Raw genomic sequence first — 144,179 nt, 5'->3', positions numbered from 1 at the left:
TCTCATACTGCTATAAAGAACTCTCCGAGACTGGGTAATTTATAAAAGAAAGAGGTTTAACTGACTCACAGTTCAGCATGGCTGCGGAAGCCTCAGGAAACTTACAATCACAGTGGAAGGTGAAGGGGAAGCAAGGCGTCTTCCTCATAAGGTGGCAGGAAGGAGACGTGCTGAGTGAAGGGGGAAAAGGTCCTTATGTGATAACACCCTCACTATCACGAGAACAACACGGGAGAACTGCCCCCATGATTCGATTGCCCCCACCTGGTCGCTCCCTTGACAGGTGGGGATTATGGAGATGATGGGGGTTGCAATTCAAGATGAGATTTTGGTGGAGACACAAAGCCTAACCATATCATAGCTGAACTTCCAGACCCTTGATTATGTGAATCAGTATTACAAACAGCTAAATACAATGTGTAAGGGACTGGATAACAATTTACTATTTATATTGGGTAACTATTTTTATGTACTGGGTATACTAAGAGCATGTAGTGTTTTTTTAAGACTGGAGCAGTTGCCGTGAAAAGACATTTCAATTTATTATTATGATTTATGCTATAACATAACACATTTAAATATATCAGAATGTATATTAATGTGTAGATAATTGGGAACAGTGGTATGCTGGTAAATGTTTAACAACCTGCTTGGGGGAGAGGAGGACAATAAAAGCCCTGATTTGTAGCGATGGAAAATTCCAGTGGTGTAATTACTCCCACCACGCTTGATCTATGTTACCAACTTCTCTCTGACAAATGCAAAGTTGGGAGGAGATGAGCACAGTCAGATGGCATGAGCCCGCACTTGACTGCAGCAGACCAGAGGTGTCACAGAAGGCCTCCCCAAGAGAGTAGAGCTGTCTGGCACTGTGTAAGTCACCCACTGTCCAAGATGATACTGGGATATTCCCAATACTCAAACGAATGCAAAATGACTCAAAAAATACAATGAAGAAAGTATAAAAGGGCAGAATCTTAACAGAAAAGTTTACTACTTCCCACGTGAACCTAAAAGTACGGGTTTGTAACTTTTCTTGGATTTCGTAGGCTAAGGCTTTACGTTTTTGGAAAGCAGATCTATTCCCAATGAGATGTTCCAAATGCCGTGAAAACTCTAAATTGGTGGTGGTGGTGATGGTGGTGGTGGTGTATTGTTAGCACACTAAAATGGTAATGTTCTTGAGGGAAAGAGGTCAACACACACAGTTAAAAGAGCTCAGCTGACAGCAAAAAATACAGGAATGTATGGATTTAGTCACATAAGGAGAAGCTTACACAGAGGTACAGTTTCTCAGTTCCCAGAAATATCATGGAAAGAGCTAGGGAAACACAGCTGTTCATGCTTTCCATCTGTGAAGAGAAAGAATACAACCAGATGCGGGAAGTTTCCCATGCATTTATCTAGAGGTTTTAGGTCTCTCTCTCTCTCACACACACACACACACACACATATCACCCCTTCTTCCCATCACTGAATTGTTGGAAAAATTCAGACTTTTGGAAAGAGTCTTCAAGGCCAACTAGTGCATAAATCAAGTGTAAAGCAACCCACAAAATGTTTCTAATGTTTCCTGACAGGCAACGGTCAATATTCTGGGCTCTTTCCTAAACCCTTCCAAGTTTAAGGCCTGCTTGAGTTTTACTCCTTAAGACAGATTAAGAAACACTTTGTGATAAGATTAAAATTTTCAATAACATGGAAAATACCATGATTAAACCAGTTTTTGTCTTGTGTCTCATTACCTTTAGCTCAGCACACCAACAACCTACAGTCATTAAATGATGGTGTTTAATATGCAAACTTTTTCTTTAACCTCAGCTCAGATCTAGAAAGAGGATCCTAACTTTCTTTTTTTTAAGTAAAACAGGATGAAAGCCTGTACCATGTAGTTTTACAAGATCCTTTTCCAACCCAATGCCCCAGCACTGAAGACATCCTTGGGAAGAGGAGTGAATGTTGGATTGAGAACTTAAGGGACCATATTCTTACCAAGAACATTACTATGTCAGCTTCTTTGTTAAAGAATTAATATCAGATAAGTTGCTAAAATTTTCATTTGGGAGTGTTCTGTAGCTGGCTAGTGGTAAATATTGTTACATATATGGCTTTTTGAAAAACTTCCATTATTGCCACAGTGCCATAAAAATAAATTTTGCTGTTCTCACTGTTTAATAATAGATTTTTAATTACTGCTTATTTTTTCCTTGGGATTTGGGGTTTGTTTCATTTTCTGCCTACTTTATGAAGAAATAATATACTTGTGAATTATTTTTTCAAGGATGTATAAACACATTCAAGAATTTATTTCTTATGTTGGTTCCAGGATCTCCCCAGCTATCAAGGCTATAAGGCATGTTTAATGCAAATAGTAATTCAAAAGAGAGCTGCCTTAGTAATTTTTCTCATTTTTATGCCCTCAACTAAAAATGCTTTTTAAAATGTATTGTTTCAAAAGTCTGAACTCTAATTCAAAATACTGTCTTAGGGACATCTGTTTAAGAATGGCAGATTGCACAGATATATTTTCCCATGCTGCCTTCAGAAATCTAACCACAATGACAGCAAAGAGATTTAAAAAAAAGGTAAAAGTCAGAATCTCACATAGATAAAGAGAGCAGTAAAGAGACAAGTGCAGACAGGTCAACACAATTTTAGAAGCTGGAGAACAGACAGATGAGTAATAATGGATTTAGCTGGCCAAAGAAAGATGAAAGCTACCTGACTGCCCAGAAAGCAAACCTGCTGGCCCTGCTGAACTACTAAAAAAGTTAAGGAATTGAACGTGATGGGCAGATTGAGCTCCAAACATGAAGGATGCTTGAGATTCCCTATAAGAAGCAATTTAATAATCAATCTTTCCCCAAACCAATGCCCCAGTATTGAGCACATCTTTGAGAAGATGAGTGAATGTTGGATTGGGAATAGTGAGAACCATATTCTTACCATGCTCTCTCCCAGACCCAGACAAGACGGAGGGAGGGGGAGAAGGGAGAAAAATTTTACTTCCTTTTATACCACTCTATGGTGTAATAATGAAGCACGGAGGTCAGTACTTGGATTTAGGCGTCTCTCTTGGGAGGCTGTGGCACATAACTCAAATGAGCATATAATTAAAAAATCATTTTCTATTTAGCTTTGAACTGCATTAAGAGGATTTCAGCTTTTTAATTTTTTACACATTTTCTTAATTATGTTTGGCCTTGCATAATATTAAAATTAGTTTTAATTCCCTGTTCACTTTCTGATGGAGAGAATGGGGAGATGCAGTCTAAAAGTGGAATGGGTGCTTAAAAACATATCCACAAGGATGGACGTTGGCAAACACATACTTGCCTACAATGTCAATTAATTTAAATTTATACAGGGCCACTAAAATGAACTAATAAAATCTCAGCGATCTTAAGAACCAATAACAGTCAGTTATGATTCTTGGAATCAAGATGCTCATTAAGGGTAATGTTTATTCTAAGTGCATTTACTGAACAAAAGGCACATAACTTGAATCCAGAGCAAAATAGTCACAGAAAAACGTAAATGCAAGGAATGACTCATCTAAGCCAGTTTTGTTTCCTAGAATGGTGGCAAAACACGAACGTAGTCAGCAATGTACGCAAAATGCGTTATCCCTCTGTCCTGTTATTTGACAGATTAAAATATGCATATCCCTACACATTAATTTTGCAGCATTGGCTTGAAGTGAAAATTTCTTATTAAAAACAACAAACAAACAAATGCAGGTCACAGACTTTTAATGAATTTGCAGTAATGACCACTTGCCCCAAGTGAATCTTCAGCATGTTTTTGTGAATCGCCAGAGTGATTGATCGTCTGAATTTTCCATGAGCTCTTCTTATATTCTCTTTGCTGATTTATAAAACGTATCCTTTCACAAAATGTTTTATCCCAAACCAGCTTACGCCCAGAGAAAAACCACCTCTCTCTTTCTCCCTGCCTCACTTTATTTTATTGTTTTTTGGATTTTTTTTTTTTTTTAATTTGTGGGAGTGGTGAGTTACTTCCGTTGGTGAGATGTCAACTACCATGAAAATAATTACAACTACCATGGAAATAGATTGAGTCTCCCATCACACAGGGTTGCACTGTAGATCTTTCTGTCAAATATCTTCCTTTCAAACCTAATTCTTTATGTTTAATATAAATTAATGGAGGAATAGAGTGTTTACAGAGCAAGATGTTACCAAGTTTATTCAAATAAAGTAAATATGCTTTTCTTGACATTTTAACGATCAACATATTAATGATTTAGAGATCATCTTTCTTGTTATACTCATAGGCGTTTTGACTTTCAGTTAGGGTCGCTATTTGCTTATTTGATGACGGTTTTATGTCAGAAACTCTAATGAAGGGATTACTGATAAACTAGGCCTGGTCATTTCCTAAATCTCAAACTTGAATCTTACCACTGACCACATAGGAGAAAAACAGACCCAAAAGATGACAGGGCCAGAGTTCCAGAGCGATGGCCAGTCCAGTCTCAGTGGAGAACAAACACAACTGATTTTACCAAAAGATTTCAAGGAGAAAAGAAAATCAGTTGAGCTGGATGAAGAAGCTCCTCCTGTGGGCATGAATCGATCGTAGTGCATCTCTTTTCACCACTGGGGATAAGGGACGGAAGACAGAGCCATGACCATCTGTGCACCCATCTGTGCACAAGGTCACCTGCCCCCTTGCAGAAGTGCCCCCAGGTAAGGTCTCATATTAATAGTCCATCTTCCTTGAGTGAGGAAGAAGCTTCCTCTCCATCCCCACCACCCTCAACTCAAAAAAACCTCTTAACCTCACTCAGGGCTGGCACCCAGCAGAGAACCACTTATGCTTTTGAGATGAAGAGAAATGTGGTTTGCACTAAAAATCTTCTTCCTTTTGCCATTGAGGATACTGACGGTCAAAGAGACTAAGCAACATCCCCAAAGGTACAGCTCTTTTCTACCAGTATAATCTCATATTAACACACAGGTAGTCATTTCTACAGTACTTTATACCACAACCTAAATATTCCTAAACTGTTCTCTCTTTATGTGGGTTCAAATAAACTCTTGGACTTTGATTATAATAAATGAATCAATGTTTTTAATATTTCATATTTTAATGTCATGAATTATGCCTTTATAATAGAGAATCAATCATGGTTAACATGTTCATACCTAGACTGAAGCTAAGTATTTTTTATGAATCAATAATTTTCTTTAATTATACCACACCCAGAAAGAAAATGAATGAATGGGCTAATTATTCTTTTGGGTGCCATTAGCTGGCATTAGGTTTTTGAATTGTCACTATACATTGTTGATATACTTTAGGTTTTGCTAATTTGTTCGGCCTTATAAAATAGTCTTATGATGTTGTTATGGACCAAATGGTGTCCCCTCCAAAATTTTTGTGTCGAAGGCCTAACCCCCAATGTGATTGTATTTGGAGATACGGCCTTTAAAGAGTAGCTAAAATTAAATCAGGTCATAGCATGGGATCTTAATTCAGTATGACTTGTGTCCTTATAAGAAGAGAAAGAGACGCTGGAGATGTGCACACGGTGGAAAGGCCATGAGAGGACACAGTGAGAAGGCAGCCATCTGCAAGCCAAGGAGAGAGGCCTCAGGAGAGCCCAACCCTGCCAGCATCTAAATCATGGACTTCCAGCATCCAGAACTGTGAAAGTAAATACATTTGTGTTATTTAAGCTACTCAGTCTACAGCATTTGTTACAGCAGCCCTAGCAGGCTAATACAGATGGCTATTTTCATATATTTGCAACTATCTTCCAAACAAAAATTCTTTGCTCTGAAATTTTACCTTGTGGCAGACAGATGATTCCATATACACTTTATTATAGTGGGCTAAGAAAATCCAATAAAGGAATATGGAGCTGCAGCAATTTATGCACTGAAAATGCTTCTTTCGATAGGTGACAATGCTTATTATTATTTTGTCTAAATTCTGCAGGATAATAATATTGATTGCATAAAGTTTTAACTCTGGATTTTAGAAACCAAACGGACAATTGAAAATATTTTTATTCTAGTATCTCAATATAATATGGAAAATGGCATATTAATTACTATTAATAGTTTTAAATATTTCTATATATGTCTAGCTTTCACAGAGTCAGGGAATCATGATTTAAAGGGATGTAAGAGGCCATTGAATGGTAGAAATAATAACAAAGGTGTGTATAGCTTTTGCATATATCATTTAATTATTCTTACTATGATACAAGCACAGAAGATATAAGTGTTCTCCTTGCATATCAAAGAAATAAAAACTCAGAATGGTAAAGCAATATAAGAATCCAACATCAGTAAACATTAATCAGGATTATAATCGTAACTTTCTGATGTCTACTCTACTGTTTCCCATTATTGTAACCTGACTCACTATTTTTTTCCACTTTCATTCTAACCAAAACTTACCTAAAAATTGCTTTCCCAAATGTGGTCAAAAATCAACATCCAACTTACCACTTAAAATTCCTGGGTTTATGTTTTAATTGATCACTCTTTCCCTGCCATTCCTCTGGCAATTTCATAATCCCTCAGAGGTTACAAAGAGTGCGATAATTATTTTTTCACTGCATATTTTCAGGGCTAGAGGCAAGAGGTATTTTTTTTATTGTGAAACAGGAGGGGAAATGAAGGACTATTGAAGATACTGTCGTGTTCTCTAATCTAAAAGGTAACGTACTTAATGAATGCCATGACTCTGAGTCCATTTACTCATCTTCCAATTATATCTCTAAGTTTCCCAGAAGCCTTTTTCACACGTACTGGCCTTCTCATGGAGTTGGTCACTGCTGCTCTGGCATAAGATTTACACTCTGCCAGGCCCAGCCTACCTGGACTGGTGCCCATCACTGCTATCATCATCTGAGGCACATCTGCCTATATTTTCAGTCACAGAGCCAAGAAAAGACTGAATATTTTAAGGCCTTACTGGAGATTCAATGAAATTACAACACAGAGATTAACTATCAACTTCTGCTGTATATAGATGATCTCAGAGTCCCCAGGTTCAGGCCCATTCTCAGGGTCATACAATCTTGCTAGCCATATGGGATACATGGACTTACAGCCTCTTCATCACAAAGTCCATGTCTCATATCATAGATGTAAAGACTAATCTATCTTCAATAAGAAACATGACAATGCCAGCTCATACCTCTACAGAGTGCCCTAACTATATCATACCCTTGAGTTTAACCTTCACTGTCCCAAGACCCTAAATGGGAAAAAAAAGTCTTCCTTTCACTATACCGTGAGCTTTGACTTCTTGTTACAGGATCTTCATTTTTTCTAGTTGATTAGCTGAAGAAATATCTTCTCCCTTAAAGACAGACCTCGCCTTCACAGAGATGTGGCTTCTCTTCTGGCCCCACCAGGACAATCATATCTGAACACAATAGTTCTCAACAAAGTCATTTCCCAGCAGCTAGGTCATTTCATCTTAGACAATGCCACTGGTAAGAAATCAAGAATTCCCCAAAATGTTCATACACATATAAAAATGTCTGTCCTTTTATAGGTTCTTTTCTGTATCAATTTAAAACTGTGCCTATATCTCTTTATTAAAGCCCTCTTCTTTTGAGATCCCCATTCCAGAAAATAGCTGCTCAAGCAAGAATACATACAATCTCAAAGAATAAAGTACAGTATACAAGCAGACTACATTATAGGTATATTCATAAAACAGAAACACATCTCTCAAAGAAGCAACAAAATCTGTGGAGATATAACTTTGCCAAAAACTTATGCACAACAGTTAAAATTACCAAAGATACTACATAACTTCTCAGTTTATAACATCTGCAATCATGTTTACATACTGAGGAAAAGAGCCAAAGAAGAAAAAAAGTCTAAAATATGTAATAAGAGATACATATAGGGAAAAATATCTTTAAGAGGATAATAATTAAGAGATAAAAGGAGGTAGAAGTCAAAACACAAGTGTATAGACCAACCTTGGATCAGAAAAAAAGCTGATCTTGGCTTGGGAGTAGAAACCCGAGACAATATTCTACACTAAAATTGAAATCTCTAGTAAGATGTGGGAAATAGGCAGGATAATATGTTATTTTTATTTTTATTTTTATTTTTTGAGACAGAGTTTTGCTCTTGTTGCCCAGGTTGGAGTGCAATGGCGTGATCTTGGCTCACTACAACCTCCGCCTCCTGGCTTCAAGCTATTCTTCTTTCTCAGACTCCCGAGTAGCTGGGATTACAGGCACATGCCGCCATGCCCGGATAATTTTTTTTTATTTTTAGTAGAGATGGCACCATGTTGGCCAGACTGGTCTCGAACTCCTGACCCCTGGCGATCCACCCTCCCCAGCCTCCCAAAGTGCTGGGATTATAGGCATGAGCCACCGCGCCCGACCTAATACATTAAATTTACTTCAGTTTCACAGTTAACTCCTAAGTGGATAGTAAATAAGTCTCTTTACATCTCTATGTTTGAATTTACTTTGCAAGAGGGAAGTATCACATTCCTGCTTACTTCTCACTTCAGGATATAGAAATATAAAATGTGTGATCACAGAGAAATAGAAAATGGCAAACTCACATTAAATTATATAATATCTTGTTCATAATCAAGATGAGATATATAGTAGAAGATTTATATGTTTACTTGATAATTAGGGAGCAGAAACATTAATTTCAGTAGACAGGAGGTGAGTTCTTCCTTATCAGCTTGAATGTCTTGTATTGAAGGTAAGTTGGTCATTAGTCCTATGATATGAAACATCGATTGTATCAAATGTTATGAATGAGAGGCTATTCATCCACTAAAGCAGAATACCGCCACATCTGTAACATTCATTTGTAAAGGCTGCCATATCTCAGAATTGGCACGATGGGTTGCAGTGGAAAGAGAGTAAGTTTTGAAGTCCTCTGATCTTGCTTAAAATTCGGGCTCCACTGTTTATTAGCTATGAGTAGACAAGTCTATAATCCCGTTTAGTAAGATAGTAATACAAGCAGCGCCTCACAAGTCTGCTGTCCTTGCTATCTCTTCTCTTAGTAAGGCAGCACTGGTATGAGTCAGTGTAAAAGACATAAGCACAAGGACAGTACCAGGTGTGTTAAACCATTTGTGCATTGCTAGAAAGGAATACCTGAGACTGGATAAGTTATAAAGAAAATAGGTTTAGGCCGGGCGCGGTGGCTCAAGCCTGTAATCCCAGCACTTTGGGAGGCCGAGACGGGTGGATCACGAGGTCAGGAGATCGAGACCATGCTGGCGAACACCGTGAAAGCCCGTCTCTACTAAAAAATACAAAAAACTAGCCGGGCGAGGTGGCGGGCGCCTGTAGTCCCAGCTACTCGGGAGGCTGAGGCAGGAGAATGGCGTGAACCCGGGAGGCGGAGCTTGCAGTGAGCTGAGATCCGGCCACTGCACTCCAGCCCGGGCTACAGAGCGAGACTCCGCCTCAAAAAAAAAAAAAAAAGAAAAAAAAAAAAAAAAAGAAAATAGGTTTAGTTGACTTAATGGTTTTGCAGGCTGTACAAGCATGGCACCAACATCTGCTCAGCTTCTGGTGTGGCCTCAGGGAGCTTTTACTTGTGGCTGAAGGTAAAGGGGAAGCCAGGGTCCTGGTAAGGGTGGGAGCAATACAGAGACTAGAGGTTGCGGGGAGATGCCACACACTTTTAAGCAACCAGATCTTATGAGAATTCACTGACTATGGCAAGGACAGCACCAAGGCAATAGTGCTGAACCATTTATTATTTATGGTCATGAAATTCTTCTTGAAACTCTCAGTATCTTCCTGCCATATTTGAAATGAATTGTGAGTTTCTCATCACGGTTTACCAGGACTAACCAGGCTTTAGTGCAACACCACCGTCTCATACCACAGCTCCCCTTGCTTACATTAGTGCAGTCATGCTTCCAGTCACTGATTCCAGAGGGTCTCTTGTTCAAATTATCCAGAGTCTAAACATGAGATACTCGTGGTGGTCAGGGAGAATTAGGAGTGGAGAAGGAGGGAGAGGAAAAGGGAAGCGTCGCAACTGGCATTTCATGGCAGAGGAGCTCTGGAATCTGCCCACTTTTATATACCCATTTTAAATCAGTCCTCTTTTCAGCCCCAGTTCTTACTGCTGCCTTCCATGTTACCTGGTACCTACAAGCTCTGAGCATTGCAATTGAAATACTTTTCACAAGTACTCAGGTTCAATTGTCCATTCTTTTTTCTAGGTCAGGTACTATCCCTTAACTGACTTTCTAGCTTCCAAAATTCACAGCAACCTCTTGTCAATAGTTTCCTTTTTCTCTCCTATTTCTTTGACCTTATGAACTGATACATTTTTAATTATTCATTCTTGTTCAGTGAAGTTCGGGAGAGTAGATATATGTATATGGTCGATCAGCCCAGTTAATGGGAAGTATCCTGTCTTAGATCAGTCATGCTGTGATAACAAAGTACCTAAGACTATGTAATTTACAAAGAGAAGACATGTATTTTTTGCAATTTTCAAGGCTGAGAAATCTAACATCAATTTGCCAGGAGGTTCTGTGTCTGGCCAGGACACTCTATCTCTTCTTCCAAGATGGCACTTTATTGCTGCATCCCCTGGATAGGAAAAACATTGTGTCCTCACATAGTGGAAGGAAAGAAAGAGCAAACAAGCCTAGCTAGCTCCCTCTAACTCTTCTTTTTTTAGACAGGGTCTCACTCTGTCACCCAGGCTGGTGTGCAGTGGCAGGATCATGGCTCACTGTAACCTCAAACTCCTGGTCCCAAGTGATCCTCACGTCTCAGTCTCCCAAGTAGTTAGGATTATAGGCGCATGCCACCACTAATTTTTTAGCTCGGCTATTTTTTTTTAATTATTTTTTTTGCAGAGATGATGTCTCACTATGTTGCCCAGGTTGGCCTCGAATTCCTGGCCTCAAGCCATCATTCTGTCTTAGCCTCCCAGAGTGCTGGGTTTACAGAAGTAAACCACCATGCTTGGCCTGCCCTAGCTCTTTTAAAAGGCGCTAATTCCATCCCTGAGAGCGGAGCCCTCATGTCTTAATCAACTTCTGAAGGCCCAACCTCTTAATACTGTTGCCTTTGGGATGCAGTTTTAACACAAATTTTAGAGGGGACCCAAACATTCAACCCATAGCACATCCCTAGGATTTCTCCCAACTCTTCTATTATAAGTTGCAGAAAACCCTGGGACTTGAGGGCAAATCTTATATGAAATCCTACATCTGATACTATATCATCTGCTTAAGAACAATGATAGGTTAGTCAGTTTAGACAGCATGACATTTTAAAGCAAGCTTTCTCAACCTCGGCACTATTGATGTTTGGGACTGCATCAAACTGAAGAGTTTGGGACTGCAAAACTCCTCATTGTGCGGAGCTTTGCTGTGCATTGTAGAATATTCAGCGGCATCCTTGGTCCCTACCTCCTCTTCCCTGCCCAAGCTGTAACAAACAAGACATCCACAGACATTGTTAATCATGTCCTGGGGAGAAATTGCCCCTGGTTGAGAACCAGTGATTTAGAACTTGAGAGTATCGTTACCAGAGTAAGGAGGGGGGGCAGGTGGCAAATGCAGGAAAGGTCTCTATTTTATTTGATCAACAAAAACATAACTTGTAAAACCTTGCAGCAAGATATAGCCTAATACTTTTGACCCTGAATTACTACATAATCCCAGGAAAAAGAAATCATACTCCCAGGACAATTGGAAAATGGAGTGAGCCAAGGTGGTGCTAAGGAAATCAGTAGTAGAATTCTGTGATCTGCACACAATCTTCATTTCCATTTCCATAACTGTTTACAGCACTCAGCGGCTCTGCGGCTCTTGGTATTTTTCTTCAATCTGCCAATTTTCTGTTACATATGTCATCTGCAAATTTATACGTATCATATATTCTTTTAACAGATATTTCCCACCGAGAGTACATCAGGCACCACTGGAGACACTGCACATAGCGTGATGTATGTGAGATATACTCTTCTAATTTCATGCTGTTTATATTTATGTGGGAGCAATTGATAGTAAATCGTAAACCAATCAATACAAAAGTTAACTCAGATAGTGATAAGTGCTATATAGACAATAAGAATATATGAGGGATGGGGCCAGGTGCAGTGGCTTATGCCTGTAATCCCAGCACTTTGGGAGGCCAAGGTAGGTGGGAGTTCAAGACCAGCCTGGTCAACATGGTGAAACCCGCCTCTACTAAAAGTGCAAAAATTAGCTCAGCATGGTTGTGGGTGCCTGTAGTCCCAGCTACTCAGGAGGCTAAGGCAGGAGAATTCCTTGAACCCAGGAGGCAGGGGTTGCAGTGAGCCGAGATCACACCACTGCACTCCACCCAAAGTAATAAAGGATGGAGGGGAAGAGGCAGAGAAGGCAAGATTAGACTAGCAAGTTAGGGAAGACTCACTAAAAAGGAGACATCTGACTCAAAACCCAAAACACAGGTAGAAGATGTAATTAAAGGTTTCACATATGAAAATTTAGAAATACAACCCCAGGAAAAGGGAACATTCAGTGCTCTGTGTGTGTGTATACATATATGTGTGTGCATGTGTATGGATACATATATACATTTAAACTGACATTTTTCTCTACTTCCTTGTTTCTGTTTATCCATCGTCACCCCTCCTTCATTAATTTAGGCCCACAATGGCTCAGTACAGTTGCATGCTCTCCCCTCTCTCATACGCTGCATTTTCAGCTCCCACTGTCACCTGCCTCATTATTTTGTTGTTTCCTAATTTTAATTCTCAATTCTTCTCATCCAATGGGCCAAGCTCATCTTTTTGTTCCAAGTAATGCTGTAAACTGCTTGCTAGTCTAAGGATTGACTACTCCGGGATCAGATGCCCTTTCCTAATCTAATCAACAAGGCTACAAGAGAAAAAGGTCATTTGGTACCAAAACATATGTCTGCAGTTTCCCTGGGGTAGGACTGCAGTCAAGTCAGTTTTTCTTTAAAGATCGCAGGTAAGCAAGCTTCCTGATCGACATATCTTGTGAAATCACCAGCTGAATTATCCTTTGCTATGTACTCAAGGTCATTCTGCCCTTCAGCTCTGCTATCATTCATGTTTCATTTTTAATTTATCTTCCAGAGAAATCCCTGGAAGAGATCAGAAAAATAGTCTCGGCAGTAGCAGAGGTTAAAAGCACATAGATGAGTATATGTCTTCTCCACAACAGTATAAGATTGAAACTAATTTTCCCCAGACACTGAAACGAACATATGTTTTATATTACTTAGTTCACTTTCCCTGGTGTAAATCATAAATTCATTTATTAAAGCAAAAATCATTGTACGCTCATAGAAGCCAAACCATGTTTAAAACGCTCGATAAAACAGCCATGAACAGAATGAATCCAGTCCCTGCTTTTGAAGGCTTACAAAATAGTAGGCACATACAGTGGATACAGGAAATCTGTCTCTGAGTATCCATCTCTTTTTGAGTGTTTTTCCCGTGTTTTGCAAATTTTCCATGTAAAGAGGACTGCCACCCCCGTGAAGATTCCAGAAGCTCCACATCTCAGAGTTCCAACTAAAGCTCAGGCATGATTTTGGCTCTTCCTATCTGAGGCATTGTTACAATATTAAGTGCAAATGAAAGGGCCACAAAGATGAAAGCACAAAGAGTCTACTTTTTGTAAGCATGGAGTGGCATGGCGAAAAGTCATCCAGGCCCAAGAGAGAGCAGCGATAGGCATTCCTGTAATGATCCTTGGTACCTAAGATGTGGAGTCCTCACTTGGGCAGCCTCATTGCATACTCTGAGTATTACCTAGATTTGTAGTGTCCAATATGGTCACTACTAGCCACATGCATCTTAAAATATGGCTTAAATCATGGCTACTTAAAATATGATTAGTGTAACTAATAAACTAAATTTTTCATTTTATTTCATTTTAATTAATTTAAATTTTAATTTAAAAATACTTCAGTTATTGGAAAACTGAAGTACAACTGAAGTACAATTTTGATACGTCAATCTACTTTTTCAACTGTACATTTTTTGAAATGTAAATATAGGTCAGGTATCTTTGATAAACATTTAGTGCCCAAGTTGAGGTGGGTTGTAAGTGGAAAAATCACACAGGAGGGCCGGGCTCAGTGGCTCATGCCTGTAATCCCAGCACTTTGGGAGGCTCGTGGATCACGAGATCAGGAGATCGAGACCATCCTGGCTAACACAGTGAAACCCCATCTCTACTAAAAACACAAAAAATTAGCCAGGTGTGGTGGCAGGCGCCTGTAGTCCCAGCTACTCGGGAGGCTGAGGCAGGAGAATGACGTGAACCCGGGAGGTGGAGCTTGCGGTGATCCCAGATTGCACCACTGCACTCCAGCCTGGGCAGGAAAGCGAGACACTGCCTCAAAAACAAAACAAAAACAAACAAAAAACCACAGGATTTTGAAGACTTCGTGTTAAAAAGCATGTAATATATTTCATCAATAATTATATTAATCACATGTTGAAACTTGTTCCTCATTGGATCAGTAAAAAAAGAAAGAAAAAAATTAATTACATGTTGAAATATTTCATATTAATCAAGGTAAATACAAGACATTGTTAAATGAACTTCACTTCTTTTATTTTACCCTTTTAACGTGGCTATGAAAAACTTTAAATTACCTATGTGGCACACATATTTTTATTAGACAGCAATTTCCTAGACTAGTGGTTCTCAAATTCTCATCAGAATTACCTAGAAGTCACGTTAAACCAATATAATGTTTTGATTGAGAATGAGAGAGCGTGAGCCAGGAAGGGATCTCTGAGAAAAAGTGATAATTAAGGTGAGATCTAAAGGTGAAGATTTGTGGGGAGCATTGCTACAGAGAAATGAAATAGCATGTGGCAAGGAAATGATCAGTACCTCTGAAAGGCTCTTGTGGTCAGACTTAGAGGTAAAAGAACTTAGAAAGGCAGATGGGAACCAAATCATGGGTGAGGGTGACTCTTTAGGCCTTGGTAAAAAGTTTGAATTTTATTCAAAGTCTAATGGGAACACCTGAAAAAGTTTCAGTCAGTGGAGGATTGGAATACATTTTCATTTTTAAAAGATTACACAACTAATGTCTTTGGATATGAGCAAGAATGAAAATTGAGAGATAAGTGAGAAGGCTATTCCAACAATGAAGGGAGAGCTAAGTAAAATATGCTAAAACGACCTGGTGCAATACTAAGCAGCTACGGAAAATAGCAACTATGGAGACTTCACAGATATAGGAAATGCTTAGGATACAATATTAACTTTAAAAAGAAGATACAATTATACAAATATTATGTAAGCTTCAATTATGTGAAGTTATGTATGCATACAAAGTCTAAATGAGAAAGTAACCCACCTCCCTCAAAGAAGAAAAGAAAAATAGTGCTAAGATGGATGATACTTTTCCTTTTGAAAAATTCAAATTAATATAGTATTATTTTACAAGCACATAGAGTGGGAGACTTGCTTTAATTAAACAAAGAATTTGTCCCTTTTTTCCCTCTTTGTATGGTGAAATATTTGTATAATCCAAGAAGACAAACTTGTCATAATATGAATGACATTTATATTTGTGTTTATCACTAAGGAATACATTTCCTTTTTTTAAACAAACAGGCATTCCATTAGTTGTTCTGTTCATTCATTCTCTGTACTGCAAGCATAAATAAGATATCATCCACTTGAAGAATTTTCAGCTATATTAAAATCAATGTATCAGACCTTCAACTGGAGAACAATGACAGTCATCAGATTTCAAGTCTCCACATAGAACCTCTCACCAACAAAAGAAACATCTTTACCTAGTTATAATTCATCTATTTAAACGGTATTTATTGCAACGTGCTAATGTATCTCCTGCTACCCTAATGAACTATGAATCTAACAACACAGAGATCTAAATGTATAATATGAAACTGCATAAGTATTATTATTGAGGGTAAGTTCCTCTACAATCTGAGAATAGAAAAAGACTTTCTGCCCAAGACTTCAAAACCCAGACACCACAAAAAGAAAATTATTACATTTGACCTCTTTAAAATTAAATCCTTTGTATGGCAGGAACACCATAAGAAAAAGGAATTGCAACATATACCTCTTTAAAAAATCTAACATCCCTAATATACAAAGAAATTTTTTAAATTGAGGGGAAAACACCAAAATCCTAAAGAAAAATGGGCAAAGATTTGAATAAGTAACTCACAAAAAGATTATAACGAACAGTCCCATGATGTTCAATTTCACTCATGATAAGAGAAATGCAAGAAAAATCAACTCTTCCATCAAACTGGCAATAAAGAAAACAAACAAAAGCTCAGCAATATATTATGTAGGCAAAGTTGTAAGGAATACATTATTGCTGGAAATGAAAACTGTCACAGTCCCTCTAGAGCAGGATTTGGCAACATTTGGCAAAATGCATTACCACTTCTGCAAATTTACCCTGAGATATAGCTCCAGCAATAAGAAAATACATATTTTCAAGGTTATTCATTGCAGCATTATTTGCTATGGCAAATACTGATAAGTAAATATTCAAACACATGAGAAAATAATGGTACACATTTCACGTAATGCTATGAAGATGAAAGAGGACAATCTCTAGGAACTGATATGGAATGATCTCCTGGATATATCATTCAGTACAAACAAAACACAAAAATAGTGCAAAAGAACATATACAGTATGCTATCTTCCGTGTAAGAAGGAAAGGGAAATAATGAAATCTATACTAATAACTCTAATTTCAATCCATCACCACGAGTTTCTTCCTTGCTGTTACCCATTCCACAATCCTATAATACATCTAAAATAATTTCAGAATTGCTTTTCATATATCACCACAACACAGCTACTAAAAAATCTACTTATCTTTATTTAAAAAGAAATATATGAGAGAAAAACTAGAAAATCATGACCACCGGTTATGTTAGAGAAATGGGGAGACTGGAATGGAGGCATACAGAAAGGATTAACACTTTCCTGAATATAGCCTTTGGTATGTTTTTTTTTATTTTTTTTCACTTTTAGAAGCTCTCTAATGTTCTACATGTTCAAAAAACAAATCACGGGCGCCTGTAGTCCCAGCTACTCGGGAGGCTGAGGCAGGAGAATGGCGTGAACCCGGGAGGCGGAGCTTGCAGTGAGCTGAGATCCGGCCACTGCACTCCAGCCTGGGTGGCAGAGCGAGACTCCGTCTCAAAAAAAAAAAAAAAAAAAAAAAAACAAATCAACAATGATGGGAAGAGAAAACAAAGCAAACAATAGCAGCACCAATAGCAGCAACCTAAGTAAAACCCAAAGCAAATGGAAATAAATGAGCCCAAATGCATTTCAAGTGAATTAAAGTTGGCAGGGGTAGGGGAGCATTAACTCAAGTAAGTGATGAACACAGTAATTGACTATATGTCCTCAGTCTTGGGTGAAGTTGGGGAGAGAATGAATTGAAAGCACCTAAATTCTTTTTAGTGGTTTTTTGTTGTTGTTGTTTTGTATTGTTATTTTATGTTGTGGTATGGACAGAGCAATTCAATTCTGAAACTGTTTTAGGTGTATTAATAGGAGTGAGTGAAGAAATAGCAAGTGTAAAAATCATTAGAAATATGGAGTGAGAGAAGTCAAGGAACAGCCCTATGATTTTATATATATATATATATATATATATATGCCCATGTGTGTGTGTGTGTGTGTGTGTAAAAACATGCATATATTTCCTAGCTCTTATACTGAAAGGGACAAGATACAAAGGCACTCCATCAGTAACATGCACTTTGATTTCTTTTTTTCCCCCATTCTTTTTTTTATTACTATTATACTTTAAGTTCTAGGGCACTTTGATTTCTAAGACCATTATCCACTAAAAGGAGCCAGAACTCCTCAGAGAAATGACTGATTTCAGGGCTGAAGCAGAGAAGATTCAAAATGAACCTGGAATATCTTTTATGTAAAAAGTTAAGAAATTCCCAAAACACTTGTGAGGTTGTGTCACAAGGACACACTAGCTGGCTTGAAGATGCTCCACTGGCCCAAAATGGGACATTTTAAGATTAATGAATTAGACACTCTTGAAAAAGTAGGAATTCTTAAGTCCATACTCATAATCAATCAATCAATGAGGGAGAGGCATTCTTATTTTGAATGATGAGCAACAATTGGTGAATAGAGACAGGGAAAGCTGCAGTTTAAAACATGATAATTTTGCAACCATAACAATAAAGATTGCTTCAAGCAGAAATTACTAATGTGTGTTAAACCTAAAGGAGGAAAATTTGCTGAAGATCCGGATATTTGCATGGCTTAATGTCTCCCTGCAGATTGCATATTGGTAGAAAAGGAAAAATTTGCAAATATAGGTTGGAAGTTTCCAACAGATTAACACACACACTGAAGTATTTAGGGGGAAAGAGCTATGATATGTGCAACTTATTCTTGAATGATTCAGAAAAACAATAATATGTGCACAGATAAAGAAAAAGAACAAATGGCAAAAGAGACAAAACGCTAATAGGTGAAACTGAGTAAAAAACATGTAAGTGCTTTATACAACTCTTTTACATTTTGTATTTGAGATTTCCAAATAAAAAGTAATAAACAAAATTAAAAAACAGGCTTATACAAATGCCATTGTTTCATTGTCCTTGGAGTGAATGCAAATGTCACAATTAATAGGATACATAGAAGAATATTCTAACAGTGAAGCTTCCATCTTGTCCTTTTTCTTTGAATTAGGGACAGATTTTGGAGTGTTTTTCCAGAAGCAAACAAACAAAAAATGATGAAGCAGCTGATTAAAATAATTAAATAAAATAGGACACATCATGTACTTAGTAGTAATTATAGTATATTTCCTGAAAAAAATATGAACTTCTTAAGCTAAAATCTTTAAGAGCATTTATGCCACCAAGATTGATAATGAAAACAAAATTATTTCCCTATAGATAGACTTTTTCAACAAAATTAGTATACCAAAGCACATGGTTTGAATATGAACTCCCTCCCAAATTTCCTTTGAAAAGCTAATATGGCCATATTTAAAGGAAAAAATAGCCACAAACTCAAAGCCAACTTTTAATTTTAAGATCGTCATGATAAATCCTTGTTAGGCTGAGGTCATTGAGAGGATAATTTTAAGAACGATTTTGAGGCCTTAAGAGCAAAACCTTGGAGAAAAGGCAAAGGTGAGAAACAGTGGTATACTAAAATGGACATGAGATCTAAATAAATAAATAAGTAAGTAAAACCTGGATTTAAAAGTTGCTTTTTCCTCTTAGCTGTAGCTAGAGACAAGGGATAATATTCCTAAATTCAGAATTTTCTAAATCAGTGGTTCTCATTATGGTACTTGCCAGCAGCATCTGCATCAACTGATAACTTGTTAGAAATGCAAATTATTTGGTGCCAACTGAATCAGGGACAGTGTCTGGTGATCTCTATTTTAACACACCCTGCAGGTGATTCTGATGCACACTAAACTTTCAGAATGATACTTCCAACCATAGTGTAACAACAATGGTAATATAGCACATTTCAGTATTGTTAGAATGATTAAGTGTATTACACATGTGAAGATGATTTTTCTAAACTGTATTTTAAAAATTATTGTTAATGGTAGATTACTGTTGTGTGACATCGAGTTGTGGGAGAAAAATGTTAGATCAATAGTTACTTTGTGATTTTATCAAAACCATCTTCAAAGAAACTTTAAAGAAGATTATTTCAAATGAAAAAAGAGACACTACACAACAAAATCTCCTGGATGCAGCAAAAGCAGCATTAAGAGGAACATATATAGCACTAAATACCTACCTCAAAAAGTTAGAGCGATCTCAAATTAACGATCTAACATCACACCTAGAGGAAGTAGAAAAGCAAGAACCAACCAATCCAAGGTTAGCAGAAGAAAAAGAAATAACTAAAATCAGATCAGGACTAAATGAAACTGAAACACAAAAATCCATACAAAGAATCAATGAAACCAAAAGTTGGTTTTTTGAAAGGATAAATAAGATCAATAGACCACTAGCTAAGTTAAAGAAAAAGAGAAGGTCCAAATAAGCACAATCAGAAATGACAAAGGTAACATTACAACTGATCTCACAGAAATACAAAAGATTCTCAGAGACTATTATGAACAAAAATGGATAAACTTCTGGAAACACACAACCACCCAAGATTCAATTAGGAAGAAATCAAAACCCTGAACAAACCTATATCAAGTTCTGAAATTGAATCAGTAATAAAAAGTTTGCCAAACAAACAAACAAAAAAACCCTGGTGTATTAGTCTGTTCTCACGCCACTAATAAAGACATACCCAAGATTGGGTAACTTATAAAAGAAACAGGTTTAATGGACTCACAGTTCCACATGGCTGGGGGCAGGGGGATCTCACAATCATAGTGGAAGGCAAAGGAGAAGCAAAAGCATATCTTATGTGGTGGCTGGCAAGAGAGCTTGTGCAAGGGAACTCCCATTTCTAAAACCATCAGATCTCATGAGACTTACTCACTACCATGAGAATGGTATGAGGAAAACTGCCCCCATGATTCAATTATCTCCACTAGGCCCCACCCGCCCTTGACACATGGGGATTATTACAATTCAAAGTGAGATTTGAGTGGGGAAGCAACCAAACCATGTCACCTGGATCAGAGGAATTCACAGCCAAATTCTACCAGATGTGAAAAGAAGAATTGGTATCAATTGTACTGAAACAATTGCAAAAAATCCAGTAGGAGGGACTCCTCCCTAACTCATTCTATGAAGCCAACATCACCCTGATACTAAAACCAGGCAAAGACACAGTGCAAAAAGAAAACTATAGGTCACTATCTCTGATGAACACAGACACAAGAATCCACACCAAAATACTAGCAAACCACGTGGAGCAGCACATCAAAAAGTTAATTCACCACAATCAAGTAGGCTTCATTCCTGGGAAGCAAGGATGGGTCTATGTATGCAAATCAATAAATATGATTCACTGCATAAACAGAATTAAAAACAAAACCATATGATCAGTTCAACAGGGGTGAAAAAAGTCTTCAATGAAATCCAACATCCCTTTGTGACAAAAACCCTCAACAAACTAGGCATCAAGGGAATATATCTCAAAATAGGAGCCATCTATGACCAATCCATGGCCAATATCCCTGAATTGGCAAAAGTTGGAAGCATACCCCTTGAGAACTGGAACAAGGCAAGGATGCCCATTCTCACCTCTCTTATCCAACACAGTGTTGGAAGTCCTTGCCAGAGCAATCAAGCAAGAAAAAGAAATAAAAGGCATCCAAAGAGAAAAAGAAGAAAGTCAAATTATCTCTCTTCACTGATGATGTGATTCTATACTATAAAAAGCCTAAAGACTCTACCAAAAGGTTCCTAGAACTAACTGATAAATGACTTCAGTAAAGTTTCAGGATACAAAATCAATGTACAAAAATCAGTAGCATTTCTATACACCAATTAAGTTCGAGCTGAGAGCCAAATCAAGAACATAATCCAATTTACAATAGTGACAAAAGGAATAGAATGTCTAGGAATACATCTAACTAAGGAGGTTAAGAATCTCTACAAGGAGAACTACAAAACATGGCTGAAAGAAATCATAGATGACACAAGCAAATAGGAACACATTCTATGTTCATGGATTGGAAGACTCAATACCATTAAAATGACCATTCTGCCCAATGCAATTTGCAGATTTAATCCTATTTCTATCAAACTACCAATGTCATTTTTCGTCGAATTAGAAAGAAACTATTCTCAAATTCATATGGAACCAACAAAGAATCCAAACAGCCAAAGTCATTCTAAGCAAAAAGAACAAAGCCAGAGGCCTCACATTACCGAACTTCAAACTATACTGTAAGGCTACCAGTAGCCAAAACAGCATGGTACTGGTACAAAGACAGACACATAGACCAATGAAACCGAATAGAGTACCCAGAAATAAAGCTGCATAGCTACAGTCATCTGATCGTTGACAAAGTCAACACAAACAGGCAATGGAGAAATGACTCCCTATTCAATATATGGGGCTGGGATAACTGGCTAGCCATATGCAGAAGACATGAACAGACACTTCTCAAAAGATGACATACAAGCAGTAAACAAGCATATAAAAAATGCTCAACATCACTAATCATCACAGAAATGCAAGTTAACACCATAATGAGATATCATCTCACACCAGTCAGAAGGGCTATTACTGAAAAATCAAAAAACAACAGACGCTGATGAGACTGCAGAGAAAAAGGAACACTTATACACTGTTGATGGGAATGAAATTAGTTCAGTCCCTGTGGAAAGCGATTTGGAGATTTCTCAAAGGACTTAAAAAATAAACCAAGTGTGATGGCTCACGCCTGTAATCCCAGCACTTTGGGAGGCCAAGGCAAGCAGATCAACTGAGGTCAGCCTGGCCAACATGGTGAAACCTTGTCTCTACTAAAAATACAAAAATTAGCCTGGCGTGGTGATGGGCACCTGTAGTCCCAGCTACTCTGGAGGCTGAGGCAGGAAAATCGCAGAGGTTGCAGTGAGTTGAGATTGTGCCACTGTACTGCAGCCTGGGCAACAAGAGCAAGACTCTGTTTCAAAAGAAAAAAAAAAAAAAAAGACTTAAAACATAACTACCATTGACCCAGCAATCCCATTACTGGGAATATAGCCATGTCAAAATATAACAAGCCTTTCTACCAAAAGACACATGCATTCATATGTTCATTGCAGCATTATTCACCATAGCAAAGACATGAAATAAACATAGGTGCCCTTCAGTGGAGGATTGGAAAAAGAAAATGTGGAACTTATACACCACAGAATATTACACAGCTGTAAAAAATTTAAAAACAACAAAATCATGTCCTTTGCAGCAACATGGATGTCTCTGGAGGCCATAATTAAAAATGAATTAATGCAGGAATAAAAAACCAAATACCATATAGTCTCACTTAAAAGTGGGAGCTAAATATTGGGTACTCATGAACATAAAGATGGCAACAATGGACACTGGGGACTTTAGAAGGGGGAGGCAAGGGATGAAAAATATGAATACTATGTTCATTACTACCTGGGTGATGGGATCACTCAAATCCCAAACCTCAGCACCATATAATATACCCATTTAACAAACCTGCAGATGTACCCACTGAATCTAAAATAAAAGTTGAAATCATTTTTTAAAAAGAAAGTTGTTTCTGCCGGGTGTGGTGGCTCATGCCTGTAATCCCAGCACTTTGGGAGGCCGAGGCGGGCGGATCACCTGAGGTTGGGAGTTCAAGACCAGCCTGACCAACATGGAGAAACTCTGTCTCTACTAAAAAAAATACAAAATTAGCCGGGCACGGTTGTGCATGCCTGTAATCCCAGCTACTTTGGAGGCTGAGGCAGGAGAATCGCTTGCGCTAAGGAAGCGGAGGTTGCTGTGAGCTGAGATCGCGCCATTGCACTCCAGCCTGGGCAACAAGAGTGAAACTCCGTCTCAAAAAAAAAAAAAGAAAGTTGTTTCCTCAAACCATCCTACACTTGATGGTAGGTCTTGCACAGAGGAGGTGCCTCAGTAAAGCATTATTGATGCTAATAAAATCATTGCTGTTGAGAAAGGTCATAGGAACGTGTTATCTTCTGTTTTTTACATAGTCAAAGTGAGAATGTTAAATTTCACCAAAACCAAGCAAGCTATTTTGAAAGGCAGTTTATATTTGATGGTTAGGGGTAGAAGATCTGCTCTGGAGACACACTCTCATGGCACTTAGGTGTGTGACCTTGGGCAGAGTTACTTAACCACTCTCAGTCTCAATACCTTTATTCATTCAAATAGGGGTGATAATAATAGTATCTACCTCACTGAGAGAGTATTCATGAATAAATTTAAAGAACTTAGAAATGGACTTGGTGCATAATAAGCATTTGATATTCCTTCTACACCTTAAATGTGACACTTAAATAATCTCCCCTTCACAGTTTTTCTTCCTGTTTTCTTCTGAGTTTTTTGCATATTTCCATATAAGTACTTTTTTTTCCTTGGCATTCACATGTCATTAAATGAAGATGAAGAACAGACATGCAAGTAGAGCCCTTGCGTGTACATAAAATGTTTTTGTTGTATTTATTAATAGGTAATTAATGATAAGATATTATACTAATCTGTTTGACTATATGGTGAAATACATTATTGGAAGAGAGAAATGTGGGTCAGGGAACTCAAAAGGGGATTATCATCAAACCTGAACACACACTACCACATCATGGCAAAATCTGGTATGTGGCCTCTTGCCATGGGATCTAGCCTGCCTCTAACTGACTTGGTAATTTGGCCTTAGTCTTCTTACATAAGAAACTGGGAAACTGACCTAGACAATCTGTGGAGTCCTGTCCTATTCTAACTTTTTGGTCCTAAATGAAACTGTAAGTTAAAACTACTTACTTGTCGTATTTCACCTATAGCTTTTTAATCATCTTCAAGCATTTAAAATGTCAGCATATACATCATTCACAGGTACTTTTTTTAAAAAAGAGATACCCAGGAAGAAAGTGGGGAAAAAGAAAGTTCAATAGAAGATGAAAACATTATCTGCATTTTTCCACTGTTGAGATCATTTTGTACTCCGTTTCTTATTTAACTATATATCTTAAAGATCTTTTCAATAATTTTAAACATTAGATATCAGTTCATAATGTACATATACCCTAATTTACTTAACTGTTTTACCTCTGTTGTACATGTAAACTATTTTTTTAATTGTAATAAACATTGTTCTAGATGTCATAGTGGACAGAAATATTAATAAAATCTGATTTAGAAGAGGGTTCTTGGATTGCATTCTTTATCTTTCAGTGGGTTAAAAATAGTTTCACTCTCTTAAATTCCAAGGTTGCAAATGGGAAGTCTGATGCCTGTCAGATTCTCTTTTTCAAGCAAACATAAAAATTATATATGAAAATGTATATGATTTTAAATTTATACGTGCTGAAATTGGTCTCTAAGATATGTACATATTTGTGCTTCGTCTCCAAAAAATTTCTCGGAACTAACTCACCATTTTAAATCTGAAAATTCAAATTTTATTACAGCTCAGAATTTTTAAAACATTATTTCTTTGATGTTTGCTTTTTCACTTTTTGTTTCTTTGAAAACTATTAGCCTACACATTATTCTCATTCTTTGGTTTTTTATATTTTTATTCGTGGTTTCTATTTCTTTGTGTTTTTTTCTCTGTTATATGAAAAATGCTCTTTATTTGATCTAACAATTTTTTTTTCTTTTTTTGAGACAGAGTCTCACTCTGGAGTGCAGTGGCATGATCTCAGCTCACCGTAACCTCTGCCTCCCGATTCTCCTGCCTCAGCTTCCGGAATAGCTGAGAGCTGAGACTACTAGCGCGCACCACCACGCCCAGTTAATTTTTTGTATTTTTAGTACAGACGAGGTTTCACCATGTTGGCTAGGCTGTTCTTGAACTCCTAGCCTCAAGTGATACCCACCTCAGCCTCCCAAAGTGCAGGGATTACAGGCATTATCCATCATGCCTGGCCTGATCTAACAATCTAAGTGTTTTTTTGTTTTTTTTGTTTTTTTGTTTTAATGTGACTATTTTATAATTTTTTTCTGTATATTTTAAAACCTCAAATCACATTTATTTTAATTTCCAGAAACTCTTTTAATTCCTCTGATGTTGTATTCTTAAGGTTTCTCATTCCATACATATTTGTATATACATATTTTTTTCCTTCAAAGCCTTTCTTTTAACTCCCACAATTTCTTTAATGGCTTGCCATCTTTCTTTGCCTTTCCATGTCAATTGAGTTCGGTTTTCTGAGCATCTGCATACTTCAAGGTAGCAACTCTAGAAGGTAGACCTGCAGGCAAGCTTGCTCGACCAATCTGTTGAACTGTATGAGAAGTCTTTCTATTCTCAAAAGTAAGCTGAGACTATCCTGACCAACACTGCAACTTCCTATGGGGCTCAATGGCAACAGCCAGCCTCTTCCGGATCTGTGTCAATGAGTGGGCGGCAGAAGTCCCTCTTCTATCACAGCTACCAGTCTCCCTCAAGGATCTGTATTCAGTCTCATCTGCAAAGACAATCATTTTTCTATTCCAAGCAGGCTGGATATCATTCTTCAGCTCTGCAAACACTGACTTCCATCTGTATCTTCTTCCTTCAAGACTCAAAGGGCTTGTATGCCTGGGATTTTCTCTAGGTTCCAACCATTGTCCCAGTTATTTAGAAATTGTGCTTCCCAGTGGAATGTTTTGATCAGGATATAAGAACGACAGGACCTAGTGAAGAAGTCCTTGAACACCCTGGATTAAATGTTTGAATTTTAACCTAAGGGCGACAGGATGCTACTGAGTTTTAACCAGGTGAGTAAACATGATTAAATCTGTAGTTTAAGAAGAAATATTCCAGCTTCAGCCTGGCAAACATCTCTGAAGGCAGGGAGACTGAATATAATAAAGACTATAAAAGTCTAGATTAGGGCAGAAATAGAGGATAATTTAAAATGCATTTGAGTGGCGTTTAAGTGGACAGATTAGGTGAACTCGGTGACAGATTGGCCAGTGAGGATGAGAAAACAGGTGGAACTGATCAGGCTTCTTTTGAACGTGGTAGATGATTGGGCCTTCACCAAGGTGTAAAACACAGTAAAGAGCTTAGCTTATGTTTGTTTTGGGGGTGATGTTTCCTCCCACTCTCTTATGCCCTTGCAGCAGTGCATTTATAGGAAATAATTCCCGGAACAGAACTGACTAAATTAAGTACATGTGTATTTGAATTTTCGTATATGTAAACACATTGTTTCCCTTAAGAGTTCATTTGGTTTTGTGTTTGGTTGGTTTGAGACATGAAAAGTGAGGTCTCACTGTCAATTTGATTTCTATATTTATATTTATTTGTTTTGTATGAAGTATCTATTAATACCCTTCCTCAGTTATCTCTTGGTTGTTTTTCCTATTGATTTCTTTACGCTCAGTATAATAATGAGATTAGGACTTTGCATCTTTGCATTGCAAATGTTTTTGCCAGTTAAATGTTTGCCAACTGGAAGTTTTAATTCTTATTTAGTCAAGTTGGTCAATATTTTGCGGTTTCTGAGTTTTTTATAATGTTTAGACAAGGCTTCCCTATTCCACAAATATTTGAATATTATGCTCTTATTCTTTAATCTAACATTTGCATAGTTCTATCTTAAATATGTAATTCATATAGAACTGATTTTGATGTAAAAAGATAAGGCTCCACAGATGGCTATTCATGGTCTCAACACTTTTCACTGAGTAACTCATCATTTCCCCTACTACTTTATATTGATACTTCTTTAAACCATAAATTAAATTGCTGTACACACTCATGTCTACTTTTGGGTTCCCTTTTCTCTTTCATTGAGCCTATCTATTCCAATGTTAATCTAAACTGTTTTAATTATGGTGATATTATATGTAATATCCCATTCATTATTCCCATGCATTACTCTTGTTTTAAATAGATACTCTTACATATTTATTTTCCACATAAACTTTAGAATCAGATTGGTTTGAAAAAAAATCATGTTATTTTTTAAATTGAGATCAATTTTATTTCTAAATGTATAGAATAATTTGGGGAATCTTGTCTTTATGCTACTAAAATTTCTTAGTGAAAAAAAGTATCTCTTTACTTATTCACATCTTTGTTTTTTTCTTCATGCATGACATTGAGAACTTTCTAACTGATTTTTGTTTGCAGGAAAGAAAACTATTGGTTTTCTAAACAAGAACTTCATTGTTGATTAACTTTGATTTTCCATGTATACACATATTTCATTTGCTAATGACAATTTAGCTTTCATTTTTTATAAATCTTTTTCTTTCTCTTGTTTAATTGCATAGGTCAGTAACTCCAAAACATTGTCAAAATCATAACGACAATGTGCACTGTTTGGGTTTTTTTTCCTGAATTTACAGGAAAAAACAATAAACATTTTATCAGCTTTCAGCAGAGATGCCATACACTTTCTGTACTTCCCAATCCTGAGTTTTCGTCGCTGTCACTCTTTGTCCAATACCTTCAGTCCTGAAAATTCCTTCCCTTTGTTTAAAGATAAAAAACAAAGTTGTTCATCCATTGCTTTGAAAGGAAAAACTGTAGTGGAGGGCAGGGCTAAAAAGGAGCAGGTTGAACTCCACAGCAATCGCCAAAGCAAGGGGTTAGAAAAAGTTTCTTGGTCCTCTAGTCACTCTTTAGAAGGAAGAACCCGAGCTTGGGGAGGAGTCGGGGCCACCCCCGCCCCCTGCCCGGAGTCGTTGCCACCCGCGGAGATGAAATGTGAGCCTGGGTGGCCAAGGACGCCGGAGTGGCAGCCTTCCCCGCGCCTGAGCGCAGTGGGGCGAGACAAAGAGACCTGGGCCCCCAGCGCAGCCCGTCTCGGGCCACGCGCGCCCCAGCTCCGCGGAGTCCCGCACTCGCTGGCCCGGGACGCGCCCGGCCCAGGCTCCCTTGGAAGGCTCCCTAGGAAATGGCCGGGTCTCCGCTCCACCCGGCTCTCAGGAGCGCTGCTCTCTCCATCTGATCGTCCTCCATCCTACCCATTCCCTCCGGTTCCGGGCTCTCCCTTCGCTCCAAGCCTATCTCTGGCGCGCAACCTCAGGTCACCGGCTTGGATGGACGCTCCAAGGCTGCCCGTGCGTCCAGGGGTCTTGCTTCCGAAGTTGGTCCTGCTCTTTGTCTACGCAGGTCAGTGACAGAGGGCGGCGGAGAGGGTCAGAGGCTCGGGGCAGGGCTTGGGTCACGATCCGGGCCAAGTTGGGTTGAGCTGGACGGACTGGGACCTTTGCAGAAGGACCTTTGCAGACGCCTCTGCCTTTTCTGCGAAGCGATGGCAGAAACCCGCGCGCTTCCACCCTCACGCGGTTTTTGTTTTGTTCCTTTTACTTTTTGTATTTCTTTTCTTTCCCTTTCCACCTTGGAAATAGCAGTCTCCTGTTTAGGGGATTTGACTCTGGATAGAGTAAACTACATCCAAATAAACTTATCTGGATAGGGTAGGCAGTGGACTCTCCACCTTCTGCTTTCTTAATATTCCTGGTTTTCCCTCTTACGAATAAAAAAAAACTTAGAGCTTTGTTTTTGTTCTTTGGGAGATTTACAAGTGCAGTAGACTGAGCTATAGGATTGAAGTCAAACACAGGTTTTTGAGAAGCTTGAATTCACCCAGGGTCTAATCTGTGTTAGTTGATTTGGTATACACTTGTTTATAAGAGAAGGACATCTCATTTCCCTTCTAATTATTTGTAGTAAGAACTGCTAATAATTAAGCAAAGTGAGTTTTCTTGTTCTGTGATTAATATGGAGCCCCAAATGGCCTTTCATTGGTTATTCAGGTATAAAGTGTCTTACACATGTGGTCTTTGCATTCGTTCATATTCACAAAACAATGCAAGCTAAAAGCAAAGTTCTTTGTACAATGTTTTTATGTCTCTAACGTCCTGTGACAAAAATCGCAGGCTCATCCATGAGCCTCCAATACTAAATGTATACATAGCACTGAAGTTTACCTTTGATACTCAAAAATATATTGCAACTGAAACGATTTTCTTCAACGTTGGACCTGAGCATTAAAAGAATTGAATTTCTCATTCAACCTTGCTAGAAAAGAGTCACCATAACTTCTGTGGACATTTTCAGTTTGTTTATTGAAATGCAAATTAGTGGCTGTCTAGGAGTTACCCTTTTAAAGATGTTTATGGCAGGAAAAAACGCTGACTTTCTAATATGGAAATTCATAAAAGTAGGATAAGTTCTTTCTATTAAATGAAGAGAATTTCTATTTAATCTGTTTACAACATTTATTTCTTTTATTAAACTTATATAAGGTTTTCAGAATTGGAGGGATTAACAGAGTCAATTGCATTAATACTCGTTTTCTATTGAAAAAATCTCTTTATTAGTTCTTTCAAAGCAATTATGCTTTTCACCGCCTCTGCTCAACAGTGTTTAATACTTTCACACTCACACTTACTCAACCACTCCTTTGAACCACAATTTTGTTTGTTTGTTTATTATATTCCTTCTGGTAAACTGAAAGCTTCTGCTTTACACATCTCCCCCCTCCACCTGTTTCCCCAGTGCAGATGCCCAGCTCCTCAGGGCTCAGGAAATCAGCAAAGCTGGCCAGCAACAAGGGTGGTTAGTTTAGAAAGTTTTCAGTCCATTCATTTCTCTTCTTTGGAATCCTTCTCTTGTAAGGCACAAAGTCATTGTAAGCCAGTGCTAAGTTGACTTATTATCTTTGCTAAGAAGTGTTTAGCTAATAAGTTCGTTGGTGTCAATTCCTGGATTCTTATTCAGAGGCCTTTTTTTGCTTTTTATATTCATTCAACTATTACTTACTGAGATATGTTGAGCCATAAGAGGTCATGTTCTTATCAGTCTTCTCTGGGAAATATGGTATGATCATAAATTACTTTAAGGTATAAAAGGTTGTGTCATAGGAGAGGTAAAATCATGTGCTATAGATGTTCAAAGAAGAAACCTTATTGCTGGCTTAAAAGAGTAAACTTCATGAGGACAATGTCTATTTTGTTCAGCAAAAAGATCAATCAATATTTGCTCAGGAAAACTGAATTGAGGAAGACTTGAAGGAACTAGACCTTTGAAAAATGGAGACGCCCTGAACCAAACGAGATGGAGTAGGATATAGCAGGATATCGTGGGATCAAAGGCAAAAATCAAGATCTGTACATGCAACAAAGGATATTTCAGTTTGGTTGCAACTAAGAGGTATGGCTGGAAGTAAGGGCGGAGGTTAGATGCTGGAACACCCCAGAAATCGAACGAGTTCATACTATTAAATGAATTGCCAGCTTCATGGGACAAAAATCTATGTAGATGCATTACTCATAATCTAAATTATTTTCCCCAAAGCAAATGCATTAGATTCACATTTTATTTGGCTAAACAAATAAGAACAAAGTTTCTATACCTGAAGCATCATGTTGTACTATAGAGTTACTTTTGGAAGGAGACCCAGTGAAGTGTCAATATTATTGTCTGACTCCCACTGCAGGCTACAAAGACAGGATTTGGTCAAGGTTTTACCTTCCGGGCCTCAGCCAGTAACTTCTGTCCCCTCCCTTTCCTTCCTCTCTTATCTTAGCTATAGTTTGCAAGGGCCATTTCTAAGCAAGCGCTTCAAGCCAGATACTGCTTTTCCTGTTCTGCACTTTCCTTAAGGTGGGAGGCAGGGTGAGTTGGGAGGCACGGGTGAGCTGGGGAACCTTCTTCCAGACCACACCTTTCAGCAAAAAGTCATTGAAGAAAGTTTAAATTGGCTGATTTTCAGGGATACTAACTTGGACATTAGATGTAATATTATTTATCTTCTGAAGACAAATTGGAATGGTCTGTTCTTTCTCCAGTGAGAAAAAGCTCCTGTATGGCACCAACACTGATCTTTGCCAAATTATTCTCAAATATCCCAGAGAAAGCAACTAACACAAAAAAGGCTTTGAGGTGTGGCTGAAATTTCATTTTGGAGAGGCTGTGATTGTAAATGTATTTGCCATCCTGTTAAATCTCCCCTTTTGGGTAGTTTAATTCTGGGAAGTAGACAAGAGCACTGGAAAATGCCATAAAAACAATGACCAATGTGTAACATGATCCAGATGTTTGCTCAGGTATAATCCAGCTGCTTGGCTACAAGATTTTGGGCTTGGTTTCCTGTAACATTGGCTCAAAATATTTTGATAACACCATGTCTTTATAAGAGTAGTCACCGGAATACAATGGTAGCAATTGAATCTTTGATATTGATGGAGAGTTTAATAAGATGTCACTGTCCTGGACACGGTTCAAAGGGCACCCATGAAGTTACTTACACATTGGTTGTCCTACTCTGACAGAATAGTGGGGACATTAGCTCTTTCACAATCAGAGTGGCTTTAATTTATTTTTTAAATAATTTCAACATCTTTAATTTTAGACTCAGGGAGTACATGTGCAGATTTGTTACATGAGTATATTTTGTGATGCTGAGGTTTGAGGTACAATTGATCCCGTCACCCAGGTATTGAATATAGCACCCAATAGTTCGTTTTTCAACCCCTCCCCACTCCCTTTCCTTCCCGCTCTAGAAGTCCCCAGTGTCTACTGTTGCTATCTTTATGCCCATGAGTACCCAGGGTTTAGCTCTCACTTGTGAGAACATGCGGTATTTGGTTTTCTGTTCCTGAATTAATTTGCATAGGATGATGGCCTCTAGCTTCATCCATGTTGCTGCAAAGGACATGATTTTAATCTTTTTTTTCCTGGCTGCATAGTATTCCATGGTGTATATGTACCACATTTTCTTTACTGAGTCCACTATTAGTGAACACTTAGGATGAGTGTCCTTACTATTTCAAATAGTGCTGTGATGAATGTACAAATGCATTTCTCTTTTTGATAGAATGATTTATTTCCCTTTGGATATATACCCCAGCAATGAGATTACTGAGTCAAATGGTAGTTTCGATTTAAGTTCTTTGAGAAATCTCCAAACTGCTTTTCATAGTGGTTGAACTAATTAACATTTCCAGTAACAGTGTATAAGTGTTCCCTTTTCTCCACGGGCTCATCAGCATCTGTTGTTTTTTTGACTTTTCAGTAATAGCGCTCTATTTTGATTTGCATTTCTCTGATGATTGGTGACTTGTTGAACATTTTTTTGTTGTGTGTGTTGGCTGCTTGTATGTCTTCTTTTGAGAAGTGTCTGGTTCATGTCCTTTGCCCATTTTTTAATGGGATTATTTAGTTTTTGCTTGTTCAATTATTTAAGTTCCTTATAGATTCTGGATATTAGGCTTTTGTCAGATGCATAGCTTACACATATTTTCTCCCATTCTGTAGATTGTTTGCTTACTCTGTTGATAGTTTATTTTGCTGTGCAGAAGCTCTTTAGTTTAATTAAATCCCGCTTGTCAATTGCTTTTGTTGCAATTGCTATTGAGGACTTAGTTATAAATTCCTTCCCAAGGCTGATGTCAGGAATGGTGTTTCCTAGCTTTTCTTCCAGGAGTCTTATAGTTTGAGGTCTTTCATTTAAATCTTTAATCAATTTCAGTTAATTTTTGTATGTGGTAAAAGATAGGGGTCCATTTTCATTCTTCTGTGTATGGCTAATTGGTTATCCAGCACCATTTATTGAATAGGGAGTCCTTTCCCCATTGCTTATTTTTGCTGACTTTGTCAAAGATCAGATGGCTGTAGGTGTACGTTGAATGGCTTTTAAGAACATGAAGCAAAACATCCCCACTAAGCCCTTCAGATAACTGACCAGTAATAAATTAGACAGCACTAAAAATGAGAGCTATGGAAATTCACCAAGAAAACTGTAAAATAAATAGCCTTTAAAAGTGTGTTGTACTCTGCAAAAAGCATTTATTGTCAATATATTGGCTTCTCCCTTGTATCTAAATCATTAGATCGTGTTTCTGTTTTCAAATTTTAGAAGTGGACTTAAGTACTTACTGAATCTCACAAAGGTAATTATTTTTCGTTTTCATTCCTTCTTACCACAATCCAGAGGTAAGCCTCAAGGGTCATGTTTGACTACCTATAATGTAAAAATAAAACTGAGGGGAAGGAAACATGAATTTTTCCATTTGTTCCACAAAAGCCACGCATAATTGTTAACGGTGACTGAACTTTGCTATCTTCTAATCACATCTCTTTGTAAAGGATCATCTTAGCAGATGATACTTTAGCAGAAGTGATTTAAAAGCAACGTAAAATTTCCTTTCTGGATAAATCAGTTACATGGACATGTAGACATAAATATAATATTTTGTACTTTTAATGTTATGGCTTTGATAGGGAAGCAAAAGTTTTATATAATTTATATAATAATTAATATTACCTTCAGGAATTGAGTTGGAAATGGATTATTTTGTGACTCTTAAATGTATAACCTAAATTATCAGACTGTACTTAATGTTTTCCTAATCATGTACCTGAAACTTACATATCCATCATAACTTATATGACTAACTCGGTGACAACCTTAGCTTGTTAAACATAAATCATTTAGCTGGAATAAAGAATACTTAAAAGCTAGAGTAATTTTTATCCAAAATTTTTAGTATAATTTTTCTTGCTGCAAAATATATGGAAAAAATAGTAATTTCTGATCCTTTATTCAGAAAATAACTTTTCCTCCTTCACATAGTACTGTTTTATATCTTACTGATTCCTCAATCTGACATTAAGTAAACTCTTAATTGTTTACAAAATATTGTCTATGGGGATTTCTTCCTATAACCAATCATCTTTTAATCCAAATGAATTTACAGGATGCAGACTCATTGTGTTACCACATGTATGCAAACTGTAATTATACAGGTAAAAAATAGCACAAAAAGGAAAGCATACAATGTAGTATCATGGAAAATATACATCATTTTGAAATTATTCCTTTTTGGTGTTATTCATACCACTAAACCTTCTATTGATTGAGTTCAGTTGAGAATACAAGACCCTAAAGTTAGAAAACTTTTTTTTTTTTTTTTTTTTGAGGCAGAGCCTCACTGTGTCGCCCAGGCTGGAGTGCAGTGGCATGATCTCGGCTCATTGTAACCTCCATTTCCTAGGTTCAAGCAATTCTCCTGCCTCAGCCTCCTGAGTAGCTGGTATTACAGGTGTGTACCACCACACCCAGCTACTTTTTGTATTTTTAGTAGACACTGGATTTTACCATGTTGGCCAGGCTGGTCTCGAACTCCTGACCTTAAGTTATCCACCCGCCTCAGCCTCCCAAAGTGCTAGGATTACATGCATGAGCCATTTTGCTTGGCCAAGAAGACTTTATCATTTAAAATTTATTATAAAAACTCTATGGACAAATCCAATGACTGAGTAGTTTAATTGTTCTTTAATTCCTTCCTTCATTATCTCATTCAACTAACCCTGACTAGCAATTATGGTGCTTGGTATAGAAGATTCAAGAATTGTCTTTGTCTTTACAGGTTATAGTCTAATGGGGAAGGGAGGCTAATTTAGATCCTTACGAATGTTTTTGAATTCTGAGGACGAAAATGAAGATTTAAAACCACTAAAGAGTGGTCATTGGCTGATTAAGATGTGAAATAGCATAATTTTTCCTGAAACTGTGATTTTACAACTATAACTGCTCACAAATGGTTTTTGTTTTGTAGATGATTGCCTTGCTCAGTGTGGCAAAGATTGCAAATCTTACTGCTGTGATGGAACCACACCCTACTGTTGCTCCTACTACGCTTATATTGGGAATATCCTCTCGTGAGTATCAGTCAAATTTGGCAATACTGATGCTCTTCCTCTTGTCCAGTTGTCCAGTTATGTCTTTTAAAAGTACTAAGTGATAGTTGTGGGCAAGAGATTTCAAGACTGGTTACTGACCTGAAATCTTTACTGGAGATATTAACACATCACTATCTAATGGACTATGTTGTTTGACAAACTATGCAAAATAATATACAAAATAAATTGCCTTCACTATAAAGGAACTAAAAAGAGTTATTCTTTTATTGTTTTATTTTGTGTACTCTAATAATGTTTTACATAGGCATCATTTTATTGATAATTTTGTAACATCGTCAGTGATATGGTTTTGTCTGTTTTATGCAAGTTAAAATTTGTTATTTAATTATAGCCAGTTTATTTTGTCATCATGTATGAATTTAATATACCCAGTAGATGTCAGGAAAAAGAGAGGTTATGAATAAAAAACAGATGAGACATGAAATGCCAGTTCTCACATAATACATATACAGCAACTTCAGGAAACAGGTTTAGAGCCTAGGACAAGCTAGGCACGGGTAATGCAAAGTGATAAACAACAAGGCACAAAAACACAAATGAAATATATACATGTAGACTCTGTGAAGCATTTCCTTGTAACAAATTAGAAATTTATTTTAGAGCCGCTTCTGGACAAAGGGAAATACAGAATCTGGACCTGCCTCCAGGGCTGTATGGCAGGAAAAGTCTGTACTTGTCAGTTCCTCAAGAGAGGAATCCACAACTGAGAAATAAAAGGTTGAGAATTAGGAACATAAGAATTTCTTGAGTCAAAATCCCCATGGCTTTCAGTTAGCAGCAGTGGTTGTGCCTCTGTCTTCCGTTCTTGTTTTTCAAGTCAGGATCATGGTGATTTGGGAAATGTTCTGTTTAACTCATGCCCTACAAAGGCTCAAGTGGAAACGGGAACCATTAGGCGCTAAGTCATCTGTGCCAGGCTATTTTAGGGACGTGTCCATTGAGACGACTTGTTACACATCCTCCATTTCCCGAGAATAGAAAACCTGGCACCGCATAAACTTTCTAGAATCAGTGTTGAGGCTGATATTAGAGATAATGACTCTGAGAATACAAAAAAAAAAAAAAATCATACTTCGGGATACTCTTGAACACTATAATAAATGTGAAAGAAATGTCAAGCTATAATAAAAAACCATGTGTGGAATTTAAGCCTTCTTTGAAATGCAAATAAGCTCCAAATAAAATGTTTGAATTTTTCTTCATGGGTGGTTTGGTAGAAAAGAGATTAAGCCCACTTTTTACATTAGAAAACTGTCAGTATGATTTTTTACAGTAACTTATCAGCTCAAATATAAATATATAATGATGTTCCCGGTGGCATATTACTTCACAGTATTTAAAGTAACTTAAAATATATTATTAATATATTTAATTTTTTTTTTTCTCAAACGGTCTCCACATGCTAGATGCTGCTGTCCCAGGTAGAGGTGTGAGTATAGATTTGGAAAATGTGAAGTCAAAGTGATTCTGTGATTCTTTGGTCATCTGGCTCCTGGCCTATTTCTTGATTCACTAACTATATCATGGGGTGTGTTGTGCACTCTTTCTCATTCCATAGCTACCTCCACCCAGGTAAATACATATAACTCATAACTACTTATGAATCAGAATATTTTTAAATATTTGAATGTATAGATGTACTTGATATGATTTACATTTGCAATGAAGTTCACGTTTTTATGGTACACGTTCTAAATCTTTAATTTCACCGCTGGTTACAGTGAAGAATTAGTTGAGTTGATACATGTATCTAGGTTATTAGGACCAGGTACTTGTTATGTTTGGGGGGAAAAAATCGTGTTTCAGAAGGGAAAATAAACACAGATGGCATTATATTTCAGGCAGTTATAACTGAACTTTCTGTTAAAAATAGAAACCAGTGAGTAAATATCGTGCAAAACAATTCTTAGCAAAAAGAAAGGTGGCAGTGGTGGGGGGAGACTTTAAAGCATTTTCCTACTTGATAAAAGGGAATACATTTTCAGGATTTCCAGCTATTGTTTAACATTTGAAAAGAGTTCTTAACTCCACCCAAAGTGCTTTTTTTTTTTTTAATTGGTGGTTGGGGATGCAGGAGATAGGAAAAAAATTAATTCCAAGAATGCTTACAAGGGTTCCTTCATATACTTGTCAAATATTTCTGTTTTGAAACTCACAAATGATGTTTCCTCTTTTTGAAGCATCCAGGCACATTCTTAGTGAAATCATTTTAATAGTCATAACAGAAAGTTAAACCCTCGTGGTTATTAGAAAAGTAATAAGCAAGAAAGCAGTAGCACAATGAAATGTTAGGTAACTTCAATGAAGATTTTTATAATTTGGTTTATATTTTTGTTTGTTTTTAAAACAAAAATGCTTGCTCAGTTTAAAATGAGCTAAAAAGAGAGCAAAACATAATGTGGGCATTTTAGAGTGTTTGTAAATTGGTTGGGTTAGGGCCTCTTGACTTCCCTTGCTGAGGTCTTCCCCTAGTCACGCACTGAAATAATCAATGTTGCTTTTCAGCCCTTAATTCTGCTAACTTCAATTGCCCTTGCTCTTTTGCAAACTAACCATTAAGATTTGTTTATAAAACAGTCACAGGAGCTAATTTAGTTGAAAAGTCTTATTTTACTCAATTTGCTCTCCTTTTTATTTTATTTATTTATTTATTTGAGACAGAGTCTCATTCTGTTGCCCAGACTGGAGTACTGTGGCACAATCTCAGCTCACTGCAGCCTCTGCCTCCTGAGTTCAAGCAATTCTCAGGTCTCAGCCTCCCAAGTAGCTGGGATTACAGGCAGGCGCCACCATGCCTGGCTACTTTTTGTATTTACCATGTTGTCCAGGCTGGTGTTGGACTCCTGGCCTCAAGAGATCTGCCCAACTCGGCTTCTCAAAGTGCTGACAGGTAAGAGCCACTGTGCCCCGCCCTCTCATTTTTTTTTTTTTTTTAAGATTCTTTCTATTCTAAATATGAGTTAATTTTGGCAGATAAATTCAGGTGCCCTTTTTCTTTCTTATTTCTGTTAGGAATTTTACGATTTACTTCTGTCTTATGAAAAACTTTAAAAATTGAACTTAAAAGATAGCCTATCTACTTCTGGTCATTATAGTCACAGATACTGAACTTAAAAGATAGCCTATCTACTTCTGGTCATTATAGTCACAGATACTGACTTCAGTGTAGGAGAGTCCGTATTATTCAGAATTTAAGAATAATTTTTACAGTATTCAGCATGTTTAGTTGAATCGATTATTTATAAATGCACATTGAGTGCCTGTTACCATGGCAGTGCGGGCCTAGGTCCTGGGATCCAAAGATGAAAAAATGATGGACTCTGACTTCCAAGACCTCAAAATCTGGTAAGAAAAGAGAGCACAGACAAATAATTCTAATTCAAAGAGCTAGTCTATGAAGTATTATTGGAGGACCGGAAAGCTAAGTCTATGTGTGTGTGTTTGTGTGTGTGTGTTTAGGAGATGATTAGGGAACACATCATCAACATAGAATCTGATCAGAGTTTTGAAGGAGAAGTAGATATTTACATAAATAGTGAAGAAAGGGACATGCTTTTTGGAAAGACTCTTGCATACAAAGTCAAAGATACAAGAAAGAAAATGATCCAATTGAGAAAGTCCCTACTGTTCAGTGTGGCTAGAGGGGGAAGGGTAAACTTTGAATATAATGTAGGAATAAGTGGGTCAGGCAAAAGATCCTTTAATAAAGTGCTTGGTCATGCCTAGCAAAACTAAAATGAAATAATATAGTACTTTTCTGGAAATCAGGTATCTGGTTTTATGTAGAACAGACACGTTCTTAGACATCATTAAGACGATAGACAAAGATGAGAAGGCTCCAAATGAAGCTTCTTTTTATTTATTCCATACATGAAATATTTGGAATGCACACTTTGAGATGTTACACCATTTGAAATCATTTATGACAAACTATGTGACCTTATAATTATTTCTCCATTTAAGAGATTTTTGACCATGAGGGCAACTACCTGAAGAGAGAAGTGTCGGAATCTTTAAAAATGAGAATTGGGCCAATTTGAGAAATAAACAATTTCCCACCAGATTGATTCTCAAACATTTCATTCAGCAACTCTGCTTCATGGAAGACAGATTATTCTGTGATGAATATGGAAAAGGTTGTTTAACTTTTTGCTGCTAATGAAATTTAATTGCCATTCCCCAGAAAGTAGATCCAGCGTAAAAATGTGGTTTATAGAGTCCTCTTTAGAGTTGGTAGAATTCAAGGGAATAGAGGGTGTAATTGAGTGGCTAATTACTGTTATCCAGTGGAACAAGATAAACACAGAACTGAAGTAAAGTTGAGGAAAATGAAGGTATTCTGTTTTGTAAGAGAATAATTGTACAATATCGAATATGAACAAAATATTGACTAGTTTGGACATAGTGAGCTAGATGACAATATATCGCATTTAATTTCCTAACTCAAAAATAGATTTTGCTTTTCCACTTTGCCATTGTAAAATACTGATCCGTCTGTGGATTCTTCAGAGCCCATCTGGCCAACATAAAATCCCCACAGGAAAAAAAAAAAAACCAAGAGGGAGAACTAATAATGGAGATCCTAGTGAGATTAAATTTCTTTTCTTCTCAATGAAATGTGAAAGATGTATTACCCGCAGTTCGGCAAAGAGAGCTAATAAATATTACAACTGTGATTTGAGAGCCATGCTATGCATGAAAGCAAAACTGACTTAAAAGATAAAGGTTTCATATTTTCAAACGGCATTTGAGGTCCTATGATCATTAAGTATCTTAGTGTTCTGGAATAAACAGGTAAGGCTATTCAAACACTGACAAACATAATGCATTTAAAAAGGCCTTTGGCATTGGTAAAAAAAAAAAAAATCATTTAAATTAATTAAGTTAGAATAATCTTAGTAACTAGATATGAAAAGACCTCTAGAAAGTACATACTGAACAAATCAAAGTTTCTGGGAGCCTTATTTTTGTTTTAACAATGACACAAAGATAAGTAACTAATATGATGTTAAAATAAATATGAACTTGATTTAGAATGTAGAAACAACTTAGGTTTGCTGTAAGAAGGAAGTCAATGACATTCAAATGTATATTTGCATTCTATGAGTTATTATATTAAAAGAAAATATACATGTGTAGATAACTAAAACTTCTCTCAGTCCAATTTCTATGCTGTTATTAAGCCTAATTGTCAGAAACAGAATTGGTTTTGAGGAAGGAAAAATAAAGTTTCTAGAACATGTTTTCCACAATTTATCTTACAGCTATGTACAGTTTTTCATGATCTACATCAGGTGCTGGAGGATATAGCCATGAATCAAACATGAGGTTCCTGCCCTTGAGTTGCTTAGAAGCTACTGAGAAGCATAGACACATCAGCAGATGAACTTGCTGTGGGAAGCACAAAATACAGTGGGATCAGAGACAAGGAGCTTTGATTCCAACTTTAGAGTGCTGGAAAGGTCTCTTAAAGAAGAGTAATTCTAAGATCAGTTTTAAAAGGAAAAGCAATTAAAATCATCACTCAGAGTTAAAATGCTTAGCAAGCTAGGGATATAGAAGAAAAATGTTTAACCTAGTAAATATGTATTTTAAAAACCACCACCCTAAATCAGGCACCATAATCAATGGTATGTTGTTTTAATCCTTGCCTTTAAAGGCAAAAATATGACAAACTAGTGCCTTCTACCACTTCTAGTCAGCATTGTACTGGAAGTCCTGGCCAGCGCAATCAGTGAGACACATTTTTAAAAAGGTAATTAAAATTGGAAAGGAAGAAAGTAAATTGCTCTCATTTACAAATGAGATGATTGTCAGTATTCCTCAGACTATAAAACATGGAATTCACCAAAATTGCAGGATATAAGTTCAGTGTACAAAAGTGGTTTATTCCTAGATACCATCAACAATCAATAAGAAAATGTAATAGATATGTGCATAAATAAATCTGAAATACAATATTTAAAACAATAATGTATCCAGTAAGAAATCCAGTAATAATATATGCATTTAGTGAGTATTATAACCATGTAAAAATTACAAGGGATAAAGGGAGACCTAATGAAATTAAGAGACATATCAAATTGTGGATGCAAGTATTGTAAAGATGTCAATATTTGAATATGGCAGTTCTTCCTGAACTATCTGTAAATTCAGTGCAATTCCAATTAAAATCCACAAGAACATTTTTTGTTGAATTTGAAAGAATGGGCCTAAAATTTATGTGGCACAGTAAAGGTCGTGGAGAGAGAAGAGAGCTATGAAAAAGACCAAGGTCAGAAGATAATGCCTTACAGACATCAAGATTTATTACAAAGTTATGAAAAACAAATTGTGTGATATTGGTTCACAGATAAACCAAAAGAATGTGGAGCTTAGAAATTGACTGATGTGTATATGGAAACTTGATAGATAACAGAAATGACATTACCAACTAGTGGAGGTGGATAGATTATGTAACAAATGTTGCTAAAACAACTAGCTATCCATATGCATAAATGTTAAATGAGATCAATTCATCACTCCACAATCAAAAATCCACTCTTATCAGACTAAATACATAAAAACAAAAAGCAAACAATTACTTTTTTTTTAATGGGAGGAGAATGGCATTTATGGTATCAGGATAGAAAAGATGTCTAAAATAAAAGATTAAAAAACACAAAAGATCACTAAAAAACACTCAACTGTACACTTTAAAATGGTGAGTTTTATGGGGCGTGAATTATATCTTGATTTAAAAAAATTTTAATACAGAGAGCAACAGAATTCCTAGATAAAAATGTAAGGCAAACCCTCACTTGGAGAAGATGTTTGCAATTCGTATGATTCACAAAAGGTTAGTATCCAGAATACCTCAATAAGATAACAGGCAACGTGTGTGTGCACAAAAAAAGTCATAGAGCAGAAAACTGGATGGCCCAGAAACAAGTGAAAGATACTCCACCTGGCTAACTAAAGCAGGAAAAACCAACTTAAGACATTGAAATACCATTTCACACTCATCAGGCTCGCAATACTCTGTAAGTCTGATAGTGCCAAGCAGTGCTGGCAAAGATAAAAGGGCTCTCACGTTGTTGATGGGAGAACATGAACTGCTCCATGTAGAGAGCAATCAGACCCCATGTAGTAAAGCTGAAGATAGATATACTTTAGGATTTAGCAGTAACACCTCTTCAAGATATATTCCCTAGGAAATTTCCAAATCTGCGCAAGGAGGCATTTATACTGTTGGTTGATGTATTATTTTAAAAATAACATTAGAAGCAACCCGCACCTGCATCAGAAGACAGTGGATAGAGTATATTCATGCAAACGATACAGCAATTAAAATAACTCAATTCATATTAACATACCATTAGAGTAAATCTCAAAATTAATAATGCTAGGTGAAGAGCTAACTGAAGAGCAACGTGTGCAACATGATGCTATTTGCATAAAGTTAAACACATAAAATCATTCTGTGTATTATTTATGAAAACAAGCACATGTCGTGAATGTGTAAATGTGTGAGGGAGAGAGGAGTATCCATGAATTTCCCCAGGACTGAGAAGTTTCCAGGGATTCAAGACTTTCAGTACAGCAATCTGGATGGTCTGTGGCAAACCGAGACACATTGGTCACCCTAGGGAGGAGTGTTGGGAAGTGGCTTTCAACTCTGATATCATTGCTTAATCATGGTGGAGTGCATCTGCAATCACAGCTACACAGGAGGCTAAGGTGGGAGGATTGCCTGTGCCCAGGAATTTGAGACCAGCCTGGACAACATAGCAAGACCCTGTCCCTAAAAATTGTTTTAAATTAAATATCTCAAGAAAGTATAATTATTAACATGGGTAGTGGCATATGGGTGTTTTATATTATCTATGATTCTTATATGTTTGAAAATTCTTTTTTTTTTTTTTTTTTTTGAGACGGAGTCTCGCTCTGTCGCCCGGGCTGGAGTGCAGTGGTGCGATCTCAGCTCACTGCAAGCTCCGCCTCCCGAGTTCCCGCCATTCTCCTGCCTCAGCCTCCTGTGTAGCTGGGACTACAGGCGCCCGTCACCTCGCCCGGCTAGTTTTTTGTATTTTTTTTAGTAGAGACGGGATTTCACCGTGTTAGTCAGGATGGTCTCCATCTCCTGACCTCGTGATCCCCCCGTCTCGGCCTCCCGAAATGCTGGGATTACAGGCTTGAGCCTCCGCGCCCAGCCCTGAAAATTCTTATAATTAAAAAAAAGATAATGTAAAAGTTTGATCATAGTTGTAATGGAGTTGCCTAGACACCTTTTTAACATGCCGATTCGGATTTGGTAGGTCTGGATGCGGCCTGAAATTCTGCACTTGTAACCAACTCCCAGGCATTACTGCCACTACCTATCTTCCCAGTACACCTGGAAAGCAAAGGTTGGTGCTATTTGACAGTGTTTTGTGCTACGGGATAAAAGGACAGAAGAGATTAGGACTTGACGACTGATGGGATGTGAGCATAAGGATTGGGGCTAAATAAGAGGAATATGTCTGAATTAATTCTGAAGTTTCTGCTTTGGATAAAAGGCTGGATGGTGTGCTGGGAACTAATGGGGAATATTCAGGAAGGTTCAGAAAGGGGAATGGATTCTACTTTTAGTACATTAAACAAGGAAAAGCCTACAGGGTATGAACCAAACTCAGTGAGCTTCAGATGGTGGAATGTTCCATTCTGAAGTTCAGTAGAGGGCATGAAGCATCACATATAGGTCTGGGAGTAAAAGGCCTGGAGATACTGGGGTTGAAAGGTGTGTGGGAATGAATGAGATATTCTGAAGAGAGGTATAAGAAATAGAACAGCAAGCCAACAACGGCGCCTCAGGGAAATTCGGGAATACACTGAGATTTCTCCCCTCTTTACATTCGGATGCTATTTTAGCCCTTTTTACCTCTGTCAAAACTGACCTGTCCTTCTCTAATCAACCTGAATACACTCCTTGTGGTGGTGGGAACAATGAATGCCTTTATTTTCTTCTATTTGCTTGTTATGTTTTATGTTATATAAAATGTAGGATTTGTGATATTTCAGTTCATTCTGAATCGAATATGTTACCATAACAAAGCAGTCTATGTGAGCGTCCATTTTTATTGACTTGGATTGTGTCCAAATCAGATTACCTCATATCTGTTCATATAATCTAGGTTTAGGAGCTGCCTTAATTAGACAGAAATCACAGTTGGATATTGTAAAAGAAAGTGTGTTTGGTGGCAGCAGGAATTGTTGGAAGAAAAAGAGCTACCATTTATTTAATGCGCTCTCTGTCACCGATGCTTAAAACATATAAGTTAATTAACCTTCAGAATAGTCCTTGTGACCTACGTATTATTCCTGTCTGTTCAGATGAGGAGGATGAGGCTCAGAGTAAAGTCATTTCATATAGCTACTGTGTAAAGGGCTGGCATTTAAAATGAGACATACTTGACCTGTTTCTGCTACTCCTCACTGGTTCCTGAAGATCTGAAGAAGGTTTCAAGATGCAATGAGTGAAAATGATTCATTGCTATCCTTATGAAGACCTAAACACTATATTTTGGAGGGAACCTCTTCTTACCCACTATATCTGGATTTGAGTCCCTGTTGTACGCTGCTGTAGCATTATCCCTTCTCTATCTGATATGGTTTGGATTTGGTCGAATTGTAATCCCCAGTGTTGTAGGACGGGCCTGGTGGGAGGTGAATGGGTCATAGGCGTGGATTTCTCCCTTGCTGTTCTTGTGGCAGTGAGTGAGTCCTCACGAGATCTGGTTGTTTAAAAGTGTGTAGCCCTTCCGCCTTCACTCTCTTTCCTGCTCCAGCCATGTGAGGACGTGCCTGATTCCCCTTCACCTTCTGCCATGATTGAAAGTTTTCTCAGGTCTCCCCATTCATGCTACCTGTACAGCCTGTGGAACCATGAGTCAATTAAGCCTCTTTTCTTTGTAAATGACCCAGTCTCAGGTATTTCTTCCTAGCAGTGTGAAGACAGACTAACACACTCTCTTGTTACTATTTATCAGTTTATTTATGTTCTTTAATTATCTGTCTGCCCTTCCACACCCCAGACCTAAGAGGACATGAAGCCAGTTTGCCAACTCACTATCGAAGCCACAGGGCCTAATAGATTGAAGGATCCAGAATAGATTATTTAAACGCAGATCAATTCTTCGTTTAAACATGAAAAACTTGACATTTCGTGGGTTCTAAATTAATATGCATCATCTGGAAAAATATTTGCTTAGCAAAATCAAACCATCATTTGAATGTGTTATTGGTTTCAAAGAATATCTTTTCATGGAATACAGATTAGGTGTCATTACAGAGTAAAAGGAATAATAGAATCAATTGTCACTTTCTAATCACACTGTATATGATAAATTATAATCAGATGATGGAGACTAGAACTGAAAAGCCAATTTGATTATAATAATTTAACCTCCTGTCATGTTTCTGGGTTGAATGTGCTCTATCAATTAAGTAGTATGATCTGCCAGCCTATGACTATTAAGACAACAGGCTCCTGTGCAACTCACCTTCATAATTTTTGGAGATAAAATGTTTTATGGATAAAATTGAGGAGGGAAGAACTACATACACCCAGTGATTTTTACTCCATTATATTGGAAGAACTCTGATGGGCAGCTGCAACCCAGAACACAATATCTCCCAGCTGTCTCCCCACTGCAAAATGTTAGGATGTACACACCCATAACTAATGAAAATTTCAGAGGGTGATGATAACCTTATAAAGTGTAATAGGATTCCATCTGAAAGTGCTGTGGGTGAAAGCCTCAGCTATTTAGCCAGTAGTAACTCTGTGACTGAGAAACAAAGAGAATTTTTAATTTTAATATTCATGGTTACAGAAAGGAGAGGAAGAAAAAGACCCTACAGGTAATAAAAAAAATTTTATGCCTTTGCACAAATCTGACAAAAATAGAGAAAAACATGACAAATTACTTTAAACATATGTCCTTATAAATTCACACTGTCAAAAACATCAGCAAAACTATATCTCTCTATGCTGCATTTTGCAAAAAATAAGAGCTACCTGTGGTTGCAAATAGCCAACTCTACTGTGTGGATACGACATTTTTTTTTTTTTAACAAACATCAGGCATAATGTAGGATCAGCCTCTGAAGTATTACACATAGAAATATATTAGAATTTAAGTTTATCAAATAAATGCTGAAAACTCTACTTGGAGGTTGCAGTCTCAAGTAATATTCATTCTTACATTAAGTAAATAGACCCTCGTGGCCTTTGCCAAGTAGAATTAAACAGGAAACAATGCTTTGTAATTCTATTCTTGATTAACAGTAGTTTTAGTGATAGGAAGTTGTAGGAGAAAGACCACAAATGTTTGGATTCAGAAAAATCGGGCTTGGGTTCCTGATGCTGTCTGAACTTAGATCTCCTAATATCACCAAGCTTCAGTTTGTTCAGGTGTAAAGAGGGAATAGTAACTTGCCCCTCTGACATATATATTCATACAAAGAAGCACTTAGAAGGGCTTTACAAATTTTTCCTGTCATTAATGAAAACACTGGGCTTTGAAAACATCTAGGTTTTAAGCCGGGCATGGAAAATGCATGCCTGTCATCCCAGCTACTTGGAAGGTTGAGGTGGGAAGACTGTTTGAGTCCAGGAGTCTGAGTCCAGTTTGAGCAACATAGTGATCAAAAAGAATCATAATAATTTAAAAAATTAAATAAATAAAACGTGTTGGGGAGAAAAATGGCTTCTGCAAGGTCATTTGGAAAGTCTGTGACTGAGCTGCAGAGTGTCACTTCTGGTGACAGGCTCTCTCTCTGGCTCTCTGGACTTCATCAACAGGAGAGTACCACCTGCCTCTCCCCAGGAGAGCACTCTTGGGCTTGAGTGAAATAAATGGTGCCCTTAATCAAATGTGATTGGAGGCTGATAACTGCAAAGGCAGCTAATTAAGTACGGTGTCCTGCTGCCCAGTGGTTGCTGAAGGCATAATACTGCCTGAAAAGTACATTAGATACATGTACATTAGATACACAAGTCTACCATGTTACCCTAGGCTGGCTTGTGAATTAGAGGGAGAAACCCACTCAGAAACTAGGAAATCAAATCTGAATAAAAATATATAAACCTGATTTATAGAAAAAAATACATATATAATATCAAAAATCAGTGGGTAATGATTTGCTTTAAAAAATGATTCATTAAAGAATTCTATTGGCTCACCTCCATTGATATGTCAATAATTAATGCACACAATGGTGTTCTAACTGCCGGCTCTTTTGGCAGAGTGATCATAGTGCTGTATAGATTGAGTGTTCTTTGTATGTAACAGTTGAGAATTTCCCTGATTAAGCTCTTTTAAAAATTGTGTTAATCAGCAGTTCTCTCCATTTAAGTCAAGACTTATAAGACTTAAAAGAACAAAAAGCGCAGCAAGTTGCCTCCGATGATACTGTGCACAGCCTACATTTGGAACAATCTCCAGATTGAATGTATTTTCAGTGGAAGCAAATAAATGCCAGGTGCCATGCCAAATAAAAAGTCATTGATCATCGTGAGGATCAGCTGAGGTCTATCAATTCTAAGATGAGTTTCTTTTTATTCAGCCTGTTGGCTTTACACCGCCAGCTTAATATACATGTTATATATTTTGTTTAGTGTTTGTGGTAAAATAGCTTTTGTCTCATTATATTTAGTTGAGAGAGTTGGTTCCAGTTCTGAGTAAGATGAAGAAAACAAGCTCCACGCTCTGCCTCCCACTGAGCTCACCTGTGGAGCGTGGACAGAATGCATGAAGCAGCTACTTCAGGACTGTGGAAAGTAAATACTACCAGGTGGATTGGGGAACCAGACCAAAATTTGAAATACTGCCCAACTAGCCATAAGTTTACCAGTTGTTTCCCTCTGTTACCCAACTCTGGACTACACACAGACCAAAACATAGAAGTAGGCTTCAGGACATGGACAAACAGAGCTGCCGGAGAAGCCCTCTAGTTCTAAGTAAGCAAGCATAATGTGGACAGCGTTTAGCATCTGTGCCATCAGAATCCCAGAAGAAAGGAGAAAAAGTGTGGAGCTAAAAAAATCCCAAGTTTGGTGAAAGACATAAATTACAGATCTAAGAAGCTGAGGAAATTCCAAACTGGATAAACTCAATTAAATTCACACCCAGATACATCATAATCAAATTGGTTAAAAGCTAAAGAAAAAAAAAATTGGAAGCAGCTAGAGAAAGACAATACATTACCTATAGGGGAGCTGTGATTTGAATGACTTCATTTTCTTACCAGAAACCTTAGAGGCAAGCAAAGTGGCATATTTTTTTAAGTGCCAAAAGAATAGAATTGTCAACCTCTATATCCAGTAAAAAATATTATCCAAGAATAGAGATAAAATAAAGACGTTCTTAAATTAAGAAAACTTAAGAAAATATTAATCCAGCAGACCTGATGTAAAAGTACTTCAGAAGGAAAGCAAATGATACCGGAGAAAACTTGGAATATCATAAAGGAAAAAGAAGAGTAAAAAATCAAAGTCCTGCCCAACTAGCAATACTAGTTGGTAAATATGGTAGGCTGTTTTTCTCCTCTTGAGTTTGTTAAAATGCAATCGACTATTTAATGTGAAAACATATGATATGTATGATAGCACATTCAATAGTTTAGATGTAATAATTAACATGACTAGCATAGGAGGGGAAAGGTTAATGGATCAATAAGATGATAAGGTTTCTATATTCCAACAAAAGTGATATAAAATTGATTCTAGGTGATGGTGAAGAGTTAAGTATATATCCTGTAATCCCTAGAGCACCCACTAAAAAGAACGATGAAAAACTACAGAGTAATATAGTCAAAATCATAGTAGATAAATTAAAATGGATACTAATAAATAATCTTATAACTGAAAAGAAGGCAGAAAAGGGGAGTCAAAGGAATGAAAAACAGAGGGAACAAACAGAAAGCAAATCATAAAATGATATACCTAAATTCAAACATATCAATAGTTACAGTAATGGTCTAAACATTCCAGTAAAAACAGCAAATGGATTTTGTTTTGAACTTACTCAAATATATGTCATTCATTTCAATTCTACTGAAATAGGTAAGTTAAGTAAAAGGATGGAAAAAGATATACCATGAAAATATTAACCAAAAGAAAGCTGGAGTGGCGGACAAAGTACAGTTATACCTTGCAGACACTGTGGGTTCCATTCTGGACCACCAGAATAAGGCATATATGACAACAAAGTGAATGTTTTGGTTTCTTGGTACATATAAAAGTTGTTTATACTGTAGTCTATTAAGGGCACAGTAGCATTACACCCAAAAAACAATGTACATACCTTAATTTTAAAACAGCTTGTTGCCAAAATTTGCTCAAAATCATCTGAGCCTTCAGCAAGTTGTTGTAATTTTTTGCTGGAAGAGGGTCTTGCTTTGATGCTGGTGGCTGCTGAATAATCAAGGTGGTGGCTGCTGAAAATTGGGGTGGCTGTGGAAGTTCTTAAAAATAAGACAGGCCGGGCGCGGTGGCTCACGCCTGTAATCCCAGCACTTGGGGAAGCCGAGGCGGGTGGATCACGAGGTCAGGAGACTGAGACCATCCTGGCTAACACGGTGAAATCCCGTCTGTACTAAAAATACAAAAAATTAGCCGGGCGTGGTGACGGCGCCTGTGGTCCCAGCTACTCGGGAGGCTGAGGCAGGAGAATGGCGGGAACCCGGGAGGCGGAGCTTGCAGTGAGCGGAGATCGCGCCACTGCACGTCAGCGTGGACGACAGAGCGAGACTCCGCCTCAAAAAAAAAAAAAAAAAAAGGCAACAATGAAGTCTGCTACATCAGTTGACTCCTCCTTTCATGAAAGATTTCTCGACAGCGTGCAAAGCTCTTTGGTAGCATTTGACCCAGGGTAGAACTTCTTTCAAAATTGGAGTCAATCCTTCTAAATCCTACTGCTGCTTTATCAACTAAGTGTACGTAATATTCTAAATCCTTTGCTGTCATTTCCACAGTGTTCACAGCATTTTCACCGGGAGTAGATTCCATCTCCCAAAACCACTTTTTTGCTAATCCATAAGAATTAACTCCTGATCTATTCAAGTTTTGTCATGAGACTGAAGCAATTCAGTCACATCTTCAGGCTATACCTGCAGTTACTTCCTCTACCAAAGTCTTGAACCCATCCAAGTCATCCGTGAGGGCTGGAATAAATTTCTTTCAAACTTCTATTAATGTTGATCATTTAACCTCCTGCCGTGAATCACAAATGTTCTTAGTGACATCTAGAATGGCGAATCTTTTCTAGGTTTTCGATGTACTTTGCCCAGGTCCATCACAGGAATAACTATGTGTGGCAGCTATAGCCTTATAAAATTTATTTCTTAAATAATAAGACGCAAAAGTCAAAATTACCCTGTGATCCATGGAGTACAGAATGGATGTTGTGTTAGCAGGCATGAACACAGCGTTAATCTCCTTGAACATCTCCATCAGCACTCTTGGGTGACCAGGTCCATTGTCAAAGAGCAGTAATATTTTGAAAAGTATCTTTTTTCCTGAGCAGTAGTTCTCAGTAGTAGGCTTCAAATATTCAGTAAATGATATTGTAAACAGACATGCCGCCATATGGGCTTTGTTGGGCATAGGCAGAGTAGATTTAGCACAGTTCCTAAGGATCCTTAAGTTTTCAGAATGTTCAGTAAGCTCTGGCTTCAACTTCAAGTCAGCAGCTGCATTAGTCTCTGACAAGACAGTCACCCTGTCCTTTGAAGCTTTGAAGCCAGACATTGACTTTTCTCTGTAGCTATGGAAGTCCTGGATGGTGCCTTCTTCCAACAGAACTCTGTTTCATCCACACTGAAAATATGTTGTTTAATGTAGCCACCATTATCAATGACCTGAGTTAGATCTTACGGAAAACTTGCCACAGCTTCTGCATCAGCATTTGCTGCTTCACATTGTATGTTTATTTGTGGAGATGGCTTCTTTCCTTAAACCTCATGAACCAACTCTTCTAGCATTTAACTTTCCTTCTGCAGTTTCCTTACCTCTCTCAGCCTTCACAAACTTGAAGAGAGTTAAAGCCTTGCTCTGGATTAGGCTTTGACTTAAGGGCATGTCGTGGCTGGTTTGATCTTCTATCCAGATCACTTTTGCTTTCTTATCACTCATGTGTTCACTGGAGCAGCACTTTTAATTTCCTTCGAGAACTTTCCCTTTGCTTGCACAACTTGGCTCCCTGGTGCAGGAGTCAGCTTTTGGCCTGTCTCAGCTTTCAACTTGCCTTCCTCACTAAGCTTAATCATTTCTAGCTTTTGATTTAAAGTGAGAAACATTTTACACTTCCTTTCATTTTAACACTTAGAGGCCATTGTAGAGTTATTAATTGGCCTAATTTCAATATTTTTGTGTTTCAGGGAAGAGGGAGGCCTGAGGGGAGAGAGAAAGTTTGGGAACAGCTGGTCAATGGAGCAGTCAGAACACACACAACATTTATCAATTAAGTTCACCATCTACACAGGTGCAATTTGTGGTGCCTGAAAATAATTCCAATAGTAGTATCATCAAAGATCACTGATCACAATCACCATCACAGTTATAATGAAAAAGACATAGTGAAAAAGAGATATAATGAAAAACTTTGAAATATTGTGAAAATTACCAAAATGTGACACAGAAACACAAAGTGAGCATATGCTGTTGGAAAAATTGTGCCAATAGACTTGCTCAATGAAGGGTTGCCACAGACCTTCAATTTATAAATAACATAATATATGTGAGACTCAATAAAGAAAATACAGTAAAACGAGGTATGCCTGTAGTTTCTTGAAACTCACCTGACAAGGGAAAATGAACTATCTGTTTATATTGACTTATATAGAAGGTAAAATGAAGTTATTTGCATTTTTTTCTTATTCTTTTTAAATTTTATTTATGAGGCATGTCAGTGGATTACAAATAATACCATGGAAGTTTAGATTCACTTTACTGTAATTCCAAATCATTTAAAAGCCTGACAGTCCCTGGCATTTCGTACATGTATAAACACCTCAATTCGGATTTGAGATCTTTTCTGTAGTGCATCAGATACCCATTGCAGCCTCGGTAGAAATATTAATTTAACGTACAGCTTACAGAATATGCCCTGTAGGTGACATGACATGAAAACAAAGACACAGAAATAGAAAATTAAGAATGTTGATCATTAAATTTTGTGATGAAAATGACTAAAATAATTCATTTTAAATTAGGGTTATTAAGAGAAATGTACAGTCCGATGAGGTATGGGAAAGCATTTGGGAAGGGAAAAGAATGTAATATTTAAATGAACACTCTTTAATCACTGGCAGGCTTCCCAACCATATTCATACATTTTAAAAAATTCATTAAACTCTTTGGAAGAAAGATCCTGGCTCTTTCCTTCTAGTCTAAATATTTATGAGAAGGGAGTGCTCCCATAGAACTATAGAACTCCACAATTTATTGTTTTCTGGGTACAGGAAGAAAGTAGTACATGAGAGAGAAGGGCTTATCCTGGAACGATTTATCCTAAGCCAGTAAAACCTGCTCTATTTTTCAGATTATGCCTGTAGGAAGACTAACCCTTATGTGTTTCAATTAGTCAATGGTCTGATTTAAAGATCTGTAAAACTTGTAGTTTCTTTTTTTTTTTTTTTTTCCTTTACTGCATCATTTGTTTCAAACAACACTTTTAAGCCTACATATGCACACAAGGAACAAAAACATATTTATCATATGTATTCCTGTCCTAAATCACATTCAAGCTTTAAATGCCTTGCAGTTATAAACACTATACCTTAATTATGCCTATTCAGTGAAAAGTAGAGATTTCACAGAATTTAAATTAGTTTAAATTAGAGTTTCTCAAACTTTAGTATGCACTAAAATCACCTAGGAGTGCTTTCTAAAAATAACACTTTTCCAGAATCTACTCTAGAAATTCAGATCCACTGGGTAGAAAATTAGGGTAGAAAATCTATATTATTATTAATTCTCCTTCACTAGGAGATTCTGTAACAAATGGCCCTAGACCACACTGGTCTAAATAGCCCATACCAGCTGGGCTCGGTGGCACATGCCTGTAATCCAAGCACTTTGGGATGCTGAGATGGGAGGATAGCTAGAGGCTAGAAGTTTTTAAGACCAACCTGGACAACATAGCAAGACTTCATCTCTATGAAAAATGAGAAAATTAGCCAGATGTGATGACACACTAATCTCAGCTACCCAGGAGGCTGAGACAGGAGAATTGCTTGAGCCCAGGAGTTCGAGGCTGTAATGAGCCATGCTCATGCCACTGCACTGCATCCTGGGCACAGAGCACAACCCTGTCTCTTAAAAATAATAATCGTTAGACAAATAAATAAATCTTACCAAAAAATGTTTCGTTGTCTACTCCTATTATCCTATGTAATTATCAATTAAGGGATTTAATCAAACCATCATTTCATAAACTATAACTTCTTCACACTTATATAGAGCTACATAAAGGGTTATTTTAAATTACCATGGTAAACATATTCAGAAGTATTACAAGTAAAATGCTATAAAATTCGTTTTTGTTTGATCAAAGTGATTGAATAGCTAACAGAGACCCATGGGTTCTCGGTAAGACCCCAAACAAATTTATAAAGCTTTGCCTCTGCCAAAAGCAAGTGATAAAATAGCGTAATGGAATAGATGTAAAATAGTGATAATAGTAGAATCTGCCCATAGGTTGCTACAAGGGTTAAATGAATTAATACTTATGAACCACCTAGAACATCAGCTGGTACTCAGTAATGTTTAGCTGCCTTCTACTCTTCTCTAATGTATGCTTCCATTACTCATACACGATGGGTAAACCAGGGAATGGTATTAGTATAACAGGGAAGTTGTATTGGTTGAAAACGAGTTTTCCTTGGCAATGGGAGCCAAAAAAAAAAAAAAAAAAAAGGAGAAATAGAATTACAACTTTCAGCAGAAAGGGACAAAACCCTTAACCTGAATGCTGCTCTAGGTGCCAAAGAAAAGTTTTTCCTTTGCCCTCTGAAGGTTCGTTGAAAATCATCTGACAAAAGTCACGTTAATAGGTGGCATACAAAATTATTAATGCGAATGGGAGAGAATCATAGGGTGATTGCCCCACCACACATTGGGGTACGAATGGCTATGTACCCTTATTTTCAGGGAAAGGGAGATGGGGAAGTGTGGATGATCTTAGGGGGATAGTAAATGGGTTTTAGGCAAATCAAATGGGCTTGAAGAACATACAATGGCCTGGGACAAAGTTTCTTGGGCTCACAGAACAGACAGTGGTTTGTGACAAAAGTCTGTCCAGGTGTATTGACCGACTTGAGTTAATGAAAAATCAGGGAGGGGATCATAGGTAATAGTTTTTTTTTCTTTGGCGAGTCTGGACTTTAGCCAGATGAGGAACTTCAGGTAGCAACTTCATCCTGTGCTTGGAGAGAGACAGGGAACTGAGAGACAGGAGTGGGAAGAAGATCAGAGTGACCTTGAGGCTTCTTGAGTATGTCAAAACTTGAGGCTTTGATCAAACATTGAGGCTCTTTGAGTATGTCAAAACACCATATTTTAGATGATCCATTTCTGAGCCTGAACATTGCACAATCTGGACTCCTCTGTGCTTGATTTTAAGAAAAATAAAAATGAGTCCTTGCACCCTGGCTCCCTAACTAGAAAAATGCACCTTCAGCCTTGCTCAGCTCTTGACTCCTGGCAAGTTGCACTTCCTCCTGTGCTCAGGAGCCACTTCCGCCTTCATTGTCTAGATGCTGGGAAGCTGGCATTTCCACTGGGTTGTTTTTGTGCCTTTTAAATGTCAATGAACTTCCTCCCTGAGCTGGGCAAGTTATTTCCTGACGTATCCACTATTGTTGCTGTAGGGCTGTGAGCAGAGTAGAATCTATTGCGACGTTAGTAAAGCTTTCTCTCTCGGGTCCCTGTCTTGCATGGGCTTCTTCCTTACACCTAAGACTCTGCATTCCCATGGTCATGCATTTTGCAGCAGTTGCAAAAGTAAGATATTTAAATTATCTCTTTCAAGACTATGATCTCTTTCTACTTCAGTTTCCTCTCCCTAGAGGCTTTAAAATGACTTCACCATTTGGGGGTTCCATTTGGGGGAAGTAGAATTGTGAGTAAATTTAGCCTGCGTTTAGTACATAGGTCATAATCACTTCCATGTATACTTAAATTATTGCTAGACATTCCAATATAGGAATAGCTCCCAAGCATGATCAACAGCCCACCACACCAACTTATTCAGTATTCTGATGCCTAGGGGCAAAGCAAGGTCAGATGCCAATATGAATGTGTGATCAAAGTGACTCCTATGACTAAGCAAAATGGAAGTGATTAGGTGGTGATGAAGAAACAAAGTTTCAAAATAGGAGTCAGAAGAGAATCTGTGGCACAATTCTTCCAAATACAGTATTACTACTTGTATTTGAAAAAAATCTAATAGAAGTTTTCTCAAATTCACTAACAATTCTAAATATTTACACATTACCACTCACATGCTGTGAGGCTAAAATAATTTTTTAAACCAAGAATAGCCAAAAACCAACTACAGTTCATCATGTTAGAGGAAATGCTGTGTTATCTTTCTCTTCTCTGTTTGGAAAAAGATAGCACAAAGTTGTAGTCCTATGAAAAGGAGCTCAAAAAATAAAGTTATTTTATTCTTCATTTATTTTGCTTCAGAAATCTCTGGTATTCAACCTGGACAGCCAGGTCCTTGTCTCACTGAAGAAAACACCCTATTTAAGTGCTGATTTAAATTAGTTTAAATTATCTGTTTAATCTCTCAATTATTGAGAAGTGGGTAATGTAAACTATCTTATTTAATTAAGAATAAGCATCTTATTAACCGGAAGGTAGAAACCATTACACAGTGCAACTGTCAGCCTGTGCTACCACTCATTAACCTTGCCACCTTGGAATTAAACTTTCAGGTTGCTTATTATTATCTTTCTATGAGAAAAGGAGATGAAGAAGCCTGAAGGATAGGGTGACGGGGATGCGGCTCCCACTGAATGGTTGGGGATGAACACAGAAGACGCCCTGAGGAGGTGACATCTGAGTAGAGAACAGAACAAAATGACTAAGTCAGCCACGTGAATATTTAGAACAATTCCATTCTACCAAGTGGGAGGCAAATCCAGAGACCTTAAACAGGCCATGATAAATGAGAAAATTGAACCTTAAAAATAAAATAGTTCAAATTAACACAAATATTTTGCATTTATAATAAAATACATTATATAATTTTAATTAAAAATTAATATGTTTGTCAAATTAGGAATTAAAAAGGGACTGGTATATCTAGTAGAGAAATTTCGTCATTTAATGTGTTCTGAAACATTTAACCTACTCTGAAATGATTTGGGTGTTCAGGTAAATTATCCTTTACATGTCATTTTATACTCAAATAATAATTTAAATTTATCTTCTTCTTTTTTGTTTTTGTTTTTGTTGAGATAGGGTCTCACTCTGTTGCCCAGGCTGGAGGGCAGTGGTGTCATCAGTTTTTTTGCCCAGGCTGGTCTGGAATTCCCAGTCTCCACCTCAACCTCCCAACGTGCTGGGATTACAGGCATGAGCCACCGCTCTTGGCCTTTCTTATTATTTACATATTTAAACCCATATATTCACAATTCAAAAATGTTATTTTTACTTACAAGATCATCCTTTGGACTTTATTTCAATAATATTTAATAATTTTAATACAATCGTCTTTCCTCTGACATTATCATTAATCAATGTCTCCTCAGTGTCACCAGGATGCATCAGTGTATACCCTTCAGAAGTACCATTAGAGATGGAGCCTGACTGTAGAGTTTATGAAATTTAGTTCTGTAAGTCAAAAGAGATTTATAAACATGGCATTCTTATAGTAGACATTTAGCTAATAAATCCTAAATAAGTTTTGATTTATAAATCCTTTTATTGCCTTTGGGATTCAGGTGACTGATTTATGAGTCAGTATGCTAAAATCTATAATTTGATCAGGCATAAATCTTATTCAACAACTTCTGTTTTAACATATGATTCATAAATCCTGGTCAGTGTCTGTGTTTGGTTTTCTAAGTGCTCTGCATTTAACAGCAAGTCTCATGAGTTCAGATTTTAGGATTTTGATGACTAAAAGTGATTATTCATACAGAATTCAAGTAAATAAAAACAGCAGCTGAACAGTTTTCTTGTATTCTGGTGCGTAGATTAGTAGAAGTGAGCTTTAAATTCATTAATGATCTCAAAATGTTTTAGGCTTAAGAACGGTAAAATATCAAAATTAAAATTCTTCTTGACTGTATCTGTCAGTTAGAAATGGTATGTTAGTGATAACGAGTTTTCTTCTAATATCCCATCTCCCTCATCTAATATTGATATAAATTTAATAGAGCACAGTGGCTTTCCAGGGTAAGCACTATAATCCCAGCCCTCCTTGCAGCTATGTGTGACCATTTATTTTATTTTAGTTATTTATTATTATTACTATTTTTTGAGATGGAGTCTCACTATGTAGCCCAGGCTGGAGCGCAGTGCCGCGATTTCGGTTCACTGCAAACTCCGCCTCCTGGGTTCAAGCGATTCTCCTGCCTCAGCCTCCTGAGTAGCTGGGATTACAGGCGTCCGCGACCACGCCCCCCTAATTTTTGTATTTTTTAGTAGAGACGGCGTTTTACCTTGGTCAGGCTGATCTCAAACTCCGGACCTCAGGTGATCCACCCGCCTCGGCCTCCCAAAATGCTGGCATTACAGGCGTGAGCCACCACGTCCAGCTATATGTGACCATTTAACTAACTTCAGCCAATGGTGTGTGAGCAGAGATGATTATGTGCAGCTTCAGTACATGCTTTGGCCGGGATGCCAAAGTAGAACAGGTCCCAGTGCAGAAGGAAAGGAGCACAGGCCCCTGACATGTGGGTGCCATCCTTTGAGCCCTGCTGCACTTAAACCTGGACAGATAGATGAAGGAATAAAACAAGCTGTAATTTTTTTTTTTTGAAAAAGATTATTTTACTGTATCTTTCTACATTGAATTGAATACCATAATTTTTTTAATTTTATTTTTATTTTAAGTTCTGGAGTACATGTGCAGGTTTGTTACATAGGTAAACATGTGCCATGGTGGTTTGCTGCACCTATCAACTCATCACTTAGGTATTAAGCCCAGCATGCATTAGCTATTTTTCCTACTGCTCTTCCTCCCCGCAACCCCCTACAACAGGCTCCAGTATGTGCTGTTCCCCTCCCTGCGTCCCTGTGTTCTCGTTGTTCAGCTCCCACTTATGAGAACGTGCAGTGTTTGGTTTTCTGTTCCTGTGTTAGTTTGCTGAGGAATTTTTAAAAACTTTAACTTGAATCTTTTTATAGCAGACAAACGTTCTTTAGCTTTTCAAAAACTTGTATTGAATATATCATTTTTTAGGCATTGGGCTAAACATTGTGAAAATAAAGGTAAATGAGATTCAGTCCTTGTCTTTCTTAAATGTATTCCTAAATAGTAATTTGTTTCTTAACACCCTACTACATGGAATTGTTGTAAATTTGTTTTCTAGTTGTTTGTTGCTATAGAGTATGAAAACACAGTTGGTGTTAGTGTATTGATCGTATATATAACAACATTGCTAAATTCACTTTGTACTTCTAGTAATTATTTTATACATTGATTAGGACTTTCTATGTAAAAAAAACTTATCTGCAAATAGAGTTTTACTTCCTTCTGATCTGTATGCCTTTTAATTCTTTTTTGTTTTTATTTCCCTGGAAATATTTAATAGAAGTTGTTGGAGTAGGTATCTTTGTCTTGTTCTGGAACATAGAGAAAAAAACAATTAAACATGATGATAATTGTAATGTTTTCCATTGATTCTTTTTATCAGATTGAGGAAATTTCTTTCTGTTCCTAATTCGCTGAGAGTTCTGTAATGAATGGAGGTTGAATTTCATCGAACACTTTTTGTATCTTTTGAAATGATCGCATGTTTAGCTGTCTTGTAAGGTGAAATATATTGATAAATTTTCAAAATTTAAACCATGCTTGCATTCCTGGGAAAATCTCAATCTTTCTCTCTCTCTCTCTCTCTCTCTCTCTCTCTCTCTCTCTCTCTCCCTCCCTCCCCCCCTCTCTCTCTCTCTCTCTCCCCCTGTTCCCCCCACCCCCGCCCCCGTGCCCCCACCTTCTGATGCTGCTTATGTTGCATGGTGTGGTATAATAGTATATATTCCTGGCCCTTAAGGGAGCCTTTGTATTCAGAGGGCATCTACTTGAATTTTTGTATTCAAAGTACCTTTCATGTAGACAACAAATAGTTCAGCTTTTTAAGCAATTCTGACAATCTCTGCCTTTTAAAATCCTTCATCTCCTACTAATGTGGTGGGATTTAGTCTTTTGGTTTACTGTTATCTTTTTTTTTGGCCCACTTGCTTTGTGTTTCCTTCATACTCCTCTCCTGCTACTTTTGAGTTAATTGAAATTGCTTTTAGAATTCCATTTTAATTTCTCTTGGATTGTTAGCTTACCTCTTTGTTTTATTATTTCAGTGGTGCTCTAAAGATTGCAACATGCACCCTTAATTTTTCTATTGAAAGTTAAGCACCCCTTCTCATAAAATGTAATAACTTTGCAATCCTATAGGTCTCTTGCCTCCTGTAATTTATTCTGTATTTTCATATTCATTACATAAGATGCTATGCATACTATTATTTTTATTTTAAACAATCATAAGTATTTGAAAGAAATTAAAATCTGAATTTTTATCTGATCTTATTTCCCTTTTGCTTGAAGAACTTCTGTTAGCTTTTGTTGTAGGGCAAGTCTACTTGAGAAGAGTTACCACTGTTTTTGTTCATCTGAAATGCCTTTATGTCATCTTTATTTCTGAAAGCTATTTTTGCTTCACATAGCATTTTAGGTTTCAGTGTATTGCTTTCACTTGGCGCTTTTAAAGATTTCATTACACTGTATTCCGGCCTCATTGTTTCTGCTGAGATGTCAGTGGTGATTTGTATTTTTGCTCTTATATATGTAATCTGTCTTTATCCTCTGGATGCTTTCAAGATTCTCTTTATCTTTTGTTTTTATCAATTGAATTGTGATATTTTCAAGGTGTCTTTTCTCTATATTACACAGGATATATGAGGGTTTTGAGTCTGCAAAATGGGGGAAAATTTTATACATTCTTTCTTCAGATGTTGGGTTTTACCTATTCCTGCCTCTTATCTCCTTCTAAAACTCCACAAAATTAGATTTTGATATAGTCCCACAGTCACTGAGATTCTAATTTTTTAAATATTCTTTCTCTCTGCTTTCTAGATTGTGTAGTTTTGATTGAGATACCTTCACGTCACTGACTCTTCTTTCATCCCTAACATCTTGTTAAGCCCATACAATTGATTTTATTTTGTTTCAGATATTTTATTCCTCATTTCTAGAATTTCCATTTGGTTCTTTTTTAAAGTTGCAATCTCTCTGTTGAGATTTTCTGTATATCCATTCATCACAAACATATTTTACCTTATACCCTTGAGCATAGTTATAGTAGCTATGTTAAAATCCTTGCCAGCCAATTCTAACATCTGGTTCATTTCAGGATCAGTTTATTTAATTGCCTTTCCTCTCGACTATGTATGGAATAATTTGGAATTACACCCTGGACATTTTTTTAAAAGAATACACTGTAGAGACTGGATTCTGTTATTTCTCTGAATGTTGATTTTTATTTGTCTGTTTTATTTGTAGTTAATTTTGAAGAACTCATATCCATTTTTTGTCACTCCTGCAGCGGGTAACTTCTAAAATCTTTGTTCGCTTCTTTTTAGCTTTAGATGGGCTGCTGGGAGTATGCCCCCTGCATGCATAGTGTAGAGGGCATCCTAAGATTTTCCGCAGAGTTTATATGCGAAATGTGATGCTCCACCCTGTATAGTTTCTCCTTTGCATGATTTCCTCTCTCACTTTTCATCTGTTTTCGTAGTTCTAAACTCTGTCCTCTGGTTTTTAAAAGCAGTACTCTGCAAGGGTTTCTGTTCAGGATTTAGCTAACTAGCTCATTCTGATTGGGGCATGCCGTTAGCCAAAAAGCCTTATCGATGGAACACTTACTCAGTTCCATTTCCTTCTTCCCAGTTTTGATTCATTTCCAGTTGATGGTGGCTTTGCGTTTCTCTCCAGTGATTTCAGGGAGTTTTTATACTTTCTGAAGAGTTTGCAGTTGTGATCTGTGGTAGGGTTATACTAATAAGAGCTATTCCACTTCTACCATTCTACCAAAAAAAAAAAATTACATACATCCTTTTGAGGAACTCACAGTCTAATGTCTTAAACAAAAATGCTAAAAGCATCTAGAGAGAGTCTGAGAAAAGTTCTTTTAAGAAATGGTTTCCTTAAAACACAAAAAAAGATGGTTTCCTTAAAGTGACATTGCACATCAACCTTGTTTCTCCTCTTACTTTTATATTAAATCAGAGAAAAGGAGATATGCTATTATGAGAGGGAAAAAGATGTAAACTCAAACATATTAAAATGCTACTTATGAATGTGTCAAAGCTTCTGATTAAATAACATAGGTTGAATGCAAATGTCTATCTGTACTTCCTCCTGAGTCTTCACAAAGCAATGACAGTAAAGGAACTTAACGGGAAAAAAAAACAAAACACCTCAAAAAGAAGATACCAGACAAAAGAAGCAACATTTTGAAATCTGGGAAATAGTTTAACCACTGGGAGCTGTTTTAGACGAGAGAACATAGAGATCTAAGTATGTTGAGGCAGAATGTCAAAAAGCTAATCATTTCAACACAAAGCTACAGAAATCCTCAGGGATTGGAGACAACTGCTGCTTTAAAGGCAGGTGTGCAAATGTGGGAATGAAAACTGGAGTATGGATTACATATCTTTAAAATAGGAGTTAGACTTCTCATATTCTCTCTCCAACCCTGATACATCAAGAGAAAACCTAGGGTCTATTTTTGGAGAGGTTTTATCAGACAGTCTTTGAATTTGGAAGACAGCAAATAAATACATTTGAGGTTGGAGTGTCAGTTACTGTGTTGAAATCAGAGGGATTATGGGAAAATCTTCCCACTGAAGAGAGATTTGTCCCCTGCTTGGCTCGTGAAAGGCTCATAGCCGCACTTACATACTTATGGTTGGAGATGGGTGAACTATTTCTAGAAAAATCCATTCACCCAGAAGTAAAGACCAACAGCAGAAATTTTTAACCAGCGGGTCTGTGAACTTGAACGAGAACAATAGTTCATTTTTATTTTAAACTAACCTCTGAAAGTTAGCATTTCTGTCATCTTTGAATATAGGCAACAAACCATCATAGTATAATCGGTACCTGTGACTTTGTGACCAATAAAAATCGCAATTGTTTTCTTATCACATTATTCAGCCTATACCTCCAAATTGCATTTTCACTCATCATTATTTCAAAATTATAGTAGTTATTAGATACAACTCTAAAGTTTATTAGATGGTGCATTCATAAAAAGCACATATTATTATATCACAAATTTACTGGTTTAATGGTTTGATAACCAGATTGTGATATAATTGGTTTCATGCATAAGACATAATTCTAAAACAGGATCCTAGACTTCACCAGGCTGCCATGACACCAAAAAGTTTAAGAACTTCTGAACTAGAGACACATGTATTTGGATATTTCCCCCGTTAAAAATATAATATCACAGTAGCAAACCTACAGTGAGATTCACAAATTAATAACCCACACTCATGCTTCCAAATGGGGTTTTTCTGAGTCTCACTTTTAAATATATATGACAGCCAAAGAAGACCTGGTATTTGATGAAAGCCTCTGTTATGGAAAATAGAGACAGAGCAAAACAAAATAGAATCAAATAAAGAAAAAAGAGTGGTAAAAACAAAGTGGTGGAGAAATAAGCCCATGAAAGAAACACCATCATTAATGTATTGACAGAAATAAAAGACTATATTGCCTTCATAAAACAAGACCAGTCCACTACATACAGAAGACCAAAGGATAAGGAGCTCTTGGAAATTAAATTAAGATAGATTCAATTAAAAATTCAACAGATAATTAGAAAATAATATTAAGGACCCATTCCCCTTTTCTTTCTTCCAGAAAGTAAATGAAAAACTCAAAGATTGGAAATGGAATTTTATCCACTATACCAACTCTTAGTAAATACCTTCCTATTTCCACTTCTGCAAACTATGACTCCACTACAGTGTCACCACCTACACACATTCACCTGTGCAGTGACAAGTTGTTGGAATTAAGAGAAGGTTAGAAACAAGTTGGTTGCGGTCAGAGCTCCAGTAATGTGCTCTTGCCATAGACTGCGATACCTGATGAAGATTCATTTCTGTGGTGATCACTACTCTTGCTCTCTGTCTTAGTCCATCCAGGCTGCTCTAATAAAACAACATAGACTGATTGCTTATAAATAATAGAAATGTCCTTCTTGCAGTTCCCTAAGCTGAGAAGTCCAAGATCAAGGCATGGGCAGATCTGCTATCTTGGGAGATTCCTTTTTCTTAAAGATGGTGGCTTCTCCTCACATGGCGGAAGAGGGATAAGGCAGTTTGTTGAGGCCTATTTTATAAGGGTGCTAATCCCATTCTAATCATCTCGCAACAGACCCCACCTCCTGATACCATCAAATGGGTGATTAGGGGTCAACATATGAATTTTAGGGGGACCCAGATATTCGGACTATAGCACTCACCAATTATTTCTAGCCTTCTACTTACAGCCTGATGTTAGGCTTGCTCCACCCTGCTGTAGTTGGAGGTTAAGCATTGCCCTTGACTTGCTTTGGCCAGTGATAGGTGCAAAACTTCTAGAGAGAAGTTCTCAGAGCTGGTTAATTATTTGGCGTGTGCTCTTCCCTGTAACAGTAAAGCCTCTGCCAGCCAGAATCACTGAGTACCAATAAAGAGTGAAAGCTGCCTTTCTGCCTAGCCAAAGTGAGCATAAAACTTGAGCAATAGATAAACCTTGATTGGCCCAAGCACTGAGAGCTTGAGACTGCTGGTATTGCAATAAAAGCAGAATCTCTACCGTCTACCTCCCTCCATCTGCCCTTTATGTATTCTAAGTTATGAGTTGTGAAGCAAAAGAACAGGAAAGATAAAGCAAACATGGATCCCTTAATGTCTGAGTTTTCACCTTATGCATGAGTTCACTGGAGTACAGTGGTTTAAGTCAAATCCATACCTGATTTCAGCACCACACAGTCTCTGAGTCCCTGCATATGCCATGCTTTCTATCTAAACCCTTTCCTATACCTACTCCTATGCTCCTCAGTTAATTAACCAAGGCTTATCAATCACAACTCTCCTCCAACATCATAACCTAGGAAAACTCTGAACCCACACACCAGATAAGATTCCCTACCTCATGCCGCTGCAGTTAATGCTTTTCCATCACAAAACATACCAGTATTTACAATTGCACATTCTTGGCCCTTTTATATGACTGGAATTTCCATGAGTGCAGGATCTCTGTCTGGGCCTGGCACACAGTAGGTGCTCAGTAGATGTTTATTGAATCAATGAACAAGCAAATTTAGCATCCAGAAAGCTGAGAATAAGTCTAAAGAGTATAGAAATTGATGTCGCTTGCTAGGGGAGAGTGCAGAAGATCAAGGAACAGATGAAAACAGACCCAGTTAAAGGACTGTGATGCAGTGGTGCTCGGGTAACATCAAGAGGCATAGATATTTCCAATCCGGTGTCTCAGGGCTCCTAGTGTTATAAAAATAGTGAATAAAAATCAAAGGGAAAAAGTTATCATTTTCTTTCTACCTAAGTATTGAATTTTAAAAGCAAAGCTCCAGGCCCTTTATAATCACATTAGAATGACTCTTGTTATGCTTTCCTGAAATGAAAACCTCTGAAGAATAGAGGAAATGCTGTTTAAAATGTACTCAGGTGATTTCTTAGACCTTCCAAAAAAAGTCTCAAGTTCCTGCCTTACCTGATTTTGAAATGTTATAATTTGACATCACCTCCTTTTGATACACCATTTCTTAAATCACACAGACTATAAACATACCCACTTATTAAAAGCATAATAAAGCATCTCATGGAAAAGCAGGGCTTAATGCCTGTGTAGCTTTCAACAGTAAGTTATGTCTACCCTCTTGATATGGTTTTGCTCTGTGTCCCCACCCAAATATCATGTCAAATTGTAATCCCCATGTGTCAGGGAAGGGGCCTGGTGGGAGATGATTGAATCATGGGGGTGGATGTTGCCCTTGCTGTTCTCATGATAGAGTTCTCATGAGATCTGGTTGTTTTGAAAGTGTGTAGCAACTCCCCTATCGCTCTCTCTCTCCTGCCACCATGTGAAGACATGCGAAGATATGTCCCTGGTGATCCATGTCTTTTTATTAGCATAATAATGGACTGGTTAAAAAAAATTACTCCTTGAAAACAAGGAGAATGCAAGCTTTTGCCTATTATAGCAAGTTTACACTTATGCATGCCTGCTGCATTAGCACATCTCAGCACAGTTATTCTCTCTTTGGCATCCTTAATTCCTGTAGGAGCTGTCTGATTGGCTGTAGTCAGTGTCTTTCTGGAACACTAACACTAAAACAGTGATGTTGCATCATCATTATAGACTTCTCCTAGTATCAGATTTTTATCAGTGATGACCTTGGCAAACTTGTCAATGAATTTCTCTGATAGACTGGATAAAGAAAACGTGGCACATATACACCATGGAATACTATGTGGCCATGAAAAAGGATGAGTTCATGTCCTTTGCAGGGACATGGATGAAGCTGGAAACAATCCTTCTCAGCAAACTAACACAAGAACAGAAAACCAAACACTGCATGTTCTCACTCATAAGTGGGAGTTGAACAATGAGAACACTTGGGCACAGGGAGGGGCACAGGGAGGGCGACAGGGAGGGGAACAGAGAGGGAACACACTAGGGCCTGTTGGGGGTTGGGGACTAGGGGAGGGATAGCATTAGGAGAAATACCTAATGTAGATGACAGGTTGATGGGTGCAGCAAACCACCATGGCACGTGTATACATATGTAACAAACCTGCACATTCTGCACGTGTATCCCAGAACTTAAAGTATAAAAAAAAATTAAATTTTAATTTTAAAATATCCAATAAACTCACATTTTAAGGCTAAATTTAAAACAAAATCCTAACAATTAAAAGAAAAACTATAACTGGAGGCAACATTTGCAGAAAATGCTACAGACGAAAGTGATTTTTATAGTTATTTATATTATACTTACAACATTCTCTTTAAGTTTAGGATTGCTTCAAAATTAAAAAGTATATATTTATGAATAAAAATAATTTTATTATGGGCAAAACAATAATTCAGGCTGCTGGAGCAGATTGAATTCTCTAAGTAGTTTCTCAACTCTGTTAGCTTTGAGAACATACAAATACAAGCAAAACTGGCTGATAAAACTAAGCTTCACAGTAATATTCCAAATCATATAGCTTAGGTTTGCCCTAGTCTCTGATAGAAGAATGGTTTATTTATTTACTGTAGTTGTAGAGTTGCTTACCAACACTTATGTATGTCAACACATGTCAGTATTTCTGTTGATATATGTTTTAACACATTTCCTCATTGTCACTAGAAAAGATGGGATGGGTAGCCATAACATAAAGTTTTCAAGAAAGGAGGTTTTGAAGATAAACTATTCAACATTAACAAAGGTCTAAGGGCTAACTCTGTAACCTCTCTGAATACACAGCTCTGCCCCTCAATCATTCCAGCAAACAGCTAAGTGCTTAATAAGATAAAATCCAATAGCATTGAACCACAGTGACCTGTGTCAAAAATAGCACTATGTACAGCTGATAATTTTTAATTAAATGAAACAGAGACTGATGATATCATTCTTGGCTGTTGCAAACCACGCTCCCCTATGTTTTCAGGATCTGCATTTATATGCACCATGCTACTGGTTCAGTTAGCCTTAAAATCTGCAAGAGGGCACCTATTCCCAAATCACGCTAATGAGTGCTGCTGGATCTGTACAAACCACACTTTGTACAGATTTAATCCATTTTAGGCAAAGCTAAGAGTTATCATTTGTAGCTGAAATTTATATAAAATTGTGGTTACCTGTTTTCTTCATGAATTACTTTACAAATGCATTGCATGGCATTTGTTGAATGAGTGAGTGCTTCTGATATATATTAATATGTGACTCTGTTTATAAAAGGTAATTTATAGCCAGTTTATCAGAAATGCAATTATTTCATAAAACTCTGTACATCATTCTAAAAAAGATACAAAAGAAACATATGTAAGATTATCTAATGTGATAAACATAGAATGGACTTTGAGCTAGATGTGCTTCTATTCAAATTGCCACCCCTAAATGTCACTTACTGAGTGACCTTAGGCAAGTTACTAACCTCCTCTGACCCTCACTTTCATTATATGTTAGGAAACAGTGATAATACACATCCACTGGATGGTTGTGACTAATAAGTACTATATATAAAGTATCAATGTACGTGCCATCACAAGGAAGAACTGAATAATTATTTTATTCTCACCTGGGGCCCTTTGTTTGCTTCTAATAATGGACTGTGTTTGCATGAAACATACTAAATCAACAGAATTTTGTAGTGTTCGCCCACCTGTTCCAGAGAAATCTTTGTTGAAAAGGCTTATAAGAGCTTTATTTGAAAGTTCCTCCATTTCTTACAAGTTTTCTTCTCTGATGGTCACATATAATCAGTAACTAAGCTCCCGTAACAGTAGGTCAAATTGATTTCTGATCAAGAAGTTGCTCCTCTTTAAATATATAAATGATGGTATCATCCAATAGATTGAACTGAGTCTTAGACTTTCCTTTTCCCTCATTTTAAGTGCTTACAAAGTTGCTATGTTAGTCCATTCTTTCATTTCTGTAAAGACTTGAGGCGGGATAATTTATGAAGAAAAGGAATTCATTTTGGCTCATGGTTCTACAGGCTGTACAGGAAGCATAGCACTGGCATCTGGTTCCGACGAGGGCCTCAGGAAGCTTCCACTCATGGCAAAAGGCAGATGAGGAGCAGGCACATCACATGGTGAGAGAAGGGGCAAAAGAGAGAAAACAAGTGGAAGTTGAATAATGAGAACACATGGGCACAGGGAGGGGAACAGGGAGGGAACACACCAGGGCCTGTTGGGGTGTTGGGGGATAGGGGAGGGATAGCATTAGGAGAAATACCTAATGTAAATGACAGGTTGATGGGTGCAGCAAACCACCATGGCGCGTATATACGTATGTAACAAACCTCCCACTTATGAGTGAGAACATTAAAGCCAGTCTCCTTTAAACAACCAGCTCTCGCTTGAACTACCAGAGCAAGAACTCCCTCCTTAGCATGAGAATGGTACCAAGCCATTCCTGAGGGACCTGCTCCATGATCCAAACACCTCTCACTAGGTCCACCTCCAACACTGGGGATCACATTTCAACATGAGATTTGGAGGGGACACATATCCAAATCATATCGGTTGCATTAACAAATTTCTGGAAAATAGTATTCAATAGGAATTTCTAAAAGAAATCAAAGCTTTAAAATGTAAACCATTTGAACTAAAAGAAGATATTCAGCTATTAACAAAAATGATGTTATTTTGGGAATACAATGAATAGTTGTATTTCTATTCTGTCAAAATCGTTTTTCTGTAGTGATGTTTGCTTCTTTTTGATTGACTGTGGACCAAGATTTCTACCAGGATGTCTCTGGATTTTTATTCATTTTAAGTGTTGCTGAATTTTTTTCCTTTACCCTTTATTTATAGAATTTCTATAGTTCATTTTTGAAATTTCTATATGACACTTTTATGAAACAGTTCATTCCTTTGTCTTTTTAAAAAAGGTAATGATGCTTTAGCCTTCATTATCTCTGATTTTGCACAATATTATATTTCTAGAAAATCAACAGGTGCACACACCCTCAGATCACTGGACTATTATTTGAACAAAATATCCTCCCAGGACCTATAAAAGATTCTGATACCTCAAACCTGAATTTAGCTTTGAATTTGGCAGCAGTACTCTTTATACAATAGCAGTGTTCTGGAGGAGCTGAGCTTTCTTTATATATGATTCATCTGGCCATATTCGGGCAAAATAAAAGAAATATACAAAAGCAGCAATGAAATGGAGTATATTCATGCCAACATAAGCCATTTTTACTTGATGATGAAAACACATCTATTCAATAATAATTGTCCACATAATGAAAGATTTCTACATTCAGGAAAAATATAAAAAGTTGCCTATTCTGCATTTTTTTTTTTTTTTGGTTGGCTTTCTAACTTTTGAGGTTTGTGCAACATTCACTAAGTAAAATTAAAAGTGATTTGACTTTATTTGGTTATGTAAGTTGGGTTATATTTTACATAATTAAAATATATCAATTTTACACAACTTCATGCCTTTAAAAAAAGAGGCCATAATACTTGAGAAATTATGCCTGGTTAATTCCAAACTCTAGTTTATTGATGAGACTACTTATTTTGGTAATACTTTGGTCTGGGGAGAAAGCAAGAGGGAAACTGGCAATGTTTCTGGCCTTTGCTGTAGCTCTGATTTGTTCCAAATGTCCAAATGCCTTTATATGTTTTTCTCATGCAGAATAGAGTTACGTGGGATAGCCCGGCATCCCCTAACTTCTGATCACTCATGTTGTGAACACACTTGCATATTGGGAAGAAAAAAAGGTTCAGAGCCTTTTCACCTTTGGGGTCAACTTTATTTTCAAATTCATTATAAGTGCTTAAAATAGCTTTTGCCTGCTCTGAGTTCCGTGTTGAGAATTAATAAGACCACAGAGTTTGGAGGACACATCATGTACTCCTAAGTGGGGTTCTCGAATTTCTAAATGCTTTCACCTTCCTTATTTCCTTTGACACCTAAAACCCTGAAGTAACAGCAGAAATTATTGTACAACTTTAAAGATTAAAAAAAGCTTTTCACCAAAAGTTAAAGAGGTAAAGAGGCTTACACAGCATTCACTAAGTCACTTAGCTAATACCTGGTTGACCTGAGATTGGAACTTGGATTTTCTGAATATTACAGCAGGATACCAAGGTGGAAGACAGACGTGTTCCTGGAATCCTTATTCAGCATAAGAATTCATTCATTATTTCATCTGAAACAGTTAATTATTTTAAATACCTTTGAAATTATCATATTTATAAAATAATTCAAATGGTTGTCATAATCTTAACATGGAAATAGCTTCTACTTTACAAGTAAGAGGTTTAAAATGGAACTTTTGTAAAATGGTTAATTTTTTTTAAGCTGTTTGCTTTTTTCTTTTTTTTTTTTTTTTTTTTTTTGAGACAGACTTTTGCTTGGTCGCCCAGGCTGGAGTGCAGTGGTGCCATCTCAGCTCACTGCAAGCTCTGCCTCCTGGGTTCAAGGATTCTCCTGCCTCAGCATCCTAGGTAGGTGGGATTATAGGCGCCTGCTGCCACTCCCAGCTAATTTTTTTATTTTTAGTAGAGATGGGGTTTCACCATGTTGGCCATGCTGGTTTCAAATTCCTGACCTCAGGTGATCCCCCCATCTCAGCTTCCCAAAGTTCTGGGATTATAGGCATGAGCCACCGTGCCCAGCCTTTTTGAAGTTCAGGGGTACATGTTTAGGTTGGTTACATAAGTAAACTTGTGTCATAGAGGTTTGTTGTACAGGTTATTTCTTCATCCATGTATTAAGCCTAGTACCCATTAGTTATTTTTCCTGATCTCTCCCTCATCACCCCCTCCACCCTCCAAAAGGCCCCAGTGTCCATTATTCCTATCTTTGTGTTCCATGTGTTCTCATCATTTAGCTTCCATTTGTACGTGAGAACATGCAGTATTTGGTTTATTGTTCCTTGCCAGTTTGCTAACGATAATGGCCTCTGACTCCATCCATGTCAGTAAATTAGGAGCTGCCTGTAACTAACTTTGAGCAAGCTAAAAACAAACAAACAAACAAAAACCTAATAATTCTTTAGTCAATGGGAACCATCCACAAAGCACAGTAAAATGATTGATATGTAGGCAATTATTACAGGGATTCCGGGGGTCAGATAACCCAGCATACCTTTATTTAATAAGTGGATCCTTTCAGAAAACAGATAAACTTCCATTTAACATCGTGCTATAAATTTACTTATTAAATATCCTGTACACACATAAGAATAACATCTTTTTAGTTATGAAGTTACAGGGATCAAAAATAAGATAAATATCTCCATGGACCAAAAATAGGACTAGAAATCTAAAGGTGTTAGTGCTGAAGCCTCTGGAGAAGGAAGACGGCAGGGGCAGCAGGGACTAAATTCCAAAGTCCTGAGCTCAAGGTAGGGGATCCTCATAGTTGGAGGCTGGAACCAGGCTCACTGCTTGGACCTTTGAGCTATTATAGGGCTGAGGTCAGCTCACCCATGTATTCGAGAGGATGAAATGACTGCAATAAAATAATACAATGGGCCGGGCGCGGTGGCTCAAGCCTGTAATCCCAGCACTTTGGGAGGCCGAGATGGGCGGATCACGAAGTCAGGAGATCGAGACCATCCTGGCTAACCCGGTGAAACCCCGTCTCTACTAAAAATACAAAAAAAAAAACTAGCCGGGCGTGGTGGCGGGCGCCTGTAGTCCCAGCTACTCGGGAGGCTGAGGCAGGAGAATGGCGTGAACCCGGGAGGCGGAGCTTGCAGTGAGCTGAGATCAGGCCACTGCACTCCAGCCTGGGCGACAGAGCCAGACTCCGTCTTAAAAAAAAAAAAAAAAAAATACAATGGAGTCATTGAAAATTAATTCAAAATAATATTCTTAATATTCTTAAAGACATAAAGGAAGAAACTCTCTGAACAAATTTGAAAGAGCAATGAAGAAAAATAGGCAGAAATGAAAAAAGTGTAGGATAAAAAGAGAAGAAAGAGGAGGAAAAAGAATTAGAAATACTGAAAGTAAAAAAAAAAAAAAAAAGTGGCACTGAAATTTTTTTAATTGCATAGAATTAGATCTGTAGAGAGATGTAATGAACTGGAAGATGAGGATTTCATGTAGGGCGTCAGAAAGGGGATGACGGACGCAATGTTTCGCGACTCCTATTCTAATAATCAATTTATTGCCTCTTAGCTCCAAATTCACCCTTCAATACATGCTCTGTGAGAACAGATGGATTCCTTTCAGTATTTCTCTTATAAAGTAAGCATGACATTGACATTTCTCAGTCAAGAGCACTGGAAAAAAGGCTGTAGAGGGGAATATTACAAACATCATCTTTACTTATAGTCATTTATTTTCTTAAAAAACAAAATATGTGGAGCAAAGTGACAAAATGCTCATGGCAGTTTATTCTTGATAATGGGTACATGTTTATTTGCTAAGTGATCTTTTATATGTTTACACAAAAATGTTAAATTAACAAAAAACTGTTTAAAAAATCAATGAGAGAGAGAAGGGCAGGACATTACTGAGTTGTTGGCGTCCAGGTTGATGACCGAGCATGTTCAGCTTCCAGGCATCTGAATCCAACAAAACTGCCTAAAGCAAGGCTAAGCCTTTATTTCTCTACCACAGGGTAATTTGTTTTTAAATGTCTTGCACAGTTTGTTGCTGAGGAAAGAAAATTAAGATTTCAGACGTACAGGCCAAATATATTTTCCTGCTTTCCACAACATCAACTTTGATTGGAGTGGCCAAAACCTTCAATGTAAGCAATTTAATCCAACAATGTTTGAAATTGTTGGATTAAATTCAAGACTAGCAAATTTGGATAGCCTAGGGGATTTAAGATGAGAGTAAGCACTTTTTAATGATATGGAATGCACTTAACGTCAGAGCAAACATACATTTTGAGAAATAAAATAGTTGAAGAATAAGAAATACTAATATCTAAATACATATACATACATGATTCAAGCTCTAATACCAAAATGCAAAACAACCCCCAGCATATGAAATGTTTAAACATAGCAAGTATAGGCTACCCCTAACCTACAAATGAAATACATACACATATGCATATATTTGTCTTAATGATAAAAATGGATCTTAGAACATATTTTTCTGATGGAAATTATGTAACCTCTGGTGGCCAGGATGCTAACTATCTCACAAAAGCTTGTTCATTGAGCCACAAATTTATCAAAACTGAATTTTTACTTTGTTCGTATGGGGAAATAGTCCTAGTTCCAGTTGGTGAAATTAGGCCAAATGCCCATCTACTCTAATCTTCCCTACTTTTGATCATTACTCCAGAAAGGAGTTTGTGGCTCAGAAAATGTATTGAAGGCAAGATGGTGTGATGAGTTTGAGTTTGGGCAGTTTACATTAGGTTGAGTGGTCATGAAGGCTTCTCTGACAAGGTGACGTTTGATCTAGAGCCTGAAAAGGTCCCAGAAATGAAGGAGAAGAGGATTTCAGGCCAGAGATTTAGGACAGGAAATAATTTGAGGTGGTCCAATAACAGGAAGAACACTGGTGTGGCTGGAGCATCATAACTGAGTGAATGAGTGGTAGAAAATGAGATAGTAGGCAGAAAGAAGTTGACACAGGTCAGATGACACAGAGTCTGGCAGACCACAATGCAGAGGTTGGATGTGACTCCTAAGCATAGCAAAAAGCCATGGGAGTTTTAAATAAGGGAGTGGAATGATCTGATCTGTATTTTATTTTAAAAGGTCACTTGCTGCCATGTGGTGAACAGATTGTGAGGGGTAAGAAAAGAAGCAGAGACACAACTGTGGAATTATCTCAGGGAGCAAGAGAAAGAGAAAGGGGGCTTTTCCTCAGATAATAGCACAGGCATAAAGACAAATGAGTAGATTCAGAATATGTTTTGGAGGTAGCATCAATAATAGTTGCTGATAGATTAGAAGGACAAAGTTAGACAAAGAAAAGCAGGATAACTTCTAGAAAAGAGGCCAGAACTATATTGTGTTATTAATTCAACAGATTTCTTTTTCTGGCAGCTTCCTATTATATTTTCAATCTGTCCTCATCTCGTTCACCACAGTTAAACTTCTAAAATAATTCAGATTATATCTTTCCTCTACCTTACCATTTTCAATATTTCCTTGTCACCTAACATGCACAACATCCTTTGCCTCCTGACAAAGTTTCGGCTTCCCTTCAGCCAAACCTTCCTCAAAGCCTGTGCTCCCGCCAAGCTGACCATTCACACTTTCATGCCTATTGTTTGTTGTGCTCAGAACACTCTTGATTTCTTCCTGTGTCTGGAAAAACTTATTCACCTTTCCAGTCTTAATAACCTCTGGCAGAATTCAATTATCCTGAGAACAAAACTGCCCTTGAATTAATTTCCCTCATTGGGCTTTTTCACTGTGTATGATCATTAGCTGTGTCTCCATCTCTCCTGATAGACTATAGATTTTCAAGGGCAGGAACCTGGTGTTTTATCTTATGGCATCATCATATCCTCCAGTGCAGAGTGAGTGCTCATAAATGTGGTGGAAATAAATTAAGGTTTATCCTGCTATGGAACATCATAACTGGTAAAATGAAATATTTTCTCGGGAAATTTAAGATGTGAAAGCAAAAAGTCCATTTTAATCAAAACAGAACTAAATTTTGCAAGCAATCAAACTGTCTGTAAGTTGGGAGAGCATTCTCCCTAAACATAAATAATCCTTAAAAATACCATCTTTGCATATTTCTGTGCCAGTATTTTTTTTAAATTTTAATAAAAATGTTGAGGAGAAGTGCCATTACAGATGCCTTTGAAGTTCTGATAAAAGCTACTGGATCATTTCACAGATTCACAACTTTGAGAATAATTTTAGGGACTTTCAAGTCCACTTAAACCCATTTATGGGGTAGATCAAGACTAGGTCAAGGTATCTTCTGCAAGGTTCTAAAAAATATATGGTAAATCTTCTCTATGGTGGGAATATTGTCCGTATTGCCAATTTTCATTAACCTCCTAGTGGAAGTGTCTGATACTGTGGTTGGTTGAAATGTGCCTAAAAATAAAGGTGAAATCTTTGTTCAAGAAGGCACAGAGTTTTGACAGAATACCACATGAACAATACAACATCAATGTAAAATTGTTGGTGACTTTTCGCTTCAGATAGAATTCATTTGTAAGGCAATGACAGAGTCAACTTTTCAATCCATACCACCACAGGTCCTCTCTTGAAGGACAAAACAGCTAACAAGGAGACAGTACGACTCCAAACCAAAGATTAAAAACATTGAAAATACTACCTTTGACTGCTAAAGAAGTGGACTGAATTTTCTTTATGAAACATCAGCAAATATTTTATCTGACTTTTCACATTTTCTTCTTTGATATATAATTGTCCTGCCTCTAGAGGCCCTGTCATGAGTAACCTATGTGTGGGTGGACTGGAATGTATGGTATGTATGCATGTCCCAAATGAAACAATATTTTGCTGACCATTCTCTTTGGAATGAGATATACTCAAGAGTTCAATAGACTAGCAGTGCATCATGAATTCTTTAAAAGAAAGACCTGGAAATATCATTCCTTAGTCAAGATCAGTACAAGATAAAGTAGGTCATTATTTGCTAATACTGATTGATGTTAATTTGAATGTTCCTTTTGGGTAAATTAGTTCTGATGTTTCTTATTGGAATTTGTTATTGAATTTGATGTCCATTCAGTGTACCACCTGTTTACAAAATGTAAGAACTAATAAAATACCTGAGCATATCTCTAGGTGAAAACTGATTGGCAGTGCTATTTAATTTAACCAGATGTCTTTAGTATACATATAGAGCAATATCAGTCTGGGCTAGTTAACATGATAGGTTAATTGATGAGGAAACCAAGGTTGCTGGTTTAATCTCTTAAAAACTGTTTCACCTGGATTACTTCAACTGCCTCTTAACTCATCTTCCTACTTTATTCTCTTTTAAAATTTTTTAATTTTATTTTATTTTAAGTTTCAAGATACACATGCAGGATGTGCAGGTTTGTACATGGGTAAACAGGTAAACGTGTGCCATGGTGGTTTGCTGAACCTATCAACCCATCACCTAGGTAGTAAGCCCTGCATGCATTAGCTATTTATCCTGATGCTCTCCCTCCCTCTGCACCCCCTGACAGGCCCCAGTGTGTGTTGTTCCCCTCCTTTTGTTCATTTGTTCTCATTGTTCAGTTCCCACTCACAAGCGAGAAAACACAGTGTTTGGCTTTCTGTTCCTGCATCAGTTTGCTGAGAATAATGGCTTCCAGCTCCATGCATGTCCCTGCAAAAGACATGATCTCCTATGTTTGTTGGCTGCAGAAAGCTCAACATCACTGGTCATCAGAGAAATACAAATCAAAAACACAAGGAGATACCATCTCATGCCAGTCAGAGCGGCAATTATTAAAAAATCAGGAAACAATAAATGCTGGCGAGGCTGTGGAGAAAGAGGAAGGCTTTTACACTGTTGGTGGGAATGTACATTAGTTCAAACATTGTGGAAGATAGTTTGGTGATTCCTCAAGGATCTAGAACCAGAAATACCATTTCACTCAGCAATCCTATTACTGGGTATATACCCAAAGGAACATGAATCATTCTACTATAAAGACACATGCACACATATGTTTATTGCAGCACTATTTACGATAGCAAAGACATGGAACCAACCCAAATGCTCATCAATGATAGGCTGGATAAAGAAAATGTGGTCCATATACACCATGGAATACTATGCAGCCATAAAAAGGAATGAGATCATGTCCTTGGCAGGGACATGGATGAAGCTGGAAGCCATCATCATCAGCAAACTAACACAGGAACAGAAAACCAAACAACACATGTTCTCATTTATAAGTGGGAGCTGAACATTAAAAACTCATGGACACAGAGAGGGGAACAGCACATACCAGGACCTGTTGGGGGGTGGGAGTTGAGGGGAGGGAACTTAGAGGATAGGTCAATAGGTGCAGCAAACCACCATGGTACACGGATATCCGTGTAACAAACCTACGCTTTCTGCATATATATATATACACACACACACACATCCTGGGTTTTTTTATAAGAAGAAATAAATTTTAAAAAGACATAATTTCATTCCTTTTTATGGCTTCATAGGATTCCATGGTGTATATGTACTGCATTTTCTTTTTCCAGTCCATCACTCATGGACATTTGGGTTGATTCCATGTCTTTGCTATTGTGAATAGTGCTGCAATGAACATACACGGGCATGTATCTTTATAATAGAATGATTTATATTACTTTGGGTATATACCTAGTAATGGGATTGCTGGGTGAAATGATCCTTCATTCTAGATCCTTGAGAAATCACCATACTCTTTTCCACAATGGTTGAACTAATTTACAGCCCCACCAACAGTGTAAAAGCATTCTTATTTCTCTGCAGCCCTCACCAGCATCTGTTTCTTGTTTTTAATATCCCTACTTTATTCTCAATTTAGATAGTCTGTTCTCAGCCCAGCAACTAGGGTTATTTCTTTCAAAAACATGAGGTAAGATTATGCCACTGCTCTGCTCAAAACTCTTCAGTATTTTCCCTTTTTTACACAGAGTAAGAGCCAAAGTCTTAAATGGCCTACAAGTTACTCCATGATCTGGCCCCTTAACCTCTGACCTCATGTCCTGCCATTTTTCCCATATGCACTTTCCTTCAGCCACATTGACTTCACTGCTTGAGTATGTCAGATTCCCTTCAGGTCCCTATCCTAGCCGTGCCATCTGTCTGGAATGCTGTTACCCAGATGTCTCCTTGGCCAACTCCTTCACCACTTTCAAGTCTTTGTTTCCCAATTCTTCTACATCCCTTCTCCTGATCCTGACTGGCTCATTCTTTTATACCTTGTACAATTTTATAGCTTCTGACAATATTTATACTTATTTATTATGTGCATTGCCTGTTCCCCTGCCCCTCCAGGATGTAATCTCTTCAAGGACAGTTATCTTACTTAATGATATATTCCAAACATCTAAAATAGTATTTGGCACATAGTAAGCTCTCAATAAATATTTGTTGAATCAAATGAATGAATGGATTGGCTATACAGCCTAAGATTTTCTTATTAATTCATTCTAGGCATACAAAAATGTATAAGACTTGGAACTATCTTCCAAAAAACCACCTATAACCTTAGGAACTGTATTAAATTGTTTGCAATGGATCACAAACAGGCCTGAGGGAAGGAGCAAGGATGGTTTTCCCAAAGCTATTCTACTTCAGGAAAAAAGTTGTAAGGATTCCAGTGATACTCCAAAAATGTAAATTACTGCCTAATTTCAGAAGTCAGAGTGATACCCTGATCCTGAGCCCCATCCCTTTCTTCAGGTAGTCAATTGTTAAAGAAATGGGATCTAAATTAATTGAAGCATTTGTTAAGTGTCAGAAGGCTGAGCTTTATTTAGGATGATATTGGTCAGGCAGCATCATAAATGATGGAGCTACCATCAATAAAAGTAGCATAATTTCTGCATTTCACAAATGAGGAGATTAAAGCAGCAGTGTCTTAGTCTGTCTGTTGCAGCTATAACAATACCACAGACTGGGTAATTTATAAAGAAAAGAGGTTCATTTGGCTCATGATTCTGGAAGCTGGGAAGTCCAAGAGCATGACGCCAACATCTGGCAAGGGTCATCCTGTGGCAGAAGGCAGGAGGCAGAAGTGAGCACACGAGACAGAGAGAGAAATCAGGTCAAACTCATCCTTTTATCAAGAGCTCACTGCTGCAATAACTAATCCACACCGGGATAATAGCTTTAATTCATTCATCAGAGCAGGACCTTCATGACCTCCTCATCTCTTACAGCTCCAACCTCCCAATACCATTATATTGCCAATTAAATTTCAACATGAGTTGTGGAACAAACGTTCAAACCGGAACACATAGGGCAAAGATGTTAGTGTCTTAGACAACCACGTCAGTGGTCTAAGTTTGGAAATTCAGGTGGTCACATACACATAGCTGCTGAATTCTACTTTCATAACCAAGACACTGTCTCTGCATTGCCTTCCCAAATCCTCAGGGAGTGATAGCAGCCAAGTTTGAAATCTGTCCTTTCTTAACAACCCAACCTCTTCAACATGAGACATGTTCCGTAAATCCGTGTGAGTGCTGAGACACAAAGGTTCATTGATATTGTGGGTGAAGACCTCAGGGTCAGGTGAGAGGAACACTGATAAGCCTTCAAGTCACAGGCAAGTGCTGAGGTCCCCCAAGAAATACCTGTATGTTCCTGTGTGGAAATCTTCCGGCATCTCTTATAGGTTTAATAAAGAATTGTCTGGGGCTGGGTGCGGTCTCACGCCTGTAATCCTAGCACTTTGGGGAGCGGAGGTGGGAGGATAGCCTGAACTCAGGAGTTCGAGACCAGCCTGGGCAACATGGTGAAACTCTGTCTCTACTAAAAATACAAAAATTAGCCAGGCATGGTGGTGTGTGCCTGTAATCCCAGCTACTCAGGAGGCTGAGGCAGGAAAATCGCTTGAATCCAGGAGATGGAGGTTGCAGCGAGCCGAGACCATGCCACTGCACTACAGCCTGGGCAACAAAGCAAGACTCTGTCTCCAAAAAAGAATCGTCTAGGCTCTCTTGAATTTTGGAATACTCCTCCCCATTCCAGGAAGTTTTAATGTACCCCATTCCCCATCTGAGTCCTCTTTTCGACAGAAGAAAAAGGAGGATTTTTTTTTTTTTTTTTACAAACTAAATATAGCTCAATAGATAAATAAGTTTTCTGCTACATTTTTCTTTCAGTTGCAAGCCACTTCTTGGAAATAATTAGATTTATCTGACAAGATACTTGAAAGATTAGAAGTAATACCATATTAAAACTGTCTAATAATATGAAGTAAACAATGGATTGTAGAAGGACGGGCTTGACTAATCCTACTATAGAGCTGCTCTATTTCTTTCACAGTAACTCACTTTATTGATAGGTACGTTATTTTTAACCTTGATTATAGTCAAATTTTAATTGGATAGATTATCCTAGTGAATTCTTAAATCCTGGCTAAACATTGCTTTTATTATTCCCTAGAATCCTTTCATTACTTGCTAGCTTATAGTTGAATTTTAATATTCAGTTAAGCAAAGGATTTTGAAGCAAATCAATTATCATACATTCCTTAAAATATATCAAACATTCTAGAGGCCAATATAAGTGAATCTTGAGTTTGACCATTATCATACATAATATGTGCAGATACTATTGCCTATTTAAACAGACAATTAAAAATTGATTATATTTTGGGAGATCTCTGTAAACTTATCAAAACTAGAGAACTTGTCATGTAACAGAATCGTTCAGCTTGATATTCTGCAATCAATATTTTTAAAGTGCAACTTTCAGAAGAATGTATTTCAGACTTTTAACTTTAATAGCAGTGGATTTGCTTGTAGTCACTGAAATCTCAAACTTTTTTCACAATTTAGCAGCCATTGGTCATCTATTAATAAATGCATTAATATTTATCAAATGACAAGTCTTTTTTAATGTGCTTTTAAAATGTGCTAAATACATTTTGCCCTACAGTTCAAGTTCGCTTTCAAAGGGCCCTTATAAACTATCAAACTGTCACAATGCAAATTACATAGTAAAAGAAATTATACAGTGATTTAAATAGAACTTCTTGGAAGGATGCATGGTCCTAGGATGCAATCAGTATTTTTCATTAAATACTGGCAATCAGATTATACAGCAAAAAGCCTACTCTGTACATATGATTGGCAGTGAAAAGTATTTTTAGACTCGGGTACTCACATTGGCTTTGCAAGTGGTATAAAGCAAAAAGCCAGAGTCCACCTTAAATATGGCAGCTTCTTACATTTCATACAACTGCTTCATTCTGTAGAATTTCAGGGACCAGAAAGAATTGCATTAACTGGAAAGAACCAAGTCAAAAAAGGTGGGGAGGGCTAGTGTGGAAACAAACTTCTGAGGGAAAAATTGACCATATGAAGGAGCCTAAGAAAGTGAAATTTCACTTATGCCTTTTTTTAGTACTTAAAACATATTTTAAGCATGTCTTTTGTGTGAATGACGCTATAAGCATTGTGGGAGAAAAAGGATAAGTGCAAACTCTTTTGGAGATTTATACTAGAGTTATTGGAGTTCTTAGTATTACTTCAGAGCAAGCATAGAATCATATAAATGCTCCACGGGTTGGGGAGAAAGGGATCAGTTGTGAATAAAGAGATCAGGGAGACCGACACGGGTGGATCACTTGAACTCAGGAGTTCAGGACCAGCCTGGGCAACATAACAAAACTCCATGTCTACAAAAAAATACAAAAAATTAGCCGGGCATGATGGTGTGTTCCTATAGTTTCCAGCTACCTGGGGAGCTGAGGCAGGAGGATCACTTGAACGCCAGTGGTTGAGGCTGCAGTGAGCCAAGATTGTGCAACTGCACTCCAGCCTGGGTGACAAAGTGAGACCCTCTCAAAAAAACAAAACCAAAACAAAACAAAACAAAGCAAAAAAAAAAAAAAAAAAAAAAAAAGGAAGGCAAAGAAAAGGAAAGGAAAAGAAAGAAAAGGAGATCAGGGTGGATTTTACTGAAGGAGTAGCATTTAATATGGAGGAGACAAGGTGTACAAGAGTTGATTGGAAAACAGTAAGTGATCTAAGAGGGCTGAACAAAAAAAAATAACCCTGGAAAGGAAGTTTGGACTAGTGTGTGGAAGGCACTGAAGGCCAGAGATCCAAAGCAATTCCCTAGGGCAACCAGTATGTTCTTAGATTACTTAACGTGCCTCTTGGCACATAGGACACAGAGTATGCAAGAGTTATTAGTTCACTGAACCAGTGATAAAAGAGAGAAAAGCTCTTTAACTTACAAGGAAAAACTAGAGAAAACATGGGGAAAAAAGATTAGTACTATCATGCATACCCCATTGAGTTGTGAAAAACATGTCCAGTTATAATTTTTCTATCTTCATTATTCATTTAATAAATATTTATTGAAGAAGTGTGATATAGTGGTGGGGAACATGTGGAGGAATTGGTTTGGGTTCACTTAGGCCTGCCTTCAGATCTCATGTCCATCAACTGCTTAGTCTAAGCCTCAATTTTCTCATCGGTTAAATGGGCATAATGCTGCTTCCTTGCAGAGTTACTGTGCACATTAAGTGAGATACTGTGAGTAAAAGCCTTATTACATGACCTGACACGTGGTTAGTGCTCAAATAAGTTAGTTCCCTCTCACTCTGGCCCTTTTTTATACACTCTGTCTCTTCCTCCAGTCTATTGTCTCCCTACACTAGGAAACTAGGGCCACTTTTGTGTTGCTCTAAAGGAATAGCTGAGGCTGAGTAATTTATAAAGAAAATAGGTTTATTCGACTCACGGTTCTGCAGGCGATAAAAGAAACATGACACCAGCATCTGTTTCTGATGAGGGCCTCTGGCTGCTTCCATTTACAGTGGAAGGCAGAAAGGAGCTGGTATGTACAGAGATCACATGGTGATAGAGAAAGCAAGCACAGGGAAGGTGCAAGGCTCTTTTTGACAACCAGGTCTTGGGAGAACTAACAGAGTAAAAACGAATTACTGTGAGTACCAAGGCATTCCTGAACCATCTTCCCCCACAACCAAAACACCTCCCATTAGGCTCCACCTCTGACACTGGGGATCAAATGTCAACATGAGATTTGGAGGGGGGTCAAACAAACCAAATGAGAGCGATCATTTTCTCTATTCTGCAGACCCTAGGATTACATCTAAACGTAAGCGAGAATAATTTCTGGAGCCCCCACCCAACGTCTGGGACTCAACTCAGGTCATCCTCTCTATAGTAGTTTCTCTCTTACCTTGGGCCTGGTGTTTTTCCTCTTTGGACTTTTGCCCAGTCACCCTTTTAGAGCCCTGGTCTTTCTAAGATCAAACCTCTGTCCTCTCCTTGCTAAACTCCACAACTCCCATTTTATCCCCTTTTCTTACTGGCTGCGCTGCCCTGGAACTTGGTCTGGTCAATAGGTTTTTGTTACTGATGAACTTCACTGATATTTAGGGTCTGACTAGTCTCCACAGTATTGCCTACTTCTGGATTGGGTCCTGGGCTTGTATCTTGCAAACCACTTGCTTTTTATGGAACTGAGCCACCTCTCCCCACAGCAGCTTTGTGGGAGCACTAACTTGGATCTTTTGCCACACCACTGGAATTTCCCCTGGACCCTGCAACTAAGGAAGTGACTGTGTGTGTATTGAGGGTTGGCATGGCTCCTGGTCCTAGTCTCAGCCTCCAGGGATCTGTGCCAGGCCTGCCCACGTCTGCAGCATTCTTAAAGGTACAAAGATGACCAAGCCCAGTTCTTAGACTTAAGGATCATAGAATATAGTAGGCAATATGAAATGAGTGCAAGACTAAGGGCCGTGCAAGGCAGAATATGGTAGGTGTGTCAGGGAAGTACAAAGCACCCTGTGAATTCACAGAAGCAAGATTTCAATCACATTGTTGAACTGCCATGGTGAAAGCAACATTGGAGCTAGGCTTTCAATGATAGATATCAACGGACAGATAAACGAAAAGACATGGCTAGGACAGGGAAGCAATATGAACAAAGACACAGAGGTAGCTAAATGATACCAAGGGAAGAATAAGTAGTAGGTGGGGGAGCTGGAGAGAATCTGTTCTGCATCCAGATTGTGAAAAATGTTAAATGCCTGGCTAGGAGAAAAGCACTTACTATGATGACTATTCCAGACCAGGACTATAGTATACAGCCACACAGGCTATGCACGGCCAACTCCAGGGGTCCCATTCATATGCATTAGGGGTTGGCAAACCTCTTCTGTTTTATCTAGCCTGAGAGTAAATATTTTAGGCTTTGCAGGCCACGTGGTCTATGTTGCAACTACTCAACTCTGCCTTTGGAGGGCCAAAAAAGTTATAGACAATGTGTAAACACATGAATTTGGATGTAGCCCAATAAAATTTTATTTATAGACACTGAAATTTGAATTTCACAAAATGTTACTCTTTTCACTTTTTAAGTCACTTAAGAATGTAAAAACAGAATGTTCTTAGCTAACAGGTCATACAGAAACAGGCGGCAGACCAGACCTGGCCCCCAGGATGTAGTGTGCTGACACCTGATAAAGACTCAGTGTGGGCTGGGCGCGGTGGCTCACGCCTGTAATCCCAGCACTTTGAGAGGCCAAGGCAGGTGGATCACTTGAGATCAGAAGTTCAAGATCAGCCAGGCCAACACAGTGAAACCCCATTTCTACTAAAAGTACCAAAAAATTAGCCAGGCATGGTGGCATGCACCTGTAATCCCAGCTACTTGGGAGGCTGAGGCAGGAGAATCACCTGGACCCTGGAGATGGAGGTTGCAGTGAGCCAAGATCGCACCATTGCACTCCAGCCTGAGTGACAGAGTAAGACTCTGTCTCAAAAAGAAAAAAGAAAAAGAAAAAAAAAGACTCAGTGTAAATGATACTAAGTTGTGAGACACATTGATGGTGTTTGTTAAAGACCAGCATGATGCAGTTTTGTCTGTATAAGAAATAGACAAGAGGGAAGAGAGATGTAAAAAGGGAATCCCATTCTGATGGTACTGCCGTAGTTCAAGTAGAGAGAGAGAGAGAGAGCGCGAGAGAGAGAGAGAGAGAGAGAGTGTGTGATATTGTTGACGTATTTCTGAACTGCCATGTAGAAAGTGACATTTGAGCTAGGCTTTCTATTTAAATACAGCTATTTTTCTATACTTTTTCCTCCAAATTGTCTACACAATGTACCATCAACCTGGCACCGTGACCCGCTTGCAGGATGTCTTTTATGAAAGTGAATGGCAGACGTGTCTTAAAAGAATAAAAGGAGAAAAGCAATCATTCTCAAGGTTATAATCTTTGAGGGGGAAAAGGGGAAGAAACTCAAACCCTTGAGTGGAGGCAGTAGTATAAATTGTCAGCAAAATAAAACAAAGAAGCCTTCACTTTGCAATAACTTGCTCCTCTTTTTATCACAAGATCATATGAAACATCTTAGAAAATTCATTGTGCTTTCTGTTACCCTCCATTTTAAAAGCCAGCAACTTGGGAATGTTTCAGAATATTGATTCAGTGAACTTCTGTTGTACAAAGCTTTATCTCATTGTTGATATGCTGTCTGCATTCCAGCATGTGACTATGGGTATCTATTTGCGTCTGGCCTTATTGGATCCATGTTCTTTTGTTCATCACAGTAGAGCTATGTGGGCCAATGACTAGGCAGGAAAATTCCATGACAAGATTCAATTAGGAAATTATCATCTGGATTTTTATGTGTTTGCTACTAGAGTACTAACTGGTTTATCATCTTTAATACTTTAGTCTTTGAATGTGTTATTTTTAAATGACTGTAAAGATGTTACTAATATTTAGCATGTGTGTACAATACAGACATGAGCAGCAAGAAACATCTTCCAATCATAATGGGTGAAGTTTCTACTGAGGCAAATATCTGCTTACTATATGAAATACTTATCTATCACAAATGGATACACACAAAGGGTAAACTTTCTCACAGATAATAAATGGCATGCCACAATAACGTCAGTTAGCAAGAAATTCCCCATACGGATAATGTGTTCATTTGGCAGGGAATTGAAACAGATAATTTGGATTCCTTTTACCCTAATGTTGTAAAAGTCTGCTGAGGAATTCTAGAAGACCCAAATCACTAGTAAAATCATAGAAAAATCCACATATTTGAGTATTTTGTATTAAATGTATTTAAAAGATTAGATTTTTTATGATACTTCTTTGAATAGATAACACTATAGGATATCATTATTAACGTTAATATTTTACCATCCGTAACAAACTTGAAGTGACTAACAAAATTATTATATATAAATTCAGTATCTTTTTGAAGTCTGACAACAGATGTACTCAGTACTCAAATATATAAAATCTAATGTTATCAAAAGATTTTAATATATCTTTAAATACATTCTAATGAGATTTTTCAAATAGCTGATATTTTGTCAGTATCATACCTTGTGCTAAGTACACATGAATCCCTGGAACAACAGACGACGTTGCACAATAGCCAATGTCCTCCAGCAACAGAACAGAAGATATCACACAAGCTACCAGTATTGGATTCATTCACTGTTGAATGAATTTTGCTTTCACTAATCTTAAGTGTTTGTTATATATCTGAATTTCTTTGGCATTTTCTTCATGCTCCATACATAGAAAATAAACCAATGCTGATACATAAACAGCTCCCTACTTCACTGGCTAAGTATCACAGCTGTTAAGCCAGCAGGTCTGGAAATGATACCATTCTCTATGGCTCTAACAATGAGATAACTTTATAAATATTGATGTAAAATAGGAATGTAATTCATTTTATCTTATCTGGGCAGGTTTTCTATGCTCCGTACTGCATTATTCATGTACTGGCATTTGAACGGTTGCCTACATTTGGAAATTCTGTTTACAAACTTTTACATTCGGGACTTACAAACCTTTCTGATATAAGCAGGATAAGTATTTTCCCCCATTTCACGAGTTTGAAAATAGAGTTCCAGAGCAGATACCTAAATTGAAGCCATGTGAATAGTGACTGGTTCAATGAGATCTTACATCCAGCCCTGCTGAATCCTATTCTGTGCTCCCTACATTGCATCACACTGCATCTTAAGAAGATCATTCCAGAGTTGGTTGCTGTGTCAAACTGAGGAGTGCTCACCAATAGCCAGGTCTCCTCTCCTTCCAGAGCACTTAGAAGAACATACTTCCCAGTCAGCCCTAAACCCTAGTTGGGTGGAATCATGGTACTAGCTCTGACCAGTAGGCTATGAGCAGGAATGAGCTGTGTCACTTCTGGAAGGAGTTGGATAAAAGCCTTCATGAGATCCTCAGTAGCAAACATGGAAGCCATAAGATTGAGATGGTGGGCCGGGCGCAGTGGCTCAAGCCTGTAATCCCAGCACTTTGGGAGGCCGAGACGGGTGGATCACAAGGTCAGGAGATCGAGACCATCCTGGCTAACACGGTGAAACCCCGTCTCTACTAAAAAATACAAAAAACTAGCCGGGCGAGGTGGCGGGCGCCTGTAGTCCCAGCTACTCGGGAGGCTGAGGCAGGAGAATGGCGTGAACCCGGGAGGCGGAGCTTGCAGTGAGCTGAGATCTGGCCACTGCACTCCAGTCCGGGCGACAGAGCGAGACTGTCTCAAAAAAAAAAAAAAAAAAAAGATTGAGATGGTGGAGCTATAGGATGCAAAATCCTGGATCACTGAGTCACTGCATAGAGGAGAGCTACCCTGGAGAGTCATCTGACTTAAGCAGGCTTTGATTGAGGAAGAAATAAACTTTTTCAGTAAAGCCACTGAGATCTGAGGGTCAGTTGTCACTGCAGCATAAGCTCAGCTTATTCTAATAAAACTCATCCACATCCTTTCTACAGCTACTATCAGTATTATACCATTATTATCTCCTAATATATCATTTCCAGTTAAGATGTTAAAGGAAATGCAAAAACTGATCTTTGGTGCTGTGGAGAAAATAAAATAGTAAAAAGGGATAGGAAGTTATTAAGGTTTAGGTGCCACAATTTTAAATCAGTGGTCAAGAAAGAACTCACATAAAATGTAACATTTGACCAATGACTTAACACCATATGGACATCTGCAAGAAATACATTCTAGGAAAAAGGGAATTGTCAAGCATTTGATGTTTTAGGAGCGGCCAAGAGGTCAGTATAGCTGAATACAGTGACTGAGAGGAAGGAGTGTAAAGAGCAATGAGGTTAGAGAGACAAGGAGAACAAGGCATATCATGGAGGTTATTGTAAGGACTTTGCCTTTTACTCTGAGTGAAATCAGAAGCCTTTGAGTGTGGTGCAGTGTAGCAATATGGTTTGATTTCTATTTTTAGAGGACCGTTTTCTAAAAGCAGATTTATGGCATTGAACAGCTATTTACAATGGAGGGTGTTGCAATATAATATGGATTCGATCATGTGTTATTCTGATACATGGGCTAATCCTCAGTAAACCAATGCTAGTGGTCTTAGTTCACAGTGCACATTATGTTGATGATAATCAGGCTTCTATCTAAGTTTCTTAATACCTTAAGCTGCAATCCTCTGATTTGAAACACTCGCCATAAAGTTATGAAATGGATCCCTGAAAGGATCTTTATTCTCCAGAATCTCCATAGTAAATCATCAAAAATAGTTGGATGTAATTTCATAGCATATGAAACCATCACTTGGAGTGTCCTAAGTGATGATAGAATGAATGTGTTGATCTTACAAACTATTTACTTTGTCATTTCCACTTCAGTACCCAAAAGACAGCTTTCACTCAGCATCTCCAAAAAGTGAAGTCATTCTTCATCCCTATCTACCTATTCCAGAACTTGTGCCCATTGTATTCCTTTACTCCATTCAGAAAGCTCCCATTACCACAATAGCTTAAGTCAGAAACCCCAGAGATTGGTAACCATTTCTAAAAGCTTTTTCTTTTACATACCCCCTCAAATTCAGCTTTCCCACAAGCCAACCCAACCTCAAATCTAGTCCTTATTCCCTTTCATGCGAATTGCTAGAACAAACCTCACAGGTCTCTCTGGCCTTCTGGTTGTGTCACTCCTCTTTCCGCAAGAATGTGCTAAACTCTTTGGGCTTAAAGACCCCTCATAATCAAGTTCCCGCCTGCATTTTTAGCAACAACCCTTGCCACTTATGTATTACAACATTTGCTGCAGCCACACAAAGCTGCTTGTTGTTTTCCAAGCATCCTAAGCGATTTCACATATCTGTGACTTTGCAAATGCCATGCCCTCTCATGGGATATTTTCTTGCCTTGTCTAACTGGCAACTTTCTCTTGCTTTCAGCCTCTGTTTATACATTGTCATTTATAGTCTCCCTTGACCTCACTTTCAAGATCCCTCATAGGTAACTTTATTTCAGTGGTGACTTTGAGCTTACATCTGTCATCTCCACAAGACAACTCTCTATATGTCACATCCCCAAAACAAAGGCACATACATAATAGGTGTTCATATGTGTTGAATGAATTAATAACTCTAAATACCATTCTGGCTCCAATGCCTGGTATTACCATAATTGGGAGGATTTCATGTCTGTATCTCAACACCCATCCTGTGATGCCCAGTGGGTAGAAAATGGCATTTATTATCATTTCCTTCATGAGGGAAAATGTAATTTCTTTCAGCAGTTTGTTGGGTAACTTGAAAATAAAACAGTATTTTAATATTGAGCTTGTTTTTACTTGAAGTGGCTGCCTCTTTTTCGGCATTTTATCACCCCAGATTGATTTATCTTTGTAATTCTTCTTTGGCTCACAGCTATTGCTATTAAATAATTGCCTTTCTTCTTAATGCTGACCTCACCAGATGCTATGAGTATAAAAGAGAAACCCATTGAGAAAAATCAGCCCCTGGTTTCTTGGTTCATCTGGAAATCTGAATTTTAAAATTTGTGTAAAGATAGATTGCATTAAAGAGAGCATATTCTAAAATTAATAATAGAATAATGAGAAATGTAAAGACATCTAATGTTTTAAAGGGATTACATTTCAGCAATGCAACATTGTTTAGTATTTATATTTGGCTCTTTTTTCCTTACTATAGTATAGCATATGTTCTGAGATGGGACATTGCTGTTTTTGCCTCATCAACTTGAAACCTCTCTGTAGTCAGCATAAGGCATGTTTTGTTGAATACTGCAATAATATGCTGTTGTAACTGGTGGCTGAGTCATCTGTTTTTACAGGATTGTTACTGTAAGGAGCTGAGACATATGTCTCATGTGTCAAAATTGAGTGTGAATTTTAAAGTCAAAAATAAAATGAACCCTTGAACATACTCAAGTGAAAATCACAGCAACCTGTGGGCTGAGGGCTTTCGTAGCTACTATTTGATTTTTTCGAAGTTGCGTTATTACACTGTTGGTATTTCCATGCAGTGTGGGAAAATACAAGCTCAAAGCTTATAAGTACTGCTATGAAAAGGATGATATTATGGATTTTTCTACTTTCTCTGTGATCAGCTTTTTAAACCAGGGATCCTGTGTTTCTGGTCCCTAAGGGCTTCATTTGCCTTTAGGGTTACCAGTGGTCAAGTGGCCAAATGAGGGGTCAGGGTCATTTTAGCAAGTGGGCACCCACCTCGATTGACCAGGGACCCCCATGAGAGGTCTGTGCATCTTTTGTACCTGTTTCTCTTTCCTACAGTGAAAGAATTCACAGCATGGGCACCTGGGTCAGGTATCCAGGGTAAGATTAACAGCACAGGAGATGTTGATGATGGTAACACATGGAGATCTTCTTCATACCAAAAACACTGAGTTCACTCTGCTGTTGCATCATGATTTGACACTGAGACTAGAACCAGAAAACCTTCTTCAGGGAAGTTGAGTTTGAGAGTGTAGCTGCCCCTAGAGTTCACCTTCAGGTCTCCTTAAAGCTCCTGTGTCTCCTTACTTAGCCTTGGCCCAGGATGCTTTAGAAAACACAATACAATGACAGTCAAAAATAATAGTATTTATGGGATTCATGGATCCAAAAGTGCAATGAAACTTCATTAACATAATAGTGAAGAGAAAACCCCCTACATGTCAGAATAACATCACAGTGCAGATAAAGTAAGCAGGGGCATGTCGATGAGAGCATGACTGTAGGCTAGAGGCATGATGACCTAGAATTAAAGTAAAATTAATGGGTGAGAATTAAAGTCTAGCTAGGGAAAAGAAAGAGGACATCAAATTTCTCAAAGGCCCCTTTTCTAGATTAAGAGGGAAACCCAAACCTTCCTATCATCAACAGAAGAGTGATTACCTTTGGGAAATGGGTGGTCAATTGACTGTAATGGGCACCAGGGGCCTATTGAGATGCTGGATGCATGCTATATGTTGGTGTGGTCATAGTTCCATGGGCATATACATAAAATCATAAAATTCATCATGTAGCATATTTAATATGTATATATTGTACTGCTGTGAATTATATCTCAATAAAGGATTAACAAAGCAGAAAAAGGGCAAAAGTGGGGCAGTACCTTGATTTTATGTATCTCCCAAGACTAAATAGTTCCTTAATGCCATGTTATCTCAATTTCTTCTCTCACACTTACGAAAAGCATTAAAAACCTTTTTTGTTTTTTTATATTAACCTAGTTTCTCCAAAATGTCCTCTTTCTCTGGTGTTATGTAAACAGTAACTTCCTTTCATTTTGTTAAACAGCAGCTCATGATTAGCTATGTGGCTCTGCCACTGCCCTCATAAACTCAGTCTCCAACTTTATGATTATATTGGCTTAATTTAACTTGATAATAATGATAAGGGTAATAGCTAATGTGCATTAAGCATTTAATGTTCCAGGCACTCTGGTTATATACACACATTTATTTAATTCTCTTAACAACCTTTAGGTACAATAAATAAGTATATTTTTCTTACACAAAAATATTGAAGCTTAGCAAGATTGAGCAGCCAATGCACAGCCACATTGTGAAATGTGGCAGAAATTTAGGTCTGTCTGTTATCAGAGCTCAATCTTAAGCTCTCTGGACTGCACCACCTTCCAGCAGCCTCCAAATTCTCTTGTAGAAGCACATCTTTCTTTGCAACTTGGGCTTTTATTGCTTTTTACTTTTTGCATGCTTGGGGATAACAAGTTTTGGAGGGAATGTTAATTCAAAATAATTTACTTTACTTTGGTGACCATGAGGCATCAAGTGTGATTAACAGCATCAAAACAATAAAATTGAGCAAAGAGGGGGCCTTGTTTTCTTTCAGATTTCATCTCTGAGTTATGTTTAAATTCATACAAATTTTCTAGTTCACAGAACTTTCTCCTTTCAGCATAAACATTTTAAAAGTATTTTAACCATCTTTCAAAAATGCAAAATATAGCCTGAATATGTTCCTAACTTCTTCAACAGAACACAGCTTCTACCATGTATTAATTTGTATTCGGGGACGTGAATGGAACTGGAGATCATTATGTTCAGTGAAATAAGCCAGGCACAGAAAGACAAACTTTGCATATTCTCACTTTTTGTGGGATCTAAAATCAAATCAATTGAACTCATGGACATAGAAAGTAGAAGGGTGGTTACCAGAGGCTGGGAAGGGTAGTCGGGGAATCAGATGAAGGTGAGGATGGTTAATGGGTACAAAACAATAGAAAGAATGAATAAGCCAATTTTCCCAGCACCATTTATTAAATAGGGAATCCTTTCCCCATTTCTTGTTTTTCTCAGGTTTGTCAAAGATCAGATGGCTGTAGATGGGTGGTATTATTTCTGAGGACTCTGTTCTGTTCCATTGGTCTATATCTCTGTTTTGTTACCAGTACCATGCTGTTTTGGTTACTGTAGCTTTGTAGTATAGTTTGAAGTCAGGTAGCGTGATGCCTCCAGCTTTGTTCTTTTGACTTAGGATTGTCTTGGCAATGCGGGCTCTTTTTTGGTTCCATATGAACTTTAAAGCAGTTTTTTCCAATTCTGTGAAGAAACTCATTGGTAGCTTGATGGAGATGGCATTGAATCTAAAAATTACCTTGGGCAGTATGGCCATTTTCATGATATTGATTCTTCCTATCCATGAGCATGGTATGTTCTTCCATTTGTTTGTGTCCTCTTTGATTTCACTGAGCAGTGGTTTGTAGTTCTCCTTGAAGAGGTCCTTTACATCCCTTGTAAGTTGGATTCCTAGGTATTTTATTCTCTTTGAAGCAATTGTGAATGGAAGTTCATTCCTGATTTGGCTCTCTGTTTGTCTGTTACTGGTGTATAAGAATGCTTGTGATTTTTGCACATTAATTTTGTATCCTGAGACTTTGCTGAAGTTTCTTATCAGCTTAAGGAGATTAATAAATGGTACTGGGAAAATTGGCTAGCCATAAGTAGAAAGCTGAAACTGGATCCTTTCCTTACTCCTTATATGAAAATTAATTCAAGATGGATTAGAGACTTAAATGTTAGACCTAATACCATAAAAACCCTAGAAGAAAACCTAGGTAATACCATTCAGGACATAGGCATGGGCAAGGACTTCATGTCTAAAACACCAAAAGCAACAGCAACAAAAGCCAAAATTGACAAATGGGATCTCATTAAACTAAAGAGCTTCTGCACAGCAAAAGAAACTACCATCAGAGTGAACAGGCAACCTACAGAATGGGAGAAAATTTTTGCACTCTACTCATCTGACAAAGGGCTAATATCCAGAACCTACAAAGAACTCAAACAAATTTACAAGAAAAAAACAAACAACCCCATCAAAAAGTGGGCAAAGGATATGAACAGACAGTTCTCAAAAGAAGACATTCATACAGCCAACAGACACATGAAACTATGCTCATCATCACTGGCCATCAGAGAAATGCAAATCAAAACCACAATGAGATACCATCTCACACCAGTTAGAATGGCAATCATTAAAAAGTCAGGAAACGACAGGTGCTGGAGAGGATGTGGAGAAATAGGAACACTTTTACACTGTTGGTGGGATTGTAAACTAGTTCAAACATTATGGAAAACAGTATGGCAATTCCTCAAGGATCTAGAACTAGAAGTACCATATGACCCAGCCATCCCATTACTGGGTATATACCCAAAGGATTATAAATCATGCTGCTATAAAGACACATGCACACCTATGTTTATTGCGGCACTATTCACAATAGCAAAGACTTGGAATCAACCCAAATGTCCATCAGTGACAGACTGGATTAAGAAAATGTGGCACATACACACCATGCAATACTATGCAGCCATAAAAAAGGATAAGTTTGTGTCCTTTGTAGGGACATGCATGTAGCTGGAAACCATCATTCTCAGCAAACTATCGCAAGAACAGAAAACCAAACACCACATGTTCTCACTCATAGGTGGGAACTGAACAATGAGATCACTTGGACTCGGGAAGGGGAACATCATACACTGGGGCCTATCATGGGAGCGGGGAGGGGCCAGCGATTGCATTGGGAGTTATACCTGATGTAAATGACGAGTTGATGGGTGCTGACGAGTTGATGGGTGCAGCACGCCAACATGGCACAAGTATACATATGTAACAAAACTGCACGGTATGCACATGTACCCTAGAACTTAAAGTATAATAATAAAAATAAATAAATAAAAATTTTAAAAAAATTTTTAAAAATTAAAAAAAAAAGAAAGAATGAATAAGTCCTACTATTTGATAGCACAATATGGTGACTATAGTCAATAATAACTTAATCATACATTTAAAAATAACTTAAAGAATGTACTTGCATTATTTGTAACTGAAAGGATAAATGCTTGAGGGGATGGATACTTCATTCTTCATGATGTACTTATTTCACATTGCATGCCTATATCAAAACACCTCATGTACTCCATGAATATATACAGCTACTATGTACCCACAAAAAATCTTTAACTACATTTTTTAAATAATAATAATTTCAGCCTGGCCGATATGGTGAAACCCCATCTCTACTAAAGATACAAAAAATTAGCCAGGCATGGTGGATGCGCCTGTAATCCCAGCTACTCAGGAGGCTGAGGCAGGAGAATCTCTTGAACCCGGGAGACAGAGGATGCAGTGAGCCGAGATTGTACCGCTGCACTCCAGCCTGGGTGACAGGGTGAGATTCTGTCTCAAAAATAAATAAATAAATAAATGTGACAGGGCAACCCTGTCTCAAAAACAAATAAATAAATAAAAAACAAAGAGTAAAATGAAATAATAATCATTTGTACTTGGTGCCTGTTACTGGTGACAAATTCTGCCATCATACTGTGAGATACTTGGACCTTGTTAAGATATGCTGGATTCTTGAACCCTCTCCAGAATGCTTCAAGTTGATATGGAATTCTTTTGGCTGCATCATGTCTCCTTTCATCCACTTTTCCAGTATCCTTATGCCATTCGTTGAATTTCTGCTTCAAAATTCCTTTGGGCTACAGAGAACGATAATATACAATAGAGTTCAAAATATAAATAAAGCCTTTTTGAATAGTTTTAAAAATCAGAATAAATAATTAATAGGAGGACCTGACAGCGTCTTCCATGAAGAAAATGCGGATTTTATTTTTTGTCCCATCTCTCTTCTGTATGGATTTGTACAATTCAAATTTTTCAAAGGTATTTTTCCCCTTTGCATCCTATACTTGAGCTATTATGATTATCTGAATACATAATATCCAGGTAAGTGTTTTATTGTGACTTAAAAATATTACTTGCTGAGGAGCAAATTGATGATTTCTGTCAGCTCTTCATTAGATGTCTTAAATCTTTAAGAGGCCACAGCAGTGGGATGTTCTTCAAAAGTGGTCTCCAGGCAACAGGGTTTCCAGGCAGATACTCTGTGGACACAAAAGTGAACAGAAATGAGATGGTAAATTTAGAATAGGGAAGAATTTCACATACATACAAATATTATAGTGCCTTGAAGAGAGGATTCCAAAGGAAAATTTTCACTCTACAAGTAATTTATTAAATATGTGATTTGTAGTTATTTATTCAAGATTTGTTTCATAATACTTTAATTTTTACCAAGAAAATACAATACTCAGTATTATCCTCTTTAAATTGAATTTTATTTAACTTTGATCATATGCCTCAAATTTCTATTTTCTTTTTTTTTCAGCAAGTCTTTTCATTTTTATTACTCAAAAAAGTTTCATTTTTTATTTAGCTTTCTGACTCTGTGCTTGTGCCTTCAACACTTTCACAACGATTTTCTGCTCCTCGATACAGAAAGCACACTTGATCCTGTCACAAACACATTTAGCACACATGGAACCACCATAGGCCCTGCTGACATGTTTCTTTGTTTTGGACAATCTCATAAGAACTTTAGGTCTTACAGCACGAACCCCTCGAAGTCTGCCTGGGCACACACCACATGCAGATTTTGGTGCTTTCCCAACCTTCTTGGTATAAAGGTCAACAATTCTATTACCAGGGGTTCGGGACAGCCTAGTTTTGCTAGAGGCTGTATTGTAGGAAAGCCTACGTCGGTATGTCAAACGCTGGACCATTCTGAGTGCCTGCAGACAACGTCCCCGGAAGAGCACTATTTTCTTTTTTTAAAGAATGAAACAGGTGACTAAAGAAGGCAGGATTTAAATATTTGCAAGTATGTCCCCCACTCAGGAACAGGTTCCAAATTATCTCACTAATGTCCTCCATAAATGAAGTCTCTCCAAGTTCTTTTAGTGGTGTTAAAATTATTCTACCAAAATTAGAATTATTGTCATAGAGACTGATTGTTTTGTGGACTACAGCACAGCCCTAAAATTGAGCCTCTTGTGAAAAAGAAATGATAAGATTAAGGTTCCATCTACTTGCATGAGTTCCATCTACTTGCATTTTCCTTGTCCCACCCAGCTCCAAAATCAAGCATACAACAGAGACTTCTGACTACAGCAAATACACTCAGACCACATCTATAGCGCAGAATGTAAACACTTTGGCAAAAATAAATTAGCTCATGTGAATAAGAAATAAAAAGAAAAAAAATTCATCGCAGAAATATTCATCTATGAGCGCAGACTACCACCTGTTTCACATATGGTATGAAAGATAAGAGATCTTTAAAAAAGTCTCTTCTCCAACATTAGCTCACTGGCATATTACAACATAGAGACCAACAACAGAAAACAGAAAATACATGCGGAGCTAAACATATTATAGAATGAGACTTATGGACACCTGCTTATATATGCAAAGAATCGGAGTCCTCTGGAAGAAACAGACACCGTCATATCTTGCCCTTGTGTGCGTCAAGACCAAAATAAATTGTAAAAGCCAAAATAATTTATTATTTACTTGCTGGAGAGTTCACAGCCTGAAAGAATTTGTGTACAGGAAGGAAACAATTACCTTAATTTTCTTTAAATTTATTTAACTTCATAAGTGACTTATTCTTCTCTTATTGCTTTGTAAATGTAACTAACCGAAGTAATTATTACTTTTCGTGTCAAATTTGCTATACATTTTTGCCCGCTCCCTGACTGTCCTCCTAAGCAAGCAACAAAAATATATCCATTTCATCTCCTTTGCAAGATCAAAAAAAAAAAAAAAAAGCAGTTCTCAATTCTATACATAGCAAATAAATTCTGCCCATGCTGCCTTTTGCATTGGGGAGCAGAATATCTTTGGTCTGTTTGGCTTGACTCAATTTCTGAACATCTTTGTCTTTAGTCCTTTGCTTTCCTATATAGACTGTTCTAAATTTCCAAGACATATTGCTTTATTTCATTAGACTTGAGGTGCATAAATCAGTGCTTTATTTTTAAAATTGAGGATGAAATATTTTAGGATGTAAAAATGATTTCGGTACTAATGTTCCTGGACAGATTTTTTTTTTTTTTTTTTTACTGCTTTTATTTTTCTACTCAGATATCATACATATTTCTTTCTACCCTAAGTCATTGAGGCACTAGGGCAAGCAAGCCAAGATCCTTTGGTGTATGTTTTTGTCCACTTTCATTAAGATATACTTATCCTTTGACACTTTTAATAATACTCATCACCTCTGTTTCTCTCATGGTGTGCTCTTCATCGTCAGTACACTTTGCAGGCTGTCTTTAATTCTTACAACGCTTCAGAGAGGTAGATAAGTGGGTATTACTGGTCAGGTTTTCATTCAGTCTAACTGTGGGAATCCTTCCATCAAGATAACATAAAACGAAATTGGGTCCTATTATCCTCACTGTACAGATGACGAAAATGAGACCAAAAGATTAAGTGGCAAACGAAGGGGGAAAAGAAAGTCCTTGTGAACGGAGTAGAAAAGTCTTTTCAATTCCAGGTTTCAATTCTGAGTCTTTTGTGTTTACCATGTTACAGACCTCTCTTGGCTAGGGAAAACAAATGGAATGTGAATGTGATGCTTTAGAAATTTCTGTATACAACCTTCTGTAAGAATTAGAAGTGATAACATTAACCAAATACACTGCACAACATGATTTGTCTGTCTTAAGTTTAGCACTAGAGAACTAGGGAAGCATCTATTCAGAACAGGCCTTCGCCATCTTACTGATTTTATTTTATTTGTTTATTTATTTATTTAGATGAGGTCTCGCTCTGTCGCCAAGCAGGAGTGCAGTGGCGTGATCTCGGCTCACTGCAACCTCCAAATCCCTGGTTCAAGTGATTCTCCTGCTTCAGCCTCCCAAGTAGCTAGGATTACAGGCATGTGCCACCATGCCCAGCTAATTTTTGTATTTTTAGCAGAGATGGGGTTTCACCATGTTGGCCAGGATGGTCTCGATCTCCTGACTTCATGATCTGCCCACCTTGGCCTCCCAAAGTGCTGGGATTACAGATGTAAGCCACTGTGCCCGCCCTTACTGATTTTATTCTAAGGAAATATGTCACTCACTATGATTTCTTAGATGAAATGTCCATCCTTTTCTTTGAAAATCTAAACGGTACATGGTACAACTATGATGCTTAACAGATATGCAAAACACAACTCTGTCCCACTACTGTTTTACAGGAAACTTTCTACTCTGCTGGCTGAAAGTTTGGCACATCTACGACTTTCCTGCTTACTCTTAGTCCTCAAGTCTTCTATGTCTCAAAACACTCTAATTCAGAAATTTTAAATGTCTAATCTAAGATGTCAGTAAACATCTTAGACTTCATGCAAGGCTTATTTCCATCTTCCAGCTGAAGTCAGCAGTCACTGGGTCACCTGCCCTTGGGGAGAGGGGTGTGGCCAATTGCTGTCTCTTCCCACTCATTTCCCACTCAGAAGTCCTCCCCACCCCCAGTGCAGGCCCACCAGTGTGGGAGCTGTGGTTGGGGAGAGAGAAAAAGAGAAAAGAGGAAAGTTCTTGTTCAGCTCCTGATAAGTACTGTCCTAAGTCACTGGGCCTCTCTGATAGCAGCCTCCAGTACTTAGACACAGCTTCTCCCCTGCTGCCCTGGAAGCCTTGCTGGCATCTGCTACAAGTGTCTGCTTTCCCTTCCTCCTTGCACCAATTCCTGGCCTTCCATCATCCACTCCACAAAGACTCAGACTCTCCTGTTGTAGCCCATTGCCCTTCCAGGGGGTACTTTCAGGACCTAGAAGAGCTCCAAGCTGATCCTCTATCCTATGTGGCCCACATCTGATGCATGGATAGTTTAATTTCTTGCCTGTTATGGACTCAATGTTTGTGCCACCATAAAATTCATATATTGCAGCCCTAATCCCCCAAATGATGGCATTAGGATGATGGGGACTTTAACAGAGAATAAGGTTCAGATGAGGTTAGGAGGGTGGATCCCCCACCATGATGGGATTAGGATCCTTATAAAAAGAGGAAGAACCACCAAAGCTTCTTCTCTGCCATGTGAAGACACGGCAAGATGGTGGCCAGAAAGTAAGTCCTCACCAAGAACCAAATTTGCCAGCACCTTGGTCTTGGACTTCCCAGCCTCCAGAACTATGAGAAACAAATTTCTATTGTTTGAACCACCTAGCCTGTGGTATTTGTCATAGCAGCCCAAGGTAACTAAGACATTGCCCTATTTTGGGTGGGGTATAAACTTCCCCACACAAGCCCTTTCCAGTTCTCTCCCCGCACTACCATAGATCCCTTCTCTGAAAAAAAAAAAAAAAAAAAAAAAAAAAGTGTTCTGTTCATTGCTCCTCCCTTTCCCTTCCCAGTTTTCCTTTCCACTGCTCAAAAATGTAATCCTCCTCCAGCTAGTCTGATCCACTCACTGATCTTCTGGCATTCCATGTGCATTCAGACCCAGCAGTCTTCCACAAACATAAACTCCTGCTTCACTGTCCAACCTCATTTCTAGCTTCTCACTCACAAATATTGTTAGGTCCTGCACTACTGGACTTGTGCAGTGACCCAAATGCACCAGGTTTTCTCCTTTCCTTCTGACTGTGTTTTGCTTTTGCCTTGCTGTATTAGTTACCTGTGGCTGCCATAACAAATTACCAAAAAATTTTAACTTAAAACAACAGAAATTTGTTCTCTTGACATTCTGGGGACCAGAAGTCTGAAAATAATGTGTCAGCACAGTCATACTTCCTCTGGAATCACTAGAGGAAAAACCTTCCTTACCTCTCCCAGTTTCTGGTGCTGTCAACATTCCTCAGCTCATGCTGAAATCTCTGCCTCTACAGTCACATGGCCTTCTCTTTTTCTGTCTGTCACATCTCGCCTGTGTATCTCTTACAAAAATACTCATCATTGTATTTAGTGCCAACCCAGGTAATCCAGTATGAACCCTACACGTCAAGATTCTCAATATAATTACACCTGCAAAGACTCTTTCCAAATATGGTTAACATTTACAGGTTCTGGGAATTAGGACACGGACATATCTTTTTGGGGACCATTCCTTTCCTCACATCAGTTGCCATAGCAGCCTCCCAATTGGTGTCCCTGTCTCCATTCTTGACGTTCATTATCTATTTTTCATTCTACGAATATCATTTTGAAACACACCTGATATAGTTTCACTGTGTCCCCACCCAAATCTCATCTTGAATTGTAGTTCCCATAATCCCCATGTGTTGTGGGTGGGACCCAGTGGGAGGTGATTAAATTTGGGGGGCAGTTACTCCCATGCTGTTCTCGTGATAATGAGTGAGTTGTCATAAGATCTGAGGGTTTTATAAGGGGATTTTCCCTCTTTGCTCAGCACTTCTGTCTCCTGCCGCCATGTGAAAAAGGACGTGTTTGCTGCCCCTTCCCCATGATTGTAAATTTCCTGAGGCCTCCCCAGTCATGCAGAAGTGTGAGTCAATTAAACCTTTTTGCTTTATAAATTACCCAGTCTTGGGTATGTCGGTATTGCAGCGTGAGAATAGACTAATACAACAGCTCTACTCTTGCCACTGTTATTCTTATGTTCCAGTTTTCATGTTAGCATGGCTCATAAGACCCTTCATAAGCTAGACTTAATTCTCCAAGCACATTCACACATTCTCCAAGCACATTAGTCAAACACCCTTCTACCGCCAAAGCTGAATACAGAACTTGCTGTCTTCAACTTTTCTCTCTTAAAACAGGCCTGTGCTATTTTGCCTTCCTACTAGTTTTTTCCTCTCCTTGAATACTCTTTCTCTTCTTCCTTGACTAACTGATCTTTCAAATATCATTTTAATTACTTCTTCCTTAACATCTTTACAATTTGGATTTGATTCTATAAGAAAGACAAGGTCATTTTTAAAAAGCAAATCTGCTAGCAAGAATGCTATGAGAAGCATGCCAACAAAGAAAAATGGCTATAGGGCCTTCAAATAAGATGTCATTTTTGTTATCTGTCTTTCTTCCTGGGAGAGGCCAAATATGACACCTTCTAGATCACTGTTGAATCCACAGCTCCTAGAAAAATACTGACTAGGTACTTCATCTGTAGTAAGTGAATATGTGAAGAGATGTGTTCCTTACTCTTTTGCAAGAACTTAGCAAATGTAAAAGGTAGAAATCTTGGAAAGCTGACACCAAATTTAGCTTCTTGAAATTTCAAACCAAATAAAAACATATGACACAAATGAAATATGTCACCTGAATAAGACACATAGTTCAAACTTTAATTCAATAGAGGGCATAAGATCAATATTTATACATATTGATCTTACAAGTCTGCTGAAGGGAAATGGTCACTTGTCTTTCAATGTAGAAAAGAATGTGCATTCTGTAAGCATTTTGCAACATAATAGAGGGGCTTTGATTCTAAATTGATTAGTCTCCCCAAAATTGTTAGTTTTACATTATTAGGATATCATTGTACGAGGCAGTGTGTATGACTCCTTCTAAGGTGGGTCATATGGATATGAGTTATACTTCACTGAGTCCATGGTACTTTAATAACTTGAATTTCAAATAGTAAAAGAGTAAATTATATTTCTTAGCCCCATGTGGTACTGGAACTTCCCTTAGGGAACAATATAAGAAGCAAACTATCTCCTAGACGCAGAAGGGAAAAATAAAAGTCAAGATTTATGGAATAGGGCTGAAGGCTCTATTGCCATTTTTCTTTGTAGGCATTCTTCTCATAGCACTCTTGCTAGCTGATTTGCTTTTTAAAAATGACCTTGTCTTTCTTGTGGAATCAAATCCAAATTCTTGTTAAAAGGCTTATTTTATGTTCTATGACATGAATGATACAAGATTGATGAAACAATCTTTGAAATCATGGACTGGTGAATTGATTGGCATAATCCAAAACTGTTTCTATAAAACAAGTTATGGATGTTGTTCCCTGGAATTTTTATGATCTGGATTTCCTGCTGAGGGTACATTAGTAGGAAAGGGTTCCTTTTCGAATTAAATCTGACCAAATATGAGGATGTTTTAAGGAACAAAGTTACTAGAAAGTTGACCTTGATTCCAAGTAAAGAAAATTTTTAAACTTTGGCACAAGTGCAACTTAGTGTGGCAAAGTTGTGTGTTGTTTGGTAACCTTTTTAAATTGTTAAAACTAAATAATAAGTTACTGTTCAATAAATATCTTTCATTACCAGCAGATATTTTCAAGTTTGTCATCCTACTAGATGTTAGTGTTCCAAAAACAAGGAAAATTTTTTAGTAAAAGTTATAAATGACTGAATGAAATTAATGTATACCTTTCCATTAAGATTCACCCACATCTGGTGGGAAACTGATCTTCCTTGCTGAATGCGGGTTAGATCAGCAATAGGATATTGCATAAATATTCTATAAATATTGGATAAATATCAATAAATATTCTATTTATCTGGGTCTACACAAATTTGGAAATTTCTAGCTTGCTAGACTATTCTCCCCATTGGGGATGCACTGACCTGTCTATTTTCATATAATCAAACATATCCTTCAATGGCTATATATAAACAGAAAAGACTGTTCAGCATCTTATTTCTATAACATTTTGTTAATGTTTACTAATTTTTTTATATTTACCAGAAAAAAAATGAATCTATGTTATTCATTTTGTACATCCATAATTTCTTCCCATATTTTAAATGCATTTAGTAGACTGAGAAGAAAATAATAGTAATATTCATTAACAGTATTTCTTTTATATAATCTCTGTTGATGGAAATACTTCAACTTAAGTCACTATCTCTTTTGTTCTTGAGACATTGATGCTAAAATATTCTTCTTTTCCAGTTCCACACATCTGAATCTACCTGATATTTCTTTCCCTTGGGCTCTGTCCTAGGCTTCCTAAACAAATTTCTATTGAGACAAAGCTCTTAAGCAGCTTCAGACTCCTTGGTGAAAATATTTGCCTCTAGTTACATCAACTCAGAGATTCCCAATCTAGCTATGTATTAGCACTACTAGGGTACCTTTAAAAATATAACAGTATCTTGATCTCATCTCCAGAGATTCTGATTTAATTGATTTGGCTTAAGGCCCAGACATCAGCATTTTTGTGATTTAACTGAAACCTAACTTGAAGCCAGAGTTGAGGATCACAGCCTTCACTCCAAGACAAAATGGGTTTGGCCCTCAAATTCTTTACCAAATCCGGTGCCCTGCCCTGCCCATTCAGCTAAATAACTGGGGAAGTCTAACAGCCACACCCAAGTCCTTGGAAGTTTCATCTGCCTTCTAATGTGGTATTTCCAGGGATTCACCACAGTAATGCTTCCATTTTGTTTCCTTAATTTAAACCCCTTTGATATCCCATTTTGATAACAAGATTCTGGAATCCACATCCTCTTCTTTTAATTGTGAAGTAGATTATGCTGCTGAAACAAATAAACCCTGAAATCTCCGTGGCTTAGCCCAATACTCTTCACTTCTTGATCACGTCAACAGTTCACCCATATGGCTCTCCCTCAAGTTAAGACTGTGTGACTCCGCCTCCTTCCATATTGTGTTTTGGCCCTCCCAGAATCCTTTGCTCCCAATCACGCAGACCTGCTCCAGGAGCACAGGGGTTGAAGTGGAAATAGGTCTTTGTGCAGTTGGCGTCTAACTGGATCACACAATGCCCAGTTACACAATGCTCCAATGCAGTTGGAGGTGACAGGAAGTAAACGTGACTTTACTGAAGTGACAGGAAGTAAACATCACTTCCTTTAAGTCTGTCGGGGAAAGTTAGTTACGTGGCCCTTCTGAGATGCATGGGAAGCTGGGAAATGGAGCCTCGCGCAGATAATTGGCAAGTCTTAACTGTTGCAAGCCTGCTGCTAGCACTCACTTGATTTAGATGGATCTGTGGACCCAAAGATTATTACCCCTTTAACTCCTGTTGCTGTTAAATCTACCTCTCTCCGCCCAATCTGCATTAATGTGATCAGAAGAATCTCTATCTGAAGTAATAGCCCAGACTGTAATTCTCCTTATTCTGCCTGTCAACATAGGCAATATAAGTTATGTGAATAACTGCAGGTTGCCTAGTTCTCCAAGTCTACACAGCTTATATTGACTAACTTTCTGCTCCTCTGGTAGAAAAACATTCATTTCTCAGGCTGTTCCTCATTCCTTCTGCCTGTCCTGGTACATGAAACAAAATTCAGTTTGTCTGACTTCTGGAACATAGAAAAGAAACAAAGTTGTGGTGTAAGAACCATCACTCCCATGGCTCAACCCTGGCGTAAATCTCCTCTCTGGTAAGTTCCCTGTAACACGTTACTCTTACAAGAGTAAGTAGCACCCTGGCCTATGGGAATTTCAAAGAATACAGTGAAACATTCAAACACATTATAAGAACTGCTTCTAAAAATACATCTGATTTTTAAACCTTTTTTTGTTCTCCTTTTAAAATTGACAAATAGTAATTACATATATTTATGAGGCACAATGTGGAGTCCCAGTTCGTGTATACATGCATAACATATTCTGAAACTGTTACCCTTTTAAGGGAAAAAAAAAAATCACGTAAGATATCTTCCATACCAACTACAGTGTCCTGGTGTAGCCCTCTTTTTCCAAGGTTTTTGAGACAAAGGTATATCTTTCCAAATTAGAAATAAGTAATTAAAATTTAGCTAGATAATATGAATGAGTACATGCAGTTATAATTACTTATATTATTTAATATTACCTTGATGATTATTACGTCTCCACAGACTTGAGATTGTTGCTTATCTTGGCAATACATAAGAATTCTTGGAAGAAGATATTCTGTTTCTCCCCCCTCAGAATTGTAGGTGATGTTGGGGGAGATAAGTCTGTGAATAAATATGGATTAATTACAGCTAGTCAAGAATTTTGTTCTTGTTGGACTGTAATTATCACACCAAAAATTAACTCACTTCTAATCTTTTTTCAATGTTCTCTAAGCTGAGATTTCCATTTCTGCTTTGCTTTTCTTTCTTGACCTGCAGCAACTGTATTATTAAAGTAGAATTTCTGCTAATTAGCTGTGGTACTAGGGAGCTGGAGGGAACCTTGAGCATTGTCTGATCCAATTAGATTCCAACTGCACAAAGACCTGGATGGAAAGATCAGACTGCAGGAAGTAATCTAAGAATAACTCAAAGATTGTTATTTTTAATTTATGTTTAACAGAAGTTTAAGAACATTAGTTTCAGAAAAGGACAATTAAGAGTCCATTGATAGGACAAGTAAAGCAAACTTCCTATCTGTGCATGCTCTTTATGCTAAAGGTTTGTGTAATGCAGTATTAAAGACTAGATATGCCTTTTACAAACATGTTCATCTTTGGAAAACAAAGGTGGTTAAAGTCAGACCAGTAAGCAACAACAGTAAGCAAAGTTTATCTCCTGCACTCCTTGTGATACCTTTCCAGGCCTGATCCATCCCTTCTTTCCTACAAGGTGTCGGAACCTTCCCTCTCCAGAGGTCACTCCTTTGGGAGCAGTAAGAGATCTAGTAGACCAAATTTACCTTAAAATGTCACACACATTCAGGGTATTATTCCACAATGGAATAAACTTCCTCCAGACTTAGTGACTTTTAAATACTAGGAGTGTCCAATAGCTTTGGGTGACTTGGGATAGGATAGAGTTATAATAGTCCTTTAAGAGTTTGAACTTGATAACTTTAAGACACAACTAACTTTACCTTCAATGGTTTTTCCTGAATTCTTTTCTCCCCACCTTCTTTCCTGTCCAACTGCCATTGCCAAGTTAAGTATTTTACCATCTTTTGTCCAGATATTTAAAACAGTGTTTTAATTAGAATGCCTGGATATAGTCTGGTACCCATCAAATCCACTCTCCATGTTACCCTTAAACTTATCCATGTTTAGACCATTTCACTTGTTTTCCCATGAACTCCAATAAAAAGTTCAGGTTCTTTACAGTATCATTAAAGACATTCCTTATCTAGAAGACCCCACCCAAACCTCTGCTTATTCTCCAGCCTTACCTCTCTTTTTTATTCCAGCAACTGTCAACTTTTCATGGTCCCTTAAGCACATCATGATATATTACATTCCTATGGCATTTCTGTGTTTTTTTGATCTGCACTGTGCTTCTGCTCTAATTTCGTCAACCCTTTAGGATTCAGAAAGGGTTAACTCCCAATCACATGCATATACACACAACCTCTCTCTCACACAACCAATCTCTACTCACACACACTGTCACACATGCTAACACATTTGATAGACGCTGTACTGTCTGCTGTCATAGAACCTAGTTTGCACTTCCCCATTTGCATTTAATCCTATGCATTGTAATTACATGCATATGCATGTGTCTTTCCCAGTCTTTGTCTTCCTTAAATTTCCAGCTAGAGATTTTTAAAATTGTTTCATGAGGCATAATTTATTATTCTCTTTGACCTTGAGATTAATTTTTTTTTTGAAATATGATCTGCCAGAACAGATGGCCACTAGAACTCCTCATAGCCTCACTCCTGCAAACTTGCCCAGGACTTTGTGGTACCACTTACATGTTTAGATGAAAATTAAATGGAACTGAGATTTGGGGGCATTTGTCTCTGTCATTCATTCTTTATAATTCTAGCTCACATCTGTAGACTCAAACTTGAACCTAGAATTCTAATAATGCCAACCATACAAAGCTGCAGTGTGTATGAATGTCTGTGTCATTGTTTGCCAATTCCCCTGCCTCTGCTACTAAATTGAGCACCTCTATTTCCTTCATGTCTTTCTCAGTGGTTACAAATAACAGGTCTAGGGACCAGTATCTAATTAAAGCTAGGCCAATTACAGTATCTCTGGCCTTGGCCACGTGAATTGATATAAAGGTAGGTCCCCAACTCTAGCTAGGCCAATCACGTTCCTTCTCTGGGATTGTATCTACTGGAATAAGATGAGATTGAGATCTAATGGATAGACATAAAACTCAGAAACTATTTGGAGCTGTGTATTAGCAGCATCTATAGTGAAAGAGAATGATATTGATGCTAGGATGAAAATAGGTTGCTTGTGAATTTTAATGAGCATGAAGCTAGACCCTAAAAGGAAGCCAAAGTATGACAGCACCAATCAATCACATCAGGCTGATAAAGGTGAGGTTGTGAGCAAGACATTTGAGGAGGTGTGACTGGGCAGGAACTGTTGGGTCTGGGCAGCCTCAGGCTTGTGAGAGTTGTATGCAGATAATGTCAGAACCAGGCAAATCACTGACAGCCCCAGAACAGGAGATCTCCCTGGCAGACAGCAATCAATCACAGGCTTATCTCAGCAGAGAATGGGAACTTGTGAGGACCCAGGCAAAGGATCACAGTGGCCTGGGTGGGCAGGCCAGCTTGTAGTGTGTAGACAAAAGCAATCAGTAGAGCCACAGGAGAAGACACTGGGTTAGGCACGTGGACTCATTGTCCGGGGTCTACTACGCCATCACAGTTTGATACCTTCTTCAGCAGTTACTTTGGAAAGGTTTACAATCTCCAGTATCAACCCGAGTTTTATTAGAACCTTATTAAATCTTTAAATATCCAACTGCCCCCAAAAAGTAGATGCTGTTCTGCCAGGTCATTGACTGCGTGAGCCTCCATATTTATTTGAAACTCTCCATCTTTGATCAATGGAAATGAAAGAGTATTAGCTCTGAATTTCCATAATCACATTCAATCTTTTAAGTCTTATATGCTCTCAGGACTTAAATCTCAACAAATGGACTTTCAATAGAAATCCTTGTAGTCACTATTAAAAAACTAGTTTGTAACTTTTTTTTTCCCACTCAAAGCATGACAAAAAGGTAAAGAAAGAAAAAGAAGAAAGTCCTGTCTAAAGTAATCATCATAAGCAAGTTAAGGTAATTAGCTTAGTGGGAAGTTTTGGCAAAGGTTACTTCAAAAGGGTGAACCATGCCAATGCATTGTAAATGAGAGTATTGTATCTAGAAGCAATTGAGGATTTTTCAGGTTTGGAATGAGAAAGGCAGGAAAGCCTGTGTGCAGTGGTTGTGTCTATTTGACTCTAGTCTGTAATTGCAAGTTTCATATTTTTCTTTTCAACACATTTTGGTAGACTGTATTGTGTGGCAGAATGCAATCACCCATAGGGAAGGCATTCTTACACTCTTGCCTTTCACTCACTGCCCCGTTGGATCAGTCATCAGGTCTTAGAGCTTAAATTTCACAGACATTCCAGAAATCATTTTCTCCTCTCTTTCTCTACTTCCCAAGTAGAATTTTTTCATCTTCACATGCCTAGTGCTTAGTAGAGTGTCTGGCACTCCACAGCATTTGTTGAGTGGATAAGAAAATGAGAGCAAGGCAGGCCATTGCAATCTACTCAGCTCTGTGGTGGAAATTAGGACTGCCAAGCTCCAGTTTTAACTGTAGCACAAAACTAGCTGGAAGAACTTTGGCAACTATTTTATTTTAGCTCCTCACATACTTGGTTTTGTTACCATCAAAACATGTGAGTTGTATTCAGTGTCCCTAAAGTACTCTCTGGATCAAAAACCTGTTACATGTAACCAAGAAAAAGCATTAAGAAAGTATTACTACTCTCTTTAGTGTATTATATTTATACTTTAAAAAGAAAACCAATTCTCTTTTGCTGAGTATGATCAAATAATTTCATTGTTGTCTTGTCATAGTCTTCTATGCCTGGAGATAGTTGACCTTCAAAATCTCTTTGTTTACTGTCTAGTGCATGGCTCTAAAATCCTTAAAGTATTATGTATCATTCAACTTTGTATCGTAGTATGCAGAATACTGCCAGCACATACTGATGCTCAATATATATTTCTTTTTTTCCTTTTTATTTTTTTGAGATAGAGTCTCATTCTGTCACCCAGGTTGGAGTGCAGTGAGGCGATCTTGGCTCACTGCAACCTCTGCCTCCCGGGTTCAAGCAATTCTTGTGCCTCATCCTATCAAGTAGATGAGACTACAGGTGTGTGTCACACACTGGCTGATTTTTGTATTTTTTGTGGAGGCAGGGTTTCACCACGTTGGCCAGGCTTGTGTTGAACTCCTGGCTTAAGGGATCAGCACTCGTCAGCCTCCCAAAGTGCTGGGATTACAGGTGTGAGCCACTGCCCCCAGCCGCTCAATATATATATAATGAGCGAAGTCGTGAATGTTGCTATCCAGTGGTAGTCATTTAGAATTGTAGGCAAAATGATTGAGGGATAAATCAAACATATAAGGTGCTTTGTTTTTCAAAAACGAGTTTGTTTCTCCCTCATGCAAAGGAAACCGGAGTTGGTATAGCATCCCCATGTTGTTATCAGGGATACAATTATACCTATTTCAGTACTACTGAGTCAGTACTGCTTTTCCAAATATTGCTGTTAAATAAACAGTTAAATGAATCACTTTCATGTACATATCATTAAAATGTTTTAGAAACTTCTGTAACTATGATTTACTGCATTTAGATTGTGACATGTGGTATGCTGTGTTGTGCAGTCTCAAAGCTGTACTGACAACTAACCAAATAATGACATTTGGTATCCACACAGTTAAATATATATCTTATATATATAATATATATGTATACAAACAATATGTGTATGCATGTGTATCAAACCTTATAGAAAACTGAAAAGTCGTGTTTGATTTTTTAATATGACCATTTTTGAATCATATGTATTTGACTCTCATTAAATCTATATTGGCACAAAAGCAGGTAGGAATTGGGCACTTGTTCAGAAAATTCGGTCAGTGCAAATAAGTGCAAACCAGGCAGTTCTTAAAGGGTACTTGTTGTTCATCCATCAAAGCATTTACCGTTGAACTCTAGGGATAAAGTGTTATTCTGTAGGTTGTGCTACAATCTACAACATATTCAAGGCCACTTTTTAGTCTCATTTTGTATACTACTTTGACATCAAAGTAATGTATAGATTTCTTGAAGATCTCTCACTGAGCCATAAAATTTAATTCTACATAAGATATGAAGAACAATCCCAATGAATGAAATTGAACGCAGTCTCTTTCTTTCCTGGTTCTGATATGCATTTTCAGAACTTTTCTACAGGATCCCAGTGTACCTGTATATTCCTTAAAACTGCCAGTTCCACATTAAATATTTGTTTTGGTTTAGATGGTATAGCAATTTTGGCAAAGGAGTATGGCAGTGTACCTGTATGCTCCTTAAAACTGTCATTTCCACATTAAATATTTGTTTTCGTTTAAACTGTATAGCAATTTTGGCAAAGGAGTTGTATTAGGTAAGATTCAGTTGGGTAGCATATCACACAGACACGTGTTCTCACTCAAACTAGAATAACAGAGACTTTAATAATTTTTTTAAACTAGTTTGTTTCTCACGCAAAGGAAATGGGAGTTGATATAGCATCTCCCTGTTGTTATTAGAGATACAAACTCCATCAAACTCATACCTCTTCCATCCCTAGGATATGGCTCTTGTCTTCATGGTCTACCTTGGAGACTAGAGCTCAGCCATTACACTCCTATTTCAGAAAGCCAAAAGGAAGGTAAGATAGAAAATGGGAGAAAAATCCCATTCCAGCCATCTTTTAAGGAGATTTTCTGAGAATTGACACAAAATATTTTATTACAACGTATTTTCCAAAACTTATCATGTAAAAAAAAAAAAAAAAAAAAAAACACCACTAGCTGTAAGGCTACCTGGAAGATGTAGTATTGGCCAGGCATAGTGGCTATGTCTGCAATCCCAGCACTTTGGGAGGCTGAGGCAGGCAGATTGCTTTACCTCAGGAGTTGGAGACCAGCTGGCAACATGGCGAAATCCTGTCTCTAGACAAATTACAAAATTAGCTGGCCATGATGACGTGTGCCCATAGTGCCAGCTACTGGGGAGGCTGAGGTGGGAGAATCACTTGAGCCCAGAGGTTGAGACTTCAGTGAGCCACTGCACTCCAGCCTGTGTGATGCGGTTAGACCTTGTCTGAAAGAAAGGAAGGAAGGCAGGAAGGGTGGAAGGGAGGGAGGGAGGGAGGGAGGGAAAGATGTAGTCTTTATTTTAGTCAACCCTCAGACTTCTTGTATCAAGGAAAATGTAGAAAATGAATATTGGAGTACACAATTGTCTCTGTCATGGGGCTTGAGTCAATAAATCATGTAAATTTATTCATTCAAAGAGATATTAGTTTCTAGTTTTATTATCATGAGGCTAACAGAAAGAAGTTATCTCTGAAGCTCCAAGAAAGAGGATATGTTGAGTGAAGTTATTAAGAATTTTACAGAATTTGTTTTTTTGCAAGTAATGTAGACTTACTGGAAAAATTACATGGATTGGTGTTCCTACTCTCCTAAGCATTTTACACTTGCAGTAGTAACAATATGTAATAACAATTTAACTATTCAAAATTATAGTCTTCTTATTGATACACATATACATAGATGTACATGTAACCAGATTCATAGAGATAAAAAAAGAAATAGAGATAGTTCTGAGATCTTATGATTAATATAAGTACTGTTAATACTGAAAATTATACTCCATTGAGTTTGTTTTTCTATTATTTTCTGTAATTATTTAAGCAACAGAGAAGAAAATGCATTATTTTTAAGTTAAGCAAGTCAAAGTGTTACTAAAATTGCCAATGATTTTATAATAAAATATTGTATTCAAGGGTATTATAATATTTTAATGAATTGACCAAAAGAATGAATTACTGAGGAAATAGGATGGTCTGATATACAATTTTGTCAAGATTTATTCTCATGTATGTAGTCGACTTTCAGCCCTATAGTTGGAATAGGATTTTTATCATTGCTTTAATTCATCTCATGTGTATCATCACAAATAAATAAGTCTACTAAATATTCCCTTCTTATAACAAAAGATAAAAATGTTTTAGCTTCACTTAAAATTTATTTTTTTATTTTAATAAGAAATAAACCCATTTTAGGTTTATTATTTTGAAGTTATGGTTACTTTCTCCAGAAATTTCTGATACATTTACCTTTGACTTATTTCAAAGGTAAAGGTATTTTATTTCAAACTCTTATTTCCCTATGAAAGTTTCTGTTAACAAAAATATTCTAGAATTTTCCCCACTTTTTATATAGGTATCAAATATAGATGTCAGATATCTGCATGGCCTTTTTAATGTTTCTATTTTATTGGGACTGCTGTTACTAAATTATTACATAGAATATTCATAAGCCCTTTGATTTACAGTTTTATAAAATGCATTTGTAAATTGGGTCATATCCAAGAAGAAGAGAAATATTACACTGGTGTACTTTTCATATCTGCTATTTTCTGTAAACATTATTTAATATTAATAGCAAAACCACATCAAGATAACTAGTAAGCTGCTGTATAGCCGTGCTAAGCCTAAAAGTGTTACTGTAACATGGCAACACTATCAGAATCTTGTTTTACTCATGAAAAACTACTTGTGGAATAAAATATATTATCTCTGAGCTTTGTTATAAAAGACAGTTTCATATGATTATTTCAGCCACCACAGATATGTTTAATATCTTGATTATAAAATCTCATTTTGCAAAAAAAGAAAAAAAATTAGCTAAATTAGAACCTAGAAACAGTCCCATGCAAGCCAACTGATTTTTGACAATGGTACAAAAGCAATGCAATGGGGGAATGAGGACTGCTTTTAACAAATAGTACTGAAGTAGTTGGCTCTCCACAGGCCAAATAATCTATTAATAATGAACCTCAACCTAAATCTAGTACCTCATACAGAAATTAAACAAAAATAGATCATAGGTTTAAATATCAAATGTAAAACAATCAGTCTTTTAGAAAGAAACGTAGGAGAAAGTCTTCAGGACCTAGGGCTTGGTGAAAAGTTCCTACATATGACCATAAAGCGCAATCCATAAAAGAAAAAAATGGTAAATTAGACTTCATTTAAAAACCTTTGCTCTGTGAATGACCCTGTTGAGAGGATGAAAAGATGTGCTCCAGACCAGTAAAAATATTTGCCAACTATGTATTTTATAAAGGACTCAAATAATTCTCGAAAACTCAACAGTAAAATAACCAAGCCATCCAATTAGAATATGGGTAAAAGACTTGGGTAGACATTTCACTGAAGAAGATGAATGGCAAATAAGCTTTCGAAAAGATGTTCAACCTTGCTAGCCATTACAGGAATGCAAATTAAGACCATGACGAACTACCACTACACGTAATGTTTTATCTATTAAAACAGCTAAAAAAAAAATGTACGAAACTACATACTGGCAAGGATGCAGAGAGGATCTCTCATACCTTGCTGGTAGGAATGTAAGATAGTACAGTCACTGTGGAAAATAACTTGGCAGTTTCTTTACGACTCAAACATACATTTATCGTACATCCCAGTAATTGCACTTCTGGGCATTTATTGCAGAGAAATGAATACTTATGTCCACACAAAAATCTGTACACGACTGTTTATAGCAACTTTATTTGTCAAACCAAAATGTCCTACAATAAATAATGGTTAAACAAACTGTGTTATAGCCATATCATGGACCACTACTCATCTAGGAATGAACTACTGATACATGGCAGAAACTGGAATGGATTCCAAAGGCATTATGCTGAGGGAAAAAAGACTATCTCCAAAACTCACATGCTGTATGATTCCATTTGTATAATCTTCTTGAAATGACTAAATTACAGAAATGGAGAACAGATTAGTGCTGCCTGGGGTTATTGATGGCAGAGAGAAGGCATGTTGGATATGACCGTAAAGCAAAGCAATAGCACAAGGGAAATATTTTGTGATGATGGAATAGTTTTGTACCTTGCTTGCTGTAGTGGTTATATGACTCTGTGCATGTGTTAAAATGACATAGAACTATACATACACTTTACAGTAATGTCAATTTCCTGCTTTTCATGTTGTGCCATTGTTACTTAAGATGTAACCATTTGGGGAGACTGGGTGAAGGGTACATGAGCTCTCTCTGTACTCTTTTTACACTTCTTGTGAAATTATAATTATTTTAAAATAAAAGTTTAAAAGGAGAGGAAAATGTGCAAACCTTGCAAGGCGTTGCTTTAAAAGAAATACATTCTCTGAAATTTTTTCAAGGTTTTATTGATGCCAGATTTTTCAAATTAATAGCTTCTCACTTTCCAACAGTTGACTGAGCCAATTATTTATATGCAGGAAGGTTACTATTTGTTTATTGTTTCTTTTTATTAATTACAAAGTAAATATTGCTGTAAATTTTATACTTGCCATATCTTAAATAACTAATTTATGATTGCTAATGGGTATCAAAGGATCAAGGGCACCAACATCATGATTTAATCAAAAAAACTAATTTAATACATTAGTTGCAACCTCATTACTGACCTCAAGAGCAGGCACTTTTGCAGGAGCTGCCAACAAGGAAACAAAATGTGACTAATTTTCTACTTTCTTCTATTTAAGAAAAGAATTAATGAATATAAATATGTCCCAATTTGATATCTTAACAGCTTCCATAATGCATAGTTTGGAAACTCTGTGCCTGAATAACTGGGCCATTGATTATTTCTGGAACATAAATTAAGTCCTCCAGTTTAATCTTATTTGGACCTGAAACTTACAATAAGGAAATTTCCAGATTACTTTTAGTTTTCTTACTTCAAATTATCTCCTTTCATAGATCTTTTTTCTTGAAAAGACTTATTTATTAAACTACTATACTCTGCTATTATTTAATTACTAATAGCAACACATCCAAATATGTCTCACATTCTGCCATCTTAATAACAAAGTAAAAATTCCTATAGAAGTATTTTAAAGAAGTTTATTGATACTCCTAATGGCATTGTATTTTTGTATGTGAGTGGGGAAAAGTGTTAGAGAGAAAAATATCCTCTGGAAAGTATAAATACAGCTTCACAATCCCTTATGTGCACTTTCACTTTTCAGAGTTTTCTGAGGATTTCAGAATTGCAGATGAAGGTCAGTTGGTGGCCAGACTTGGCCTGAACAAACCTGGGGCTTTTGTCTAGTCCCCATATAATCTAACAGCGTTAATATTCCCACCTTCACTGTAGGAATGTAAACGTTCTCAAGATGCTGTCCTAGCTGACCCTGGGTATATTTTACGATGTGTAGTGTACGTATTTTCTTTACAAAATCTGAACATTTCTGACTGTGAGACAGATCTGGCCCCAATGGTTTGGGGTAAGAAATTATGGCCAGTCCCAGAAAAGTATAGGATCGATGTTCAGGTACCACTGAGAATAAGGACCTATTTGTCCAACAGATAAGTCCAGGAGCACAAGACTCATGACAAGAAATTCGGGAGGAGAGTCAAATGAGCACCAAACTGACATTCACTTTATAAATGAGGAAACTGAGGCGCAGAAAGGTTGAGCAACATGCCCAAGGTTCCCCAGCTATAGTTGGTACCTAGGTGATCTGCCTTTAGAGATCATGCTTTTACACCACAAAGAATGGTTTGTGAAGACTTAAACCTGTAAGCCTCCACAGTGTAACCCAAAAGACAGCAGTCAAAGTGGAGCCAGAGACTGGGTCTCTGAGATGAAAGCATAAGGATTTCATAAAAGTTCATATCCTTACAAGTAAAACTCCAAGCTCTGGGATACCGGCAGTGAGGCTGATGCTCCCCAAGTATGAAATTGGAGAATCCTTTCATGGAGAAAAATGAATAGCCCCAAGGAAAAGATCTATGGGGACTGATCTCAGTTTGTCCTGTTCCTTGGAGCTCACCTGTCAAATTCTGGCTTGCACACTAAACTTCCAAGTAGCTACTTCAAGCATTTTTTTTTTAATAGGAGAGAATTCAAGGATCACCAGACATTTGAAGAAAACATCAAACGTGAATGAGATCAAATGAACAATCAATAAAAAAGAACCTAGACAGGATGAGGAAATACAAACAGTGGAGAAAGTATCAAAGAACATATCATTGTGCTTTCAAAGATTAAGACACTGAATGAATGGAAGAAACACAGGCAATGAAAACAGGGAGGGGAGTGCAATAGAGGATGAGATAAAGCACCCGAAAATTAAAAATAAGATAACTGTAATTTAAAGCTCAGTAGAACTTTGGAAGATAAAGTCAATTCTCCAGAAAGTAGTTTTTTAAAAAGGATTTTAAAAAACAGTTAGAGAATCAATCAAGAAAGTTCAGAAGCTTATTTCAGAATGGGTTTCCAGAAAGAAGAACACAGAAAATAGTGAAGAAAAAATTAACATTGTATGGAAGAGTTTCAAGAAGTGAAGGACATGAGCCTCTGAATATAAAGAATCAAAAGGACCTGGCAAAATATATATATTTTAAATCCAGGCACATTATGAAATTTTAGAATGCCAAGAGTAAAAAGAAAATGCTAAGAACTTCCAGAAAGACAGAAAAGGAAAAAACAGTATCACACAAAGAAAAGTAACTATAATGCCATGGGACTTCTTTATAGCCGCTCCAAATTCTAGAAGACAATGAGCAATGCCCTCATATTTCTAAGAAATAATGTCTTTCAGTTTAGAATTTCATACATAGATAAATTATCAGTCACGTGAGAGTGAAGCATTGAGTCATTTTCAGGCATTCGAAGACTTGAAAAATCTACTTTCCTTTGAGTCCATTTTTAAGAAGCCATTCAGGAATGTGCTTCAACAAACAATGCAGTTCACCAAGAATTAGCAAGAATTGGGTCCAGAAACTAAATGTGAGGACCACCAAACAGGGATCAAGGGGAACAGTTCCAGGCTCAGAACAACCAGTCAGTAGTCTTAGTTGTTGTAAGAAGGAAATCGTCATGGGAACAGAACAGAACTGATAAGCTATTTTACTGTGTTTCAATAAGGAAAAGCTACTGATAATGTGGGAACGATTTCTAGGAGTTTTTGCAAGGAGCGGATATCAATATGTATGTGGAAAAATTAAAATTCATGGAAATTGTTTAAAAATTATAAGTTGTAAAAGAAATGCAATAATAATTTGTAAAAGGTAACCAGGATTCATTGCTTGGCTCAACAGATAGCAAAGTTATGGTAATGTAAATACTGAAGACTGATTTAACCAGCGATAAAGCTTGTCTGAGAGATCTACATTCCCAAATACTGTAAGAAGTAAAAACAAAAAAATTAAAGAATGTAATAATAATATTGAGAAATAGGAGAAAGGGCATTAGAAAAAATAACTGAAAGGGTTGAAGTGGTTGCTTTTGGTGAATATGCAAATGAGAAAGTGAATATTTTTATTTTTCCATATTTACAAGATGATCACTATAGGTAATAAAAAACTTGATACATAGAAATACAGTTTTACCTCATGGCAATTATTCTGTTATTACTGGTAGCATCCTGTTAATACTTGCTTTTCCATTCAATACTAATTACTAGCATTCAACACTAGTAAGTATTGAAAATACTAATTAATTGAATTAGTATTCAATTAATACTAATTAATTGAATTAGTATTCAATTAATACTAATTCATTCCCAGAGGAAAATAAAGCATTCTACCATAAAGACACATGCATGTGAATGTTCATTGCAGCACTGTTCACAATAGCAAAGACGTGCAATCAACCTAAATGCCCATCAGCGACAAACTGGAAAAAGAAAATGTAGTACGTATGCACCATGGAATATTATGCAGCCATAAAAAAAGAACAAGATCATGTCTTTTGCAGGCACATGGATGGAGCTGGAAGCTAACACTAATTAATTGAATGAATATGAATTACTAGCAATAGTAATAGCATCACTATTAAGTTAACCATGTATCATAAACATTTCACTTCAATCCATGTGGATCTCTTGACCTTTTTAATCAATATGTAAGATTCATTTTCTGATGATTTTTTTTCTGTCAGTCCTCTTTTTACGGACATTAGGATGTTTCTTCTATTTTACTATTAGCCACAACACTGTGATGAACATCCTTGTTATAATATTTATGCTCATATGCTGTATTTCCTTAGGGAGCATTGCTAAAAATGATGCTTCTTGGTCAAAATTTATATTTTGATAGATTCCCCCATTGCTTTTCAAAATAATGGAAAAATGTAGATACCTACAAATTATATTCCCCACAAACAATCATAATGTTGACTCTTTTATGCTGTTCGGCTTTTTTTCTATTTATGGTTTTGTTGCATGAGCTAAAACTTTCTAGGGGAAAGAAACCATTAACATTAGTAGAAATTGAAGTTTTATTTACATTCTTCCTGAATTTAATGGGATACTTGTTTGTCATCATGTTCTCTGGGTAGTTTAAAAATATGAAGTTTGGTTTGGTTTTCTTTTATTAAGAAACAAATATTCTTGTTCTATGAAGAGTGTTAATCAGGAATGAGTGTTAAATTTCCCTTAATTTTCTGACATCTACCAAGTTGTTTTCATTAAACACATGCATGCTATGCCCAATAGATAAATTATTTACTGTTTAGATACACAGCAGATGGTTTTTAAAATTGTTACTTTGGAGAGCATATCTAATGAATTGTGCTTTGTATCAAACCATGAATTTTAAGAACCAGAATCTGAATGGTGAGTTGGTCAACTGTGCTAGAAGAGGATTTTTATAACTTTTTCATATCTATTGAAATACTGACTATTTGCTTTACCAATTCAGGGAACTTCTGGGTTAAAAAAATATATATATCCTTAAGAACATTTGTAAGGAAACACTTGTTCTATAATCATGGAGCGGTACTAGAAAGTCCAAAGAATGCTTACAAACCTTTCGAGTAAATGTACTTGTTTTTCTTTTTAGGGGCACTGCAATTGCGGGCATTGTTTTTGGAATAGTATTTATCATGGGGGTCATTGCTGGGATTGCCATATGCATCTGCATGTGCATGAAGAACCACAGGGCGACCCGCGTGGGCATCCTCAGGACAACTCACGTCAATACCGTCTCCTCCTATCCTGGTGAGCTAAACTGTTGACTCTTGAAGGTTCAGATTTGTTAGTTATCCTCTGCTCCTCACAGAGAGAAGGAAACATTCTAGATGGTCACTAAAACACCTCCAATTTCACAGAGTATTTCTAGGTACATAGAGATTGAAGTTCTAGCTGCATCGAGATTATTTAGATCCAAGTAATACCATCCATTTCTTTTTTGAAGATATTCATATTTTCAATGTTTGTTTCATTGACTACAGTTGCCAGTCAACCAAAATTAAGATAAATAGGCAATTCACACCCACTGTGTCTACCTGCTGTGAGTACTGACAAGTAATTATAAAGTATAATGTATGTCTCAATAAACTGGCATCTGATGCAATAGATACATATGTCTTGAGAAAAAGTATTGAAGAAAATTTTCATATATCTTCATTACGTCAAGAGAACAACTTTAAACATGATATTGAAATTCTCAACAGGCCAGGCACAGTGGCTCACACCTGTAATCCCAGCACTTTGGTAGGCCAAGGTGGCTGGATCACTTCAGGCAAGGGTTCATGACTAGCCTGGCCAACTTGGAGAAACTCAGTCTCTACTAAAACTACAAAAGAAAAAAAAAGTTCAACAAAGAGCACGGGTAATATATTAATAATTTGACAAATATTTACTGAGAATGTGCTAGAAGTTCCATATATAAAAATATATTGAGTACATGTGACTTCATAAACAAAATATTGCATTTTGCATTAAAGGATTTCAATAATGCTTTCTAAGTCAATCTGTGCATGTACAATTTGACATATAAAAGGCAGGCAAGTTCTAAATTTAACACACCCTGAGGAAGTTAATTTCCCATCCACACTCATGTCTTTTCTTTCTCTGTCTCTACAGGAAAAGAACAGAGTACCTTCTACATGTAACTGTGCTTTGTATTTGTATTAATTTCCTGTACTGTCCTTCCTCTGTCAACTTTTTTTTCCTCTATCATCTTCAACTTGAGGGAGCAAATTTCAGATCAATATGAGTATGATAATTCCTCTTGTTCCTCTTTTGTCAGTTCTTGTTCTATGATATTTCACACTGGAGTACCTGATGGCTCAGTCTTGTCATTTCTTTCATACTATATCGACACTTACCTCTTTGCTTGTATTGAATATTACAACCTCAGGGTAGTAAGTGCCATTTATATGCTAATGCCTCCCAAAGTTATGTATCTCCAGTCCAAACCAAGTCATTTTATCCCAGTGCCTATTGAACATCTCCATTTGAGTGTCTCATAAATATCCCAAATTTGACATGTCTAAACTTGGATTTCTGATCCAAGTTTTGGATTTCCCCCCAAATCCCTCTCCACTCACAGCCTTTACCATTTCACTTGATGGCATCTCTATCCTTCTAGTTGCTCAGACCAGAAATCATGCACTCTACCAGGAAAACTTCTTGGCTCTACCTTCAAAATATAGTATTCTGACGACTTCTCACAGTGAGAAGTAGATGTTGTTACTCCCCTAGTTGGAGAACTTCCTCAGCTCTCACTTCCTTTACTCTAATAACATCCTGGCTGCTCTCCCAGCATCCGCCCTTTGCCCCCTGGGGTCTATTCTCAACCCAGTAGCCGGAGTGAACCTTTTAAAGTAGATGTCAGATCGTATTACTCCTGTGCTCAAAATCTTCCAGTGGTTCCCCATTTCCTGCAGAGGAGGCACTAAAGCATGTGGTTCTTCATTTTATCTAACGTAAAAGGCAGATTCTTTACTGAAGCCTTCAAGGTACTGCATGAATTGGTTGCTCTTTTTATTTCCCAGGCCTCCTTTTTTTCTACTGTCTCCCTGGCTACTCTGCCTCCAGCCACATTTTTTCCCTTGCTGTTCCATGAACTCACAAGGCCACACTCCCACCATAGGGCTTTGCCTAGAATACTGATTCCCTCACTTCTTTGAAGTCTTTAATCAAAGGTCACCTCCTGAATGAAGTCTGCCCTGATCACCTTATTTAGGATTGTAATGCATCCCTCCTGACAGCATCCCAATTCTCTTTGTGCTGCTCTGCTTTTTATTCAGAGTGCTTTTAATCTTCTAAGATATTGTATAGTTTAGCTAATCATTATGTTGACTGTTTATCATTCATCTCCTCTTCCTAGAATATGAACTCCATGAGGCAGAGATCTTGGTCTATTTTGTTCAACACTCTATTCCAAGCATGTCAGACCAGGCCTGGCACATAATGGGCACTCAGCTGAATGAATGACGAACACAACTTATGAAAAGACCTGATTTAATCATATATCAATATCCTAGGGAAGTGACTTTAAGTTTCACCCTGGAATGTACTCACTACAAAAGCAACATGCAATTTCAAGTACTCCCAACTTGCAAGAATACTGATAGGGTTACTATAAAGATGTTGGAATATAAGGGAAAAAATAGATGGAATTATTTTTATTATTATTTATACCTGTCAGTTTTTTCCCTTGGTCTACCCATAACCCAAGAGAAAAACAAAAGAAAGTCAAGCAAAGACATCAATTGTAGAGAAGGTACAAAGAATTGCTTTGCAGATAACGTTCTAGATACTCATTAGCTTGATCAAAAAAGTTTAATTGAAAGTAATGTTTAAATATTTTTATAAAATGTTTAATATTTTATTTTACCTTTCTGTAAGTTCAAATTTTGAATAAAGTTAGAAGATACTAAATGTCACTATAGTAATGTAAGGTCACATGTTTTCTTGGGTTTGAAATTTCACTTCGCAGATGGAAACATGTTTTTTAAACTTTATAGTAGCATCATTTATACTTTCAGATCACAGGAATATGTTGCATTTTTATTAAATGCATTCTTCTCAGAACTGAATAATGGAAGAAACATAATGAACCTCATGCTGAAAACATTTTTACAGCCAAAAAGACTAGGTCTTCAAAACATAATGTGCATGATTACATCTCATCTCCTCAAAGTCGCTAATTAAGCTTCTGCTTAAAGGTTTAGGAAGCAACACATAATAGTATTGAATATTTTTCAAGTCTTTTATCTATGGAAACACAAAATGCTTTTACCCACACTAATTAATTAACCCTACGATAATTGAGATAACAACCCAACTTATTGTATAGTCCTACAGCCCACAGGTCAGATAAATGCAGAGAGCATAATTTAGCAAAGGTGAAAGTGTACAGTGGGGAGCCCTAAAGTGAACATTATTACTCTACACGAGGTGAAAACAGTGTCATTCAGCTGTCATCCCTGACCCTATGTTGGACAGTGACCTTCCAAAAGTTTTTCATTCTTGCCATATTGGGTAGAATGAACAGATGTCCTCTTTAATTGCAATTATTTTTTAAATTGTCCACATGAAGATAAGAATTTTCAAGTTTTCCATTTCAACTACTTTTCAGAACTTCAGTATAAACAAAGGAAAGTGATCATATTAACCCTTGTCTTACAGCAGGTTTGCGATCTACACATCTGAAAGAAAATGATACAGTAAAACTGTAACAAAAGGCTTGACAAAGATATAAAAGTCAAATGCTAACAAAAGGAAAGCAAGAGATTCAGTGCCATCAAGAAAATTGAGATTTGAGGTATATTATTGAGTCCTCTGAAGATGATAGATGATAGATATAGGTAGGTAGGTAGATGATTGATTGATTGATTGATAGACAGACAGACAGATAGATAGATAGACAGATAGGATAGGCAAACAATTGGAGAGGGGAATGGGGGCTCTTCCTAACAGAAGAATGTCAAAGAATAAATGTAGAAGGGAGTTATAGAATTGAAAAAAAATTATTTTAAAACCATCATAAAGAAAGAGTTAGTCAAAAATCATCAACAGATGCTAAATCTAGAAGAGAATGTGCTGAGAAGGATATTTGCAGGTCTTAAAGTGTCCACCAGATTTCTTGTCAGTTATCAGGTGAAAAATAGTAACTTTACAGTTACTAAAGGACAGATAAAGATCATGCACCTTTGAGTGTGTTACTCTGAGGACAACACAATTTCATGTATGTAGGTTCCACCTGGAAGATCACAGCCTAAATCTCAGCATGACAAAGTATCTGAGAAACCCAAGTTGAGGAACATTCAATAAAACAACTGGCCTATAGTCTTCCAAGTCTCTTGGAAATACTTCATTAAGAAATAAATATCCCATTTGCATCACTGATTTCACACATGACAGAAACCTTATTAGTATGTGCAATGACATGAGAAGAAGTTTGAGTACTCATCAAACCTTTTTAGAGATCACAAGTTCATGTTCATACTAAAGAAAATGTCTGTGTTTGTACTGAATATTGAAAACAACCTTCATCTGATGTGTAACTTCTTTACACATCAAAAATGCATACTGGAAAGATTCTCTATAATAATATTGTGACTATGAAAATGGCTTCACCTTGAAGACACTGGAATGAAACAAAATGGATACATTAATGTGGTCAAGTCTTTGCCCAGGCAAACGTTTTTAGTACAAATCAGAGAATTCAAACATGAACTGAGAAACCCTTCTTTGATGTCATATTAACTATGGCTACAGAATTAATGCTGCAGACAAAATGTATGAGTATATTATATGATGAAGTAGAACTAGCAAGTACAAAATTTTGCTATAAAATGGTTAGAGAAGACTGAGATGGACATTAAGTCAAGAGGGTTTTTTTGTTTTGTTTTGTTTTTTGTTTGTTTCTTATTGAGAAATCCAGATGGTAGTGACTTGCAAGTACACTGATGGTAAAGATAAAGGAGGAAACTCATGAATATAGAAGATAGAAGGGATTGTTGAAAATCAGCATCCTTAAGTCTGAGGAAGAAAGGCATTCATTACACAAGTAGAGGGGCTAGCGTTTGATGGGATCAGAGACAATTCATTATGCACAGGGCGATCAGAGACACTTTATTACGTACAGCATATGTAAGGCAGTAAGTACATAAACACAGTTTCAATGAGTTGTAGATTTGGTGGTCAAAGGATGTTCTCTTTTGCTCGTGCCAATTTTCTCAGTGAAATAAGAAGCAAGTCTTCTGCTGAGAGTGGAGAAAACTGAGGAGGTATTTGAGGTTAAGAAGAAAAAAAAAGCCTGAAATGGGAATCTCAGAAAATGAAGAGTATAAGATGCCCAAAGAAATGTATAGCTTCCAAGCAAGGGCAAAGGCCACAACACTTATGAAAATGGTCATTTACTCAAAGTGAAATCATTCAGCATGATTGTGCATTTTTCTCTAGTCACATTAAGCTCCTAGCTATTGATCCAGGATAACCAAAGTGTTGGGTTTAATAAGGGTTGGGGTTCTTCCAGGCAATGGAGAAAGAGATAAGAACATTGACAATAGGTGCAAAAGAGTAATTTTAGTGATGGCCCATAAATCAGTGCTGAATAACAAAGGACACCATGACAGGAAAGAGGTGACATCAGTTTCAATTCCTTTAAAATTGCCATTAGTAAATTGGAAATGCAGGTGAGGTCCAAGATGCGGTGGAATGAGTATTCTAGAAAGATACTAAAGGGTGGTGGTCAGATTTATTAATTAACATTTACGAAATAGCACTGTTATTGCCAACAACAAGGGTGAAGAGATTTTGAAGGAAAAATAGTCAAGGGACTTGAGAGGCAGGGCTAGGTGGATGTTGAAATCACAAGAATGATAAGAGAAGTTGTGGAGGAAAGAGAGACCATGGACCAGATGTTAAGTCTTCTGTGAATGAAGGTTTGGGGTAGGGCAGACCACAGACACTGATAACAAGAAGTAGTATAAGATTGCCCCAGCTACTACTGAGGCTAAGGCAGGAAGATCTCAAGTTTGATCCTGGCTTGGGCAAAATAGCAAGGCACCTACTGCATCCAAAAAAAAAAAAAAAAAAAGGCATGGTATATGCTTCTCTTTTCATGGCATATGTACTACAAAAAAACACATGGCAGACTGGGCATGGTGGATCACGCCTGTAATCCCAGCACTTTGGGAGGCCGAGCTGGGTGGATCGTGAGATCAGGAGTTCGAGACCAGCCTGACCAACATGGTGAAACCCCGTCTCTACTAAAAACACAAAAATTAGCCAGGCATGGTGGCAGGTGCCTGTAGTCCCAGCTACTTGGGAGGCTGAGGCAGGAAAATCACTTGAACCAGGGAGGCAGAGGTTGCAGTGAGCCAAGATCATGCCATTGCACTCCAGCCTGGGCAACAGAGCGAGACTCCATCAAAAACAAACAAACAAACAAACAAACAAAAAACATGGCTTATATGCTACAAAATGTTTTAAAGAGTAAGAATAAATAATAGTTTGAAAAGTGGCTATGAAGATTATGAACAGCCTGAGCACCTCCTGGCCCTATAGGTGGTAGGATGTGGGAGAAAAAGAATAGCTCTGCTTTTGTAGTGCTGCTGAGGCAGCCATCGTCTCCTGGAAAATCAAATTTTAATTAGAGTAAAAAGGTGATGTGAATCTTCCTTTCCACTTCCTGAGTTAACCGTCTCATGCATCTTCTTTCATCTCAAAACTCAAAAATCCCCTCAGCCTTCTCACTCTCAGCAGATGATTTCTCAGCAGATCTAATTTCTCAAGAAAACAGACAGGGTCAGAAGAGAACTCTCATTCTGAAAGCCGGAGTTGCATAGTGGAGACAGTGAAAGAGGGTGAGGTGACAGATTGTGCTCCACTGAGCACAGTGAAGCGGGTGGGGAACGTCTGGAAAAGTAATAAATCAACGTGCAAAGCCTTCCAGAATTAAAGGTCTGCAATAAGGAAACCTGTCTTTCTCATGATGACACAGGGATGTGAGGCTCGATGGAATTTGTCTTGATGCTATCTGAGTGGAAGGGGAACAATAGGTTATACTGTATCTTTGCATACTAGGCCATTGTAGAGGATAAATGGGCAGTATTGAGTTTATGTGGCTGGGGATGGGGGTAATGAAGGTCTTGCCAGGAGCTGTGTGGGCCTTTATTTAAACCCTCTGTTCTGGGTGGGGTTAGGAAAGTGTTGAGTAGTGGGCTTTGGAGGAAAGTAGATGAGAAGGTTTACAATAAGAAATTGTCTTTAAATATAAGGCATGAGATTCATCAGTTCTACCAGGTATTAAAACTATTTAAAATCATTAATAATTAAACTGAGGTGTGCCTGGTATAAAAAGATATACCTTGGTCATTGGAACAGAATAGGTAGTTTAGAATTATATATTCTCTAAAGGAGACATAGCCAAAGGATGTAAAATGTGAGGATTATTTAATAAGCCACATTTAGATAATTTGGCTTAACCAAAATTTAAATCTTAGAAAACATAAACTTTGATGCAAAAATATGCCAAATAAAATAACAGATGTAGAGAAGCATTAAATATATAAATTTAAATAGGTAAACTCAGAAACAGGATAGTTATGTATCAACTATCTGAAAAAGAAGACTCATTTTTAAACTTGGAAACAACGCAGAAGAGATGTTTTAAATGAATAACCATATGTTTCGTTATGCCTAGGTTTCAAACTTCAGAATGTCAGTAAGGTCAAAATTATAGACTAAACCATTTTGACGAAGGGTTTTTATTAAAAGACATATAATTTTGTGTACTTTTTAATATCTTACTTATATCTTCACTGAAATTAAGATCATCATTTAGAAACTATCACCAGTCCAGAACAACAGCACAAAATTCATTCAATATGAGTAATAAACAGTGGACAAGATGTAAAACAGTGTCAGACCTAGCTATTAGCAAAGAAATTATCAAGTAAAATAAAGACCTAAATTTTTCACTAAATTTACTAAAATATTAAATGATAATGTACTTGTATACCCTTACAAGTTGAAACAATTCTTTTTGAAAGTAGTTTTATAATGTGTTCTAAGCAATAAAATGTATGTGTTATTTAAGCCAGCTAATTAATTTCTGGAATTTTATTCTTAAAAAAAATCAAAATAATTAAAAAGTCTATGTGTAAGGAGATATTCATCACTACATTAATTATAATAAAAAATTAACCTCAAAATAGTGAATGGTGGATGGAATAACTTCTAAGGCAGCCATTAATAAAGCTTATGAAGAATATGCAGCAGAATGAAAAGACACGTTATAATACAAAGTATATATAATATATAATACATATTATATATAATATATAATAAAAAGTATAGACCATGTTCTGTGACTGCAAGGATGCAACTACACACAAATGACTAAGAGACAGTATACAAAGATATTATTTGTTAAATTGGGGTGACAAAAATATGGATGATTTTCTTCTGCTTCCAAATTTTCTGAAATAATCGTGAAGCGTTTGGGTAACACCATGCATCTTCCCATCACATTAGCTTTAGAAATATTGGACTGAGTGGATAGAAAACATTATATTTCTTCTCCGAATTTCATGGCATTGCTAAATGTTTTAAATACTGTAGACAGCTGTATCAGACATTGAGGATAAATGGCCTATTTACCCTACTTAAATAGGAGATTAGAATATTGGTTATGAAAGGATTTCAAAAGCACCATATCTCCAGCTGCATCCATATAACTTGTAAGTATGATTTGAACTGTAAAAAAAGAACAAAACCTCTTAGGATTAATCAGGAATTCTAAAATTGATACTTTGAAAAGTTTACTTCCAGTGAAACTTTATTATGTGCAAGAACGAATGATAATACAGCCAACAGTTATACAAACATTATTTCAAACGTCTTCCAGTGGCTATTAGAAAAGATGTGCCATGTTTATTTCTTGGTGGGTAGTCCTCAAAATACCACTTTTTAATATTATATCAGAACTTTATCGAAGTTCAAAGATTATATGAATGAAAGACCACTGTCCTATCTTAGATTTTCATGTTCAACGTGCAGCTGCATAAACCATAGGGATTCTTGCTGAAATGTCCTCCAGCAGTTTTTATGCAGATGGCAGAATATAAACGCTTTGTTAGAGATGCATAAACACATGCCATGGCTTCATGACAGAGAATGATGTAGAGTCAATCTGCAGAATCAGTTGGTGTGTGCTCCTCAAGTGGGAGGCAGGGAAAAGCTTTGGCAGAAAAGCAGCATAGAACCACATGCTTATATGAAACAGTTCAAAGGGTTTCCTGCTGCAACTTCCTATTTTCCATGGAGGCTGCAGTGTTTCATTCTTGGCTTGGATGAAGTTTATTATAAATCTCTTTGTCTCAGTGCTCCTAGATATAATGAAGTTGAGGAGTGGGTATAATGCAGAGGGAATGTGTATTTAGACTCCACAGGACTTACTCCATTTTGTTGCAGGAAGCAGAGTTTGGAGTAGCCCAGCCTCCAAGGGTCTGAGGGCGCATTGAGGAAACTGTATGTATGCATCCTTGCTGATTTATTTACAGAGCTATGTTCTCGGCCGAACACCCTCAGCCTGCCCAGCCCACTAGAGACTTGCAAGACTTTTGCTCCACAAAGGAGTGCTTAGGGGACATCCCACTCAGTTCTGTGGTTCCATCTTCCTCTTCTCTTCAGTGGCTCAATTCTGCTTCCTCACATCCTCCAAGTACAGGGCAATCAGTAAGTGGTTCAAATCATCAAGCTCTTGGTAAAGATAGGCAAGCTAAAAAGATCCAGAAGAAAATTGTATTAGTCCATTCTCACGCTGCTATAAAGACATACCTGAGTCTGGGTAATTTATGGAGAAAAGAGGTTTAACTGACTCGCAGTACCACTGGCTGTACAGGAAGCATGGCTGGCGAGTCCTCAGGAAATTTGTAATCATGGCGGAAGGTGAAGGGGAAGCAAGCACATCTTCACATGGCCAGGAGAAGAGAGAAAGAAGGGGGAAGTGCTACACACTTTGAAACAACTGGATCTTGTAAAAACTCACTCACTATCCTGAGAACAGCAAGGGGGAAATCCACCCCCCTGATGCAATCACCGCCCACCAAGTCCTTCCCCCAACACTGGGAATTACAATTTGACATGACATTTGGGTGGGGACACAGAGCCAAACCACATCAAAAACATAGTTTTTGTCAGCATATCGGTGGAAGCACTATGTATGTCTATGTCTGTTTATCAGAACACTGTCAAATTCTTATTGGAAAGAGTACAAATTAAGGTTCATGCAAAAGCAATTGCAGTTTTTGCAATTACTTTGATGGCAAAAACTGCAATTACTTTCGCATCAACCTAAGAGAAGACATTTAGAAAAGTTTGTTGAAATGTTGTCTGTTCTTTTCTGCCATTCTAGTATTAAAAGCTTGCCCACTTATTTGCATTATTATGACACTGGTCTTGTGATTTGGGTTACATTCACAGTAGGCAATTAAGGCATGTCCGTTTCCAAGCAGAATCAGGATCCTGAGGATGATTCAGCTACTGGCAATTCATCAGATTGGTTGCTGAGGGAGTTGCTCAGATGTTGCAAAATGATTCAGTTCTTGGAAGCACGGATAAATTTCAGCTCCAGGAGTACTTCTCTATCAACACTAGAGAAAGGAACTGAGACCACTACAAAATAAGACATTTATGCATAGTCATAAAGTGTATTAAAAGGTAGAACAGAGGATACTAGAGGCTGAGAACGGTAGGAAAAAGGGATGGATAGGGAGAAATTTGTTAAGGGATATAATATTACAGCTAGAGAGGAAGAATAAGTTCCAGCGTTCTATACCACTGGATGACTATAGGCAATAATAATATAGTTTCAAATGGGTAGAAGGAAGATGCTAAATGTTCCCAGCATAAAGAAATGATAAATATTTGAGATGATGGGTATACCAGTTACCCTGATCTGATTATCATACATTATACATATCAAAACATCACTATATACCCCATGAATATGTACAATTATTATTTGTCGATTCAAAAAATAAAATAATTTAAAATTTAAAAACTTTTTAAAAACACTGATGTATGGTACAGTAAAAAGTTAATTTAAGAAAAATTTTCAAATAAGATGCAGAAAATTATTCATCTTTATTTCCTAACCTATTTGTTCTCCTTTTTTGTATTCTTCTTCATATTTCTGTAATGGTTCCACCCCTCCTCCAATTATAGGAGTCCTGTACTGGGTACCCAATACCTCAACCCCTTCTTTCACTTTCTACCCTCTTTCTCCACACACCCAGTCATCACCTAAAGACTTGGCTGCTCAAGGACTGTTAGGATGCTTTTCCCCTCACTGTCATGAGTCCCTTATCATCCCTCACATATGCCATTACATTGTTGCAGCTTTTCTTTGATCTACCTCTGCCTCTGTCAACTGCTGAGTGGTCTTCCCAAAGCATATTCACTACCATGATCAAAGAATCTCTGATAACTACATGTTATACATTCTACATTGCATTCAGAGCCCACCATGGTGATACAACTAGACCATTCTCCCTTTCATGGACGTTTTGCTTGAGCTGAAGGGCTCTCCTGCTTCAGTGCTTTTGATCAACCTGAATTGTCCCTCAGCTTCTCTTTCTGCCCCTTCAGCATCATATTTTCAAGAAACTTTCTCTAAACAACCAATTCTTAACACTTTGACCCATGATACCACATTTTAGAGCACCTACCCTTTCATACATATGTGGTCTCGACCTAATAAAACTAAGATTTTTGCAGTCACAATTTATATCCCTTCCCAAAGTGTCTAGCCCAGTGGCTGCAACACAGTAGAAATGCAAATATTTGCTAACTCCCTGATGTTCTCTTCCCCTTCTTTTTCAGCAGCACCACCTCCCTACGGTTACGACCATGAGATGGAATACTGTGCAGACTTGCCTCCTCCATACTCCGCCACCCCACAGGGCTCAGCACAGCGTTCTCCACCCCCTCCTTATCCTGGAAACCCAAGGAAATAATCTATCTCCCAGAACAGAACATGTGCCAATGGGTGATCTTGCCTGGAATAAAATGCCTCTACTCAGAAACAGGCAGGAAAGAATTGCTCCAAGGAATACTTTTTGGGGTCAGATAATATGTCAGGTGGAATATCCCTGCTAGGAGATAAAGGGTTTCTACCCTGCTCAAAGCTGACCTCATCTGGAGTATTAATGTTTGGTTCTATGGAACCATATTTTAAGAGATCCGCTGATCCACCTAAGCACATTCAGAGAAGAGTAATGTAATTGACAAAATATCTGATAATCATGTTGTTTAAGGCCAAGGTGAAGGCAGTTTCAGTATTGATCCTGGAAAAAAGAAGATCTAAGTAGGATGGGAGAATGATTTGGCCTACACAAGGAAGCAACTTTATTCTACATAGCTCTAAAAGTCAGAACTAGAATTGTTCATTCTTTCATTCATCAATAAATGTATTTTAAATGCCTAAGAGCTTACTATGTGCCTAGCACTATTTGAGGTCCTGGTGGAAGTTACAGGATGGGTGCTCTGGTTTTAGTACAAGAAAGAGCAACGACTAGATTGCTTTGTGAAGCTCTTGGTAGAGACATGCTCCAGAAGGGATAACAAAATCAAATAGTAGATGGGTTCATTGGGCCTCAGAAGTTCTGCTTGTGTTTTAGGTGGGTGTGAAGTGAATTTCTATGTGTTCAATAGTGAATACAACAGAAAGAGTTGGATCTTATTTATTTAATTACAGAGTTAAAACAAGACCAAAAAGACTCAACAACCACTTGAAGCCAAGAACTCTTCAATGCCAGCTACTACCACCTAAACATCATCTGACTGTATAGTAGATCAGAATAAAGGTTATTCCAACTGTGGTGAGAAAAAAAAATTGTATCACGTTCCACAGGTAGCAGACACATCACTTCTGAGTAAAAGATGAGAAATCAAATATTCCCACAGGATTTCAGGTCATGGAGCAAAAATCTCAGAACTTGACCATGAAGATACACAATAGGCTTGCAAAAAGAAGGAAGAGTGGGAAATGAAGTTCAGATTCCCTTCTGTGGAAATCTTTGAAACTATTATTTTTTTCTTTTTGTAAAATTTTGATAATCTATTCTCTTAAAAAAGTTAATAACAAAATTAAGATACTGACATCAAACTGTTGCCTTTTGCCAAAATGCAAATTTTATGAAGTGCCTACCTTTATATGTATAATAAATAATTCTAATGTGCTGTATTTTGCTGTGAGTGATCTTAACATTTTATATTTTTATATGAGTTGTTTCAGGTATTTATAAAAATTGTATATTGAACATTGGAAATAGATGATTAGATTTTTGTGTCATTTTATGATTAAATCTAAAATGTTTAATCCAATATCATCATCAAAATTCAGTGAAATCCCAAAAAGTGCCAAGAATTTTGCTGAATGAAAGAATCAAATGAAGCATTTTAAGGTTTAAGTTATAGTACCTATACTTGCAGATAAGAAGCTTACTACATCATTATTATAAGTAGTATATATTACTTTCAAATACCTATATTAGAAAGATATTGATCTGACTGAAATATAATCTACCTGCCAGTAAGGTCCAAAGGCTGAATTTGTTTTGAATGACTTCCTTGATTTTTAAGCACTGATTATTTTCTTATACATGAGGATGCGAAGCATTCAGGAGTTTCAGCCTGTTCTAGCGAGGGGCTCCCCGACTTACATAAAGTTTTCAGCACAATTTTAATAGTACCCATGCTTTAATTTATTTTTCTTCTGCATGTGGTCAGACCCAATTACACTGCAGCTATGACTCTCAAAGTGCCAGGGTCCCTGTGATGATTCTGAGAATGCTGAATACAAATATACCATATATTCTTTAAGAAAAATGGAAAGGAAAGACCAGCAGATAAGAGTTTTATCATCTTCACCATCAATAAACATTTATTGCATACCTCCTACGTTCTGCAGATTTTCCCCAAATAGAAGCCAGTTCAGTCCACACCATCTCTCTTCTTTGAGTTGTTTATGGCCTCCCATAAGGCATTTAACAAACCCATAAGCCTACAATAGATGAGTATTTTTACTATTTGTATTAAGTGGCATAATAGCATAAATGCGCACATTACAAGTATAGACTGTTGGAGTTCACTGGTTGTTTTCATAGATGATGATGCTTGGGGAAAAATAGTATAGGATGTGAAAGCTTTGAATTATGGTTATTTAAAAACTAACATTTGCTGTGGCCAAAGTGTTTACAATAAGCAATAAAATGAAAGAACCTATTATAACGCAGAGTATATTTTCATTGTCTTGTGTCCATTTTTTTAACCCTCTATTCCTGCCGACTTTGCCTTATTCTTCTGTACAGGAAACACAGGGCTGGAGCCAGACCGACTTTATGTTGAATCCTGTCTCCTGCCTGTGTGATCTGAAGCAGGCTACTTCATCTCTGAGATTCAACTTTCTGCTCTGGAAAATGTCAATAATATTATCAATCTCTTCGCATTCTGCAAAAACTGGATGAATACATACAAAATTCTAAGTATAGTGCCAGGCACATAGAAAGTGTCCAATAAATATCAGCCCAAAATAAATTAACAAAACAACAATACAATGAGAACAACCTCTAGAACTGTATTATCCAACACAACGGTCACCAGCTACATACAGTCATTTAAGTTTAATTTAATTGAAATGAAATTAAATGAAAAATTTACTTCATCTATCTCACTAACCCCATTGCAAATGCTGCATAGCCTCATGTGGCTAGGGGCTACCTACATTATTGGGTAGTGCTGCTCTAGAGAAATCTATGCAAAAACACAGTGAAATTGTAGGAAGTCATTGAAAAAGAGACCACTCCAATCACCTCCTCCAGGAGAAACTATGGACTTTGTCAGCTAATTGTGATGTCTTTCACTTATGTGTGTGGAGAGTCCACTCCCATGGAAGCAAGACCGTAACTTGCGTGAGAACCACGAGCAGCGAGAGGCTTATCTGGCCCTCTCCAGAGCCATGGGCAGGAAAGCTGTTGCAAGAGCTGAAGGGCTGATGATAGGAGAGAGACCTTAGACCTGACGTTAGAGCTGATGAAACAGAGCCGCAGCCTGTTCTCAGAGTCCAGTCAATTCTGCAGCTGCCTACCCAGCTTCAGAAGGCAAATTGCCACTACAGGAACATCTGGGGCTACCTACATCTTCCTAAGGCGTAGGCTACCCTTCTGTTTTTTCATAATCTTGTTCCCACAACCAAATGAAGGCAGCACTCATCATACATCCAGTCTACTTCCAACTTGTCCTTCTTTAACCAAACTCATTTTGTCAATTTTTGGTTGTAGGTGAGGAAGGGACTGGGACACATAAGACTATGTATGAAGCTCATCAAATAGTGGAGCTGTGGGTACTATTGTTTTAATTTTTCACTTAATTAAATGACCTAACACCAGAATGCCAAAGTCATATGGTCACCTTGTTAATCACCATAGAGGCATCTAAAGACTACCATATTCTCAATCAAAACCTATCTGCAATGCATAGTTTTTATTCTCTGATTTGGGGCCCAAGCTGCATGGGATATGGCTGAACTTGTACAAGGGCAAAACTCTTCGGGTGCAACTGTACTGTGTAGTATGGTTAGTTTAAACAGTGTCAGGACCTCCAGAAAAGGAAAGTGACATGATTAACTATAAAACGACCCACAGGTGATTCTGATTTCCAGCCTACTTAACCCCACTCAGGCCTCTAACACCCCTCTAATACAGAGGAGAGAACCAAGGCTTCAGAGTAAGGGAGACTTTGGTTCCTCACTCATCTCTGTCATCTTCTAACTACATGTTCAGAGCCAAATAACAACATTTCCATAACCTCAGTTTCATCCAAACTGTATGAATAACACCATCCTTGCCAGGTGGTTGCAATGATTATAAACAGTATATGTGGAACATCTGTCACAAAGATCCTACCTGGGTTGGTGACTCTGACAGATGCAACTGAATAGACAAATTCTCTTTTTTTTATGCCCCACTCCTAAGCCTTACCACTTCTATAAACAGGTGCATTCATCATCCATTGCTGTGTGACAAATTAACCCAAAACTTAGTGGCTTGAAACATGTATTATCTCAGTTTCTATGGATCAGGAATCTGAGGGTGGCTTATCTGGGTCTTCTGACTCAGGGACTGTCACAGGCTGCCGTCATCTCAATATACAACTAAGAAAGTATCTGCTTCCAAGCTCACTCCCACGCATGGTCACTGACAGGATTCAGTCCCTCCAAGCTTTGAGCTGGGACTTCATTTTCTCACTAGCTATTGGCCAGAAACCACCCTCAATTCCTTGGCATATGGGCCTCTCCATAGGACAACTTTAAATATGTCAACTTGCTCCCCTAGAGCAAGCAATCAAACAAGAACCATGGAGTGGAAGAGAGTGCTAGGAAGACAGAAGCCACAGAATTTTGAAATCTAATATTGGAAGTGATATCCCATCACTTTTGCCATAATCCATTCTTTAGAACCAGGACACTAAGTTCATCTCACATAAAAGAGAAGGGAATTACACAAGGACATGGAAACCAAAAGGCAGAGAGCTTTGAGGGCCATCTTAGTAGTGGGTGTACCATAGCAAAGATATTTTATCTTATTCTCCTTAAATTGATTATTTAGAGTTTAGGCAACATAGAAAATAATACCTTCCTTCTAATGAGAATGCACCAACTCAACAGCTGAAAGAATCCAAGGCCATGCTTGACTGTGATCAAATTGCTTTCATTGGACCGACAAGAGCAGAATGGAGCTGGCAACATTCAAGGGCTGCATTAACTAGATAAGTGCTACATTCCTAAGAAATATTGAAAAGATACACACAAGGCTTGTGTTTCTCATGAACTTCATTTATGAGCTAGACTAAGGCCCATCGTATTAGGCAGGGAGTGAAGTACAGCACATACCACATACCTTTATGGACGAGTCTTAAAATAGTGCCAGTTCTAACCTTTGTTTCAACTCCATTCCAAGATATTTAGTCTTCATCAAGAAAATAATTCCAAGACAAGTTCCCAGATGAGTGTTCAGTGGATCAAGTTGCTACCTAACCTAATCCTGAATGCCTTCCCTAAAAATAACATCCAATCCAAGGAAATATTTGGAACTGTGGGAACATGTGTTAGAATATTTGCCTTCTCTGGATGCATGAAGGAGAAATTGGTTTTTTAAAAATTTAGACTTTGATTTCTATTTCTGCTCTGCTCCCCTTTTACTTTTCTTTTCTTTTTTTTCTTTCTTTTTTTTTTTTTTTAATGGAGTTTTGCTCTTGTTGGTCAGGCTGGAGTGCAATGCCATGATCTCAGCTCACTGCAACCTCCACCTCCTGGGTTCAAGCAATTCTCCTGCCCCAGGCTCCCGAGTAGCTGAGATTACAGGCGCGAGCCACCACACCCAGCTAATTTTTGTATTTTTAGTAGAGCCAGCGTTTCACCATCTTGGCCAGACTGGTCTCAAACTCCTGACCCTCAGGTGATCCAACTGCCTCGGCCTCCCAAAGTGCTGGGATTACAGGCATGAGTCACCGTGCCCAGCCTCTGTTCTCCTTTTTCTAACCCAGTCATGAATAGCTTTTGAGTGTGTATCACCTGTCATTTATTTTTTAATTGTTGTTTGTTTTTTCTTTAGAGACAGGGTTTCATTCTGTCGCCCAGGCTAGAGTGCAGAGGAATGACATTGGCTCACTGCAGCCTCAACTCCTGGGCTCAAATGATCCTCCCACCTCAGTCTCCCCAGTAACTGGGAATACTGGTGCGTGCCATGAAACCTGGCGAATTTATTTTTTTGTAAAGACAGGGTCTTGCTATGTTGCTCAGACTAATCTCGAACTTCTGGCCTCAAGCAATCCTCCTGCCTCGGCCTCCCAAAGTGCTGAAATTACAGGTGTAAGCCGCCACACCTGGTCCGTACCTGCAATTTCTGAGCGTGAGGAAGAAGCAAGGGAATCATTTTCTGAATCTCGTTTGGTCATGGCTGATAAATGAATAAGATACCTTGCATTGTTTCCATACCCTGCAAGATGAATAATTTTTTCTGACTAAAATCTGAAGAGATCCAAGAGATCTGATTCCCCATTTTTGTACCTTATCAGTTAATGTCTTGATTATCACACATTTTGCATATCATCTTCCCTACTGACCTGAAAGGAACTTGAAAGCCATCCAAAGGGATAAAACATTCAGAGTTCAACTCCTGCTTTACCTGTGAAATGAATTTGGAGACCACCCTCTGTGTCCCTTGCCACCACCTGAAGGCACAGTGCTAATTCCCTTACCTCCTAGCCTGAGGATAGATAAACCCTCACTTATGCTGCGGAAACCCTCCTCATCTTTCCAGATCTAGGTAAAGAGCTGATATCTGGAGAAGAGGACTCTGGTAAATTTTTCAATCAGAATTAATCATTTCCCACCTCCAGCCATTTTGGTACCTAATCCAATATCCCTCTTGTAGCCTTGTAATAGATGTGTGTAAATGTCTGTCTCCTCCATTAGATTCTAAGCTCTTTGAGAGCCAAGACTGTCCCTTGGGTATTTGTAGTCCTCGGGGAGTACCTACATGATATTTGGGACATGGTAAAAATGATTGAATATATTAAGTAAGCAACTAATATTTGACATGAAGGAATATTAAAATAACTTTAAGAATGAGAGGAAGTGAGTTTATAGAGAGTAACATATTCTAACTGTAGTCCATAATCTAAGGTATGAGTCAGACAACTGAACAAAGGCTGTAGTTTCATAGTTTTTAATGGATGATACATGTCAGTACAGATATAGTTAGATCGTGCCTTTAAGTGCAGTATTAACACATGCCCCTTCATGAGAGGAATGTGCTCATCTTGAATGACTCACTTAGTGGGAACAGGACAACATGTCAGTTTGGGAGAGGCACTTTCATAATTCTCAAAATTAAGCTTCTCATTTTTACATAAAAAGAATACCAACCAAATATCAGAAAATAATTGCTTCACGGATTGTATTTCCATAGAATAGATTCTAATGCAATTTAGACTTCAGAAGCAATGTCCAAAGGATACACTAAAGGTATTTTACTAAAATAAGATGCCATAGTTTTCACATTACCATTTCTCCAGGGTATGCTGAAAAACTACTGAATATTCTGAAAAGAAACAAAAACACTAAAATTGGCTGAAAATGGGTTATAAAATTGCATCCAGCTTTTGTGCTATTATTATTTAATATGTATGAAGAGAAATAGTGCATTTATCCATGTTCTGAAAAGCAGTAATACCACTGTAAAAACGTTGATTCTCAATGAAATAGTCCCTAGAAATGTGTTACCTTAAATAATAACAACAGTAAGTGTGTGTGTGTGTGTGTGCGCGCGCGCGTGTGCACCAAGCACCGTTCTAAGCAATTTACATTTAATTTACATTTAACCCTCTCAAACCCATGGCATAGGTATTCTTATTATCCCCATTTTGCAGCTTTGGATACTGTAAATATGTCAATTCATAATCTTTAGGCAAATTCTAGTGATAGGCATTGTGCTTTTATTATATTAAAACAATTCTGAAAAACAGGACATTTTTATGCGAACATAATTCTAACTTTTTCTTCCTCTAGGATGAACCTTGCCTAAGAGACTTCTTATTCTCTCATGCAAAGAAAATCTTGGTAGAACCGCTCCCTGTGCTCAGTCCTTCAAATACTGAGAGTGAGCAGTTAAGCTCAGCCTGGGCTCCTGCCTTCCGTGTTACATGCAGAATACAATGATTTCAATGACTAACCCTTTTCTCCTAGTACAGCATAAGCAGCCATAAAGTAGTACTTACCTGAAACTATTGATTTTGCCAAACTCAAATGAATTAATAGAATAATTCTATCAAATAATTTAGATGAACTCATTATTTAATTTTTATGTGAATTGACCATCATATTGGCACAAGTTCTTTACAATATGTCAGCAGAAATAAAAATGAGGACCAGACATCACTTCACTATATAATGATTTTTTGAGCAAATATCTGGCATGACATAAGATATCTAAAAGTGTTGGATGAACAAAATGTCGAATAGAAACAAAAGGTAAGAAGATCATTGACATTAAACCTTTTTTGTACTGTGTACATATCCCCTTTCCCTTTACAAATCCACTCCCCACACCCTCCCCTCTATCTCTGCCCAGGAGTCTACACTGCTTGGACTGCATCAAGGACTTCCCTTGACACTTGTGCTCCTGGTTGAATTTGGCCAATGGGGAGGCCATTCAGGAGAGCAGAAGGAAAAAGGAGAGTGAGGATGGAATACTTATTTGAAGTACTTATTTGGATGGTGCCTCTCAAACACAACTCCAATTCCCATGACATGCCTTCTCCAAACAGCTATATTTCTTAGTTTCTCTTTGCCCTTTTAGACCCAGGGCTGCCAAGTTTCCCTATTGCTGCTAGTCATGGAGTACTGCACTACTGCTTATAGTTTCACTTCACTCTATCCACGTGAACTCTCTTCAAATTACTCAGTATGGGTGGCCATCTACTTCTTCCCAAGGCCCTGGTTGAGACACTTTCATTCTTTTAAAAATATGTGGATATTTAAAAATATCCAACCGGAAGCACAAGTGTCAAGGGAAGTCCTTGATGCAGTCCAAGCAGTGTAGAATCCTGGGCAGAAATAGAGGGGAGGGTGTGGAGAGTGGATCTGTAAAGGGAAAAGGGATATGTACACAGTACAAAATAGGTTTAATGTCAATGGTCAACTTATCTTTTGTTTCTATTCGACATTTTGTTCATCCAACACTTTCAGATATCTTTAAAAATATTTTAAAATATCCGATATTAAAATATCTTTTAATATCAACCAATATATTAAAATAGACCAGCATCTCTTCTCAACTGTTCTGTGTTTGCATTATGTGTTTATTTGAGAAAGCAAGCAGGAGACCTGGGTTCTAGTCTCAACTCTACCACTAACCAACTTTCAGATGATGAAAACTTCTGCAAGGCCACTGTGTTCTTAAGAACAAAATGGCTAGGTGCAGCAGCTCCGACCTGTAATCCCAACATTTTGGGAAGCTGAGCCAAGAGGGTTGCTTGAGGCCACGAGTTCAAGACTAGTCTGGGCAACATAGTGGGATGCCATCTCCACACACACACGAAGTTTGTAACTAGTCAGGTATGATGGTGAGCAACTATAGCCCTAGCTACTCTGGAGACTGAGGCAGGAGGATTATTTAAGCTCAGGAGTTGGAGGTTGCCGTGAGTTATGATTGCACCCAGACTCTGTCTTTAAAAAAAAAAAAAAAAAGACATTTAAGCAGCCAACAAACATATGAAAAAAAGCTCGTTATCACTGGTCACTGGAGAAATGCAAATCAAAACCACAATGAGATAGCATCTCACATCAGTTAGAATGGCGATCATTAAAAGTCAGGAAACAGCAGATGCTCCTACTATTGGTGGGAGTATAAATTAGTTCAACCATTGTGGAAGACAGTGTGGCAATTCCTTAAGGATCTACAACCAGAAATACCATTTGACCCAGCAAGCCCATTACTGGGTATATACCCAAAGGATAAATCATTCTACAACAAAGACACATGCACGCATATGTTTATTGCAGCACTATTCACAATAGCAAAGACTTGGAACCAACCCAAATGCCCATCAATGATAGACTGGATGGAAAAAATGTGGCACACCATGGAATACTATGCAGTCATAAAAAAAGGATGAGTTCATGTCCTTTGCAGGGACATGGATGAAGCTGGAAACCATCATTCTCAGCAAATGAACACAGGAACAGAAAACCAAGCACTGCATGTTCTCACTTATAGTGGGAGTTGCACAATGAGAACACATGGACATAGGAAGGGGAATATCACACACTGGGGCCTGTCGAGGGGTGGGGGGGTTAGGGGAGGGATAGCGTTAGGAGAAACACTAATGTAGATGATGGGTTGATGGGTGCAGCAAACCACCATGGCACATGTATACCTATGTAATAAACTTGCATGTTCTGCACATGTATCCCAGAACTTAAAGTATAATAAAAAATTAAAATTAAAAAAAGAATAAAATGTCCATGGCAGCAAGGATGAACAAACCAATAAAAAGGAATCATATAGACTCTTAGAGACACCATAGGACATTTTTATGTAACACTTATTAAGTGAGAAAACAGACACAGAAGAGATGAGAGACTTGTTCAAAGTTACTGCTGATGGGACAGCTTTTTGGTAGCAATCCTTGGATATAGAGGATATAGACTCCAGTTACTTGACACTTCTTTCCACTCTCCTACATATTATTTTTTTTAATTTAACAAAAACATAGCACTTAATGTGTATCAAGCACTGTTTTAAGTTCTTCACAAATGTTACCGCATATAATTATAATGTTATCTGCATTTAACAGGTGAAAAAACTGATTTTTAGAGAGGTTAAGTACCTTCTCCAAGGTCACACATCTAACCATGGCATGCAAAGTTGAGCAGGGAGACCACAGCATCCTTGCTGTTATCCATTGCGCTGTGCCACTTCTCTACACAACTGTTGGTTCAGGTTATTGTTGACATGCTCTTTCCAAACTCAGGGCCTTTGCACATTCTGATTCCTATCTGGAACATAGCTGACTGTTTCTCATTCCTCAGGTCTTACTTTTTTTTATTTTTCTTTTTAGAGACACAGTCTCACTCTGTTGCCTAAGCTGGAGGACAGTGATGCAATAGTGACTCACTGCAGCTTCCAACTCTTCAGCTCAAGCAATCCTTTTGCATCAGCCTCTGGAGTAGCTAGGACAATAGGTGCTCAACACCATGGCTAGCTAATTTTTTACTTATTTTTTGTAGAGCTGGGATCTCGCAATGTTTCCCAGGCTGGTCTCCAACTCCAGGCCCCAAGCGATACCCCTGCCCAGGCCTTCCAAAGTGCTAGGATTACAGACAAGAGCCGCTATGTAGGCCAGATCACATGTTAAATACCAAACCATGAAATAAGCCTTCTCTGACAACCTGATCTGAGCAGGTCTCCAACAATATCTTGTTCATTTTTCTGCATCAACATTCCCTATATGCTGCCTTCATGGCACTTATCCCAAGATGTAGTTAAACAAATGTGTGTTTACTTCTTTCTGCTCTGTGCCCTTCCTCCACTAGACTGTAAACTCCCTGAGAACAGGGCTAAGTCTGCTCAATGCACGACTCTATACCTAGCACCCAGAGTAGGCACTGAGTAAGAAGTATATGTTGAATCAATTATCAAATGTGTTTTATAGAGCTATAATGTACGGTGTAGAATGTAGTTGCACAAATACTCTAATAAGGGCAAAGTTGCATATAAGTCCAAAGTTCTCAAATTCGAAGTGATTATAAGAACCAGCTCTCCTCCTCCCCTTCTACCCCTTTTCTATGCTGGCTTTTTAAATGGGTATGATTCACCATGAGTAATGGTATCATCGCTGTCACCCCCGGCCAAGGGGTTTTTGAAACAGTGCAGTAGGACCCCAGGTGATGCACCATCTAGGGAGATGCTACTGGTATTTAGTGCACCACAATAGACAATTGCATTAAAAAAGAATTTTCCTGCCCTAAATTTTTCTCAAGATTTCACTTCCTCAGTTACCTCACTATCAACCCCAAAGGAAAAAAAAACCTATAATTACAGAGGGGTCATTACTTCTAAAATATTTTGATTATTTAATGATGCTAACATGCTATTAGCAATGAATCGCTTAGTTGACTGTGCTGATCTGAGGAGCAGGTGGGTTTAAGAAACATTCTACTTCCCTTCTCTTCTTCAAACTTTATAGACTGGTGTTTCAATAGCAAGAATATCTCAAGTTGTGCTTTGGCCTCTCTTGCCGCAGTTCTGTTTTGACAGTTCTGTTTCACCCAAGTAATGGCCTTGTGTCCATGACTCCCAGGGATGGATGCAAATATCCATTGTTCAAGTCAAGATATATTTTTACCTGACAGCAACCTGCATTCTGTTCAGAGAAAAGATGCATTTTATTGTTGGTAAAGAGGTTGAGCTGTAACTTGTGGATGCACAAGTTGTTGGAGTATGAATAATTGATACTAGACATAAGTCCTTTTTATGGCCTCCATTCGTTATGGGGAAAATCCAATCAGGCAGCACTGTTTTCATGTCACCAGGTTTGAAGTGTGTCTTTGGAAATTAAAACATTGGCTTTTTACGTGTGCTGAGCATGGATTTAAGTGAGTTAGACCCTGTACCTGTAAGATAGCATTAACATTAAAATATTAAAGGCAAGATTTCTACTTAAGAAGAATGAAACAGAAAATTACTAAAATGGGTCCATTGATATCATGACCTCAAAGCCCAAGTTTAAAAATAAAATAAGATTGGTAGGTTTCGTAGGAAGAAGATGATAACCTCTTCCCACAAGTTATCAAAAAGTAAGCTTGGTATGTTTGTGAACACCCTTTTTAGAATCGCTTTCATTCATGCCGGCATTTATTCAATCAACAGATTTTTATTGGGAACTTACTGTGTCAGACACTAAATGCTGGGGGTATAGCAATGAAGAAAATTGGCATGATCCTTTAACTCATAGAGAATACAGTAAATCTCTATGTATGGTACATGAAAAAAGGTCACTACAAAGTTAATTCATCAAATTCAATTGTAGGAAGTGCTGTGAAGACACATTAGCACAGGATGCAACCTTAGAGGTCATTAAGCGTGACCCTGTGATCTCAAAGGTGAGAATACTGAAATTGTGGGAAGTGAAAAGTCTTAGCTGAATGTAGACAGAGAATACAGCAGACACATTGGTCACACTGGTCAACATAGATGAAGTAGATGGAATCGTCTCTAGACATCAAGTTGACGAGACGATCAAAAGGCAAAATTCATTTGTACATTTGTTTTGGCTAAAGTCAGGCTCATAGATAATGTCATCTAAAGAGTTGTCCTTAAGAACATGTATCTTCAAAGTCTGACAATCTGAGAGGCTTTCATTTCCTGTTTTAATGTAACCAATAATGATTGTTTTCATTTCATTTT

The 144,179-nt window shown here is 37.5% G+C and overlaps 2 protein-coding genes across 7 annotated transcripts; one reads left to right on the top strand and one right to left on the bottom strand.

The window, feature by feature from the left end:
* The first annotated feature begins 28,276 nt into the window (after positions 1–28,276).
* LOC105472802 (cysteine and tyrosine rich 1) lies at positions 28,277–133,650 on the top strand. Of its 6 annotated transcripts, none has more exons than XM_071095530.1 (6): positions 28,277–28,717; positions 35,173–35,275; positions 68,301–68,399; positions 119,246–119,403; positions 128,620–128,676; positions 131,032–131,112. In XM_071095530.1, the coding sequence occupies exons 1-5, from the start codon at positions 28,303–28,305 to the stop codon at positions 128,667–128,669; spliced, it is 825 nt and encodes a 274-aa protein (XP_070951631.1). In that variant the 5' UTR covers positions 28,277–28,302; the 3' UTR covers positions 128,670–128,676; positions 131,032–131,112. The 6 variants fall into 6 exon arrangements, with proteins under 6 accessions (XP_070951631.1, XP_070951630.1, XP_011724634.2 ...); XM_071095529.1 differs by having other exon boundaries at positions 28,278–28,717; positions 131,035–131,111; XM_071095528.1 differs by lacking the exon at positions 128,620–128,676 and having other exon boundaries at positions 28,300–28,717; positions 131,035–133,648.
* LOC112425052 (large ribosomal subunit protein eL34-like) lies at positions 95,930–96,341 on the bottom strand. Its single transcript, XM_071095531.1, has one exon. The coding sequence runs from the start codon at positions 96,296–96,298 to the stop codon at positions 95,945–95,947; it is 354 nt and encodes a 117-aa protein (XP_070951632.1). The 5' UTR covers positions 96,299–96,341; the 3' UTR covers positions 95,930–95,944.
* Positions 133,651–144,179: the final 10,529 nt, after the last annotated feature.

Source organism: Macaca nemestrina, chromosome 4 (genome assembly GCF_043159975.1).
Source record: "Macaca nemestrina isolate mMacNem1 chromosome 4, mMacNem.hap1, whole genome shotgun sequence".
Lineage (NCBI taxonomy): Eukaryota > Metazoa > Chordata > Mammalia > Primates > Cercopithecidae > Macaca > Macaca nemestrina.
This window is presented reverse-complemented; position numbering and strand designations above follow the sequence as displayed.

Excerpts from the sequence above, each read along its gene's own strand:
- LOC105472802 (XM_071095527.1), top strand. The coding sequence starts at position 28,303 with ATGAAATGTGAGCCTGGGTGGCCAAGGACGCCGGAGTGGCAGCCTTCC. Across the intron at positions 28,718-35,172 it reads CCTGCTCTTTGTCTACGCAG|ATGATTGCCTTGCTCAGTGT; the intron begins GTCAGTGACAGA and ends TTTGTTTTGTAG. Across the intron at positions 68,400-119,245 it reads AGGAGCAGGCACATCACATG|GGGCACTGCAATTGCGGGCA; the intron begins GTGAGAGAAGGG and ends TTTTCTTTTTAG.
- LOC112425052 (XM_071095531.1), bottom strand. The coding sequence starts at position 96,298 with ATGGTCCAGCGTTTGACATACCGACGTAGGCTTTCCTACAATACAGCC.